Source organism: Hermetia illucens, chromosome 2 (genome assembly GCF_905115235.1).
Source record: "Hermetia illucens chromosome 2, iHerIll2.2.curated.20191125, whole genome shotgun sequence".
NCBI classification, from domain to species: Eukaryota; Metazoa; Arthropoda; class Insecta; order Diptera; family Stratiomyidae; genus Hermetia; species Hermetia illucens.
Genome location: NC_051850.1, coordinates 18,091,538 through 18,217,228, shown reverse-complemented (window position 1 = coordinate 18,217,228; position 125,691 = coordinate 18,091,538). Strand labels below are relative to the sequence as shown.

General features: G+C 41.2%; 1 protein-coding gene across 1 annotated transcript; it reads right to left on the bottom strand.

The window, feature by feature from the left end:
- Positions 1-5,634: 5,634 nt before the first annotated feature.
- On the bottom strand, positions 5,635-75,426 carry LOC119647691. Its single transcript, XM_038048775.1, has 7 exons — positions 75,272-75,426; positions 74,613-74,714; positions 72,175-72,672; positions 24,084-24,179; positions 22,120-22,216; positions 21,865-22,056; positions 5,635-5,794 (listed from the first exon to the last, which is right to left on the bottom strand). The coding sequence occupies exons 1-7, from the start codon at positions 75,284-75,286 to the stop codon at positions 5,673-5,675; spliced, it is 1,122 nt and encodes a 373-aa protein (XP_037904703.1). The 5' UTR covers positions 75,287-75,426; the 3' UTR covers positions 5,635-5,672.
- Between the last annotated feature and the right edge of the window lie 50,265 nt (positions 75,427-125,691).

Here is a 125,691-nt window from a genome sequence, read left to right as displayed (position 1 = left end):
TGAGTAGTACCGAGTAAGTCAATCGTCGTATGTCCGTCTGCAAGATTCTTCATCAAAACCTTAGGTTAAAGCATAACTTAGTCGCAAGCTGCCAGCCTTACTATAAGTATACTCCACAGAAAATCTTGGAAAATGATCGGGTCAAACTACTGTGGGATCACACAATAGACCCAATCTAGTTCCGCTTCTGAAGGAAGAACGAGCGTGCTTCATAATCGATGTAGCCGTGGGACCAAAGCACCGTTGAAAAACAACAAGAAAAAATTCGGAACTAGGGCCTTTGGCGGACGATATGAAGCAGACTTGTAGACTAAAAAATATCGAAGTAGTCCCAGTGGTAATTTCAGCGACGGAATTAGTCCCGCAGAACTTACATAAAGCGCTGAAAATGCTCGATCTTAGGGCTGGACTTTACATGGAGATGTAAAAAGGGGTTATCGCTGCAACCTGTGCTATAGTCCGAAGAGTCCTGTCCGGGAACAATCTGACCTAATGGACTTCAGTCTTAATTCTTACAGTCTTCCACTCAAGATCCACGTCTCTGCAGTATAGAACCACCGCGTCATTGCTTAAAGTGTTTGCGGCAATCGGGATGTAGCAATACATTTTTACATGGTCCCACGCACTTTGCGTTAAAACGCATCATCGCTGTGACGCGGGCCTTTGGATGTTGCCTTCAGCCCGTCCTTAGGTTGGTCGCCATCGGTCTGGTTGGGTGGGAATAGGGTCCGTGGGCTTTTTTTATTATATTATTATAACGGCGGATTCTTAACTACCGATCCCCATGAAACAGGTACAATCAATGCCAGCGGCAGTGATCCGCCCAGAACTCAATGCTACCAGCCAATGGAGAATTGCATTATGAAATTGCCTCTCGCATACGCGTAACCTGGATGAAGTGACGTTCCGCCACTGGTGTTCTTTGAGATCAACGTATCAACGAACGTGTCAAATTTAGAAGTTATCGCAATGTCGTCCGTCTTGTCGCTCTCTATGGCTCTGAGTGGTGGCCGAATATAAAAGACAATGAATGGCGTCTTGCGGTAATGGAGACGAAGATGTTGCGTTGAACTAGTGGCATGACACATTTTGATCTCATCAGAATGAGGTTATCTGCGATCGATATGGGGTTACACCGATCGTAGAAAAACTACGAGAGAGGTGTCTTCGATGTTATGGTCACGTAATTCGCGCTAACGACAATTCACGACCAGCCAAAACAACGGTGGCTTAATAAGCTGGATGCAATCCTCGGGATTGTCATTTTAAATTTCATATTTTAACGATGAAAATGTCTAGTATATAATAATATTTAGGTTATTTATTTAGGTTAACATGGAGGTGGGATGTATGTTGAGGCCTCGATTCATTTAATGTCCATTGCATTTTACGTCCTAACTCTTCCTGGTTTCAACCAATATTAAAAGTTGAATCAGTTCTGAAAAGTACTAATTGAAAAGGTGCAATCTGATACCTTATATAACCATACTCAGAAAAAAAATGTCTATTCGTTTTATACAAATGCCGTGGCAATAGCTTCAGCCATTCTCTGCTAATTGGATATGATAGGCAGATAGACAGACACAGGGACAGAGAAATAGACCTGCGGACAAATGAGCAAACAGATATTGAACTGATTTCAATAAGGCTTGTTTCTTGCACAAAATTTAAAAAAAAAATATGAATAAAAAGCTAAAAGTAAAGTCCGTCTAACTAAAGGAATGCATCCATGTTCATTTGTATTATATGGTAATGAAATTAGCATTCCATTTTTCATGGTAGATGAGAAGACTTCTTTTGCTATCACATTTGCAAGAGTGGATACAAAGGAAAAAGAAAATCAAAAGGCATATAAGTATGTATAAGTACCGGGTTATAAGGGGGTTTCGAATTTAGCCGCCTCAGATTTTAATGGCCAACCTACAGCAGAAGGGTAGTCGTCAAAGGATTGCCTGCAGCCTTGCTATAGCTAGATCTAGGTAATCGCAATGGAAGTGCGAATTGTAGGGTCGACCAGTGACAATTGTAAACCGCCGTATGTGCGAGTTCGCTGGTCTCAGATCCAAAAGCTTATGTGATTGTGATTTGTTGTAGGGGAGAAATCCCCTTTGACTTACCAGAGGTGGTGAGCCTTCGCCATCTGAATTTAAGGGCAATCAAAAAGTACCAGTATATTTCACCCTTCGTAGCCCGCCAGTATCTATCATGGAACTGGCAAGGGTGGAGACTTACCTGATTTGAGCGTGAACACTGTTCAACGCATGCTTGCACTAAATATTGAAACCTTGCATTCCGAAGCTCGGTTCAGGTGAGAAGGACTGTATTATGTTATGTTTGGGTCACACACGGGTCATGCCTCAACAGTCGACCGGTCTCCAGTATCGCCTGCGCCTCCGTTTGTAATATAAAGGCATATTTCAAAATTACTCACACTCCAACTACACAGACTATCTTTAATCCGTCGGAACATTACGGGCATCCGCTGGCAGGATTGCTGAGCCTCAGTGATAATTCCACACGGGATTCTTTGGATCCTATTAAAATTGCTTCTATCGTATTTCCTGATCAGTGTTGACAACCACCCGATAGAATCGAACGTCGGCGTAGGGCAGATCACGGCAATGTACATTCTAAGAGTCATCATATACCGCGGGCCCCATTTCCTAACAAAGTTTTTCTTGTAGACGTAAAAGGCTATATAGACTTGTTAGCACTGATGAAAGGAAGTGGTTCCCGAAATATCGGTGTTTGACAAAATATTATAAAAATATCAACACTAAGAAAAAAAAAATAATTTTTTTATTATTTCAAATAATTAATCGCTGGAAACACCGCATAATTACACTCAGATATATAGACCTGTTTTGTGCTGGAAAATTATTTTCATGTTAAGTAACACCATTGAGGCTGCGTTGGATAATTTTGTGTGAAAATAGTGTATGGCTATTGGTTTTATTTTACTGTGTAGTAAAAGCTGGCAATACTTAATCTTGTCTACATTATAGCTACCATTTTTAAAAGAAGAGCATTTATTTGATTGCCATTGCATTGGTCAGTGATTTGCCTAATGAGGAAAGCTGTTTCTCAGGACTATGGTAGCTGGGGATACTATGTAGTATGACTAACCAATTTGGCTATGGTTAGACATTAGGACTGATTAAACTAAACCTGAAAAGTGACGAACTTCGACTATTCAAATCTAGTTCGTCAACAAACGAGGCAGACCCTACCTGAGATGGAGCGATAGCGTAGGTCAGGACAGCAGATAGCTTTTAGGGGTATTAAGCTGGCGGACCTCGGCGCAAAACCGGGGTGTCTGGAGTTCCTTATTAAGGCAGGCCTAGACCAGCTAGAGATATCTTGACAACAGTGCAAATGGATGACAGAGGGATGCAAAAAATTACAATTTGACAACACGCACTATCGAACTATGTACTTTTTTGGTTTATTAGTTATGCGTTAGTCATAGTATGACTCAACGATTTCCTTCAGTTCCATGGATCTTAAGATCCATTCATTTGTAATAGGCGAAAACCACGTTTTTGTTTAGAGTTACACATTCCATTCAATGGAGATTTATTTATATTGAAATATCAGAGATCTAGCTCCGCAGGTCACATGCTTCAAAATTGTTGAAAATAAGTTATGTATGGTATTGGATACTCTATTTCAAGCCGACTCTCCTTCAGGGTACAATCGGCCTTCAAAATCGGCTGTACAATCAACAATTAAATATTTTCTTAGACATTTGAGAACAGCACGCTGTACTATCACAGTTTAGTCAGCGTTGACTATAGTTGCAAAGACTGTCCAAAAAAGATGGGAAAATGCTGTTAATCAAACATTTCAGCGGAATTTGGTACGAAAATGCACATTTTTGCTTTTCCGTGAATCTGGTATTACCAGATTTTACTAAGACTAATGTGGATGATCCAGACAATCCTGAAAGATTCATTGATTCAGGAGGACGAGTTTTACAGGTATGGTCAAATATATGAACCCGAAGAACTAATTGTTTAATTTAAGATGTTTAGTTACTTTATGATTATTAAAATACAAATTCAATATATTTCCATATAACTGAAGAGTACAAATCGAGAATGTATTTTTTTAAATACTATAAAATGCATTTTTTACGTGTTTGCGCTATTAAGCTTCCAAACGCAGATGTAATGTGAATGATATTTGGACAAAAACAGCAAGATGGTCTCAAACCTCTCATCATGCAGCTTACAGTGGGGTGCTAAACCCCCTGGGGGATCGAAAACAAAACAAATTCACAAACAACATTTTTGGAGCATCCAAACTATAGTCTAAAATAGTTTCGGGTTAATTTGGTACACAAGATTCTTTGTAACCAATTTTTCGGGTTCCCTGAAAAAAGATGTTTTTGGAGCATGTTACTTTTGGAATTAGACCCCACATATTCTCCCAGATTGTTTATATAATATCAAAAACAGTTTCGAAAAATTTCTTGCAATCCAATCTCTTAGAATAACAAAACTGCAAAAGTGTCCAAAATCTTTACTATTTTGTTCCTAGGTATTTTTGTTTTAATTGAAAGTTACTTTCCTGTACTTGGTAACGTTATAGAGATACATTGTTCAAATAAATGCCATTCATTAAATGGATTCGGTGTGAAACGCAATGTTTTGGCTGGCACCGTGTTAGCATTTTACGTAACTTTTAAAACCATAGTCCAATGTGAAAGAAAAAATTATAATTAAATTTGAATTTGATTGCTTACACTTGCAAATTCAGTACACAACGCAAACGCTATGAATAAGTGTCATTTCTTCCAAGGCTTAAATTTACACAAAACAAATTTCCCAAGCTCATAAAGTTCATCAAGTAAAAATTGACTAATGAATTTAAAGAACGAATCTCTGAATGAAAATAATATCAGCACAACTGTCGTTCAGATAATGCAATACAGCAACTAAAAAAAATTATCTAAATTCGCACGGGTTCATTGTTTATTGAATATTCGCTTGGGAAACGTTTACACTTTTTCATAAAAACATTGCAGAAATATTGCGCAACTGCCGGCAAGTACCATTTCAAGAATTTGTGTCATGTTAACTTCTTATGTATGATTTTACGCCGATTCGTGGTAACCCATTGTTCGGATAATTTCTTGTGATCACATCTGACCCAATGCTGGTTCTAATGGAATAAAGATACAAAAAGCAGCGTAGATGTTTAGTAAAAACTTCTTTATTTCCAGGCGCTTTTTCGTACAATTGCTTTTGCGATAATTCTTAAATTACATCTTCTGTTCATAATTAGTTATTATAATAGAATATTATAAAAAGTAAGTCTAGATTGCATTAAAATTATTCACAGAATATTGGTCATGGAGAGAGCTTTTGAAAGATAGAAGAAGCGTTCAGTTTTGTACATTCAACATTGAGTTACAAATTGATGAATTTATGGTTTGAATTATGAAAACTACTTTCATTCTGCTGAAAATGATAAAGGATGAGCCATTGTATCTATATGAAGGGATAGATTTATGATTTCAGTTACACGTGCTACGCTTCTTGAGCAGTCGGCAAGATTAGTTATTGGTATATGCTGTTACATTTAAATTGTACAATTTGTTATAAACTATAAATAGAAGTGGAGTTTTTCATGTTTTCGCGGTGGTTTGAGTTCTAAAATTCGAGAAATTAATAATGTGAATAATGATCGTATCCATGGTCATATTGATCGTAGTATTGTCCTTCATAAGCGTCATAATCGTAATGGATTGGGGCCGCTGTAGCGGTGTAGTGAACTGGCTTCGACACAACTGCAATAGAAAAATAGAATAAAAATAATATAATTTAATAATATATTTTTGAATTCTAGAATAATTGAAAGAGATATGTACTTTCCCGTGTGGCAATAATTTTTTTTTTTATTTCTTTATATTATATTATAATTATGCGTGTTGGTTTGACGTCTACATTTCGGTACAAATAACAGTAAGAATAATAGATTACTCTAACGAAGGCCTGTTTCGTATTTTCGTAATTGTGGTGATTTCAACCCAGTCTCCTCCTCAAGCATATTTCACACAATATTATCTGGATTGCCTTCAGCGACTTAACCCATTTTCTTCAGTCTTAAATCCGAAGCAATTGAGCTCTAGGTCACGTGGTGCGCTATCCCCTTAGGATAATTAAAGAAATGATCGAATGCTAAATGGTACCAATACTGTCTAAAGCTTCCCTGCTTTGTGAAAAACTGCTTTCACGGACCTCCGCTTTAGTTAATTTCCAGAATTCTGCATATGTTTGCGCATCCAAAGATTCTTTGGAAATTGGATACCTCTACATGGCTAATGTTTCCACTCCTAGAAAGGCTGCAAGCCTCTTAATCATGAAACGGTAAACTACATTTACATTTTTTCGGTTACATGGGTTCATTTCATTTTCATTTCATTTGTTGTTCAGCAGTGCAGATCATTCAGCTACGTTTTAACATGCTGATTTTTGGTACTATTATTTTAAGTAGGGTAGTGACATTTCTAGTTTTTTGAGCCACCATATACTGGATATACTTTCGAAATTTGATTGTTGGTTTCGGTATGATCACATGGCGTATTAGGAAAATATTGCTCTTGTTCCAATTAAGGATTATGGCACTTCCATCTTCTCATTTCCCATTGTCAGACCAACCTCTCCCAGGACTTTCTCGACCCATCGGTCTCTGTCTTGTAAACCTCTGCATCTTTTATGAGTTTTCTTTTCAAAACCCACTAGTGTTAAACCATTTGTGACACCTATAGTTTTGGCTTCTTCTGGGTTGGAATTCAACAGAATAGCATCTAGAACCTTTATTTTAAAGATCCATCCTGTGAGTCCAAAATTAGGCACGTTTCCAGTATCTAGTCCAGAAGTTCAAAAAAATGGAGTTGTCTTATCGGGTCGCATCTCCTGTAAGTTTAAGAACCGGTTTGATGACATCTACTAGGATGGGATGACGCCGGAGCTCATGCTATCGTCGGAAGAAATTAATATCGTACTACAAAGAAACCACTTAAATGTGACAATGTTGATATAAGTCTTCTTCTGGCTAACTGTAGTTTAACAGTAAGGGTAACAGAAGGGAATGAACGATACTAAATGACAGCTTCTGCCTACTTTCCGTATAATGCGCAGGCTGTGCTGCCTTCAACGTAAGTTATAAATGGAAATGGCGAGAGTAAGGTGTTATAGTCTGGGAAAGATACTCAGCTGCTTGTAAACCGGTTTCATAAGGCAATTATCTCTTATAAAAATAACTGTATAGTTAGTGAAAGAAGTTCTTTGCTGTCAGAAAAAATGCACCTGCTGAAAGTCAAACCTATTGGGACACTGGAGAAACCCGAAGAGTCAAACGCAAGAACTGGAAAAGGAACTCTAAAAACCAATCCTAAAAGTCCACTTTTCAGGTTCAGGAATAAAAGCGAGTGGTAAAAGCAGCTTAAATTGAATTGGTGCTGCATCAAAAAGCAAAGAAAAAGGATAGAATATTAGCAAACTAAATCGAAGTAATGGCCGAAAACCCACTTGAACCCTAACAAGTTGGAAACCGGAAGCTCAGCTCAGGAAGGTATGAAAGGTTTTGTGGATTTTTTACGTATTTGGAGCAATGTAATTCACCTCATGTGGAGACAGGGGAGAAGATGGTTCGCAGCTCCAACATTTCTACTAAATTTCACGTCAAGAGATGTAACCGTTTCGGAGAAAAGTGCACCTGGCAGACAGATAGACAACTGCAAGTCGATAAGTTCTCTTCCAATATGCGGCGCCTACTAAGCAACGAGGTAGAATGGGTAACTGCGGAGATGAACTCAGTGAATACTTTAAGTGATGAAGCATGGCTCTTGTACCAGAAGCAGGAAGTGAGCCTAAGTAAAAAGAAAATAAGCGAATGAATCCGTTAGCTGCGTAGAAAGTAGCAACAGACTAGACGAAGAATCGCCATCTACGTACAAACTTACCCCAAACATAATCATGTGGATTACGCGAAAACCACGGTGAAACGAGTTACTATTTGAGTCAGTTTTTAGCCAGACACGGTGGGTACAGGAAATGTCTCGGTAGGTTAAGTTCCCATAAGTAGCTTGATTGTCCTACGAGTGAAGGTGCAGTCAAAGATGCAGAACGATTTTCTTCACCTGCCCAAGATATGGAAGCTCAAACCGTAAAAAAATCTGGTAAGATACATAGTTCAATAGAATACCGCATGGGACGCCGTAGTTGTAAAGGTGAATTGGATGCACCAGCGACTAAAAGAAGCAGAAGCAGAGCGGAGGCTTAGAAGGGGAGATAATGCAATTGACACCACGCAAAGCAGTAATAGCTCCTGTAGAGTAAAAAGACAACAACTGGACAGCACCAGGAATGGATTTCCCCCAAACAAAAAAAGGCAAATAGTGAACCGATTTTAATAAAGTTTTGCTTTCCTTAAAACCTTAAAAACTACTCGAGAAGAAGGACCACCACCAATTCAATGCCGCCACTGAGAGAGTGTAAGAATGCTGAGGAAAAACGTAATTCTAAGTACTCAGACCATCCATTATATCTCCAAATGTGGAAATCAACAAGACATCAGATTTCCTCTCCGTAGCAAACGATGGAAAAACTGTTGGAATATGGCCATCAGTTACACCATCTTTTCATCGACTGTAAGGCCGCCTTTGACAGCATAGCCAGCATGCATCTTTCTCAACTTAATAATAATAATCGTTGGCGCAACATTCGATATTGGATTAGGGTCTTGAAGTGTGTTAGAGCACCTCATTCAAGACCGTACCGGTACACTGTAGGAGGCAATGCGGTCATGATATCGCTCGCCCGAGATTATTACACTGACCTGACTCAGGTACTCATTCACAGCTGAGTCGACTGGTATCCGATGTCAAATCCGGATACAAGCCCCACTGCCACCAGTGAGATCTTTTTCAACTTGGCCCTGGAAAAAGTGATCCGCGATGCTGATGGAAATACGGAAGCCTTCAGGTTCACCCAACTATTGGCCTATGCTGACGATATTGACATTAGAAGAGGAACAATCTAAGATATACATTCTACCTTCATCCAGATCCAGGAGGCAGCGCGAGATCTTGGGTTCCACATTACATAAACGCCAGTTCCAAAAACTGAAAAATCCACAACTTTATTCGCAGTGGTAAAACGAGAAAGATAAAAATAGGAGACTAGAACTTTAAGACCGTTGAAAATTTCTTCTATCTAAGGTCCAAAATCACAACCAATAACAGTTATGACGATGAAATCCGCGTACAGTTGTTGGCTGCCAACAGCTATTCGAGTTTAACAAATTATTTCGCTGGAAACGCTCTTAATGTTCAAGAAAATGATCTTCCCAGTTGTTATGTATTTCTCGGAGGCTTGGGTTCTTAGCAGGAAAAACTACGAACTCTTGGCCACGTTCGCCAGAAAAATCTTGCGAAGAATTTTGGCCCCCTACATAAGGACGTAAAATTCCGTAGCCTACATAACGACGTAGCCTATGAGTAATACCACGTCTGTTTTGTTGTGAATAAAATCCGGTTTAATAGGTTGCTGTAATCCAACCCGGAAAGTCTGCTGCTGCTGTAAGGATAAGAAAAGCATACGTGGCAGACCATGACTTTGATGGAGCGATGGCACAGGACAGGACGCCCGGCTGCTTTTAAGGATATTGAATTAGCTATTGGTGTGATGGGGGGCCACTTTTTTAGAAGCACATTCTAGGTGTCCCTTTGAACCAAGCATAGCATTGTACATCAACTGATATCGAGATAATCATATATCCACGGTGTTCCATATTTATTGTGTTTCTATTCATAAGGTTTGTCACTAAGATCGATTACATTTTCTTAATCCCCATCATTGTTTAAATCTCATCACCACTATCTTAAAAGCAACGTGGCCTTTTCTGAGAGGTAAAGCACCCGAACTCTGTGCTGCACATTCTACGGTACAGTACTGGGGCCTGCAATAGCGAGCGTCTTCCTCCTGCGAAATAGGTCCTAATGAAAAGTAACTCTATATTAAGTTGGTTAAGCGGTTAAGTTCCTATCGATATCTTTTTCAGAAAATGCCAGTCGACGGAGATAAATGCAATGCCCTTTCTATAAATAACTGTTACTTTCCGTCCATGATAAAATCAGTATAATTTAAAACCCCTACTGTCCCTTTCATTAATAGCTATTGGTTTCAACGATGGATACGTGCCAGGACATTGCGTTCCCTCTTGGGTCGAAATATGAGCGATATTATTATTGCCGTCAAAAGTTCATTAATTTCTAGGGCGCAATACGCAGTTTTTGATAATCTACAATTTAATTTCTTGATGTTTCGGGCGGTTCGTTTAAGTGTTAGATTTTGTACCATTGCACCTTCGGTTTGTGTTCGAACAACTAACACTTAGGCAATTAGGTTTCAAACTATCTTATACCTTTCTAGCAATGATTGGGGGTAAAAGATTTCGGTAAATTAAAACAAAATACGAGTGACATTGCAAGCATGCATCGTAAGAGGAAGTAGTTATTGAAAAAAGTTATCGCAGATTATGAGATGATAGTAGATGTGTTAATAAGCGCCTCCCTCTCTCTTAAATACCATTTGATAACACATCTACCCTGGACGAAATCAAGCCAAATTTTCTGAAATGGCGTATTTGCTCGAAATATAGGGTCTCACGAAATAGAGAGTCTCAACTAAAAGAAAATCGCTTAAGCCACCTCCATACTGTTTCTCTATCTGACAGGGAGAGGTCTGAACCCTTCACTGTGTTTCAGATTATGATTAGCATCCTGACGGCTATGGACGAGCATACCACGAGTTTCACTGTAGGGTGGTGTCATTCTGCCGATTGGCTAAGGAAGTGGTCAGTATGAATAAGGTAACAATGTGGATGCCCGACACAAGCAAGATGGTTGGCCAGCAAGAGATATGACGGGATCGACTCATCAAAATAATCGATGGTGAGAATTTAAATGTGTTTATAACCAGGAACGACAAAGGGCCTTGATTTCTCACAGATGATCTTACGAAGTAAAAGCAAGCAGACGAAACAGTATCGAAGATCTGAAAAGAATATTAACTCAAGAACCTTGAATTCAGAAAATAATTTATCAAAGAGTGCACCTCTAAAATATTACGTTGGACATATACTTCAATAGTAAAGCTATGGGGCGGCAATCTAAGCGGACCGAGACAAACTCGGCACAACAGTCAGAGAAGTTACACAGTTACAGAAACTTAAAATATGTTTTTTTTTGTTTAGGAATTGAGGAGTCCTAAGTCCGCATCACTCGATATTGCCTGCCTCACCTCTGCCCCAGGAGCAACTTCGATCACGCTGCTCCTAAAGCTGATGGCAATGAAGTATCAAAACTTAAACAATTGATTGTCCAAAGGTAATTGGTTCATAGATAACTTACTTCCAAGCAGTGAGTATGGGGAAAATACGGCGATAAGTGTACGCTAGGCTCGTACAAAATGATCTGTATATCTGTGACAGTGTCTGCAGATTCTGTGTGGAGGACGATGAAGTAGGATAATACCCACCGAAGAATACTTTATATCAGATACAAGGCTAAAACACCTAGGAGTTGGAAAGATACTAATATGTTTGTCAGTTGCAGAAGAGATTGTGTAGTATACACACACTTTAATCATCAAAGTGACAAAATTTATAGCGCAGGGCAATTTTCTTTGTTATTAAAAGATGGCCTTTGGCTAGGCCAGGGTATATATAGGTTTTCCAAGTCTGATTCAGAATTTGCCGAACCAATTCAGAATTTTCCAAACTAACTTCAAAACTTTCCAAACTAACCTTCAGATTTTACCAAATCCATTTCAGAATTTTTCATATCAAATTCAAACTTTCCAATTTCCAATTTAGGATTTCTGTAGTATATATAACATTTTTTACCAACTTTTTACAACTCGGTAAGTATGGAAATGAGGCTGGTTGAACAGATTTTTCTCAAAGAATCCCAGCCCCAGTTCTGGATTTGTTTGGAAAATTCTGAATTTGACTTGCAAAACCTATCCATGTATTACTTTAATAGTAACGACGAATTGCTTTATCTTTAGAGATTCCAACAGCGATATTAAAGGGGGGGGAGAATTTTTTAGCAACATCCATCTGCTTTCCGTAGGCTGCATTACTCAGAGCGGAGGTGGGAATCCTGAACATTCAAATAATCGTGGATGCAAATGAAACTGCCTTATAAACTTCTCATTAGATAAAATTTCGTAATGTACAACAAAGAAGAGTATTGAACCGACCTTTGCCACTAGCCCGCGGAGACAGATAATCCCCTGAATAGCATACAACCTGTTTCGATGACAGTACGATGGTTGAGGGGGTAGTGCATCAGCCTACCAATCTCGGTCGACTGGGTTTGAATCCCAGTTGCCTTGTGTTTGCCTCGTTGCTGTGAGCTTATCACCTGCACAGCTTTAAGTGCTATGACAGTGAAACTGAAGCATAATCTGACTGTGTGGAGTAGACAGAAAGAGTGAGAGGTAATCGATATTCCTTCTTTATAGTTCAAACCACTTCCAATATATTTCAACGCGATAAATCTAAACAGTTGTTGCGCTTAGATCGCAGAGATATTCGCATGGAAGCTGGTAAAACCTTTAAGGCAGAGAATGAATATCGCACCATATATATAAGTGAAACGTGACAATAAAGATGTCGCGCTGAAAAAGTGTAGTTCTGCACAAATGGCGATAGACGTAGTCGGCTCACTGAGGTTGGAACTATTATCTAGCAGGCAAACACCCAATACACAAAAACTGGAAAGGGAACCGTAGAAATCATACTAAGACCCTATCTTCCAGGTTCTAAAATAAGAATGCATTGCGAGATTCAGTTGGATCAAACAGCTCTCAACAATAAGGTGAGCAGGGATGACTGAAAACTTTCGAGTTTGACGAAAAAGGGGTCTCCCCGATTCACTTGCAGCATGAGATAGGACCATATATCAAAGGCCTGGAACAAATTCGGTTGGACTTGTTAGCAAAACCAAAACAAAAAGCTAAGGCCAACAGCTCACTAAGTCTCATCTTCATGACTATCACGACACTAGAAAAGCTGATTGAGGCACAACAATTGAAGGATGATATCCTCCCACTACCTCAAAACGAATATGCTTATCGATCATAAGAATCTTCAGATTGCACTCCATCAGCAGAAACAAAAGATTAAGACTACAATAAACAACAAACAGATAGATATCATAGTCCTGATGGAGGTAACATTTTCCTACGATAATAGTTCCTTTAGATCGATCATATCAGTCTCTAAGGAGTACGGTATAAAAGTAACTACGTGGACACTTCTATAATTGTTGCCGGAGGGCCACCTGACTCAAGCATATCTATGTGATCTGACTCTTTAAATCGTTAATCGTATTACCCATGCATACTGCGGGACTGTGTACATAGTTAACAAGCTGGTAGTCTTACTGAACAAAGCAAATGTGAAGTATCATATCAGGGAAATTAATTGAAACCATTTTATAGTTAGTACAATAAAGTCAGAACCTAATAGGAAGGCTTTGTAAAGAGAGAAACTCCCAACAAATCTCAATAAGAGTCATTCCCTAAAATAGGCTGGATCAATCAAACTAAAATCCCTTTTCAGTGAATAAAAAATATCTAGAAATGGTCCTGGATATGAAGGTGAGTTGGAACAAAACTCTCCAATTTTCAATTATAAAATCCAAGCGGGTATTTTCCCCGTAAAACCGGCAGTAGGCAAGTCATTAGTAGTGAAACTACACATTCGGCTACACCAAGTCGCAGTGAAGCCTTAGTTTCCGAAAGGAGCACTAGTTTAGTGGTCAAAGATGCAATGAACTTGTGTGTCAGGACAAATCTACAAAAGTAGTTAGAATGTAGTAAAATCCATATTCTTTCGGATAGCAAGTAGCCTTTTGCCGCACCCAAAGCCCAATATAAGCAGGTCCTCCTTGGCTACCAAGAATGGGACAAGGGGAAGCTATTCCGAAGTCTATTATGGTACGTGCGTTAACGATTGAAATCAGCAAAGCTGCATTAGGGAAAGCTATGCGGCTGAGAGCTCATTAGCAGAAGATATCAATTGGCAATAAACATAGCAACTTAATGCTGCAGTGTTCCTCCATTATTCCCAGAGTTCTACCTCCTCATTTTGATTGAATATGGAATATGTGGCATGTATAGGTCAACCTGCGAAACGTCCAAAGAATAAATTCCATTAACGTACAATAACTAATTATTTCATAGGTACACTAGATCTAGCCTCAATATCTCATGAAAATTTGTCAGTATTTTCCACAGTGATGGCAAAACAATGCTCAGTTATCCTACCTAAATAGAGCCATTAATTAACTGATGAAAAACAAGCTCGACATTTATTTAACAATGATATATTGTGCTAAGACCTGTCAGTAATGTAATTCCGTGATCAAGAGTTTTGGTTGAACCTCGATATCGATCCCTTGTCTCAAATAATATCAGCGAAAAAGTGATCTAGAGCAAACACGATGCACTTTGAAAGGAAATCCAATCGCATGATCAAATCGATTAAAAAAATTAATTTACATGTGAAGGTCTTAAGATTGTTTATCGACGAGTACGTTCTATTGGTGCTGAGCAACCGTTTTGTATTGTCTGCTTTACATAAAACATGGAATTCAATTCCTCGAGATGCACTCAATCTTGTGGATATAATTTTACAAATGATTTAAACTAGGTCACTTAACCATGAGGTTGATGATCACACAAGCTCATTGATCCAACACGTTCTTCGAGGGACAATTACCATAGCTTGAAGCGATACATCATGAACTATTTCTTTTATTACTGATTATTAGTTGGAGACCTGCAAACCAGTGCAATGCAGCGATGATCCGAAGTCACTCACAGGAAAAACCTATACCAGATCTTGTAAGTCGTTCAGTAAGACATGACTTTATTAAGTAATAAACAACAGCGTCACGGCTCATAATTACATCAGCAATTGACTACTATCTTCTTTGCAGCTCATTTGTATCTGTCTAACTGCTAACAATGTCCATTGTGTGGAAAAATCTTCAATCTTCGACTTGTGCTCCTCTGTTTACATCGACTGACTTACAAGAGTGTTATGTTACAACTTTGCATGCATTCTCGTACTACATCTGAATGATATGGAGATTTTCCACCTTTCCTTAGATAATGGGGTTTTTATTGCACTTATGTGAAAAACTACTGCCACGAATATGGGCAATAATTTTCGCATAATGGTCATCATGATTCATTTGTGGAATGTGCGAGGTTTTGCTGTTGACACAAAGATGTGTGTAGAAATCAGTGTAGCGAGTCTCTTTTATCTTTTATTCTATGCAAATTAGCTTCAATGGATGCTGAAAGTCCACAATTCATTGTGTTTATGGAGTGAAAATGAGAAATATTAGGAGTAATTTATTTAATTATCAGTAGTTTGCAGAGGATAAGTTATAGGTGTGTTGATATGTGCAATTGGTAAGTTGAGGTAAAAGGAAGAAAAAACTTTTGATAGTGTTTAAATATCATTCAAAACAATCGAACGAAATCAATGTCACGTTTCCAAAGCTAAAGTCTATGTACGATGAACGGTTGTCATTTTTAAGGTTTAGTGTAAAATAAAACCTTATTAAAATTGGTTTACTGTCTGTCTGTCTGTCTGTCACACGCATTTCTCTCGGAAACGATTGTAGCGATTGAAACTAAATTTGGTGGAAAAGTGGAAACTGTGAATGTCCGCGCATGCAGTAAATTATACTATCCTAGGTCAAACTTAAGAGGAGGGGGTCCCCATATATCCAAAGGCGGGTGCACATTTTTTCACAAAATATAGTAATAAGGGGTATCAAATGAAACTAGCCAACCGAAATATCTGCAAAAAATCAGGAGGATGCAACTGAATGGTGAGTTTCCGAAATTTCCTTCATACCGATATCGGTTTAAATGAAGTTAATAACACTTATTAAACTATTATATTTGAGTAGTACTATATAATATACTATTTTAGTAATTGGCTGCAAGACCCTCCTTAAACTCATCCTAGAATCATCAAACTTTGCAGCAATATACGCTATAAGATAAGAGGATAAGAGAGCACAATTCTATCAAGTTCGGTGTAAATCATACTATTACTAACAAAGTTAGGCCCAATTTGTCCCTTCTGTACAAATCCAAGACTTTGAATGTCAGTATCACTCATCTCATATAATATTATATATGCATATATTACGTGCTAGGTTCTAATCAGAAAAATGTCTACTCAAATATTTTTATATAAGAAATACACAAAACCTTTTATACCTGAAGCGTCCAGCTTCCGGCTTCCCGACTTGTTTATTGGTGGCCTGCCTAGTACACGACATAATTGATAAAATTACATTTATTTTTTTCTTTTTTCTCTTGTGCAAGTTATTTCTTATTTACATCAACTTGTGAAAGACTTCAATCGAGAAACGAAGGGTCCCTATAATATCATAGTTTTTGGGGGCGTAGGTGACAGGCCTCCCACCAAGGAATAACAACACCACCAAGAACCCCTCTGACAACTAGCTGACAATTAACATTGAAGCCATTCACAACACAGCCCTCCGCGACACCTATAAGAGGGAAATGGATGCCGCAATAACCGCAGTCAACAGAGGACCTGGAGATAAAGCATCAATAAATGATCTTCACAATCACCTCAAGAACGTTATCAAAAACAGGACCACAAACATACTTGGGCCCAACCACAAAACGAGTCGGAACGACTGGTTTTCCGATGAATGTAAACTAGCTACGGAACGGAAGAATGCTGCATACCGAATAATGTTGCATTCTTAAAGAACGCTGGCATGCACAGAGACTTATCACGAACTCCGTCGAGCGGAGAAACAATTTCACATACGGAAAAAGGAAGCCTGGGAGAATCAGCAAGTCTGCTAACTAGAAAAGTACAGGGAGCAATCGCACCAGGCGCGCAAGTTTTACCAACAAGTCAGCAGGATGAAGCCTTATACACCTCGATGCTCATCCTGCCGAGACAAAGAGGGAAATCTGATTTCCGACAGAATGAGCATATTAGAGCGATGGGTTGAGTACTTTGGTGAGCTACTGAACAACCAGAACATCTGCGAGTTGGAGGTCCCGCCAACTGAAGACGACGGACAAATACTGCCACCACCAAGTTTAGGAGAAACAGTCCGTGCAATTTATCGGCCAAAAAATCATAAGTCGCCAGGAGCCGATGGAATTACAGCCGAATTGGTTAAATATGGAGGTTCATCAACTGATGCTCAAGGTATGGGACAGCGTATCAATGTCTGACGATTGGCAACGAGGAATCATCTGTCTCATACATAAAAAGGGAGATATCACACAGTGCAGCAATTATAGAGGTATCACGTTTCGGAGTACTATCTATAAGATATTGTTAGGCCGGATAGATCCATATGCTCAGAACATTGGCCCACACTAAAGAGCCTTCACTCCAGGCAAATCAGCAACAGATCAGATTTTCTTTCTGCGGCAAGCAATGGAAAAACTGTTGGAATATGGACACCAGTTGCACCATCTATTCATCGACTTTAAAGCCGCCTACGGTAGCGTAGCCAGGGTAAAACTGTACCCGGCCATGAGAAAATTCGGTATCTCGACGAAATTAATAAGACTGACTAGGCTGACCTTGACCAAAGTGCGAGGCCAGTTCAAGCAGCAGGATCACTCTCAAGACCAGTCGACATCAACAACGGTCTACGACGAGGGGATGTCCTATAATGCGTCTCCGTTACCCTGGCCTTCGAGAAAGTGATCCTCGATGCTGAGGTAAATGCAATAAGTACGATCCTCTCTAAGTCCACCCAACTACTGGCCTATGCTGACGATATCAACATCATGGGAAGAACGACTCGAGACGTACAAACTGCCTTCATCCAGATCGAACAGGCGGCAATCGGGACGAGATCTTGGGCTGCACATCAAAGAAGGCAAGACAAAGTTTATGGTGGCAACGTCAGCACCGAAAACCAACCAACCAACAACATCAAACCGTACTGGTCAAAAGGAAAGAATAAAGATAGGAGAATACAATTTTCAGACCGTTGACAATTTCTCCTACCTAGGGTCGAAAATCACAACCGATAAAAGCTACGGTGATGAAATCCGCGCACGGTTGTTGCCAGCCAACAGAGTCTATTTCAACTTACAAAAACTGTTCCGCTCGAAATGTCTCACCATAGGGTCAAACCTCTTACTGTACAAGACTATGATCTTGCCAGTCCTCGTGTATTCCTCGGAGACTTGGGTTCTTAGCTAGAAGAATTGCGAAATCTTGGCCGCATTCCAGAGGATTGAGGATGGACAATTTCGTAGCCTACATTACGACGCAATCTATGAGCGATACCGTGACCGTCCGGTTGTGGATAAAATCCGACCCAATAGGTGACGGTGGGCGGGTCACTTAATCCGTATGGATCAGGATGATCCCACTCGGAAAGTCTATAAAGGCAATGTCTATGGTAGAAAAAGAAGACGACGCAGACCTAGGCAGGCTAGGATGGAGCGATGGTGTATGTCAGGACGCCAGACAGCTTTTAAGGATATCGGATTGGTGGACCTCGGTGCAAAACCGGGATGTCTGGAGTTCCTTATTAAGGCAGGCCTAGACGGAATACCGGTTGTTGCACCGTTGATGATGATGAGAAGTTTCAAAAATTCCACCCAGATCTTCCAAAAAATACCGTGAAATGCAAAGGATAATACCCAATACGAAATAAACCGGCGTCCATTTTATATTGTCATTGATTAATTGTTCTGCTTCCCCACACTAAAGTAAATATATCTTGGCAGGCTTCTTTCAATAAAGAGTTTGTAAGATCTACTTTAAGGGGATATCTTTAGATTCGCAAAAGCTTGCAAATGACGTTTTGGAAAGTAGCTGCTTTTGGTAGGTGTGGGATTACTTGGAACCACGGTTTCCTTAATCGCTTCTATCTGCCTTCCGAAACATGAATGAGAAGCGTTAAACTTTCGTGGTTTCGGCACGTGCTGGTGGTGAGTTAATGTTACGCGACATCTTTTCTCTGGACCGGCACTTTTAAAGTTGGAAATCATTTTTTTACCAAAGTGGAAATTAGGAATTGATGCTCGCTTTTTAACCTTTCCCTGAGTTCAAATGTTTTTTTTTTTTTGTTTAAATAACCTCTGCCTCTGCCAGGGAACATAAAACAGGATAGTTAGTTAAAAATATCTCAGATAGTTTAAGTATTTCAATAGAAGTCTCCATCAAATATATTTTTACTGATCACAATAAGTTGGATTGGTATGGCCGTTAGGGACTGAAAAAAAGTTACAGAACATTGGATAGGAGACTTACTTACTGTATTTTAGGAGCTTTTCCAGGAAATACTCACCTTGGGAATGCTCAATTTGCTGATATGAAAGATACATAAATATGTATCCTCAGAAAAAGAGAGCAAGCAAGGCCGCTATATGGTAGGTGGGGATGGTAGGTAGGACCATAAAATAGTCCGAAATTTAAGTCTCAATTATATATGGTTCATGTGTGCATTACACGATAATGAGAACCATTGATAGAAAATGCAATCCATAGTAAATCAAGATTCAGGCCAAGATTCCCGCCTTCCAAAAGGAGGGCTACAACGACTGCAAACTAAAGCATATTGGGATTGATATCTGAATGGACGCAGTGCCGAAGTGTCGTCATGGTCACCATGCTAAGGAATCTTGTAAAGACAACATGCAGTTTTGTTTCAGAGTGGAAAAAACCGCCAATGAAACAAACCTTCGACATGACTAAACAAGTTTGAGTCACCCAAGTGTTTTTTAGGAGCGCAAATTTTTCCTTAAGGGGATACGTCAAATATGTGCTGAAAATATGGGGGAAGTGAAACAACTTCTGAACTCTGATCGCCCGTTATTGATTTATCTGATTAGCGAGAAGTTAAGCCTATAGCACCGTTCAAACAATCAGCGCACAAAATTTGGCAAAAACCAAAGTTTATGTGAAGTTTCCCCTAAGAAATTTCACTGATGAACATGAATACGTTAGAGGAAACCCAAAATGTGCTCTCTAACTTGATTAACGGAGACAAAACCCTGTGTTTCTAGTACAATTCGCAAACGAAACACCTAAATTCAGAATGACACAAAGTCAACTCCAGTCGTCCGAGAAAGTCGGAATGAGCAACTTCTAGGTGAAAACAACGCTTCTCGTTTTTTGAAGGTTTTGTTAAAAACAATCCTGTCAAGTTTGGTGGAAATTGCAAAATTACTAACAAAGCTATAATCTCATATAAACTCAAGATTTTGAATGTCAATATTTTCCGAAAGTAAGGATATTCGCAAATAATATATGCGTGTACTAATGGGACAAGTTCACACTTAAATGTCTCTATAAAGGAAATACATAATACCTTTCATACCTAAAGCGCCAAGCTTCCGGTTTCCCGACTTGTTTCTTATCAACGTGGTGTCATTCACAAGGATTTTTTACCCCCTGGGCAGACGGGGAAAGCTTAGTTTTATGCGGAAGTGCTTGTTCGGAGCCATAAAGCGATATCGGTTCTATTCCACAGAAGACGTTCATGTCACTATTTCTGGTTACACCGAAAAGATGGGACCAATAATTAATGACTAAAGTTAAATGATATCATTTTCGGATGGGGTTGAGAAAGAGAAGTTCAATTTCTTATCTTTGAGGGGCGGGGCGCCCGAATGTGCCAGATTTTAATCATGATGAGAAACTAGATATAATATTAACCAAAGTTCCTACCGCGATTAAAATTCAGAATCTCTAAAAGAACAGCAGATTCAAAAGTACTCATGTAGCAGATATAAATAACAACCAAGGGAATCAAGTAATATAGAGCCTGTCATATATGCAAATACTGTGTTATTTACTTTAGTGCAGAATTTGAATTCGAATAAGAATCGGGGGAATAACTTAGAAAGGAAAAATATTTCAGGATGAACAACAAGCAGGAATTTAACCCACTTCCGAAGTCGTTGCTTATGAAGGTAATTGATGGTGCCCCTTTAAATCTATTGGTTTGTCTTGAAAACTACTGAACCGATTTAAATTAAACTTTCCATTGATGTTCCTGTTGAAAATGCAAAGAAATTGTTCGCTCGTTTTTTTTTTTGAAAGTTATAAAACAAGTTTTCAAGTGAAATTCTAAATTAGACATTCGGTAAGGGTCCTTTTCAGATCTTTACAGTTTGCAACTTAGGCGGTTTCTCAAGTGAATATTCAGTTTATAGCCAGTCTCCAATCACTTGAAGGCAAGTTTTTTTTAAAAAAAGCACTTAAGGATTTCTTCTAATTCAATTCATCTAAATTTCATAAAAATGGGAATTTTGACTTTTGAATCCAAATAAGGGCAGGCGAATAACAGTCATATCGAGCGAATTTACAATCGAAAGGAAGCAAGTCATAGATAATTGGAATTTTTTGGGATAACTAAATACAAATTAAGCATTGCTTCAAAAGATGTTACAAAAAGTTTAACTTTTACTTGCAAACGTCTTCTCCAATTTCCACAATTATGAATAGGGAGCATAATTCACCTACATAGTAAAAGAAGCTCTTTGTGTGACCTGCATTTTTTCCCACTGTATGCGGTTAACATATTTCCCACATCATATTAATGTCTTTTTTTCAAACATAATTATGCATAATGGTTGTAACTTCATACATGATCGAATTCCATCATTAGCCACGAATGTAGATAATTACACTTACAGACCAGATGAAAGCGAATATTCATATGAATCTTCTCAGTTTCCCGGTGTTATACAAATCATATTACCAATGAAGTAAAGACATTAGGATTCAACTTACCGTACGGTGCAGGTGATGCAACTACAGCGGGAATGACATGATGAGCTTTGTGGATCACTGGTTTTGCGACGACAGCATGGGCATGAACGGTTGGAGCGCTTTTTGATACAACAGCATTGAATCCATGAATTGGATCGGCCGTGTAATCAACAGTACGTACTGAACCATCAGGTTCAACCAGGGAATATTGACCTGAGGAAGTGACATTTTGGGAAAGTTAGAGAAATGATTTCGTAGAACATCAATGCGGATTACCTTTGACAACATCTCCATCGCGAGTTTCGTGCTGAGATTTTACGTCTCCTGTAGTATGATCAGCTACTCCATAATTGAAAGCGTATTTTGGATGATCCTGGAAAAGGACAATTGTAGAACATGCATCAATTGTTTCATTATATTATCTCTACTTTGGTATTAAAGATAAATTTTACTATTTCTGTTAAGGGGTCACCCCCCTTATAACTTTGAAAAAAATCGAATTTTGCATTTTTATAAAGTATAACTATCTGAGAATACAATTTTAGAATGTGTTTCTTCAAATGACATGTTTGGAACCGGTAATGAAAATTACTCAAAAACGACTGAACGATTTTTTTGAAACTTAGCAAACTTATTCAATGTTTGATGTTTGATTTCTTTTTCGTTAAAAAAATGGCCGTTTTATGGCCAAAAAATCATCGTATTTAGTGAAAAATCGAACTGGTAACTTTGTCTGTCGACATATTGTAAAAAATGCATAATTTTTCTTAAATTCTTCGATTAAACATTAGTTTTTACTGTTATTTAACTAACGCAATTATCATTTTTCGGTTTGGATGAGCCAGTTTGCCACAATTTTGGTCATCGCAAATCATAAAAGTCAAAACACTAATATTTTTCATTTAAAAAAATTGAAGATGATAGTTTGGTAGTTTAAAAGGTTTCGTTCTTTTGACTTCTAAAAAATCCTAATAACCTATTTTTGCGTAACAAGTGCAGCTAAAAGAATAAATAAAGTGTTAATAAAACTATTTACGGATTCTTATCATCCCTGATACTCATAGTTATATAGGTACTTGTTAAGTAGTTGCGCTACTAAATCATTAGTAAAGATAATATGCGTTTGTACTGATACCAATGCTCTATTGAAATCTATAATACTTTAGCAATAATTTAGTAGTCAAAGTACAGAAAGTAAAGAGTTCTGGAAATTCGTATATACATGGAATAACAATTTTTGCAAGAAGGAAAGGTAGGGGTTTTTGTTATTTAAGGATATTTTTAAATATTTTGAAAAAGATAATAATAGGAGATAGATTACATAGATTGCGTTGAGATATATCCAAGTAAATTCTAAGTAATGAGATAATTTTATTTAAGTGCAATATCGTATATTTCGTAAGAGATCAAGTACTATTAATGGCAGAAATTCTAAATTTCACCAACTAAAATGGAAACAAACTATTCCAAAATTATTTTTAAATATTGCAATCAAATACTACTTCACTAGCGAAAATTATATCATCAAATACTCTAATTTTTTTTTCATATCACTAACTGGGCACACTATTTTTTCCGTAGTATCAAATGCAACGGACAGAGTTCAATGCATTGTTGAAAGCTTCAAGGAATGTCAATCGCTTCTTAGCCCGTTATGGTCAGTACAATATCAAATGAACAAACTTAATTCAAAACTGACATTTAGAATTTTTCCAAAATTAGTGTTTGCCCGGTCTTGGAAATAAAAGATTGATTTTTTAAATTAAATGGTAAACACAATTATTTTTTGTTTTTCTTAACATATATCCTTTTTTTCAGAACCAGGGTCTCTTGCGCTCAACGAAAAGCACACTATAAACCTCTTTTGGTTTTCAAATTATCAATATTTGCAGAATAGAAAATAATAATTATTGCCTTTTAATTAAGGAAGACAATGTCTTAATTCCAATAGCATTTGTAAAAACAAAACCCCGTTTAAAGGTTAAGAATAATCAGACCCAGAATATTTCAAACAAATAAGGATTCCTTATCTGCTTCAAAACCAAGTGCCTTTAATTTATCTATCTGAACCCTGGCCTCACTATATTAAGGTAATTCCAAATATCCAATTCTTTAGTTAAGGAAATTTCACTTTCGTATAAAACTTAATTTGTCCAATTTCAGCGGTAATCGCTATATAAATCCACATCCATAAGCCTTAAAACAAGGATAATCCATAATAAGTGACAGCACAAACTCACATAATAATCCACAGATGCGTATCCTGGATAACACCGAACACTTGAACCGAAAATAGCGAGTGTAACTAAAACAATTGCAAAAACTCTTGAAGCCATCTTTTAAAAACAAAATTAGATGCAATTCTAACAATTCCTTAATTTCAAAACAACAATGCGTCGTGCGTGATATCCACAAAGATTCCCGAGTTACTGTACAATTTTGCACTGTGAACCTTCCATTAAATACTCAAAGTCGTTATGGTCTGCATTGGTGGTATCTTAGATGAATTTAGTTTACACGGCGGGGCAATGTTGGTGGGCCGTGGAAAATCTTAAGACAATCGGACGGGTGGCACTGATCAAAAAAGATCACGGGAAAAACAAGCAATGGAACTGCTTGAAATGTTGCTTCCACCCCCAATGAATTTACTGTCGCACCTTGCTTCGATGAGCTCTAATAGCTCTCAGGTGGTGTCTTTTACGGTCTATCTTTAATCTTCTTGTTGAATATGCCATTAAGCTACTATCCTACACGATTTCTAAGTCAGATTCAGAATTTGGTCAGATTTATTACCGGAACTACGAATGGATATGCTGTCGGCTATTGAGCCCGGGTGCAGAGATCTTGGACGCAACTTGGAGCATAAAGACCATAATGAACCATTTGGAATAATTTGCAGAGGTTTGGAAACAGGTGGCTGCGTTTGTTGAATTGATCCAATTTTAGATCTATCGAAATTCAAATCTTTTGTTGAAAAAGTGGATTTTGGTTTGGTATTATTTGTTAATATACGACATCTAAACAATTCCAATTGGTATTAAAATTATGTTTTGAAAATGAAGATTTTGAATTGGTCACCCATCATTCGGATACATTCTTCAAACTAAGCTCTGAAATCATTAAGGATATTCGTAAAAATAGAGCTTGATCCTAGAATGCAATGTCCAGTAAAGGCAAATCATACACTGAAGTTGAAAACGTTCGTAAGTAAGGAAGGTGAGAGAAGCCCGAAAGCAATCGTAGAATCCAAGTATCTGGATAAAACCACATTTCGGCGTGATATCCCCGAGAACCAACAACGCAATATGAGAATATGTTGAAAAGTTGGTGCTGATTTCAAAGCGTGCCGCCGAACCACGATGCAAATCCTTTTAAGATCCGTTGTGGACCTTACATGGTAATGACCATCGTTAGAACCGTGGTCCCCTTTCAGAAGAGGGGGTATGACTTCATCATCACCCTATGGTACGAAAGCACACCTTCAACGAGGAAGGTGGTTTGGCAAGTGAGTAAATATTGCACTCGAATTCACCACGAAGACAGTTTTTCGAAAGAAAACAGAGGTTGCTCCCGCAATAAGATAGGTAGTGCGCTTGGTTGGTCAATCAAGACTTCTCAGGAAGATTGATATTTTGTGACCTCAGGAAGAGTTGATGACCAGAAAGGAATGGCGGCATGGAATACTAGTATGTCTAGTTGGCGTTTGATCTCGAAGAGAAAAGTCAGCAACTAGTGCAACTAGGAAATTCAGACGTTCATGTCCACCTATCCTCGATCAAAAGTTTCTCTAGTCTAATTATATAGAGGAGCAGGCGGCCAATAGCCGTAGCCAATACTAATCCGTGGAGTGTTCGCTACAAAGTTATTATGAACAACGTAAGTGGAAAAAGTCATCCCAAGTAATATATACGTAGCTCTAATTTAAAGGAGTTGAGATCACTATGCCGCAGCAAAGGATGTCCGGATGATGCACTGGTTAGACGACTAGGCTGCCGTATGTAAGGTCGAGGTTCAAATCTCACTGGTGGCAGAGGAATTTGAATCATAGCTAGATGTTGGATACCAATAGACTCAGCTGTAAATGAGTACCTAAGTCAAACCAAAGTAATAAGCAGAGGTGAGCACAGTCGCGAATGAAGCGCTTTAACAGGCTCCAAGGCATTAATCTAATTGGAATTTCGGGCCAACGATTATTATTATAATATGGCTATCTTCAGGTTATAGGCAAATATGACGTTTTCTGGATACCTCGAGTTGCTGATACTGGATATCTAGGCATGTACTTGGCTCTCCGGAATTCGATGAAATTTCAAATAGAATCCTTAACTTAGCTAGTGAGGCCAAGCCCAATCAAGCTTACAGCGCTTTGGATTTAGCGTGGTGGGAATAGTATTTTCCTCCTAGACATGTTTTCCATCACCGAAATCACGACTACCACGCGACGCATCGTTTTTCATGATACTCTATTTACCCGTTAAACACCATAGGGCTAATATTTGGTAACCGCACACCCAGCCAGCTGTTTCAGACCCTTTCGTGGTGCTTCATTTTTTCTGTCTCACTATGGGCTTCAGTATAGGTTCCTAATTGACCCCACAACCTCTCTTCAGCCGTCAGGAAAAATTTTAACCTGCTCCTCAGCAGTTTTTATATCATTTTTGAGTACGTTACCGCTCCACGCATTCACGTACTTCTCCAAAAATATCGCAGCATTATATTAACGAATGTAGTATCTCGCAGTCAGTTAAGCATAATGTCAAGCACTCATCAACACTATTGGTTCTCAGATATTCTAGAAGTTGCATCCTCTGTCACCCCAGCTGCTTGCTTTTGCGGGGAAAGAGTTTGAAAAATTACTTAGCGAGTACATGCAAACCTTTCAGGAGCAGCGCTCTATTTGGTCCCCAAGCCCAATGACCAATCCCTACCTTATAGGAGCTCGAATGCTCAGACAATTCGAAATTGTTCCCCATTCCGCTCATCCAAGACTTTGCCCATTATTTGGCAAACTGTCGTGTTTTCTCGACCTTGGACCTCGTCAAGGTCTATCATCATATCCTTGTAGTTCCCGAAGATATTCCAAAGACAGCCTTTTCCATAGCTTTCGCACTTTTCAAGTTAACACGGATGACTGTTAGTCTATAAAATTCAGCACAAACCTTCCAGGCATTCATCCACTCTGTACTACGAAACTTGGGCTTCTATTTCGTTCACTTTGATGACGTTCTGGTCGCATCTTCCACCGAGTCCGAGCATTTATCACCTCTTGAGTTAATTTTACAACGCCTCCGTTATAACCGCCTAATTCTCAACGTTGAAAAATGCAAATTTCTCCAGCAACAAGTAAAATTTCTAGGACAAGGTGCGAGCTAATGTAAACTTTCCGCTGTCAAAGACGGTCAAAGATCTTAATAGGTTCTCAAACTCCTTCCGTCACTCGCCGTTTGCTACCACACATTACTTAACGCCTTCGTGTCTGGTCTTAAGACCAAGGAGTCGTGAGTGTTTGTGTGGTCTCCAGAAACTATTCAGGCGTTTAAAGTCACCAGACAATAACACCTACTTTTAGTATTCCCTGAACAAGATGCACCTCTGGCCGTGTTCGTCGAGGATTCAGAGACCTCAGTAAGCCTTCACCAAAGGGTGAATCCAAGCCGGCAACATGTTTTTAACTCAGCCAACTAGAACTAGAGTGGGTGTCGCTGGCTATTTAGCTATGGTGTGAGGTGGAGCGGAGCTAAAAATATCAAATGTAATTTACGACGGGTTGTTAGATCTTCATGGTCCAGAACTTGCCTGCCTTCCATTAAATGATTTATTTATGCTTTCCATTAAATGATTTATTTAAATGACTTTTAAAAAATAGAGGCCAATAGAATTTTTAACTATGTGAAACGGATCTGTCAGACCCTCATCGCTCCTCATATCTTCTTCTTTTTCTTCAGCCTTGGCCCGTTCACAAGCGGGGTTGACTCATGCGATCGGTTTCGCCATTTAGCCCTATTAAATACCTGATCAGGATGTAATCGCGAGGCTTTTAAATGCCCATCCAACGTGTCAAGCCACCGTTGTTTCGGCCAGCCTTTTGGTCGCTTACCATTGACTTCGATGTTCAGACCAATATTGGTAAGTGAATTCTCTTTAACACGAATTGCGTGACCATATCATCGAATCTCTCGCAATTTTTCCACGATCGATGCAACCCCATATCGATCGCGGATATCCTCATTTCGAATATGATCAAATCTTGTTACGCCACTACTCCAATGCCATATCTTCGTTCCCATTACCGCAAGACGCCGTTCATTGTCTTTTATAGTAGGCCAACATTCAGAACTATAGAGAGCGGCAGATGGATGGCACGGCAGTTTTAGATTTGAGACGTTCGTTGATACGTCGGTCACATGGAACACCATTTGTGGAATGCTATTTTATCCAGAGTGTATTGGCTGATAGCATTGACCCGTGATATTTAAATCCCTCAGTTCTGGCCAGGTTACTGCCATTGGGAAAACTGAGATATTTAAGTATCTCCAGTCAATGCTATCAGCTAATGGAGAACTGCGTTATGCTTCTCACATAGGGAAGCACAAAACCTTTTGTAACTGAAGCCCCAAACTTCCGGTTTCTTGACTTGTTACTTTTTGAAGCTTAGGTGCTAAGCCCAAACGAGGGATCCGTGGACCAAAAAAAGAAGGGAGTATGTTGTTTCCTATTTGGTCCGGTGCGACATCAAGTAGAAGCGGAGTTAGGATCCCTCAATCCTCAAACAAAATAGGTTGACATTAGTATACTTATTGCTTTTAAGTTAAGGTGTCTTTTCGCAACGCATATTTGGATGTACGAGTATGTAACACAAATAAATATTGTTTGGGTGTCATTTGCAGTGAACAGAAAGTTATCATGTACAAAAATTGTCAAACACAATAAAAATCTCAAAAGACATGCATCAATTTAATTGAAATTCATCTCCCATTTCGAAGTCTAAATTGAGAAAATTTCAAATTATTATTTTCGCCTAACCAACTTTAAGCTCATTCACACAAACGTTCCATACCACTGATCCACCACCCAATCGCCAAACTTGACGCTGAAGCCTTAATAAGACGCTTGCAGCCGGCGAAGGTAAGAAATTGCCAAATCTGGAAAGAATTCAACCTTATTGTTTCTTGAGTTTGTCAAGGTTTTGCAGAGTTTTATGAGGCGCGTTGTCAATGATGGGAGAATTCGACGTGCGACCTTCTGGCGCTTAGTGCTCCAAATACATCATGTCGCTAATGATATGAAAATTTGTAACTGGATTCACATATCGTGTACAACATGCGTAACATGACTTGGGTAATTCTCCCTTGTTAACACAATTAATTTGATGTACGGTATGAGCATGTGAAGTGAAATACTCGTACATATGTATGTATTAGCAATATCCGGCTGAATGGGAAACTGACATATTCATTGAGTATTGTCTCAGGATATTGTACGTTTTATTGGAAGCCACGGGTAAGGAGGTTTATCGCTTTTATCGTAATATGCACAAAACAATGAAAAAGTCAAAATAAATTTATAAGATAATTATGGTATATATGGATTTCCCTTTAGAGTAGACCAGTTAGAGAAAACGAGTATCTGTAAACTGTATAATTTAAGACATTTAAATTAATAATATATTCAACTGGTTTTAGCTCAAAACTCTGCCATGCTATTAACATAGTATGCTGGTCCCAAGCCCAGGCAAAGGAGGAGGGTTGGAGGCAACGTACTTTGTACTATTCTCAGTGAAACAAAAATAAAGAGCTGAGATAAATAAAGTATAGTTGGGGTTATTTCATTATAATAAATCCTACCTGATCTCTCTTGATGACAGAGCGACCAAGAAAATGCATCCAATGTCGTTAGAAGCAAGATGGTCAGATCAAGGATCAAACCTCAGAAAGATGCTAGGGCGTCCACCTCAGTCGACGCGACAGGACGGGCTCCGACCCTACTGAGAAATGGATAAAGGTTATTGGACGCATGGACGGCGTCAGGACGCAAGTAAGTTCCTTCCAGCAAAACAAGTAAGTGTCTGCCCACTAAATATTGGCACCCTAACTGGGAAGACCGAGGAACTCGCAAGAGTCTTTCGGAAAAGGCGCATTGATATCTGCGCTCTACAAGGAAACCGATGGTCTGGTGTCAAAAGCTGCGACACATACGCACCGCAGACAGGTCAACCTCATGCTGAGAAAGACACCTTGTGGCAACAACGTGCATGCTGATGACTATATCATCATTGGCGGCGGTCTTAATAGTCATGTGGGTGAAAAGGCAGACGGTAACAGGTGCCATGGGGGATAGGGATTTGCAGCACGCAATGACCATAGGCAGCACATACTCTATTTTGTGGACACCCATGACCTTGTACTTATGAATACATGATTCATCAATCGATCGTCTGATCTTCCTACATTTGGTAGTAGGAACAGTAAAACGCAAATCGACTATATTCTCATAAGACGCCGACATTTTGCCCTGCCACTGATTGCAAAGTTGTTCCTTATGAGATCATCGCAAAGCATAATTGGCGGTTGATTGCCATCTTGCACATACACTGCTTCACACGGATGACCTTTCCATAGGGCTCCATTCCACAGTTCTAACGTGGGTTAACTGCCTCACCGTGCCTTCGTCACCTTACGATCTACCAACCAAGTTTTCGTAGTTCATTTTCGTTTCATATTGCGTTTTCCAAAGCTCCAGGAATAGTTTTTCCAGGCCGCTTAGTGTTGGATCTCTTTTGACCTTCTGCAAAATCTCAAGAGGGCATCTATACTTTCGATGACAGTTGCATCAGGACGGGGCTTCCTGCTTTTTACCTGCTTCTTTGCTTCACAGTTGTACAAACATTTGCTCCCATTTTCAGGGATTCCATTTATAAAACTGATTTGAGGTCCAAATGTTGCACTCCCTCCGTTACTATTTCTCTGGAGCCTCGGCTTCTTTTGGTGTTGGAAGCTTTACACCAGTATCCTCCATTCTTTCTCTGCTGCTCTTTACGCTCTATATAACTTTCCACTTTGGAGTTGCTGGAGTGGCTCGTTCCATCCTTTTGGTAGCAATAAGTACTAGCCGTATTGAGGTCACTGTATACATTTGTAACTGTTCTGTATTTGCTGTGTATTAGTTCGTCGAACTTAACTTACCACGGCCTTTTCGCAGGTGTGTTTAAGGTTTCGAACAACGACCTTAATATAGCTATGAACATTATGCTTGGGCCCGACGAATTCGTAGAGTGTGTTCAGGAAATTACCCAGCTCCTTCAGGCAATTTCACACCCTGAGTACTTTTTCTAGCACTGCATCAATTCCCTCGACGTTGGCATGCACCGCTGCTTCCTTGTTGGGCCCGGTACATCCTTTGCCACAATGAATACCTGATCGTCCATCTGCCTTCACGAACCTGGATGGGTAGCGTAGCATTTTACCACTTTGCTGAAAAGGATCCAGGTTCGTTACCTCCACCTTATCATTTGTTGCAGTATTTACTCCGATGGTCATATAACCAACAAGAACGGCGTCACTATACTCTTTCTCCCTCAATATTAATGGTATTTTGTTTCCTTCACCCATCATTTTTGTTCTGGTATTTGCTCCAATTCAGGTAGAAGCTCGCGTCCACGGACCACAGCCATAGCAGCCGTCAGCTTTTTGCCTCCTGCTGCACTTGTCGTCCTTTCCCTTCTATAATCTGCTAATCTATCAAATAGTAGACAGCCGCCGAAAGCTCCATAGGCTTTCACAACTAGTTCCTCCTGCACATCTCCAGAATTAGTTGGACTAACTAAGCTGTTTCCCTAGTTTAGGGCGTGCCATCTCGACTAAACCGCGGTTCACCCCTCCCGGGATTGTGACAAAGTGGCGAGTTGAATTTCGAAACCCGCAGGAAATGTCCACCTCAAGCGACCAGTCACAACCCTACCTGGGTCGTCGTATCGCCAATGCGGGAAGGAACATAGGTGTCCCATTGGCACGTGCCGTAGGGAAGTCAACTCACAAGGCGATACAGATAGTTACTGTACCAACTTTCGTCAGTAACTGATGCGTGGGTATGTGCCTGGGACGCAGTTATGGCTAACCAATCTTCACATATCAAAAACTTTTGGTTTTCTGATCTGGGTATCCTTTCCCTAGCTATTTTTGCCCATGAGTAAGCGTTTTCCCCCTCCCCCCTGCTCGACCTGCGCATAAATATGCCCATGCACCCAAGTGCATGTTCGTACCCGAATGAAGGGATGCGCTTGATGGGAGATCTGGCAAATTCTCACAGGAAATCTTCAAAATACTCTGGCCTGAGTACGCCAGAATTTCGGATTATTACCCACTAAAACCACCTTTAAGTATTACATCACCGCGCGGGGTTAGCTTACTTTAACTAGGTCCCCGTCCGCCCTCCCAGGGAAGGATACGTGCGCTGCGTGGTCTGGTACCCCGTCGCAGTTTATACAATTAGGTGAGGTGTCCAATCTAAACCTGTACAATTATTGACAGTTTCCTCCATGACCGGTGAGAAACTGGGTGAGATTATAATTCACCCCCCCCCCCCTTTACAGGTGACTGTCCGTCCGTTTGTCTGTCGCACGCGTTTTTCTCGGAAACAGCGACAGCGATCTAATTTGGTGGAAAGATTAGTTACATCATTCAAAGTCGAATTTAAGGGAGAGTCCCCATACATGCAAAAGGAGGATGTGAATTGTTTTTTCACCAAATATGGTTCCGGGGGATATCAAATGAAAGGTCTCGGTTAGCACTTTCTGAAGCCGGTCTTAGTTTTGTCATTTGTCGGAAACGTGCAGAGTGCGGGGGTCGAAATGGGTCATTTGCTTCATGGACCAATCCTCAGAAACTACCCACCGAAAAATCTGAAAAAACTTAAGGGGATGCCACTACCTGTGTACCGGGTTGAGGGGTTGAGAATTAGACTATTAGTATCCATAGTTGATTTTGATGAGGTGTTATATGTCGCAACTACTCACTTTGATATGCGGCACTTTACATTTGATTTCATCTGAGTGATAATGGAATTCAAATTTTCTTATCAAATGTATTCAAACCTACTCCGCTGTAAGAAGTTCACCGCAGCCTATTGAGCTGGATTTTATCCATAACCTGACATGTTATAGTATCGCTCATAGATTTTGTCGTTATGTAGGCTTCGGAATCTTACATCTTCATACATGAGGGCAAAAATTCCTCTAAGAATTCTTTTCTCGAAAGCAGCCAAGAGTTTCCAATTTTTCTTGCTAAGAACCCAAGTCTCCGAGGAATACATGAGGACTGGCACGATCATTGTCTAATACAGTAAGAGCTTTGACTCTATGGTGAGATGTTTCGAGCGGAACAGTTCTTGTCAATTGAAATTGGCTCTGTTGGCAGCCAATAACCTTGCGCGGATTTCATCATCGTAGCTGTTATCGGTTGTGATTTTCGGCCCTATATAGGAGCAACGATTAACGGTCTCAAAATTGTAGCCTGGTATCTTTATTCTTCCCGTTTAACCAGTGCGGTTTGATGATCTTGGTTGATTGGTTTTTGGCGCTAAAGTTACCACCATATATTTTGTCTTGCCTTCATTGATGTGCAGCCCAAGATCTCGCACCAATTGCTGTCTGCTCGGTCTGGTTGAAGGCAGCGTGTAGTCTCGGGTCGTTTTTCCCATGATGTTGACATCCTCAGCATAGGTCAGTAGTTAGGTGAATTTAAAGAGGATCGCACCTCTTGCATTTACCTCAGCATCACGGATCACATTTTCCAGGGCCAGGTTAAAGAGGGCGCATGACAGGGCATCCCCTTGACATAGACCATGATGTCAAATGGTCTCGAGAGTAATCCAGCTGCTTTTATCTGACCTCTCACATTGGTCAGGATCAGCCTAGTCAGTCTTATCAATTTTTTAGGGATACCGAATTTTTCATGGCCCCCCACAGGTTTACCCTTGCTATGCTACCATAGGCGGCTTTAAAATCAACTAAGAGATGGTGTAACTGGTGCCCATATTCCAACAGTGTTTCCATCGCTTACCGCAAAGAAAAAATCTGATCTGCTGCTCATTTGCCTAGGGTGAAGCCTCATTGGTATCGTCCAATTATATCCTGGACGTATGGGCTATCCGACCTAGCAGGATAGCGGAGAATATCTTATAGATAGTACTCATCTCCATGATGCTTCTATCATTGCTGCACTAGGTGATATCCTCCTTTTTATGCATGGGACAAATAATGCCTCTTTGCAAGTCGTCAGGCATTGATTCGCCGTCCAACACCTTCAGTATAAGATGATGAACCGCTTTGTGTAATTGGTCGCCTCCATATTTAACCAATCCGGCTGAAATTTCATCGGCTCCTGGCGACTTATGGTTTTCAATCTGATGAATTGCACGGACTGTTTCTACTATACTTGGTGGTGGCAGTATTTGTCCGTCGTCTTCAGTTGGCGAGACCACCAACTCGCTGATGTTCTGGTTGTTCAGTAGTTCATCAAAGTACTCAACCTATCGCTCCAATATGCCCATTCTGTCGCAAAGCAGATTTCCCTCTTTGTCTCAGCAGGATGTTGGTTGGTTCTCTCAGGCTTCCTTTTTCCGTTGGTGAAGTCGCTTCTCTGCTCGCCGGAGTTCGTGATAAGTCTCTGCGTGTGCCCGCAATGTTACTTAGTATGCAGCATTCTTCCATTCCGTTGCTAGCTTATATTCATTGTCGAACCAGCCGTTCCCACTCTTTTTGCGGCTGGGGCCAAGTGTGCTTGTGGCCGTATTTATGATAATGTTCTTCAGGTGATTGTGAAGATCATTTGTTGATGCTTCATCTCCAGGATCTCTGTTGAATACGGTTATTGCAGCATCCAGTTCCCTCTTATAGGTGTTGCGTGGGCTGTGTTGTGGATGTCTTCAGTGTTAACTATCACCTGATTGTCAGAACGGATTCTGGGTGGTGTTGTTATTCGAGCTCGGAGGACCAAGCCAACGAGATAGTGATCCGAGTCTATATCGGCCCTCCTATATGTTCTGACATTCATCAAGGCTGAGAGATGGCAGCATTCGATCAACACGTGGTCAATTTTGTTGTCCCATCTGGAGAGGCCCACGTATGTTGGTGGGCCGCTTTTCGCGCGATCCATGTACTTTCAACATATTATTATGTATTATTATAGCAATATAAATTGCTATAACTTCGAAATGAAAAGCTCAAACTTTATTTCGTCTGATTTTGTTGGATACTATGGAAACAAAATGTTAAGGAACGGCTTGTGGTTTCCTTTTAACCGATACCCTGGACAAATCCTCTCTTTTCTTAAAAGGTGGGTGCATAGTCAGAAAGGAGAGGACTGCAGGCCAAAAGAGTGGAAAGTACGACCTGTCATCCAGTTGATGGCGAACTCAGGACTTGCTGAAATCTAAAATAAACTAAGAATACATTATTTAGGTCACTGAAAGCTGGATTGAATTATCACATGAGGATTGTTATCGAGTATTATGGTAGTTGCTTCTATCGGTGCGGAACTTTGTTTCGGGCAGAATACACTTCATGTCACACTTCATGTTTGCTAGAGGTCAAACTATGTATTGAATTTGTAGCTTTATACCTCATTTATGTCCTATCATTTTATTTCTTCAACTGCCAACATGACTTTTGGGTTCCTAAGTGCTTTCTTTCGTCACGTGCCTTATCCGCTTATTACAGTATGAACATTTCATAAAAACCTTGAGTTTTTTGGGCCCAAGTATTGAAAATTATCATTCTTACTTCAAACTACCGAAATAATGTCCATTCCTTTTTGGCGCGCTCCGTCTATATTCACACTCATATGAAGAAAGATCTGTCAAAGAGATCACTATGCCATGACTTTGTTTCCAAGATATGAAAAACTTTATTGTGCCGATTTGATCAGAATATCTTACCAAATGTTTTTCATTTCACTTTTTCTAAGATTTAAAGCATTTGATTATCATCAGAGCAATTTAAAATTCTGCTTAATTGAATATCCTTGACCTTTCAAATGTTTAATTTTTAGTCCGAATTATAGTTCCACATCTGACTGGGAAACCGTGGAGTTCTAAAAAAATTTTCTTTAATTGAAAGTTAGATACAACCGAATCCTCGTAAAATATCCAGACAGTCTAATCTAATCTTTCCTATATAATTTATCATTCTGAGCTATAAGTCGCAGTCAATCTCAGATACTTCCGTATTCGTAAAATTACGTAATATCTTACGTGGTAACCTCTGTGTGCCAGATCCACATTTTAACTTTATAATCACCTTGTATTTTATAACAATTTCCCCTGGAGCCTGCTACTGTTTCTCCTCCATTGTTGCAATTAATTACATGTGAACAGTGTGAAGTGCTAAAAATTTATGGAACCATTCAATTGTCTGAGAATGGTCTCTTAAAGTCCCATAAACAACCAAATTCATTATGAGCCCAAAATGGTCTCAAGTTTAGCCAGGAAATAAAATCGGGGATATTCGAGTGTGCAATGCTATCTACTTCCTAATTGGGTTTAATACATGCATTTAATTCAATGCACGGCGGTCTTAATTGCCCTCTGCAAGATTAATTGTGTTCAGTTGTTTGAAAGTTTTGAATGCATTTACCAAATCAGATAATTGTCTAAAAGTAACCAAACATGACAAAGCGATGGCTGCAAATAATAAAGACGTATCTGTTTGTTAACTCTTTTAACTCTTTTGGTGGCCTGGAGTGCAGCTAATCAGTCAAATATTTGCTTACAAGCTAGACCTTGATGCGGTCGGCCATGCGGTTTCATGAACCCATTACAAGAAAGTGGGTAATTGAACCATTTATCTTCTCGGGCGCAATAAACGCGGCCCGACTCAGCTGAAACGCCCTTGAAATGTTCTTAAATTTTCCATTTTCACCACATTTGGAACACTCACAATCAGATTTTATGGAGTCGTTGGCAAGAATTCGTATTGTGCATATTTATAGAATTCAAATTGTAACTTAATATCGCGGTGCTGATCTAAAAGTTACAAACCCAAGCCGTAAATGAACTCTTTCGTTTCAATGCTGTTTGGGTTACTTAAAATTCAACCAGAATCCAATAGAACAAATTATAGTTACTGCACTTTACGATTAGAGGAAATCTGATCAGTGCTAGTGATATTAATTAAGACAGTTTGGTATGTAGGCTATAACAACAAAGTCCTTGGATCGAGAATTTACCTCAACTTAACTACATTAACTAAAAGAGTGCTTATTATGCAAATTACACAAAATATTTTATGATTCCACAGTATCTGATTTTAAGGATATTTGTTTGTGCAGATATAAATGTTAATTGTTTCATTTTCAACCCTTTTATGATGCCAGAAAATATGCATTATCCACTATCTCAAAAGAGTATTGAAATTCCTCTTATGCAACTCCAGATTCCGGGAAGATTTTCGACAGCCTCAAAAGGGGGTGTATCTGGAATGCTCTATGTGGGAGAGACATTCCAGAGAAACTGATTGCTATTACGACAACGCTAAATGTGAAGCACTTCATCAAGATAAAATCCTCGAAGTTCAGTTCGTAGTCTGGCAAAGTTACTTTCTGTCGCTGATACTACACATATCTTCTTTTTCTTCAGCTTTTGTCCCGTTCACAAGCGGGGTCAGCTCGTCGTGATCGATTTCGCCATTTGGCTCTATCAAATGCCTGATCTGGATATACTATTTCTTATCGGTGAAGTCCTTCACGTTGTCTTGCCCGGAGGATATGCGTGACTTCACTGCATCGTGACTTCTAATATTTTCTCAAAAACTTCGACTAGGCTGATATCTGCTTGTTCTCCCACCGTAGTTTTTGATCTTGACCAAATGGCTCTCGATTTGGCAAGAGATGCAAGCAGAGTCGAACTAAAGATAAACATCAACAAAGTAAGGCCAATCTGACGGAGTAACGCACCGTTCCTATTTATAATAAGGAACAGAATATCGAGGATGCCTCCAACGCAAGTAGTAGTTTTTATTTGACAAATACCGATATTTCGGGAAAATTTGTTTCCCTTCAGGGCCGGGTGTCTACTGGCCAATGTTAGAATCGCCTGGCTAGTTTCGCTAAAATCTTTAAATGCATACCTACACCAACATTAACTTGAGATTTTTCTGCGCTAACATAACTCTTTCCAAATGGGGCTATCTCTCTAGGTGGAAATAGATTAGACCAGAATAATTTCTACCCATAAGTTCGAGAAAGTTCAGTTCAAATTGTTTCCAAAATTTCCACTATGTAATATCTTCGTCATATAACACGAAGCGATCATCTAAACCTGATGTCATTTAAGAACTTGTGAATTGTACATTTGCAGGAGCTTCCTCATATACAATATAATACTTTACAGAAGAACGTTCAATATTTTAGCAATACTTTTCTGGATTTGGTCAATCAAAAGTTCCAGACACTCTGCCCATATCGCTATACGCTGTCATTCCAACAAAAGTTGCCGTTTTGTCTTTATTAATTTTCCGGACAGGGTCTTCCTTACATACTTAGATCAACTGCAATCTATTGAACCTGATATTATCCATGATTGCACAGTCGTGACACTAGGCAAACCATTCTTGAGAGCCTGAAAGATATCTCTAGTTGCACGATGGGAGAGCTGCTGTCCTCCGTGAATATTGCAGGCTGGCTCTGAAGATCTGAACCGGCATAAATCTGCCCCTGGTTGCTCTCGCCACAGCAGTTATGATCTTAGGAGTTTGTGGCTTCAAAACGGTATATCATAATTGAGGCGACCACTAAAAAGCAACCTGCCTACCTACAGTCATGATACTCTCCATCATCATCCTCAACGGCGCAATAACCAGCATCCGCCTAGGCCTGCCTTAGTAAGGAACTCCAGACACCCCGGTTTTTCACCGAGGTCCACCAGTTGAATATCCCTAAAAGCTGTCAAACGTCCTGACCTACGCCATCGTTCCATCTCAGGCAGGGTCTGCCTCGTCTTCTTTTTTTACCATAGATATTGCCCTTATAGACTTTCCGGGCTGGATTCTGGGTCATCCACACAGATTAAGTGATCCGCCCACCGCAACCTGTTGAGCCGGATTTTGTCCACAACCAGATGATCATGGTGTCGCTCATAGATTTCGTCGTGATGTAGGCTACGGAATCGTCCATCCTCCAGCAATGGGCCAAAAACTCTTCGGAAGATTTTCCTCTCGAATGCGGTTAAGAGTTCGCGGTTTTATTTTGCTAAAACCCCAGGCCTGCGAAAAATACATAAGGACTGGCAAAATCATCGGTTTGTGCAGATGAAGCTTTGACCCTAAGCTGAGACACATTGAGCGAAATAGTTTTCGTAACCTGAAATAGACCCTGCCAGCTGCTAAAAACCCTGCGCGGATTTTATCGTCGTAGCTGATATTGGTTGTGATTTTCCACCCTAGATAGGACAAATTATCAACGGTCTCAAAGTTGTAGTCTCCTATTTTATTGTTTTCGTTTGACCGGTGCTAACATTGCCACCATATACTTCGTCTAGCCTTCATTAATGTGTCGCCCAAGATCGAGTGCGCCTGCTCGATCTGAATGAATGTAAGCTGTACATCTCGGGTTGTTCTTCCCTTGATGCCAATATCGTCAGCATAGGCCAGTAGTTGGGTGAATGTGAAGAGGATGGAACCTCTTAAATTAACATCTGTGTTGCGAATCACTTTTTCCAGTGCCAGGTTAGAAAAGACGGATGATAGGGCATCCCCTTGTCTTAGATCATTGTTGATGTTAAATGGTCTCGTGAGTAATACTGTTGCTTCTATTTGGTCCCGCACATTGGTAGCTCAATTTTGTCAGAATACCGACTTCTCTCACAGCGTCGATGAAGAAATGGTGCAATTGATGTCTACATTCTAGCAGTTTTTCCATCGTTTGCCACAAAGAGAAAATCTAATCTGTTGCTGGTTTGCCTGGAGCGAAGCGTTTTTGGTATGAGTCAATGATGCTGGGAGTGTATGGGGCAGAAAGATTGCCGAGAATATCTTATAGATGGTACTCAGCACCGTGATATCTTTATAATTGCAGGCTGCATTCTGTGATATCCCTCTTTTTATATATGGGACAGAGACTGCCTCGTTGCCAGTCGCCAGGTATTGATTCACTTTCCAACATCTTCAGCATCAGTGGAAACAGACGAAGCCGCTTTCAACCAAATTAAACACGTACTGAATGAACGCTGCAACCTCTCTTGTCAAAACATATAGGGGGGGGGGGGGGGGGGGGGCAATATAGACTCGGATCACTATTTCGTTAGCGTAGTGTTTCAAGCTCAATTATAATGCCACCGAAAATCCTTTCTGACAATCAGGTGAGAGTGAACACCGAAGCCATTCACAACACATTCCTCCGCACCACCTATGAGGGGGCAAATGGATGCCAAAATAACCGTACCTAACATATGCCCTGGAAATTAAACATCAACAAATGATCTTCACGACCACCTGAAGAACGTTTTCATAAATACGGCCACAAACATACTTGGCTCCAGCTGCAAATGGTGCCGGAACGGCTGGTTCGACGATAAATGTAACCTAGCAACGAAACGGAAGAATTCTGCATATGGAGTAATATTTCATTCTCAAAGGATGCGGGCACGCCCTAAGACTTATCGCAAACTCCGTCGAGCGGAGAAGCGACTTGACAGATGGGAATAGGAAGCCTGGGAGAACCAACAAGTCTGTGAACTCGAAAAGTACAGGGAGCAACCGCACCAGGCGCGCAAGTTTTACCAACCAGTCAGCAGAATGAAGCCTTATTTCACCTCGATACTTATCCTGCCGAGACAAAGAGGGAAATCTCATTTCCGACATGGCATATTGGAGCGATGGGTTGAGTATTCTGATGAATTGCCCAACAACCAGAACATCGGCGAGTTGAAGGTCCCGCCAACTGAAGACGACGGACAAATACCGCCACCACCAAGTTTAGGAGAAACAGTCCGTGCAATACACCGGCTTAAAAACCATAAGTCACCAGGAGCCGATGGAATTACAGCCGAATTGGGTAAATATGGAAAGGCTGCTGGAAAATGGCTTTCAGTTGCACCATCTTTTTATCGACTGTAAGGCAGTCTATGACAGCATAGCCAGGGTAAAACTATAAAAGGCTATGAGAAAATTCGGTATCCCGACGGAATCAATAAGAATGCAACAACATCTTTCTCGAGGCCATTCGACATCAACAACGCTCTAGGAACAGGGGATGCCCTATCATGCGTCGTCTTGAACCGGCCCTGGAGAAAGTGATTCGCGATGCAGATGTAAATCCGAGAGGCACCACTCTTCAAGTCCACAACCTACTGATCTACGCTGATAATATTGACATCAAGGGTAGAACAACCCAAGATGCACAGTCTACCTTCATCTAGATCGAGAAGGCGCGCGAGATCTTCGGCTGCGCATTAATGAAGGCAAGGCGAAGTACATGGTGGCAACGTCAGTGCCCAAAACCAAGGAACTAACAACATCAAATAGCACTGGTCAAAGAAAAACAATGAAAATAGGAGACCAAAACTTTGACACCGTTGTAAATTTCTCCTATCTACAGTCGAAATTCACAACCGATAACAGCTATGGCGATGAAATCTGTGCACGGTTGTTGACAGCCAACAGAGCCTATTTCAGCTTAGAAAATTGTTTCACTCGAAATGTCTCGCCATAGCGTCAAAGCTCTTACTGAACAAAACTATGATCTTGCTAGGCCTTATGTATTCCTCGGAGACCTGGGTTCTTAGCGAAAAAAAAGGCAAACTTTTGGCTGCGTTCCGAAGAATTTTTCGCCCCTACATGAGGATGGACGATTCCGTAGCCTACATAACGACGAAATCTATACGTGATACCACGACCGTCTGGTGGTGGATAAAATCCGACTGAACAGTTTTGCGGTGGGCATGCCACCTAATCTGTATGGGTGAGGATGATCAAGCCCGGAAAGTCTATAAGGGCAATATATACGGTAGAAAAGCAGGCGAGGCAGACCCTGCCTGAGATGGAACGATGACGTAGGTCAGGACACCAGACAGCTTTTAGGGATATCGAATTGGTGGACCTCGGTGCAAAACCGGAATGTCTGGAGTTCCTTATTAAGATTGGCCTAGACCAGATACCGGTTCTTGCGCCATTGATGATGATGAAGATGCTGGCATTGTCCATATTCAGAAAGATGTCATTGGGTAAAAACTTAAATGAATATCATTCCATATACCGTTAAGAATATTTCAATCATATTTGATATAATTACACTATACACTAGCTAACACTGATCTTCAAATGTGTAGGCATTACTATAGCTCTTTTTACTACACCTAATTTTCTTGTATTCTTTGGAAATGGTGTGGCTCGCCAAATCGATTTGCTCCCCTAGCCCCCAGCTAAATATCATCGTTTCCTTTTTTCCACAGACAGCCACTGCTTCAAGTACTCTCCGAGACGTTTTGCGACCCTCTCGTCTATGTGATATACACTTTGTTGCAATGGGCATGGGTATTTCAGATTTGGCCATATCGGTAATTGAGTTCTTGGTTAATCGCAGAAGAGTTTCGGGCTGGCTACTTGTATAACAGAAGAAAACGTCAAGGTCAAAGTCATCCTTCCGAAGCTTTCCTTTCAGGGAACGGAAGATTTCCAATGATATTCTCCTTTTTTGGTATATGCTTGTCATTAAAGATTCCTGTTACATTTGTTAATCAAACTGCTGAAAGTCCAATCTGTTTGTCCATTAAATCTGAAGACAAGCAGCATATGTTTAGTCTCTTTCACCGACTAACACCAAAGCAGCCATTAAGGCTTCCCATTCATTAGAAACGGAAAAACGCGCTAAATAGTCTCGGCTGCTCGTGCAAAGTCACATTTAAGAGGAATGAGTAGACCAACAGACGGACCAGGTGAGGCTATGTTCTTGTAATCTCTCAGTGGAGGCAAACGGGTCCCACTGGCGACTGGGCAGGATGGAATCTACTCTCACTATTCCATAGCCGCCGATTTCAGATTGTTAAAGCTCACCTCCTGCGCCAAGTCAAGGAGGATGTGGTCTTCGTACAAGCCCCAATCGTGAGAACTTCTAAGTCAAACGAGCTCAAACGTTTATAGAATTACGGGACTTTAAACGTGGCACTTACTTAAAGGAAATCATGTCGGCAAGGCCAGCATACCCTATAATTGCCATTGCTGAAATTCCAGAAAAGAGAGAGAAACTCTCGGGCACTTGACTGCGCAGGTGTAACTAGAGCCTGGTTGCGGACACTAGATAAACAATTCTCCGGGGACCTCAAAGGAATTTTCGATTGTAGGGTGGTTTCACAATCTCTATGGACTGCTTCTGAATATCTGAGCCACTTATTCTTCCCATAGCAATCGTGTCTTAGGACTTTGTGGCATCAAAACGTATTTCAGCGCACCCTCCGAGGAAATAGCGAAAATGGGCATGGATTATGCGATTGAAAGAGGTGACCTAATCGGGGTGGTCTTATATGAAGGAATGACCCAATAGCTTTGTGGGGTCAAAACGCATTTCACCACACCCTCCGAAGGTAAAGGGGATTATGCGGTTGAAAGAGGTGACCTTGTATTAAGGGGGGTGGTCCTATATGCAAGGGATGGCCCAATAACGTCCTACCATCAAATTTCCGAATTGAATTGAGAACATGCAAGTATTGTTCTGCCTGAACTGTTCCTACGATTAAACAACATTTAATATAGGCGCTACTTGTTCTGAAATAATACCAATAATGGTGGTATTGTTCTATCATTTACAAGTCTGGTTTCCTTGGTATTTTTTTTTGTTTGCACAGGTTGTGTGAGGGTTTATCTCACATTTACTGATTGCATCTGTGCTAAACAATTTACTCTGGTATAACTTTCCTCGTAATCAAAAAGGAGACAGAGAGTGTTTTCATAGAAATCTGGTCGTTCACCTCCTTCAAGATATTGGCGTTGTCCAACGACATATGGTGTCCCTACTCTATTATATGTTTGGCAACCGCGGACTTTGTGTGTGGGTTATTCTTATTTTTAGCGGATTTGGCCTTCTTTAAGTGTTCTAACACTCTGGTGTGGACTAGCCAAAGTGACCTGGAATCCATGTTTATGTAGCCGCCTTTTGATGTACTACGTCCGACTCGAGTAGGTTAGTGTTATCCATTGCCTAAGTTCTGTATTTACCTCCTGGAAGAGTGTTGAAAGTTTCTGTCTTGAGGACTGGTGTAGTTTCTTTCCATGGTTAAGTTGATGTTCCTATGTGGCCGGTTGAGATTGTTCCTGCTTCTTCCCTTTTAATAATTGCTAATACATCATCCACGTATCTGACCCAGAATCTCGGGAGTGCCCCAGCTTCCTCGAGTTCATCCTCCAGGTTCTCCACAAATACCTTCGCATAGCAGCGGTGAGAGGGGGTTGCCCATTCCTGCCCCGGAGGTTGTTTTATAAAATTTATTCCTGAATGTGAAATAGGATTCACTCATGCAGGTGAAGGCCAGCTTCTTATACAGTTTAGATTTCTTCCTCCTTTGGGATGAGTTTCCGTGTGTCGAGATCCATTCCTCGAACAAGTGTAGAGCTTCCTTCATCGGTACGCTTGGAAACAGCGCGTTTACATCGAAGGATACTAATATTTCATCGCTTTGTATCCCCCGGCCTCATTGAGTCTACGCTGTTTAAATTAGATACTTTTAGCCAATAAAACCTAAAAGTATCTTCCAAAGGCAATCTTTCATTTCTTGGTTCGCTAGTTAATTCTATACCAACGTTTGACTATGATCAACTTGCTAGAGCTCATTAAACTCGTCCTGATATATCCGAACACATGTAAAGAGATCTACATTAACTTCTCCAAAGATATAGATTACCACCAAAATTCAATTGTATGGTTTTCCATCATCTGGTTTTTCTTGGTTGAATCATGAATCATCACAAGAAATGCCTCCACTGCCAGTGATGGTTTTGATGATTATTGCCTACCTATCGAAGTACATACAAATCTAAAACTGATAAAAGGATAATATTTCATAAATTTAGATATTATTCATCTAAATATTGGCTATTGTTATTTTAGATATTTTATTTGTAATTTTATAATTTCATTATATCTACCTATCTATCAATCTTCGTTCTTTTATTTACGCTTCTAAATTTCATTTACCATTAACCTTAACCTATACTCTTGCGTACGTATTTCGTAAATATTTGGCGCTGCAAAGCAACAGTCTGACAGTAAGATCTATAAATGACTTTATTATCTTACACAAAGTTCATATTTTAGCATTGCAAATTTACATTTAGTAGTTTGCTGCTTTCGGCCTTCATTATTTCCATTAGAACTGAATTGAAACCGCATGTCAATAAAGCGTAGAAGTTTTCAGTAACAATCTGTGGTTTTACTACAATGCGTTGTGGGATGTCCATTGTTTTATGGAATTTTTGGAAACCTCATTAAAAACAAGCGAATTCAGTTTCTGTCTGGAGAAACAGTTTTTGTAATTTGTGAAGTGATGGATTGTGTGCTATAACATCATGAGAATAGTTTCTATAAATTATTTAGCGACTGAAAAGCTTAATTAGTAAATTAAATCAGTTAACACCTTTCAGAGTTAGTTAGTTATTATATAATTTGTTTGACATGAATATTTGTATTTGTATCATTACTAAATATAAATAAGCCAAAAATAACCCAGACTTATATGTAAATTATTCTCTTTGAAATACTAATTTAGAAAGAAACTGACTTTATATCATTTTAATTTCACACCATATTTCTACCCTCTAATAAAAAAGACGGCATGTCAAATTCAAATCAAGGGAACTCAGAGAAAAGTTGTTTATCTCTCACGGACCGAAAGTATGTTTATGCTCTGACCCGCACCACATAAGAAGCAAAGAAAAAGATACTAATTATTTCTGGGTTCTTCATTACCTATTTTTAAGTCCTTCATGTAACCTTCAGTTCGGCGCTTCAGATATGAAAGGTGATTATTGATCGATGAGAAAGACAGCCAAGTTGAAAAAGGAGTAAAACAATCTTCTGAAGTAGAAGAAAGCGATGCGAAGTATCAGTGAGGACGTTAGATTTTTAAAAAGATGAATTAGGTTTGAAGGAACTCAAAAGTGTCACGTACTGAAAAAGGCAAGATAGTACAGGTCGTAATAAACATTGACCATCAAGAAACTGAGCATCAGAGAGAAAGACAGGACGATGAAAAAATGGTCTCATTCGACGTAAATGCTCTTCTTCCTGGCCTTCTACTAAGGGTAGCTGAACTTGTTCGAAGAATAGCCCAATGCTCACAAGGACATGGAAGAGTGGCGAAGGAAAGTAAAACTGTATAATAAACGGGCAACCGCATGCATTGAACAAGTCAAATTTTAGGTTTAAGAAAAAAATCCATAAATCAATTTTGGAGGTACTAGTGGAGAACCCTTCCTCAGCCTTCCCGTGCAAAGGCCTCATATACAAATTGGAAAAAGAACTCAAAACGGAGGACGCACTACCCGAACTTTGGCGAGACTCAGGTTACGAAAGTCACCTGGCTGGAATGGGGTGACTGCTGAAATTTTCATGCACAGTGTCTGTACGATTTTTGTCTGTGGAAGGGATATTTGCCTGTTTTCTGGAAGACTGCTAGGGTTGTTGTGCTCTTGAAGTCGCCTGAGAAGAATAAGAGTAATCCTCGGTCGTACAGGTCCATATCACCTCTCTCGGCCTTTCGCAAGTTCCAGGAAAGGATTATTGACCAGCTACTGCAGGTGAAAACATCCCATCTGGCATAGAACATGCTTTCGAACTGGTAGGTCCCCAGACGACGCCATAATGCATGTGGAAAACTTTGTTGTTTATTGTGTTAGCAAACATATCCTTGGAATTTTCAAGGGCGGGTTTAATTACCTGAGTTGGTCAGCTGCGTTGTCGAAACTTCATAAGTTTGGCTGTCAGGAATTAGCTCTGTGGAAGAGCTACTTTCATGGTAGGAAAGCATTCGTCCAAGGTACCACTGGATTAATGTGGAGCGCAGCTGATGGATGAATTGTAGGTTGAAATTTATTTGGTGGTTGAGTGCTGCTTACGCGGCTGATAACCGCATTACTTTTACGGGGAACAGCCGACTTGTGCTTCACCAGCGGGGATAGTGGGTGCACCCCCATTGCAAACAGGTGGTCTTTTAAAGTTGGTGTCACGGCCTAAACAAATCTGTCGCGATTTTTTTGAGAGGAGTAAATTTAAGTTACTGACAGAAAGTGGCATACTTGCGAGTCACAATCGCGGAACGCATGGGCTTGTACCCGCACTTGCTCGGGCTGAGGACGTTTTAGCCAAATTAGTATGTCTGTTGAGGCGTGTGATGAGGTGTTAACGGGGTCTCAGCAGAAGAGCTGCTAGATCCATATTTTTGGGACTCTTCCTTGCATGTTTTACATACGGATCCCTTTTGTTTTATGAGTTTGCAATGGCGGTAAAGGGCAGAAAACTGCTCAACGCTTGCAGGCGATTAGCACTGCTAGCGTGTCTTCTTGTGTGTCGCACGGTTTCAGCCGACACCATGCATCTAGAGGTAGTCCGGCGTGAATGAGGACAGATCTGGTTGAGGGGTTAAAAAAGCTTGCAATGGAACGAATGTGGGAAAGGTGGGATAATATACGAGTAGGTTAAAAGTGTGTCTGCTAGAGGAATTTGCATCGTGGACTTTGCGCTTAAGATGGCTTTCCTCCTGACGAGGCATAGTAGCTTGAATGAGTTTCTTTTCTCGCGGAACCATGGCTCCAGTCCAGGTGTTCACGTAGTAAACGGTATCTTTGATTTTAGCAAATGCCTCGATGATGATGCTTGATGCGTTAATGCATACGTGCTGCCTTCCGACGAAGGAAGAGGTTCCTCGACGCTGCTTATCTGTAGTATGATGGGCGAATGGCCATAGTGGTCGTAGTGAATAGCCACTAACCTCGAGTATTTTCTGTTAGTGGTAATCAACTGGTAGAAAGTTTAGTTTTGGTTTTCCGTACCGAGCTAATTCCAGTCAACCCGTTGATAAGTGTCATCCCCACGCACTCGAAAATGGCGATCATACCTGAGTCTGCAAGGGCTCATGCCCTGAAGCCTCACCGGATGTTATCTGGTGCCATGTGAACCGAGACGGCTCTCTGAGGGCATATTTTCCAGGAGAGTTCTTGGGGATGCGCTTTCGGCCCGATTAATTAATTAGACCCAATGTAGGAGTTTCACGATGTTTGTGACCATATCGCGAGCGGAACTCCTTATCGGCTCAAGCTTGGAGGTACACTGTACAACTTGGGCACCGTACCTCTTAGTTGCAGCGGAGATGTTAGATAGGCATCGCACTCACTGGTATTTATGCCGTGCCTGCATTCAGAATAACCCAGTACCGTTGTGCCATTCATGGCAAGAATCTGTCTCCAAAGTCTCCAAATCCATCCGTGATCTAAGAGGAACGTGGCATTATGCTTACATGGTGGGTATTGACGTTAAACCTACCCGACCTTCATGCATCCAGGTTACGTAACATTCAAGAGAACCATCATATGAGGTTAGCACACACTTAATTGCAACCAGAAGTCATGCTTCTTTTTCTATGGCCTATGGTTCTTCCTATTCTAACGTATGATTCTATTGTTCAATATTCCTTCATATTCTTTGCGATTGGCCTTCTTTTGGGATCCCAAAGGAATCTATGATTGGTCGGAGAAATTTTTTTGAAAATGGATGTTTATGCCATAGCGAGACAAACTCAGTGATATTTAGGAGATTGTCTCAACAATTTTGCATAGTGGAGACCAAAGATGGCGTAATGAAACTGACATTCATTTTCGTTTTCCGACTATATTCCATTGACCCTAACACTGATGTACAAATTCAGAAAAAATAACTTCTCTTTTTCGCAAAAATAAGCACAAGTCTCGTCCTCCTTTTTATAGTTACTGAAAAATTTCTTTGATCAAGCTCTTTTTGGTATTTCGGGAATAAATAATAATTGCTTAGAGCTAAATCTGATACAATATTGCAAACTGCAAGTTGAATGGTAATCATCGGAGCCCACGGCGTATATATAAATGTGTTTCCGTATAAAAGCCGGTCTCCAATGGTCCACTTTCCCCGCCTTTCCTTTTTCATAACATCTTTTAACTTTTTGAGTGGTCTAGCGTTATAGGGACACTTTTTGCAATCGATCAATATGTTTCCTTAGGAATACCAGAAATTGTAAGTGTGAGTTTTCCAGTTGGCTGGGGTACAATGAGTAGTGACACTAGACGGGGCCTTGTTTAGATTCGAGTTGATAATGGTGGTAAATCCAATGTTTTGACAACAATTTGACTTCTCTTTCTTATGCGATGTGAGAATTTTTCGTACCTATTTGGCGGCCACCTTAAAAATGTCAAGATGGCCATGCAGGCTTGTCTTCATCCAACGGGCATCCTACAATATCGAATTTCAGTTTTTTCTATATTTGCTACAATAGCAGTATGCACGGAATTAAATCGGGAAACACAACCGAGTTGATCACTCGAAACCGAAAAGCTGGGACCCAACCCTGCGGCTAAGTGATTTCTCCATTCTACCTTTCAGCACCATATTACTGACAAAAAAAACACGACTATTACAATATGGAAAAACAAAGACCTTTTCTCCTCCGCTTTGATACAGAGTAGCCCATAGGAAATGATGACAACCAGGTACTCCAGGATACGCTTTACCACTGCTTAATGCATTGATGGATCGGTTTGTACAAAATGCGGTCCGGATGACGGTGACGTGGACGATGTCCGGTTAGATACTCGCGGCCAATTGAATCTATCAGTTCAAGAAAAACTGACTTTCATTAAATCTTTCTGCCGTCTAGAGTACGTTAAGCGATCTTTGCTATTATAGCATGTGTGTTGTTTAATATTTGCAATGGCACTAGATCTCTCCACAATGTTGTGAATACATGTAGTTCCCACGCCCAAAACCCGAAAATAATTGCTTGCCCTCGTAAAATTTGCAAAAATATATGAACCCCGATATGTCCATTAATAGGTTGAACTCGAAAAAGACAAATAAAATCCAGGAAAAAGACTTACGAAAAATGGCAAATTATGATAACTAGAAAAATCGAAGAAAACCTTTAAAGCAGATATTTCAGTCAGCATAAAATTTTGGATAAATTGGACCATGGTCGTGATCGGTGACATCAAAGTGGAGGAAAGTTTTTACTATGCCCTGTGTCTTAAGCTGGCAGTCAAAAGCTAATACAGGTTCCAGGACGAAACGAGAATTGGTATCCACGATGGAGCATACAACCCGGGAAACGCCTGCTGAACTAGCACCAACGGCTCTACTACCAAACCGTATCTCCACCTCCACGTGGTGATCGTGAGGTGTTCTTCCTTAATGAAGAACTGGAGGCAGAGAGGCAACGACAACGGAATAACGATTTGTGCATTTTCTCATGCGACTTGCGGTCCCTGTACACGGAGTCTGTGTCTACGCACGTTGTCTTAGGAGTACCTGAGCCCCCCCCTGACGGAATAGCATAGTTTAACGTAGGATTAATCCTACGGTCCTCTTCAGACGCGGATTGATTTTGTGACCACAGTCAGAACCCCGCTGTGTGTAATGTTATTAGAGTGGAGATAAGAGATCCAGTCGATCCCTTGAGTGGCCGATAACGACCTAGAGGGCAGAGCTATCCCAAAAAAAAACTAAACAATTTGGCAAAATTTGACCGTGAAGGTCCGCCCACGAAGATTGCAGCTCTATCAAAGCTCTCGGTCGACACGTTCTTGCACGCCTCTGTGCTAGCCAGGCTCGGGAATGTGGGGGGTAGTCCTTTGAGCGCTTTGATCCCTCACGCTTCATTACTAAAAATAACGTGTCTTTACCGGTGCGTGGGTCCGCACCGGATTTTAAAATCGAATTTTACGTAAGAATTCGCGACGGCCTATCGAATAAAACCAGAACGCGAGCTAAATTGGAAAATAAAAAAAAACGGCTCGACCGCGCGCGTGGAGCCGTTTGTCTCCGGACCCGAGTGCCGCGATCAAGTATTGGAAAATCTACGACGGATCACCTTCCCGATTGCCGTCCCTTTCGCCTCAGATCTTGAACGAGGCGCGGCCGGTGAGGTTCCCACCCTTCCTCGACATCCTCCGGCCAGTTATTCTTTTAGAGGATGTCCCTTATGTAAGAATCCCGCGGGAGCAAGGAGGAACTAAGGGGAGGAAGTCCTCAAACTACCTTTGATTATTCACCCATTAATGTATTTTTTTCACGCTTATGATCATAATGCAAAGAAAGAAATTATTACAACCAAGACGAAATTAAAATAAAGTTAACTAAAAATGTAAATTTATGAAAAAGAAAATGAAAATAAAATAAGAGAAAAAAAACAATAAATAACCAAAGTGTAATAATTACCAACGAGAAGGGAAATAAACTAAAAATCATACAAAAAAAAAAAAAAAAAAAAAGAAAAGAAAAGAAAATAAACAACCACTTACCCAAATGTCACTCCGAGCTCGGACCGATCCTTCGGGTACCTATTTCTTTGTTTGTCTTTGAATTCAAATTATTTAAAAACTAAAAAAAAATATATATAGTCCTACGACACAAAACTAACGTTAGTTCACTTCTTCTTTAAGATTTCGTTCCTCATGCTTTTATGAGGGATTGTTTATACACAACGCGCAAATTTCGACACTAGACTTCTGCAAATTAGATATTAACTTCTTTCCGTTACGATTTCGTCTATTCCAATTGTTTTTCTTCTCTTTGTTTTAAACTCTGTACTTTATTCATGTATTAACGCTTAAACGATTTGAATCTAATCTCGGAATCTTCGTTTAAACTACACTTCCGTTAGCACGATGTGGTGTTAGTTTTCTCGGTCGGATTCTTTTATTTTGCTCGCGAAAATCTTCACTTTAGGATGAATCATCCTCTTCTTTATCCTCCGTCCTCACTCTTATCTTTCCTCTTCCTCGGTTTCTTTTTCCCCTCAGTACTTGCTGCACCTTCCTTCGCTCAATCCACCAGCCTTCTCCTCAAGATCAAAAAACTTGCTCCTCCACCCAAAAGCTCCTCGAACCGCCGTCTTTCAGTTCTCAAACCAAACTCCCCGTTTTTTCCTTCCCGCCAAAAACCTCCTCCCAGCAACATTCTCGCTGCCTTTGTTCGTGCACCGCTTCTATTCCCGCTACATAGCCTTTCTCACTCGCTAGGCAATGTTGCGGCAACATGCGCATGCGCCTGCGGATGCGGCAAATCATTCCCCTCCTGTCAAGATCAATTCGCTTGAATACATTGAATAATGTGCAATCTGCGGCGAACTTTAAGGCAATTGCACACTATTAAATGCATTGTTTAAGCAATTTGATTAAGAAAGAGCCGAATGAAATTCCGCTCCTGTCGCGCAGCCGCGGTCACTACAGGGCAGCTGGGTTTTCGAGACCCGGTCGAGGAAAGAAAGCTGAAGACCAGTGAGGGCCTCACTGCTGATAGCGGCTGGGTGTTGGCGGTTATAAGGAAAGGTAGACCGAGATCCAAACCCACATTAGGCCTTGAGGTCCTTCGCGTGAGCGATGCCCAGGTTACGACCCTCCATGTCCTCCAGCTCGTATTGAACCGTTCCGACTCGACCGATGACCTTCGCCTTCACGAACTTCCGATCCAATTTGGCATTATATCGCTTTGCTGCACTGCTTAAGTTGAAGAGCCGCTTATACACGATATCTCCGACCTGAAATTCACGAGCTCGGGATCGTAAGTTGTAACCCCTTTCCTGTGTCTCTCTTGCCCGAAGGATTCGCCCTTGAACCTCTGCTCTCAGAATAGCAAGTTTATCCTGAGAACAGATCTCCAAGGTCGCATCAGGTAAGGCGTTCAGGCGTCGTAAGAGGGCGTAGGTACTCTCATGGGTGACCATGCTTTGCCCAAAAACGACGTGATAGGGTGATGTCCCTATCGAGACGTGTTTCGCTGAACGCAAGGCACAGTTGATGGATGACAACTTGTTATCCCAATCTCTTTGATCAGGACCGATATTAGCGCGTATAGCAGCCAACAGTGAGCGATTTACTCGCTCCGAGGCGTTTGCCTGCGGGGAGTATAAAGCGGTGTAAATGTGTTGAATGCCATACTGGTTCAGAAGATCGTTGAAAGCCACGGATTTGAACTGTACCCCATTATCAGAGGTGATCGACTCAGGGATTCCAAACACATGAAAGATTCTCTTCTCCAAGTATTCTGTCAGCACGTTTGCGGTAAACCGTTTAATCGGCTCCACAAATGAAAACTTTGAGAGAGAATCGAGAACGACTATTGCTCCGATATTTCCGGCGCGAGATCTGGGGTATGGGCCGATCAAATCGATATACAAACGTTGAAATACCCGATCGGAGATGAGCGCTTTTCCCATTAGAGGTTGGAGCGTTTGGTTGGGAGCTTTTGACGTCTTGCACGTTTCACAATTGCGGATATAGTCCTTGACCTGTGAAACCATTTTAGGCCAATAAAACCACAACCGCAGTCTACCCAAGGTTTTACCAACCCCCCCATGTGCACTCAAAGGATGATCATGGGCACGGGTGATCACCTCCATCGTCAGCTCCTCCGGAATCCAAAGCTTCCAAGCCTGTTGTTCTTGCATCTCATCTCCTGAAGCATGATTGGTTCGTTTGTATACCAATCCATCGCACACCTGCAGATCAGGGAGTTTGTTGGAATTCTCCCTAATACGCTCTATTAATTGCAAATAGTTCGCAGACCGAAAATGTGGTGAATTAAAATCCACGTCTGCGTTGTTCCCACTTCTCTCCAAAGCATCCACCTCCGCTGGTGAATACATTCGAGATAGAGAATCCGGGACCAGATGTTGTGATCCCTTCCTGTGCTTAATGATGAACGAGAATCCTTGAAGCTTCAGTGCCCATCTGGCCAGTCTGCCGTGAAGGTCGGACTGGTTCATCAGCCATTTGAGCGAAGCGTGGTCCGTTACCACTTCGAATGTTGTGCCTTCGACATACGCTCGGAATTTGCGCACTGCCTCCACCGCTGCCAGACATTCCTGCTCAGTAACAGTGTAGTTTCGCTGAGGCTGTGTAAGCTTCTTCGACATATACGCTATAGGAACTTCATGTCCCTCCTCTGTCTTCTGCATCAGCACCGCTCCTATACCATGTTGACTTGCGTCACAATGTATGGCGAAAGGCTTGGAGAAGTCGGGGCTGTGCAGAACTGGAGCCGAGGAGAGACTCGTTTTCAGAGCGTCGAAGGCCGAGATAGCTTCCTCAGACCAGCAAAACTGCCGCTTCTTCTGAAGCATGTCTGTCAACGGTGCAGTCAGCGAAGCGTAATTTGGCACAAATCGCTGATACCACCCACACATCCCAAGAAACCGCCGCAGTTGCCTGACGGTTTTCGGCCGCGGAAAATCTTTGATGGCATGTACCTTGTCGGGATCGGTACAAATCGTCCCGTTACCGATGATGTGCCCCAAGTATCGAACTTCCTTCATGACAAACTTGCTCTTCCGGATGTTCAACGTCAAGCCAGCGCGTCTCATACAGAGAGCCACTTCGCTTAAGAGCAGCAGGTGCTGGTCGAAGGTCTCTGTAATAAGCAGCAAGTCATCTAAATATACAAAGACTTGATGACGTAAGTGAGCAGGGATGACCTTATCCATCAGTCGCTGCATGGTTTGAGGTGCATTGCAGAGCCCAAACGGCATGGTCACAAACTGATAGAGTGGCCGACCTGGGACGGTGAAGGCAGTCTTATCCTTGGACGCCTCATCCAGAGGAATTTGCCAGAACGCATCCTTCAGGTCTAGACTCGTAATGAATCTAGCCTTCGGGAGACGACTGAAAATCCCCTCGATGAGAGGTAAAGGATAAGCGTCCTTCACTGTTACACTATTCACTTTACGTGCATCAAGGCAAAGTCGCACTTTACCAGGTTTTACCACAAGGGTAACTGGCGAAGACCAGGCGCTTTGCGATTCTTCGATGACTCCCAAAGCCAGCATCCTATCAATCTCTTCGTAGAGGAGCTTTTCGATGGCGGGAGAGACTGAGAAGTGTCTCTGTTTAATCGGTTTGTTACCGCCGACATCGATGACGTGTGTCGTGAGACTTGTACGTCCTAAGCCCTCCGACTCGAAAGATGGAAAACTGCCAATGACAGCCTCGAGCCTTGCTCGCTGGTGTGTCGTCAACTGGTGTTGATTGACGTTCTCAACATTTTCGATGGAACAAATGGAAGGTACAAATAAGTCCTGTGCGAGATCGAACTTGCGTACAAAATCAGCTCCAAGGTAAAGATTTTGCGTTAACGACGGGATAAGGAGGAACGACATCGATTCCGTCCGATCACGAAACGTGATGTCAGCTGACACTCTGCCTACTGTCGAGTGGCTAGTCCCGTCAGCTGTCCTGAGATCGATGCGTAATCTCTCCCACTTGTACCGACCGTCGTTAATAATTTTCCGGGCGAAATCCGAAGCTAAGCAACTTACAGTGGCTCCGGTATCAATCAGTCCTGAAACACGCTCACCCAAGACTGTGACATCCGCATACGGGCGAATGTCGTTATTGGGCCGACTCGTGAGAATGGCAGAGTAGTAAAGACGACGGTTGCGCATTATTCGCATCCAATATTGGCGTAAGCGAAGAGTTGAGCGCTTCGGTTTTTTCGTCGCCATCTCTGCTACTCCGAAAATTCGTTCTCTGGCCGCTTGATATTGTTGCAGTCTTACGTGCAACGGCCTCAGAACCGAAAGCATCGGTTTCCTTGAAATAATTGGTGGTGGGGTCAAATCCGTGTAGGTCATATCTATTTTGTCGGACCGCTTCAACACGGTAGGTGAACCGAGAGTCGAGGAGACTAGTGTTGTCGTGGCATTTGAGGTTTGCGACTCCCTTCCCCGAGGGAGCGATTTGTCCAGTTTTTTTGCACTGAACAACGAGGACATTGTGGCTTCATGATATTAGGAGTTCCGCAACCGTAGCAAAATCGACGCAACTCCCCCATACAATCCTGCCATTGGTGTCCTAACTCCCCACAATTCCAACAACCCCTGGGCTGTAACGCTTCGACCTCTGCTTCGGGCATGTCATGACGATTCAAGCTGCTGCGTACGCCAAAAGGTTTGGTAGCGTCCACTTCCGACAAATGTCGCTTCGGACCCGAAAATTTAGCTAATTGGCGTACGGCCAAGCGGTCTTGCTCATTCTCGAACTTTTCAACCCATTCACGCAATTCACGAATTGTCGCTAGGTGAATGGGGAAAATAGCCCGCATGATTTCCGGCCGGAGATTGCGCCGTAGAGTCTCCACTAACTCAGCTTCTTTAGGTGGTTGTTGAAGTCGGGACACCCAACGTCGGACATCCTTATAGAATTCATGGAAAGGTTCCCGATCTTTTTGAGTCCGGCTCCGAATTCGCTCCCAAAGGTCAATGTCCGGCAAACGATCTCGGAATTGATCTCGGAGAGCGTCCCGCAGATCCGTCCATTGCGCGTCAGGGTTGCCTTGTCGATACTCCCAATACCAGTCAGCCGCTTCCCCAGAGAACAAGGTGTAGGCGAACTCCAAGAGAAGAGAAAAGTTCCCCTGCAGAGTCGAATGAGTCAAAGATTCGACTCTGAAAAGGAACTTCTCTATTGGCAGCGATCCCTCAGAGCCGTCATATTTTAGACCCCACGAGTTTATGATGTGAGTAATTTTGTCTGGGGACATCATGCTACGTAGTCGTCCTGATGAATTAGAAGGGAGAGTTAACGGGGGTAATGGCGATGAAAGAGAAACAGGTGCCGGGGGGCGGTCCACTCTCGGAGGATGTTTAAGCGTGGAAGAACGCTGTTCCTCGTCCAGCACCTCCTTCACAAACATGCTTAAACGCGACATTAATCTAGCTTCTAGATATGACACCGACGGTGATTCCGGTGTCACATCATACGGTCCTCTAACTTGAGTCGCTGTGCTAGAAGTTCCCTGTTGGGTGTTATCTGTCGCCGGATAAGCAGAATCCTCGCAGGTGGCCGAAATCCAACGCTGCTTTGATCGCGCCCCTCGATTATGGGTCGACGCCCAGGCCCCTGCCCCTCGTTCATCGCCACTCGGCACCGGGTCACCCTCGTTCTCGGACATTTTGGAGGCGAAGAGAAAATAAAAAAAAATGAATAATGACAAAAAAAAAACCGAATTTAACTGACAGACAACCTGAAAAAAATCCCAGCAAAAATAGAAGAAAGGAAAACAACAGCCAAGTAGTACCAAAAATGCAGTAAAATGTACTTTGAGGACTCCTCCCTCTCTCAAATTTTCAACTCCATATTCAACTCCCGCAGAACTCTCGGATGACTAAAATGCCATCCCAACCTCATAAATTTTCTCATCTGTGTGCAGAACTTCCACACACAGTGTTTTCCAAGAAGAGACAACAATCGAGTTGCTCCCCGTCGCAGAATATTAAATAAAAGAACAAGCAAAAAGGGAACGCGAGAATTCAATCTTCCTCGTCTGGAGTCAGAGAACAAAGTGAAGATGAATCATTGAGGACGGAATGGCACAGCATATAGCCGACTACCTCCGTATTCCATCAAGGATCCATCTCACCCGTCACTTCATCCCTACAAAGAAGAAAGAATATTTAATTTTCTTCAAATCTGAATCGAAGAGATAGCCGTTTCACATAAAGGTAGGGAAGGACACTCCTCAGAAGCTCGGACGGCAATACCTTTCAGCTTATAGCCGCAAGGGCCCGTAGATCCAGAGGCTTCTGGGAGGCAATCACCTACGAGACGTTAAGTCTCAAGACAAACACAACAAACGACTAGCTCTTATGGTATTCTACCAAGGATAGGGCAGGAAACTCTACGTTACAAGGTGGGAAAGGAAATTGAGGCTTAGGAACACTTGCTTCCGGGGAAAAAGGCGTGAAACCTAAAACTAGAAATCTGAAGACAAGTGTACGTGGAGCCTAGCCGGGAACAATATTGAGAATCTATTGATTCTCTATCCGACACCACCAAACGAAGTTGTGAGCCGGAATAGGCTATCTTCCACATGATTCAGGAAACCTGTAAATAATAAATTAAATAGGCTTGAATCCAGGAAATGTTGGGCCCCACGTTGGGCGCCATTTGTAATGTTATTAGAGTGGAGATAAGAGATCCAGTCGATCCCTTGAGTGGCCGATAACGACCTAGAGGGCAGAGCTATCCCAAAAAAAAACTAAACAATTTGGCAAAATTTGACCGTGAAGGTCCGCCCACGAAGATTGCAGCTCTATCAAAGCTCTCGGTCGACACGTTCTTGCACGCCTCTGTGCTAGCCAGGCTCGGGAATGTGGGGGGGGGTCCTTTGAGCGCTTTGATCCCTCACGCTTCATTACTAAAAATAACGTGTCTTTACCGGTGCGTGGGTCCGCACCGGATTTTAAAATCGAATTTTACGTAAGAATTCGCGACGGCCTATCGAATAAAACCAGAACGCGAGCTAAATTGGAAAATAAAAAAAAACGGCTCGACCGCGCGCGTGGAGCCGTTTGTCTCCGGACCCGAGTGCCGCGATCAAGTATTGGAAAATCTACGACGGATCACCTTCCCGATTGCCGTCCCTTTCGCCTCAGATCTTGAACGAGGCGCGGCCGGTGAGGTTCCCACCCTTCCTCGACATCCTCCGGCCAGTTATTCTTTTAGAGGATGTCCCTTATGTAAGAATCCCGCGGGAGCAAGGAGGAACTAAGGGGAGGAAGTCCTCAAACTACCTTTGATTATTCACCCATTAATGTATTTTTTTCACGCTTATGATCATAATACAAAGAAAGAAATTATTACAACCAAGAAGAAATTAAAATAAAGTTAACTAAAAATGTAAATTTATGAAAAAGAAAATGAAAATAAAATAAGAGAAAAAAAACAATAAATAACCAAAGTGTAATAATTACCAACGAGAAGGGAAATAAACTAAAAATCATACAAAAAAAAAAAAAAAAAAAAAAGAAAAGAAAAGAAAATAAACAACCACTTACCCAAATGTCACTCCGAGCTCGGACCGATCCTTCGGGTACCTATTTCTTTGTTTGTCTTTGAATTCAAATTATTTAAAAACTAAAAAAAAATATATATAGTCCTACGACACAAAACTAACGTTAGTTCACTTCTTCTTTAAGATTTCGTTCCTCATGCTTTTATGAGGGATTGTTTATACACAACGCGCAAATTTCGACACTAGACTTCTGCAAATTAGATATTAACTTCTTTCCGTTACGATTTCGTCTATTCCAATTGTTTTTCTTCTCTTTGTTTTAAACTCTGTACTTTATTCATGTATTAACGCTTAAACGATTTGAATCTAATCTCGGAATCTTCGTTTAAACTACACTTCCGTTAGCACGATGTGGTGTTAGTTTTCTCGGTCGGATTCTTTTATTTTGCTCGCGAAAATCTTCACTTTAGGATGAATCATCCTCTTCTTTATCCTCCGTCCTCACTCTTATCTTTCCTCTTCCTCGGTTTCTTTTTCCCCTCAGTACTTGCTGCACCTTCCTTCGCTCAATCCACCAGCCTTCTCCTCAAGATCAAAAAACTTGCTCCTCCACCCAAAAGCTCCTCGAACCGCCGTCTTTCAGTTCTCAAACCAAACTCCCCGTTTTTTCCTTCCCGCCAAAAACCTCCTCCCAGCAACATTCTCGCTGCCTTTGTTCGTGCACCGCTTCTATTCCCGCTACATAGCCTTTCTCACTCGCTAGGCAATGTTGCGGCAACATGCGCATGCGCCTGCGGATGCGGCAAATCATTCCCCTCCTGTCAAGATCAATTCGCTTGAATACATTGAATAATGTGCAATCTGCGGCGAACTTTAAGGCAATTGCACACTATTAAATGCATTGTTTAAGCAATTTGATTAAGAAAGAGCCGAATGAAATTCCGCTCCTGTCGCGCAGCCGCGGTCACTACATGTGACAATCAACAACGGTACCAGTCTATACCAAGTGCATGGCTTAGCATTCATACTGGTAGATGCAAGAATCACCTAAATCTCTACCGAACTATGGAGTACGCCACCCGTGTCGATACGCAACACCATGTCGAGCCCCGAAGGTCTCTTCTCGCTTCAGCATAACACAGCCCCCATGAAACTCCCACTATGGGGTCAACCGCAACCAACCAAGCTGTACTCAGATACGACAGGAATTCTCCTGAAGTATGTGAGTCCAGGGGCTACCTCGATTCCCATGGTACCAGTATACCCCTGGTAAGGTTTCGTGACCGAAGCCACTTCAGATGAGTCCCCGTGCAGACTTGGATCTGATCGCCCTTGTTAGGCCTTCGAGCATTCGCCTACTGCATCACGGCCGGCAAGCCAATGCGATACAGCGTTTTCCGGAGCTACCACGTGGAGGTTCTCCTCGGCCACTTGGTTTTGGTTCAGCCGACAGGGTTGCCGCCCCGTCTGTACAGATCGAATGCTTCTCAGCAACTAGCCGATAACCTATTCCAATGAAAGGCTGATGTAACAGCCCCCACTATACCATATTATCGCGGCCATCCAGTAAACCATATGCTCGGGGTAGGTTTCCTAGTAAGCCTGAAAATGAAACATGCTGTTATCAGCTTTCAGAATATAAGCGAAAGGCTATGCACCTGCAGAGGAGACTGCAGAGTCGGAGAAGAATACTTTCCACTTTCCAGTATGACAACAAAATCATACTTACAGATTTCAACAGTAAAGTAGGGACGGAGCCCGTATTCAGGCGATACGTATACACAGCCATGTGAGAATTCGGTATCCCGACGAAATTCATCAGACTGACTAAAAGTCTATAAGGGCAATGTCTACGGTAGAAAAAGAAGACGAGGAAGACCCTGCCTCCAGAATATCATACAGCTTTTAGGGATATGAATTGGTAGACTTCGGTGCAAAACCGCGGTGTCTGGAGTTCCTTACTTAAACAGGGCTAAACCGAATACGTCGTTGATGACGATAATGTGTCCTAAGCTACGCTTGGTATATTTTTACATTGTATTATTTTAGTCAAGCGCGCGCCTACCTCAATAATATTTATGAATATATCGTTCAAATCAGATACCATGCAAATACTTGAATTAATTCCTCTTTTCCAATGAAAGAAAAGTGAAGTAGCAGATAGCTATTCAAATACGAAATATATTCATCGAATTGTCTGTGAGTTACCTTGTATTGAATTAGCAACTTGGAAACATAAGAAAAATCATGCAACTAATAACTCAAAGCATTCTGTCCCTCCAAGTTGCTCTAAACGCTCGTAAGCATTTTTTGCCTACTTATACACCAAGTCTCCTCTCTAGACTGATTTTAATTTCATTTCATCACTAAATACACATCATGAGTACCTCCAACTCAGTTCACATGGAATCTGCATATTCTCATTCATGCACATTTTTAATTGCAAATATGTTGGTCTCACAAAACCGCTTTACTGCCCGACGTTAAGTCACTGAGGCGCCCTCGACTCGTGAGAAAAATCCATAAAACTCTCATAATATGATATCCTTCAATTTTTTTCGGTAAATAATGTATGAATCTAATTTTTCCCATTAGATTGCAAAACAGTATAAATAATCACTTCATAAGAGCTAATGCAGTAATCGAAGCGTGAAAAACGCGTTACTGTTATTATGGACCTGATACCGTAATGTCGGTTATTATCATTAATCAATTGAAAAATAATTCACTTAGAGTTGATAAAGGCGGAAAATGCTCAGAAATCAAGTGGATTAATGTTCGTTTGGGCCTAGTAGTTCGGATGTCATATTGAAGTGTACTTGGGTGGCTGCGGGTCATTAACTTAAGCAAACAAAAGAATTAGCTTTTGAAGGTAGCAGTTTTTTACCTTGGTATGGCTACCAAGGATTTTTTCACCGGTTTTTAGTAAGTGAAGCAACTGGTGAATTGCGTACCAAAGAAACTAACATCGTCACGTGAATTTAGAATAGTACATTTTTACGAAAAAATTGGATGCAAAAGCTCAATCTAAATGTTATCGTATTTTTTCATTTTGGTTTTCCAACCACAAACTGTGTCCTCGTTGAAGTTAGTAGGCATTATTTATATTAAGGCACCTTCCCCTTCTCTGATGTTAATTCTTGTGCATCCATTTAAACGCGGTGGTTTAAATATTATTACATATATTGATCTATCTCTATAATTAATTTACTTCTTATCGTTGCTTTCATCCTTGTTTGGTTGCTCATGTTTATATTTTTAGAGGCTTGATACTTTCTGAAATTATTAACTGGTAATTATTTTGGTCTTAATCTATTTGTTCCTTACTCTAGTCAAAAAAAAATATTAAATTAACAAGAAAATAAGAATATTTCCTTTTATAATGTGGAAAATAATTTAATGATTCTTTTCTGTTGAGTTCAATGCGCTCTGAAAACTAAATAGGTTTATTCAACACATTTGAATATAACCAGCTGCCGATTTAACTACCATAAGTTTCCTTTTATCTCAAGTTGTCTTTATCATAAGTATCCTTTTAATACAAGACCAATTCAAATAATCATTATCCATTACACATAACAAAACTATAAATTTCCAAGTTGTTCTCACTAGTAAACATGGATGATGGCTTTTTCTACCATTCAAGAGATAAAACCACTATTAAAATCATGTCTAGATAACCAAATTTGGCGGAGCCATTAACAGATGCTAATTGAGTGTCAACTATAGATATTCATGTTTCAATTTGTCCATAAAATTTTTCAGGTTTATTTATAGAAAGATAAAAAGAAGATAGAACCAGTAATGAATGACATCGTATTTCATGATATCTAGAAAATGTTTGTCAAAAACCTCGCATTCAAATCACCTTCGATATTAAATTTATATATTTCCATATATCAGTTGGAAAGATGTCTACAAATAAAAATAATATTAATTTTATAGAAACCACGAAAAAAAACCAATACACCAACCAACAATAGAGTAGAATATCATATTTTCACAAGAGTACTCTCAGTAAAACGCCAGGTTGCTGGCTTAAGTCTTTTGTTTTGTGTTGTGCTCGCATGTGTTTAACATCACTAATCCAGGAAAATATCTTTTGATAATGCAGGCTGATTGAGCATATCTTTAGGCAAACCTCGCTTGCAAAGTTTTCTGAATTGAAAAATTGGAAAATGCCTCATAGAAAATTATTTGCCAGCTTTTAAATTAATTAATAAAAATTACTCTGAATAAGGGTGAGATCGAACAGTTTTTTTTGGTTATATCCGTATTGAGGGGTGAGATTTTAATGCAAAAATCGTAGATGCAATAAATATAAAGAGATTCATTTTTGACGTATCTTATGATCGATGCAACAAATCTGGCACGAAACAGTCCTGCATCGATATGTCACAGTGTTCTTAAATTGAGCTGACAGGATAACGTTTGCCTCATGTTACTGTCACGTATCCGCTATCAAATAACACTCAACTTTAATACAAATTGGGGATATATGAACGCAAAAATGCAGCCAATATGTAAAGAGGGGTTTTTTAGTTATTTACTTTGCAGGACATTAAATAGAGATAATCAAACTAAAGAAGGAGGAAGATTCTGATACATCAAGCTATAAAACTTTATAGCACAGATATAACCTCGCCATCGGAAAGGAGAAATAAAATTCGAGTTCCGCAATGAGTAACTCTAATACTTCTGGGTTACGCATGTTATACCAAGTCGTGTAGTAAGTGGTGCCAAAACTGATGGAGCAGTCCATCAGGTAAGTAGAAAGTTTTAGAGAAGTTCACATATCGAGGAAGACTCTGCGAAATTTTGGTGAAAATTAAAAGAGTCGACATAGGTGGGCAACAAAATCACCGTTGCAAGAAGGCGTCAATATCAGGGAACAATATTCAACGATGCTTCTAATCGGGGAATTGAAAAGTTTTGAGGAGGTTTCGACGAAGCCAATATGAAGCTAGACATTCTGGAAGCAGGATGAATAGCCCCAAGGTAGTAGCTGTCGGAGCGGTACTTATCATCGAAAGTTACATCGAGTTTAGGTATTATAAAAGGTGGTTGCCATGAGAGGAATACAGGGTGGAAGAGGATTCAAGAGAGTAGTGCTCCGAGTGGCATTCGCGAAAACGCAAAGGCAAATTTTAAAGTGATTCACAGCAAAATTCTAAGTTCGAGTTCTTTGTATGTTTGAAAATAGATTTTAGTATATATATCCGTTTGAGATTTATAGACTTCCAGACCGTTGAAACGTTCGCATGAAAAATGATGACTTGAAGCAACGAACATTCAAAGTGCAAGGACAAATATATCATCCGATTCGTCCACTTGTTCCAGACCAGGAACAAAATCCGCATCGGGTTCAGCTAGTATTTTGTATATTAACTGATTTACAGATCCTACTAAAAGAGCATATTAACCCCAGTCTGGTTGGTGATTAACGTTCCTAAAAGCGATTCCCCATATCATGGAGGCACTTTTTCGAAGTGTTTACTGCTTCGAAGTGTCAGCCATTTTTCGAAACCTTTGAATTCTTAGAATTATTGGAAATAATAATGCTTTTTCTATTGATTTTCCAAATACCGATATTTCGGAAACCACTTGTTCTTTTCATCGGTGCTACTAAGTCTCCTCATCAGTGGGTTTATTAACTATTTTGATACTAACCTACATGTATAATACTATTATAATTAGAATTAGTAACAATCCCCAGCATGGTGCTCCGGATTCGAATAACTACAACATCTAGAATCCCTCTCTGACAATCAGGTGAGAGCTAACACAAGCCATTCACAGCGCAGTCCTGCGTAGCACCCATAAGAGCGAAATGGATGCCGCAATTGCCGCAGTCAACGGATAGCTTAGAGATCAAGCATCAAGAAATAATCTTCACAATTACTAGAAGAACGTTATCATAAATACCGCCACAAACAAACTTTACACCAGCCGTCAAAAGAGTCAGAACGACTGGTTCGACGATGAGTGTAAGCTAACAACGAAACGGAAGAATGCTGCCTACTGATTAATGTTGCATTCTCAAAGGACGCGAGTATGCGCGGAGAGTTATCACGAACTCCGTCGAGCAAAAAAGCAACTTCTTCTTCTTCTTTTTCTTCAGCCTTTGTCCCATTTACAAGCGGGGTCGGCTCGTCGTGATCGGTTTCGCCATTTGGCTCTATCGAACGCTTGATCTGGATGCAATCTTGAGGCTTTTAAATCCCCATCCAGCGTATCAAGCCACCGTTGATTCGGCCTACCTTTTGGTCGTTTACCATCGATTTCGATGTTCAGACCAATCTTGCAAGTGAATTCTCATTAGCACGAATTACGTGAGCATACCATCGTAGACGCCTCTCTGGCAATTTTTCCACGATCGGTGCAACCACATAACGATCGCAGATATCTTCATTTCGGATGTAATCAAAACGTGCCACACCACTAGTCCAACGCAACATCTTCGTCTCCATTACGGCAAGACGCCGGTCATTGTGCCGAGAAGCAACTTCACAGGCGGAAAAGAGAAGCCTGGGAAAACAAGGAGGTCTGTGAGTTCGAAAAGTATAGGGACTAATCTCAAAAGGCGCACAAGTTTTACCAACATGTCAATAGGATGAAGTCTTATACACCTCGATGGTCATCCTGTCGAGACAACGACAGAAATCTGACTTCCGACGGAATGGGCATATTGGAGCGATGGGTTGAGTATTTTAATGAACTGCTTAATCATTGCCAGGAGCGATGAAATGAAAAGCCAGGGTAAAACTCTATAGTACCATGAGAGAATTCGGTATCCCGAAGAAATTGATAAGACTTTCTAGGCTGATCCTTATGAATATGCGAGGCCAGATAAAAACAACAGGATCCTCTCGAGACCATTCGACATCAACAGCAGCTTAAAGAAACCTGACCCTGGAAGAAGTGATCCGTGGTTCTGAAGTAAATTCGGATGGACGATCCTGGCAACGTCAGCACCAAAAACCAACCGACTCGCAGCATCAAATCACAAATCGAGAAGAATGAAGTTGGGAGAGTAAAACTTTGAGGCCGTTGATAGTTTCTCCTGTCTAGGGTCGAAAATCACAACCGATAACGGCTTCGACGATGCAATCAACGCACGCATGCAAAAACTGTTTCGCTCGAAACGTCTCACCATAGGGTCAAAGCTCTAACTGTGCAAGACAATAATCTTGCCAGTCCTCATGTATTCCTCGGAGACTTGGGTTCTTAGCATGAAAAATTGCGAACTCTTGGCCACTTTCGAGAGAAGAATCCCCCGAAGAATTTGTGGCCACCCACATGAGGATGGAGGATTCCGTAGTCTACATAACCGCGAAATCTATGAGCCATTATATACCCATCAGGTTGTGGATAAAATACGGCGCAACAAGTGCGGTGCGCGAGTTACCTAATCCCAATGGATGGGGATGATCTATATCTATATCTACGGTAGGGAAAGAAGACGAGGCAGATCCCGCCTGAGATTTCCATCTTACGTAGACCAAGACACCAGACAGTTTTTAGGGATATCGAATTGGTGGGCCTCAGCGCAAAACCGGGATTTCTGGAGTTTCTTATTAAGGTATGGTGATGATGATCTGTTATTGACACTAGATTACAGAAAGTTTGGAGTATAAAAGTTATAGAGCTGCGGTCATTTATGTCGTTTTTTAAAAATCCTTTTTGGTTGGTCCGTGGTACGCTGAATAGAATTATCAAACTGGATTCGAGTATCCTTTACTGCATGTCTTTAAATTGTTGTTTCTATTGTAATATTCTTAAAGTTTTAAAATCCAATACATGGTTTTCGGTATCATAAAGTAGAAAGTGGAAATGACAAGGAGCAAGCTCATCAACATCAAACCCAGTTCTGTTGAGCTGCAATTAGAGGTTGATGTAGTGGGCACTTTTCACCACTTTTATGGGTTCGAGAAGTTACTTTGGTGTCTAAATCGAGTTATGGAAGCTTTTTCTGCATCTAATTTATTCGATATAATCTGGAATGATTTTGTTAAGTGCAGTGTAAAGCCAATTAATAATAATAATAATCATTGACGCAACAATCCATATTGGATCAGGGCCTTGAAGTGTGTTAGAGCACTTCATTCAAGACCGTAACGGTACACTAGGAGGCAATGTGGTCAGCATTGCGCTCGCCCGAGATTATTACCCTGATTTGACTCAGGTACTCATTCACAGCTGAGTCGACTGGTATCCGACGTCAAATCACGATGCCAATTCCACTGCCACCAGTGAGATTTGAACCGTGACCTTCCGTATGACAGCCTAGTGCTCTAACCACTGAGCTATCCGGACACATTGCCAATTGCTTGCTAATAAAGAAAAGAATTCTTCCCCCTCACTCTTTCTCTGTTTATTAGATTTTTTTTTTAAATTGCTTTCTTATTTTTGAGATATACATGGCGAGCAATAGCCTAGAATAATGGCGAATTCCTAGTACAATCGATTCAATCAATTAAGCTAGATACTTAATATTTCTATTACATGTTTCCAGCAGATGCAATCAATCCACCCAGAGGAATTTTTCCAGGACGAAAAAAGATTCAATCTTTCAATGCACTGTATTGAGTACATTTAGAGAAAGATATCCAATAGAGCCATTTCCAGTTTTATCGTTACATAGGAAAATGGAAAGAATCTTTCCCCATTCACCTACAAATTCAACATATTACACGAAGATTTTTATCTACATTTTTATCGTTATAATAGCGATCACGAACTAATTCAAAATGTATGTATATACGTATGTTCTTACATATAATATACATATATAAACAAGAGTTAACATATAGTCAATATTATTGGATAGGAATTAATGTTTGATATTTTTTAATTTGCATAATCGACGCGGAAAAGCATGGATTATACTTCATCCCATCCATACCAATATATTGCTTTGCTAAATTGCTGGAATCGTGGGAATATGCATTTTTTTACCACAGATATCATGTGAAATAGTAATTAATTGAAGAAATATATATTTTGAAACGAAAGCAATACAATAAAATGAGCAGATAATCAATTGAAATTTTTTTCTCAATTGACAACTGATTCGAACGACTTTCTTCAACTTCAGAAGTCTTTAGCAGCACAAAGTTGATTCCATACAGCTTGGGGGGAATAGATCGCAGCAAATATTTGGAAGAAAGGCCACCGATATACTGCAGAACTAAGACAGGATATTCTCTACCGATAGATCAATGATGGTCTATGGAGCCAGAGGAATAGTAATCGAATCGTACGGTCTTCCAAGGTACGCTAGCACTTCCCAGGCAGTGCAACAATACTGAATTCCTGTCGATGGCTAGGGCGCAAATCATGACAAAGAAACTGTGAGCAAGATCCACGACATGAAAAACCGACAGGCTAGCTATGGGTATGGGTATGGGTGGCAATCCCTTGGTGGGCGTATACCCTCTAAGGACTGTGGTGGGTGAAATTTAGTCGCCTTACTTGACAATCCCTAGCTCCAGATGATAAGGTTCACCACATGTGTTGAATAAAAAGAGATCTGGTTGTCCAACAAGGTAACTTGATCAAGAAAGTTTCTGGACCAGATGCGCGATAACGGTAAAAGATTACGTCGGATTGCATAAGGTGCTGACTTAAAGGGGACTATGCCTGAAGACTCGGTACACCCTAGAATTCGCACTTTGAATACTTCGAATCGTTGCTAGCAGTATTAATAAACAGCACCAGATGAGGAAGCGCTTCTCAACAATGGTCTTCTAGGACTTTAATTCAAACTAAAAATCTGCCGGAACAACTGCTAAAGACAATGAAAGCCAGTACGTGGTTATGGATAATATAGACATGCAGAATTCGCAACGCATTCGAGATCGATATGGCGTCACATTCATCGTTGAAAAATTTTGAATTAGTACAATAAACTCGCCACCCTCTATGATGAGAGTTCGTAGCTAATTGGTAAACGTAGGATACATTTTAACAGCGCAGCCATGTCGATGGTGTTTTTGACTATCTAAGATCTAATGGGTAACCTCAGATTTGAGGTTGGGTTTGATAAAAACCCATTTCACTGAATGGCCTGAATGGGAAGGTATGGCCCTTACAGGCTTTTCGGGCTCGATGATCCTCATCCATACGGATTAGGTGAGCCTCCCATCGCAACCTGTTGAGCCGGATTTTATCCATAAGATTTCGTCGTTATGTAGGCAACAGAATCGTCCATCCCGATGTAAAGGCCTAAAAATTCCTCAGAGGATTCTTCTCTCGAACGCGGCCCAGAGTTCGCAATTTTTCTTGCTAAAAACCCAAGTCTTCGAGGAATACATAAGTACTGGCAAGATCATTGTCTTCTACAGCAAGAGTGTGGTGTTACCCAATGTCACGGTCGTTCGCTTACAGGAGCCTTACAGGAGCCTTGACGTGAAAACAGCTTCAGGGACGGCTTTCGTCACTCTCCCTGAGGAGCTCTAGGGCTGTACCTGTGGCCTGCGCAGAATATTGAGGATGGGCAGCTCGTAAGCCTATTACGATTAAGACTGTGGTCGATGGCAATTTTGTAGTTTGACTCCATCATTTTCCAAGATGGTTTTGGGGGGTACTATTTCGAAGCAAGGAATGTCTCGTAAAATAGTACCCAGGAAGTCCACCATTTGTTGGAGGCTCCGATTTCATGGCTGACAACAACGGCCTCTGCTGCACTTTTGTTGTGACCATCAAGATATTTTGAGATGTTCAGATAGAAAACTGAAGTAAATGGAAAAAAAGAAGAAAAAGAAGAAAAGAAGAGAAAGAAAAGAAGCCGGTCGACATTTTGATAGGGAAGAGGCATCCTCATCCTTGGTGATGGGATAGATAATTCCTTTCGTAAAGAATTGTGGAACTAACTTCGAATAAGTAATCATCTGATTAGAATGGTTTGCTAATATGCTGTGAAGTTGTGAACCTTATCCTCTCCTAATGGCTTATAATTATATTAAAACTTATCAAAGGCAGTTTTAATATTTCAATTTCAATATCAGGAATACTCATTTCGGGGAGGGTCTCGCATGAATATATGAGGTGGAGTTACGCTGCTTCTAAATTGCAAGAGTTTTGATCACTCCACACACTCCAGATCGAGGTTGCTTTCCCGAATGGTGTGAAGAAATTTTTATGAAATCCTCTTTGGTTTTGAAAGAACAGGGTGTTGTATGTCTTCGGTGAATGTGTTTTGATACCTATGTGTAATTGGAGCATCGTAGATCGGCTATGAACCCGGTGTCCCAGCAAACTCAATAACAAGGCAGCAATAATGTTGTTGGTGGTCCGGTTCGGTTCAGTTCCGGTTCAGTCCCGCGAATGCGGGGTGAACTATCGTCAGAACCTCATTATGAATTGGGCCAGCATCCATAGTTAATAACCTTCTTCTGACAACTATGTTCGTAGATGGAATATTCCAGTTTGTCCTTTGATCAATTCGGTTAGTTAATGACTTCAGACGGAACTGAAGTAGAAACAAATAAAAAGTTTCGTATCTACTTGGGAGGGCAACTTGGTTGTTTTTCACTGTCACTCTATATTGATTAACAACGTTCTATTTCGGAACGGAATTGCGGGATTCCGCTCCAGACCTGTGACATGGCAATTATTAATATCGGTTTACTGTTTGTCTGTCTGTCTTTAATTTTTTTTTTTGAGGAAGTGAAAATCTTCAAAAGATACTGGCCTACACAGGCCAACGTGTGGGATTTCTACCCACTAAAATTAACCCCCACTTTCCTTTTCCTCTGCGGAACCACCATTGGTAATACATCACGGGAGGAATCAGCGCACTCTAGCTTAGTCAGCTTCTATAACGGCCGTCTATCAATATAAGAGTTGGTCAAAAGTCAGTGACCACGAACTCCTTATTCCATCCGTCACGCATCTCCATGACGATGAGGTCCTCAAATATTTCCTGATCCTCACCAGTAAGTATTTGCTAGACAGGATGGCTAGTGGAATGCTGTTTACCGCATTAGCATAGCTAACGGTGGGTCTCCTGACTCCTGCCTTCATCCCAGATTACCCCTAAATTCCCCCTTTCATGAGCTCGAGTTTAGGTTTGAGAGGAGCATTTCCCTCTTGCCGGCTAATTTCTGCTGAGCAGTGAGGCTCCTTTCGACTGCAAATTATCCAATGGGTACGGTTTGGAGGATTGGGGAGAGGCGCTTTTCGACTCCTCAGTGAAAATTTGTAGTGTTTTGTTGATAGTATTGTCACCTTGTACGAGACCCGGCTATCATCACTCACTAACGGTCATGGTGGACGAGAGACTTCCTAGGGAGCCACATATCAATCCCAGAGAGAGAGAGATAGGTTTTCTCCTCGAAGGCTACATGCGACATCAGTCTGTCCTATAGTCCACTCCCTGACCCACTTACCTATTTACGCGTCACCTTTGACGGTTTCTAGCAACGTACTTCACATCCCTACAAGGCTTTGGCGAGAAGCTTGCACTCTTCTCCCACTGTGTAGCTTTAGGATGACAAACTCGCCGAATATTCTAGAGTGGCACAAACAGCAGTGGAGTTGCCGCCATTCCCAACGTTTGACCTGTCCACTGCCACTTTCACCGTTTGGTCAACCAGGCTATAGGTAACTGGCTAATACGCTTGTTGATAACACAAAGCAAATGTGAGTTGATTAACATTGGTTAACAGTGGTGGTTATCTTCCTGATGCAGCTATAACTATATAGAATAACCTCAACTTGATGTTGGTGTTGAGATGTCTACATTTCTAGCTTCTGAATAAAAGAGGAAAGACACGTCATTTGAAAATAAATTTCCGGTTTTCATAAGTATATTCCCCTTTTCTGGGATACCCAGTTTTAAATAAAACTATTATAAATTGACACAACAAGATATAGTTTTGTTTTGATTTATTTATGGTATAAATACTTTGCAATATAAAAGTATAAAATATAAAATAAACAAGCTGTTGGCATTCAAAAGACACATACAGTGAGAGTTTAGGATGACAAGGAAATTATAGATGATCATCTGAAATCTGTCACTTGTGTTTTGAGCGTTGGCAGTGGTTGCACCAATTACATATGTATGAGTATTCACAGGTGATAATTAGTAAATGAAGATGGTACTTGCGAAATGGTCATAAAAAGTTAGTCACAGGAAATGGTCATACATAGAGTCAATAAACAATAGCATGATACACGAGTAGGAACAAAAGTAATGTTTGTGTTCAGGCGCAAATGGCAGTTTTCAGATGGAGATTTTCATCAACTTAAATTTAATCGGGTTGGATCAGGTCATATCAGGTCAGGTCACAGTCAGTTACTATAAATACATCATTTAATAGTGGGCAAGATGACCATGAGCACCGTGGGCAGCATAACCCAAGCTGTATGGGGCAGCAATGACAGCTGGAGCGGCATGGTGAGCATAGGATACTGGAGCAGCATGGGCTACGGAGGCGTGGTGGGCAACAACAGCTGGAGCGGCATGAGCTACGTAGGCTGGGGCAGCATGAGCAACAACGGCTGGAGCAGCAGCATGAGCATAGGCAGGGGCGGCATGAGCAACAACGGCTGGAGCAGCATGAGCAACAAGAGCTGGAGCAGCATGGGCAACGACGGCTGGAGCATGATGAACTGATGGTCCTGATTTTGAGACGACTGCGTTGAATCCATTGTGGTCATCAGCAGTGTAGTCAACTGTGCGGACTGAACCGTCTGGTTCAACCAAGGAGTATTGTCCCTTTACTACATCGCCATCACGAACTTCGTGTTGTGATTTTACATCTCCGGTATGTCCATCAGCAACACCGTAGTTGTATGAGTATTGTGGATAAGCCTGGAAGGAGGATAGATATTTTGCTTGAATAAAATCGGAAATATTTAATTATGGAATTAAAATGAAGTTTTTGTAAGCCCCTGAGCTAGATGTGAACGATGTGTTGAAAATGAAAGCCATCGTAAAGCTAAAATCAAAATTGAAACGGACAAGCACAATAAGGTTTACTACTTATAATTCATTCGACCTTGCCGTAACATGTCCATTCCATGCATTCAACCTATCATATATTTGTAACACTGTTTACTACCCAGCAAATATGGCTGCAACTGACAGGCGTGTGAATTTTTCTCAACCAGAAATCGACTGTAAACCACTTTTGCCCTCGGGGTCTACAAACATCATAATCTAATCTTTAAGCTTCACGCTTAGATTGTAGAAACTACGTACATTGCAGGTGGCCCGGAGGTGGAACACGTAAATATCATTGCATACCGGGGCGGCGTTCTCCAGGTATGATTCATTATTATAATCCACAGACCAGAAGGCTGGCGGCAATTGCACCAGTTTTTTGTGTGCAATCCAAGTAGGAAAAAAAGCCCGTTAAATACGTAACGTGGATTTCTTTGATTAGCTACTGTCATTACATGGATTTTGTTATATTAAGTCAAGGCCGGTGAACTATTTTCCGTGTGACGATTGCTGGTATTGTTGCTGAGTAATTCTTGTAAATTTACTGCGAAGGTAAGTTTGTAATTCGAATTTGATTTCCGCATTTTTTAAAGGAATTAGAATGATGGTGCGTTATTTGGAGGAAGACATGCGTTGAAATGTTTTAAAGATGTAGTTTTTTAGCAGTGATTAATGGTCATCTCACTTTGAGTTTGAGGACGTAAAAAGATTTTTAACAAGAAGAGGCCATGAGCCTACAATAGAAAAAGAGGAAAAAAGGAGCTAAACCGTGTTTTTGTGTGAATCGGTTTCGATAACTAAACGACTTTTGGGTGAAGGATAGAGTGAATGAAATTCACGAATTGCAGGAAATATATAATATAAGTAACATTACGTCCAATAGATACACAGAAAAACTTCTAGCTTTAATTTGAATCAGTTTCTAAAATCGGGTTACTCGCTTAAATCTTTTGTTTTCGTTTGAACATGTTCAGACAAAAAGACGTGTTTTTTATGCTAGAAACGCTAAATTTCTTCGCGAAATTGTATTCCAATTGATAACGTTGAAGCACTGAATGCTTTCACTGAAATATCACTGCATTTTCCTATTGCACTATGTTTAAAATTGAATTTTCCTCAGAAAGTCATGTCTTGAATTAGAAGAATTTAAAAGAAAAGGAGAAACAGATTTCTGCGTTTTATATTTTATGGAGATTACTTTGGGAAAATTGCCTCACGTCTTTAAGAAAAATTGGAAAACTTCGCAACTCTATTTACTAAACTAATTTTTCTCGTTTCCTCGTTTTCGGATTTGAAAGTCTACTGCCTTAGAAAATCGATCCAAACAATCACTGACCTCAAACACTGGGTGCCCTACATTATGCACCGACATAACAATGCAACAGACTTGCATAATTGTGCAGATATGTCACGATTCAAAATATTACAAAATTCAAGGAATTCCCTTCTATATGTATGCACTGACCACGCGTCCGGCACTCGAGAGCCAGCCGGGACGAAAACTATAATTTGCTTATGCCCACGAGATAATTATGCACTAGAATTGTATCTTAAAGTCGTTACAGCCGTGTGTCTGCTTACACTCATTACAATACATTACATGTAATATTAACTGCAACTGTAGCAACTGAACCGTAACAACATTGCAACTATGAGTGCTTGAATATAACCGAAATGCAGTTTCGTAACTCTAATGTCGTGGTTTCGTTTAACTATGAACTACCATAAACTATAACAACCATTAAACTCAATACTTTGTAACATATAGAAAAATAACATATCTTGGGTAATATATGTAAATTACTTACATGGTAGTCAACATGATCGTGTCCAGCGGCATAGATGGCGGAGTGTCCCAATGGGAGGATTCCAGCGGCAGCAACTCCCAAGACGGCGAGGCAGACAAAGGACTGTAATTATTGCAAATAAGGAAAAGATTAAGAGTTTGATATGAATATAGTATTTAGCTCGTTGCTTAAGCTAAACAATCTTATGTGGTTTGACTAAGTGCTTTAAATCGAATATCCTTAGCCTGGTTGGAAAGCTGCTGAAATTTACCAGGAAAGAGGCAAGGAATTATTTCTTCGCATGTAATACAAAGAAAGATCGTGCTTCGATCTTGAGTTTCCTGAGACAATCTTTTATCCAAATTAATCCAAAATTATGTGTTTTTGGAGACTCAACGCTACTCTTTACTCATCTTAGAAAATTTAGCACTATCAATTATATCGGAGACACTGAGAATGTTGAAAGATTTCAAATTCTTTTAGAAGTTTAGATTCTTTAACATTAAATAATTATTCAAGCACTTTTTATCAAAATATAGATATTTTTAGCAGCAAGATGTCCGATATAGCATGATCTCTATCAGATTCAAAGCGGGAAACTCTGTCCAACTTGGACAAAATATAATCTAAAATCACTTATGGATTCAATATCAAAATAATCAAAAAGATTTAACACTCACTTTGATGAAAACCATTTTTCTAATAGTTTAAATTTAACGACTGATTGAATTGATTGGAATAATGTAACAACCACTTCGAGTGACTTGTCTTGACTGATAACTAGAACAAGCAAGGAAGGCTTCTTATATACTAGACTCCACCCGATTCGGACCATTGAAAGACCCCATATCTCTTCATATACATTAACATTGTCTGCACTTAGTTATAGTTACTCACAATCAGTTGTTAGAGTCATATAGTTGGCCAATTCATGACACACATACATACCAGACCATAGATTTTTTTCAAAAGGTTACCGCGAGCATAGCACAGACTTGGCAGTGGATGAAGTGCTCGACTTATTTTTACCACCGGATATCAACTTAATTCCACCACACACTCAACCAATCCGTGCATTTCATACGATGTATCTACGTCTTTGATATTTGCTTGAATGAAACCCTAATATTATAATTTAATACTACGCTACTACTCGTAGTTTTTTTAACCACTCATACAAGGAAAAAAGCGCGACTGTTTTTCCTAGCGATAAATCTCGTATGGTGCATTACGGATCGGATCAGATCAATCCAAGGTTGTTCAGATAATTTTCATTTGTGTATATTGCGTTAGCACTTTGTTGACCGGGGTAAAGTGGACAATGGAGTACTTCTTTGCTTCTACTAAAGAAACGTGGTTCAGGCTATTGTTACCGTTTTCACTTTTGGCAGTTTGTTGTTCTTTACGGGTGAAGACAAAAAGCGGGTGTATTTAAAATGATTAATATCGAGAAGCAAGAGTTTAGTGTGAGAATAATAAAAAAAATAGTGTATCACACGGCCAGACGATCTGAGGCAGTTTTAAAGTAATTATCGCCAAGCCCCTTTTTTATGAAATATAGTTCAGAAACTTTCAAAAGATTGCAATACATAAAATGGGACATGGGCTTTATGTATGATATATTATGAAGATACAACTAGTTAAAACCATTTTCTATGTAAAGTCATCTTGGATCTACCAAAATCTTGTTTCTCAAAATAGCTCATATCTTACAATTCTATGATCTCAAGGTCTCTCCTGTATTGTTTCGACAACTAAACAAAACAAAGTTGAAGACTCTTAGCCACATTCTGTTGGAATCTTTTCCGGAGAATCTGCGACCACCTACATAATTGAAGAGGATTCCGACTGTGTACTGGAGAACTCTTTGCTGAAATAGAGCAGTCTATTTGCGCTGTTCTGACTTATAAAAAGCCCATAATGCATATAGAAAGCTGATAATGGAAGATTTTGTGAAGAACGACCAGGGCAGAATGTGCATGTCATCACCATCATCAACGACACAACAACCGGTATCCGGTCTAGGCCTGCCTTAATAAGGAACTCCAGACATCCCGGTTTTGGGTCGTGGTTCACCAATTTGATATCCCTAAAAGCCGTCTGGCGTCCTGACTTACGCCATCGCTCCATCTTAGGCAGAGTCTGCCTTGTCTTCTTTTACTACCATAGATATTGCCTTTGTGTGTATGTCGACGTTAGAAAATTTAGACTATCTGATTTGTGACTCCACTATTATGGCGCCGGTGCAATACACAGACTGGCATAATGCTACTTGAAAGGTGTAAAATTGTCAGCTATAGGTATTATGCCTAAGCCGTTCATGGTTCCTCTAGATGTCTCGAGATGGTCACATAGTGGTTCAAACCATGCGGAAGTACACCATTTCTTAAATGTATTCGATGATGCGTTGGTAGCTTAGCTGATCCACGCGATAACCGACCACCACTACTAAAGCCACTCTACGTTTTTTTAGCAGATTGTCGAGCCTACCCACTTGGCCCTTAGTGCTAGTGTTAGGCCAAGTCCAGTAATTATTGAGGAGCTACAAAAATTAGCTACAAAAAGGAAATTGTTAGGGCCCTAGACAGCCAGATTTTCGAAGTCCTCCAGTTCCATCCGCACCTCTGCAAACTAATTCTTACCTTTCTTGATGGGCGGAAATCCCAAGTCCAACTCCGTGAACATCTCTCTTCCCCATATTCTAGTCCGGCTGGCAACCCTCAGTCCTCTCCGCTATCCTCTTCTCCCTGTTCACCGGAGACCTACTCAAACCAACTCCACACACAAATTCAATTCGAATTCTCCAATACGCGGATGACCTTATCCTCTACACCTCCACCAGAAATATCCCAGCCGGTGAAGCCCGGAGCAACATATCAACCCGATCCGGAAATTGGGAGCGATATATCAACTCTATCCCTGAAGATCCATAGCGACACCATCCCAACCATTAAGCAAGTCACCTACCTTGGGGTGACAATGAATTCCCGTCTATTTAACCTCGCACATATTACAAAGGCATTAAGTAGTGCAACTGGTGCCTTCAAATCAATCTACCCAATCCTAAAATACAACAGCCCAACATCCCAGAAAGTCAAGCTGTTTTGTTACAAGCAGCTTATCCGTCCGTTCTGGTCCGACATTTCCCCTCACCAGATCGAACGACTCCGTCTCAAAAAGCGCACAATCCTACGCCACTGTTCCAACATTTACAAGAACGAAGACCGCTCCAAATACATGTCCAACCCGATCCTCTACGACTCCTGTCAAACGCCCCGGATTAACGCCATATTAGCCCGCCACGCCTTCAAATTCCTCGAGAAATGCCTATCCCATCCAAATCCACTTATCTCCCAGGCCATGCAGATCGAGATCGTCGAAGAGAATCTTCTACGAACTCATTGTTCCCTCAAATCCTCCTATCTCTCCAGTCCTGAAACCTCCTTTTCGACCCCGGCGGTAGAGTAATCTTCTACAACGGCATCTACTCTCCTCATCCCAGTTTTCAAAACCCACCCATCCTCAGCGCCATTCCTAGCTTCTTTTCCCAAACCCCTCCCGCATGCCCTCCATCCCAGCCCTCCTTCTCCCGCCCGCCTGTTTTTATAAAAAAATCAACGAGTGGAGGTTTTTTTTCCACTTTTCCTCCAGAACACTACCAATTTATTCAATTTCTTCTTAGTTAGATAAGTTAGTTTAAGCCATAGTTTTTACCTTAGATTAAGCTAAGCTGTTAAGGTAGTGCATAAGTTAGGTTAATTTAGCTTTGTAGTTATATAGGGATAATAAAATGTTTTCCAAAAAATGTTTTTCTCTAGACAGCCAGATGAAACTACACCAATTCAACAATTGCTTTAAAACCAGTCAATTGACACCTTTTGCTGAGGTCAAAACTTCCGGGTAAATCATCAGCGGACAAACCACCTTCACGTTAGCTGCCTCCGGGCAAACAACAACATCAGGTTGTGGCGCGGCAGGATTCGCGGCATTCGAAATTTATTTCGAATGTTGCGAGTGCCAACGAATAGATGGCGCGGATCTATCCACTTTGCGGAGCACGACACGGGAGTGGAGGACCGGCGTGTGTGCCATGAGTTAGGGGCAGAAAAGAAACAAATGAAGTGAGACGTCTTTTCTGCCTCTAACGTTTGAGAAGCAACAATACAAGTCCAGTTTTTCTTGTGAATATTTAAACTATACGGCAAATGAATAAAAGCGCCTTATAAATGTTTATTATAATATATGTATTTATTATTGGATAAATACTTAATTGGTGACCCCGGAACTCGCACCAACAGCATCAACAACTAAGATCCCGAATTCCCAGAACCTGCAAAATTGAAAAACTCAACAAAAAGGACAATGAACAGCAGTAGCGGTGCTCCGCAGCAAGCTGCATTGCAGCTCGAATTTGTTTAAGCCAATGCCAACGACCGTTAAAATTCCACCCAACTGTACAAGCACATCATCGTCCCCGTCAACAAATCGCAGTCTGCGCAAGCACAATCGCCCAGCAGGCAGCCGCAACAACCGCTTGGAGATAAGTAAGAGTTCCGCAGCCGCAGCCGCCATCGCTGCCGCAGCCACTTTCGCCGCCGCACTCAACTCCACCATCGCCGCAGAGGTCGAAGCCGCCGCCGTCACCGCCGTAGCCGCTACCGTCGCAGCCGACACCAATATCACCGCCACAACCATCGCTATCGCAGCAGGAGCCGAAGGCTCCGCCACCATCGCCGCCTCCTCAGCAGGTGCCGCCGTTTTAGTTGTTATAAGTTAATTGTATTTCACTCTAAGTCAATAAAAAAGGTGATAAATTGTCCACCATCGCCGACATTGGTGAAGTTCTATTAACGACAAAAATTCGTCCGAGCAACACGGCAGAAATAGAACTTCCAAAGACTGAGAAATCCATCCAAAACATCAGTAGACCGTACTGCAAGCGATTTTCACGCGTTCGCATCTACAGTTGAGTGTGGAGTGCCGTAGTAAACATCACGAAAACGTGTCGCATCTCCACATCCCGAGTCGGAGCAGAGGCAAGAAAGAAAAACGCGAGAAAACCTTCTCTACACAGTGTACTGCGCGACACACGTCGGACCCTCACCAGAAGTAGATTTTCACGCGACTTCCCGTACGCACGCCCTCCTGCACAACACCTTTCACGCACCGGACTAGTCATCATTGCCACAACGATCAACAACAGCAACAAACGGACGTCCCCAGCACCGCCAACGCCGCAGCTACAGCCGACAAACTCGACCAGCGCCACCGTCGAGGAGTTATACTTAAGTGAAATTATTATTCATTTATATATAATATTTATTTATTTATTCAGTTAAAAAAATAGTAATAAAAAAATTGAAATCGCTGCAAGAGACGGCGTGGAGGTGTTTAGCATCGCGAGTTCTCCATCTTCATTGGTGGTGTTTTTGGTCTGCGCTGGATAGCGTCCGCTTCGTTTTTTCTCGTTTCGTGCGTGCATTTGTGGGTGCGGCCTGCCGTGTCGGTGTAAAGTTCACCGTGTTTCAGTATAAACTCACCGCGTTTACATCTCAATCTCGTACTTCTCTGTAAGAAAAATGTCTTTTGACAATAAAGACGCGGCAGGCCCATCGGACCCGCAAGTGACCGCCCTCGCCGTACGCGTTCCTCCGTTTTGGCGGCGGAACCCCGAGCTGTGGTTCGTGCATTTGGAAGCACAATTCCAAATGTCCGGCATCACATCGGACGCGACCCGTTTCAACTACGCGGTGGTCGGCCTGGACGAAGAGTCCATACTTCTGGTGTCCGACGTGGTGAAGTCGACATCGTACGTGCAGCTCAAGAGCGAGTTGATCAGGCGCCTGTCGGCAAGCGAGTCGGCAAAATTAGACCACTTGCTGGCGGGTTTAACGTTGGGTGATCGAACTCCCAGCCAATTGCTTCGTGAAATGAGGCAATTGGGTGGGAGCAAGATCGGCGAAGACCTGATCAAGTCGCTCTGGCTGCGTCGGCTCCCGGAGGGCACCCAGGCGATCCTCGCTTGCGTCTCCGGTTCCTTGGAGGAACTGGCAGCGACGGCCGACCAGGTCCAGGAGGTGTACGTACGCCCAACCTTGGCGGCCGTTCAACCACCGTCGGATGAGGTGGGTGAATTGAGGCGCGAGATTGCTGCTTTAACAGCCAGTATGGCCGAGATGCGGGCGACGTTGGACGCTCAGCGTTCGGGCGCCAGATCGCGAGCACGCTCACGGTCTGCCACCCGAAAAGGGCGATCAGGTAGCAGGTCGTCAAGACAGTCCACGGACCAAGGGATTTGCTGGTACCACCGCAGATTCGGGGATAAAGCGACAAGATGTACGCTACCGTGTAGATTCTCTCCTACCGCAAAAAACTAGGTCCGCGGGGGGTCTTGGCGGCGGCCACCCAGAACGCAGCGCCACGTCGCCTAACTATTTTCGACCCCCTCAGCAGGCGCAACTACCTCGTCGACACGGGTGCGGAGGTTTCGGTTCTTCCCGTACCCCTAGGTTTCATCTGGGGGCGGAGTGATGTGGCGCGGCAGGATTCGTGGCATTCGAAATTTATTTCGAATGTTGCGAGTGCCAACAAATAGATGGCGCGGATCTATCCACTTTGCGGAGCACGACACGGGAGTGGAGGACCGGCGAGTGTGCCATGAGTTAGGGGCAGAAAAGAAACAAATGAAGTGAGACGTCTTTTCTGCCTCTAACGTTTGAGAAGCAACAATACAAGTTCAGTTTTTCTTGTGAATATTTAAACTATACGGCAAATTAATAAAAGCACCTTATAAATGTTTATTATAATATATGTATTTATTATTGGATAAATACTTAAAGGTTGTGCTAAAGTAGATGGTAAACGATCTCTGGGGCATCTGCAGCTTAGGACAAATCGAAGCACCAGCGCTCCTGACGAACCCAATTCATGAAGTCAAAGATTATGGATTTTGCATGACAACAGCAATCCTTTCGGTTACGATAGTAAGCAATGCGTAGAGTTTAGAAGGAGGTTCAACTAGATGGAGCATTGCAATGTTGTAGTCCCTAAGAGTTTAGAAGGAGGCTTTTCTAGGTGGAGCATTGCAATGCATCAAGCTTTGAATTAAGTCGTAAGTGGATGTACACTGTAAAATATTAGGGTTAAACTTTGCCAGCAGTAGTAGGAGCGATTGGCTCAGGCTACTCCTCGAATGATGTGTGATAAGGTGCGCGGCTAAATCTAGACAGGGTCTCTCTGTTGCCATCGTTCAACAATTGCTTTCTCTGGATTGCAGATGAAATGCGCTTGCGCTCCTGCGTGGTGACTTCCAGGCTATCTTGGTTTACAACCAATGTGACTATCATTATTCCCTTACAATGAATGGAGTTCCCAGAGGGACATTCATTAGAGCCACCCAATATTTCAAGAGTAAAGTTATGGGGCAATAGCAAGATGCGAAATTAACTGTCACCATGTTTGTTGGGGAAGTTCTAATATCGCGACCATTAGAATGTCTAGTAAGGTCCTAACTGGAGGTCCTCGACTTGGGTAATGAGCCCACTTTCTTCAATGTCGTCATGCGTGAGGTGTGTGCCACAAACAGCGGACAGCAGCAAGGAAACTATTCAATCGTGCTCTGAAGTCTGATTTAACTGTTGAGTGGAATCAGTACGAAGAGGCTCAGCGAGCTCTAAAAAATGTCATAAGGCTGGCCAAACGATTATCATGAAAATGCTTTTGCCAGAGACTTGCAGTAGCTGGACAACCTACGTTTAAAGAACGAGAGGTACGCAGAAGACGATGATGAAACGGGTCGAAGTACACTTCTTGGGCAGCATCCAAAATCAATGCTTAGGACTGTCAGTCGGTGCGTAGAAATTAAGCAAAAAACAGAGGCAGCTCTACACTAGCACATAATTTGTTACCAAGTTGGATGTCAGCGATTCACGAAGAAGTCCATGAATTTATTATCAACCGCACCTAATATGTTGTAAAATTTATGAAAAATAATTATTTGACATTTTCGGACGACAACTTTTGGCTTGGAAAAAAAGACTCCTTTCGATGGTGTTCTAATAAAATTCACCATGTGTATGGTGTGATGGTTGAGTTGTCTGAGTGTCAGCCTCTAAATCGTGAAGGCAAATATATTTTCCCAGGTGATATTTGAAGTTCATCACATTTCGAGTCGCTGCCAATGGGATTTAAATTATCTGATTTCGTCCGGCTAGTGCTTCAACTCCAGCCTTTACTTTATCAAGGATACGTCTTGCAATAATCAGTCTTTGAATTATGCTGGAAATTTGGAGAATTTTATCGTCACGCATTAACTTCTCAATAGGATATTTGGAGTTGTATCCATTTCCACCGAAAATTTGAACAGCATCCAATGCACCTTTCATAGCCATGTCAGCACCAAAACATTTCACAATTGATGAATAATAACTGCTGTTAACATCTAGAAGTATGGCGGAAATGTATACTTTATTTTCGGATAACGAATCTGCATTATCATGGATAAAATCAAGCGAAACAGCTGAAGCGTCACTTGATATAATTGCACAGGGAAGACCCTGCCCAGAAAATCTATAGCAGCAATATCTAGGTAAGGAGCAACTACGTAAACCTTGACTTCGAGGGAAATAATGGTGTATGGCAGGATGTCAACAAATTTTTAGAAGCGATAGTAATATTCTCCAAGAAAAGGTGCACCACGTCCTAGAAGAAATTTTTGTGCCCCTTTACTGGCAGGTTTTTTTTGGGAGTAGGGTAGATGAATGCGTTTACGTACAGAGTGTTGAACTCCCGCGACACCAACTAAACACCTCTCTGTCATCAGAGAACGAACCTGGAACCGTTTCACACATTACTTCGTGCTAGCCCTCCCGCTCTCCGGCTTTTGGAGCCTTCAATTCAGGGAACCCCATTCAGCAACGGGAGAAGAGGAGAGGAAGGAAATTGTTAGTTCAAGGAATCCCTTGCCAACGGGTCCCTCCCCCGGTCGAGTTCAATCCTCTTCGCAATAAGAAGAGATAACGCGCAATACAACTCCAGCTGCTTGCGCCATTCAGCATCTCTCTGACAATATTGTCTCGAGAAAGCTCCCCTGTGTTTGCATAAAGCAACTGGCAAAAGCCGTCTCACCTTTCGCAAGAAAAAAGGTTTATTCAGCGTCGTCCGCCACTCCATTGCAGAATACACAATCAAGAGATCGCGCCTTCCGAATCGTGTGCAAGGAAATTAAGGCCTTGGGTGTTTAATGTAAGTACCTATCGTGGAGACTTAATCCTACGGTCTTCTTAAGACACGGATTGATTTTGTGACCACAATCAGAGCCCCGCTGTGACAAGCAACAACGGTACCAGTCTATACGAAGTGCATGACTTAGCATTCATACTGGTGGATGCAAAACCTGCCTAAATCTCTACCGAACTAAAGAGTACGGCACCCGTGTTGAAACGCAACACCAGGCCGAGGCCCGAAGGTCTCTTCTCGCTTGAGCATCACCACAGCCCCCACGAAGCTCCCACTAGGGGGCCAACCGCAAAAAACCGAGCTGTATTCATATACGACAGGAATTCTCCCGAAGTATATGAGTCCAAAGGCTATCCCGATTCCCATGGTACCAGTATACCCCTGGTAGGGTTTCAGATGAGTCCCCGTTCAGACTCGGGTCTGATCGCCCTAATTAAGCTTTGGAGCGTCCACCTACTGCATCACGGCCGGCAAGCCAATGCGATACAGCGTTTCTCGGTGCCCCCACGTGGAGGTTCTCCTCGGCCACTTGGTTTTGGTTCAGCCGACAGGGTTGTCTCCCTCCCCGCCACCTCTGAGCACCTGTACAAGGAAGTAATCAATCTCACCATGCGTTCGGTTCAGCCACGGGTCTAAATTGTTGACGAGCCGCGCACTCCATCTGCCCGTTGGCCCATTTTGCCAAGAAAGTTGCCACTCGGTAAGGGTGCGGTTAGGTTCTTCTCGGGCAATCACCTCTCTTAAATTTTCGCCCTTACGGCGGTAGATAGCTTTACGCTCCTTGACAAGGAGGACAACAGGGGTCAGCATCCAAACAATGATTATGAGGTTTGAAGTACTGGATCTGCCTCTTCGAAACCCGTGTTATCGTCCGTTAAGGGAGGGGATTTTGGCCAAAATAGCGATCCCCCGATAATTGTCCACTGATTGCTTATCGCCGCTTTTATGCATAGGTGTGAGATGCGAGCATTTCCAAACAGACGAGAAGATACCTTGTGAAAGTGATTTGTTATTTGCATATGATAAGCAAAGGAATCAATAGTTGATAAACACACTGCTTCAGAAAATGCGGAGGTATTAAGTCAGGGCCGGGTCCTTTATTAGTACTTAGCCGTCGTATAGCCTGAGCGTTGTCCTCCTGAGTGAGTACTAATTCTTTAATAAGCGGGGTTGTATAATACTATCAGTCATAGGTGTAGAGGAGCTCGGAGTTTTAGGTTGGGAGTATGCGTTTTGGAAATGGTCTTCAAATAAGTAGTAAATTTCCTGTGGACTAGAGGAGACAATGGTCTCTCTGGACATGGAAGCAGGGAAGTCTGCAGTTTTCCGTGTCAAATTAACGAAGTTAAAGAATTTTTCAGGATCGTTGATAATTTTGAGCTCACATATAAGTCATATGCATCGTGGGATTTAATAAAAAATTCTTTGGCTTGCTCATCATATTTCTTCTTTGAGTCCTCGGCGATGTTGGGATTATTTTGAATAGCCTTATAGAGTTTATTTCTTTGGTTTCTTAAATGCCTTAGTTGTATGTCTAGCTAAGGCTCTGCAAGTGTGTTACGTTTCTTTATTCTGGGCACATGGCGTGGAAAATGAGCTTGTAGAAGGAAGATATGAATACATCTAGGTCTAGCGATGACAGAGAGGCTGCCCAATCTACATTATCTAGATAATTTTGAATGCTTCCATCTACTTTAATCTGGGGAAAAACTTTAAACGCTTATATCTCCGTTAATATTGAGAATTTCGCAAAAAGGAGCTTAATTTGTGATCACTACTATTGGTAGAGGGTCTGAACTTCAAAATGGTATATAGGTTGTGGGGTCTAGGTGCCAGGAAAATTTCAGATTTTTCGAGGAATCTGGGGAAAAACTTTAAACGCTTATATCTCCGTTAATATTGATGCTTAGTCAGCATTTAAAAAATCATATACCATCTGATTATTGTATGATTGAGTAAAACAAAGATTTCTAGATGAAAGTTCAACTGTAAGGTCGAAATAATGAGCTGTTTTAGAGAAAAGATTCTCGGCATCAATAGTTAGACTAACAACTACTTCGTCATAAAAGTTGGTGAAGATCATGTCTAACCATTTGCCATTCTGGTTATTAGTCGAAATAACCTGCTGTATATCATTGTCATAAAATGTACTGATGAGGTTGAAATCCGTTGTTTCTAGGAGGTTCATTGGTAGAAAACGATTATCATTTTCATCGGCAATAGATCTTATGTTCGGACGATTGAAGTCACCAAGAACAGTAATTTTGTCTTGTTCGTTTAAGGATGCGATGAGGGAAGAAATAGTGCTACCTGGTTGTGAGTCATTCCAAGTTCTTCATGAAAACGGTTAAAAAAGTTTCGCAAAAAATTGACGTTGTTCGGCAGACCCTCTTGTTGGATTAATACTATCAGGTTGGTCTTCGTTTTACCCTCAATGCAGGTGCTTTCATGCGCATCATACGTGTACGCAAGAAACAAGCGGAAACTGCCTGTAAATCTTTGGTTCCCTAAATCTTGATAGTAAGTATCTACATCCAAGATCATCTATAGGGTTTTTAGTAATTTTTACAACAGGTGGTACTAGCGGGTCCAAAAATTTGGTAGTGGTTAGTTGCCCTGTAGAAGCGCTTGGTAAGTGCTTCCAACTAAATTGAGAAGGAAATTGAACTTCACCACGAACATCTGGTGTATCTTGGAGCTCTCGTACGAGTGTTATTGGAAGAGGTAGTAGCCAGTTATTTATTGTTTTTCTCATTGGTAGTTGGAATATCTGCGGATGAAGCCATCATGTCAGTGGAAGTATCTGGTGACATTCAAGATGCAGTTTTCGAAGTAGGGGTTATTTGTTTGTGTAGAGTTTCATGAGGTTGTGCATTGGGAATTGAATTTGTAGCAGATGAAGAGTTAGGAAGATGAGGAAGTTGATTTTGTGATTTAAGGATTCCGGAGTTGGCTGAATACATATCTGCTTATTAAAATTGGTTCAATGTCTGTCTGTGTCTGTCACACGCACTTTTCTCGCCTCTAGGGGGGCGAGTGTCCCCATACATGTAAAAGGGGGGAGTAAAATTTTTGTTCAACCGAATATAGTCACGTGGAATATCAAACGAAAGGTCTCAATTAATACTTTTCGAAGCCGGTCTTAGCTTTGAAATTTTTAGAAAGGCGGGTAGTGGAAGGGGTGAAAATTAATGATTTCTTTAACGGACCTATTCTAAGAAACTAGCCACTGACAGCTCTCAATTCGCAATTTATCCTTCAAAATCACAACCATCTGTGTAGCTAGGCGCTCCTTTTACGAGGAAAGTTCCCCCAGGTCGCAAAAACTGGCAAAAATGCTAAACCGGCGGATTGCGGTGGGCGATGCCTTGATTGAACGGGGAAGCGACTTAGATTCACGAAATTCAAGAATTTTTACGCTACAATGTCGGGAACACGAGATATCGCGGGAAATCGGCGGCCCGAAGAGGTAGTCAAAATCGAAGGAAAATTGAAAATTTACACGGGTCGTAAAAATTGGCAAAAATGCAAAATCGCGGATTGCGGTGGGCGATACCTTGATCGAACAGGGAGGCCGCCTGGATTCACGAAATTCAAAAATGTTCACGCTACGATGTCGGAAACGCGAGATAGCGCGGAAAATCGGCACCCCGTAGAGGTAGCCGAAATCGAGGAAAATTGGAAATTTCCACCAACCCCGGGTGGTAATTCCTCTCATTCTGGAAACTTTATTTGTTGCTGCAATTCTTTTAAGCCGGTTATCCCCTTCTTCGCGAAACCAATAGGTACCAAACCGTAATATTTGCTATACCGGAGATGAACTTCGAGGTTGGCCAATGAAAGATGTTTTACTAGTGGAACTAATTGGTTTCCTTGCTCCTTTGCTCATTAGTTTGTCCTATTGGCAGCCTTAATAATCCTTTAGAAATAATGCCTCTCTTATAAGAAATACTTGTGATATATACTACCATACCATGTTGTTTAAAAGGAGTCTTTTCATTAGAAGGTACTACATGACATACGATTTAACGAGTATTGCAGGGTCCCTTGAGAACCTCCTTCTAGGTTTAGTATTTCAAATTTGTATTTTTGAGTTTGTCAATTAATAATTCGATCAAAGCTCTTCATAGTTTAAATATTTTTGCTCTTATAGATGAATATAAAAGTTTTCTATTATCTAAAAATACTGAACTTTAATTATTTTGAGTCGACCAGTCGTTGCAAAAATGGAAGCTAAATATCGTTTTGCCAATCTACTTAGGAATTTCTCTTTAGCCATATTTATAACTTTAGGGGCTAGTGTCGCCTGCTATCGCGTTGATAAGGAAATAAGCTTATATTATATCAATAAATGTTTATATTAATTGCCAGCCCGTATCTAAATTTCTTTACAACCACTATCAATGAGAACGAAAAGAAACGAAAAAACGTAGCCATATACCAAAGGGGTGTCATATCGTTTCTGCGTTGAGACAATGGTCCCCAACAGGATACTGCATAAATTAAAACGAAATACACCACCTTCCATTAAACGACAATTGAATAAGCACGATGACCATTGTTGCACGAGTTGCGACAATAAATTGGATTTACAAATATGTCCACATATGATAGCGGCAGTTCAACAGATGCATACACACCTGAAGTCGATACAATCCGTCACGTTGTCGTTCCAACTGGCTTTTCTTAAGATCTCATGAGTTGACAAAAATAATAACAATTTGCATTTTAACATTATGCAACGTGCCTGCATGGATACTCAATGAACCATTAAAGAAAATTAAACCAGATCATTTTGTTTTTTCCTCCTGAGCGTATTTTTTTCCTGTTTGCTTCTCTTGCTGAATTTTTATGTATTTTTTATTAAAATGCAATCAAAATCTTGCTCATTATATTTTTCTTATACAATTTTTCAAAAGCGTTTGCTGATCAAACAACTCGCGAAGGTAATTTGTTGTTTGGTCTCTTTGGTTAGTCCAAGAAAAGAATGTACGTCGATCTTACTTTCAATGTAGCCGTGAATTTTTTGTGGATTCATGATGTATTTTGGTACTCAAGAAAAGTTGCCGTGTCATTTGGTAAGTGGAGGTTACGGCTTCAGTTGAAATCTATAGCGGTAACTGTTTCCGAACCCACGATATGGTGGACCACAAAAAAGGTTCAAGGTCAAGAACTGTAACGTGGTGATATATAGATTTTCTTACTACAAAGTGTATCTATATATTCAAGTAAAATGGCAGCAATTTTTATCTGATTTTGGCATTGAGCTTGTTTATACGAAATCTGAGATTCTAAAATTGATTGTTAACATGATAAGTGCAAGAGGAAATATTTGAATTTGAATCTAAACGTTCACATAGCTGAATTAAGCGTCATGTATTTACACTTCCCACACGACTGATATCTAATTAATGTGAGAAAAATCTCTGATTCTTACGGCAGTTTTCAATTGTAGTATCTATACGAGTATAATGTATATTTCACCCGGAAGTTTCAGGATTTGATAGAGTAATTTGTCTAATAATTATGAAAGCATTCTGTACCCCTGGATTTCCTTGTATGTATTTATGTAATTTTCTTAGTAACAAATATTGAGAAAATTTAAATTTAAGAGATTGGGCACCAGAATAACTTGGATATCGTCTTACCTCAAAGGTGCCCACAAATAAAAAACTAAGTACGCCTAAAGTGACATAGCGCGATACGTACGGCTAGGCACCACTAGTCACGATTTCCCCGAATGTGCTGCAGCTCCCTACAGGATTTACCAAGCCGCTTGTACTCTTCCTCCACTGTTCTGCGCCAGACCTTTCTTATGCGACCGTCTTGGGGTAGTTAATTCTATTTCGTGACGCAGCCAGCGATGGTTTTGTCACCCCTCCTTAATGTGCGACCTACCCACTACAACTTCCTTTTTCTCATCAAAATGTCAATCAAGTCGATTAAGTACCTCGTCTCAAACTTTGTCAAGCTAGCATACCCCAATGACACTCCGCCGACAAATGTTGTCGAAGAATCTTGCCTAACAGTGGTGGTCCTTCTCAATGTGCTCTTCCTATAATAACACAGGAACATTAGCACAGAATAGTCTCAACTTGATCCTTGAGTTGAGATAACAACTTTTATAGATTTTAAACAAAGTAGCAAATGCGGATCTGATGCTGTTAATGTGCCCAATGACATCAAGCTGAACAGATAACAATAACCTCTTCCCACACAACGTCAACTATGCCCTATTATCGATGCCACATGAAAGGTTCACCCCTCCGTGGTAGAATTTGGATGATCCTAACGTTTTCCAGATCGGTTTTCATTTCGCGCAATATTACGAATGCCTGTACCAGTAAAAAGATGGAGAACACAATCAGTTCACTCACTTGTCCTTTCCAGAGAGATGCGATTTCAACGTCACTTCGCCAGAATTCGGGCAGCATAGGGTCTTTTAAATCACCAACTCGACGCTTATTGAATTCCGCGGATGATTTGGTTTTCTATTTGCATATCACGACTAAACATATCATGTGCACCAGACTTGGACTAGTCATTAGGATCAGGATACCCTAAAAGGAGATTCAATGCCATTCAACACCAAAAGGGACTGCATGGATCCCACCACAAGATGACTTTCGAATGGAAATGAGTTCTGAGCTGAACGCACTGACCCTTTCATGACTACCCCCAAAAACCCCGAAACTCGCAGTTTCGGATGAATGCGGGCATCGAACACCCAAACATGACGCTGTCAAAAGTCTTAACGTAATCGATGTAAGAGCTAATAAGGTTTCTTTGGTCTCTAGTTGTCTGTCCTACAACTACCGAACCGATAGTGAATTGTCACTTACAACCCATTGATCCAGATCCCTTCTGCTCCTCGGACAGATTACCGTAAGTCTCGTGGTGTACACTGATTCTTCCATTCATAACGGATGTTATGAATTTCTAGATGGTCAACAAACGTGTGTACTTTTTGGGACAAAGTAGGTAATCCCCGCAATGAGGAGGGATGAAAATTTCTCCAGCCAACTATTATAATAACCTGATTAATACTAGGTTCCAATTGGCCCAATATTATGGCCACTTTTTGTGACATAAACTTTGCAAGCCCCCCTCCCCTTCCAGAGCCCCTCCAATTCTTCGAGGTGTCTATTTCAAACTGAACCTCTTCTTCGGTAGCATCCACACGCCAGGGAAAATGGTATCCCAAAAGCAGTAATAATTTATTCAGAATGCTCACAAAGTGTGAGTTTTGTTTGGGCAGTGGGTCCAAAAATCAAGGATAACAACAATCCAATCATAAAAATTTAGCATAAATTCTTCCTTTGCTAGATGCAAGTTATAAAGATTTGGACGTGGTATAGTTACTTTTGACGATAGGACTAATAAAAGTGGTCACAAATATCGTCGTCCACCAAAGCTTTCCAAAATGTAAGCAACCAAATGAATAGTAAGTTGATACTACGGAAATGACCGCATAAACCAAAAACTAACTAGGCTCTTGAATCTTGGAATGGAAGATCGCTCAGCAAAACAGTTGCTTCTAAAAATCTCTCTTGGACACCAGCAGCTACAGACTGAAAGTCCTGGAGACGTAATGAATTAAGCGCGATATTACTGACAAGCAGAAGCGTAGTAGAAGCAGAAGCGTAGAAGAAGTAAAATGGAGATTTTCAGTCGGCTTTATAATGGAGAAGGGATTCAGCCCAAACATTTACGATTTTTAGTCCATCAAAGAACGAATCTCCGCGTTTCCCATCAGCCAATCAAGCTAATGTGTGGCTATCAAATGTCGTTGTCCCAACTGGAGAAAAATATGACAAAGTTAAGGGTCATCTCAACATCTAGGCAAGTTTGGAAAGAATTTTTGATTCACTTCTACCCAATGATACTAAAATAGAACAGACTACACCGCAAATTCCAAAAATAAAGCCTACAAAACACGACTGTCACCAAGGAATTTTTCGCAAGTCGGACGAGATTAAAGGATAAACTCAACTGAGAAATAAGGCGTTCTATTTCGTTCTGGCAATTATGCAGATCAGCCGTATACACAGGAGTTCGGGGCTTCATGTTTACAAATCAATTATTAGGGGGGGGGGGGGGTCTTAGGTCTTATACGCAAAACATACACCATCTGAGAAAATGCTGAATGCGTTTGAAAGGAGAGTCCTGAGATAAATTATCAGAAAATCAAGTACAACTATGAACTGCAGTAAATATTCCGGGATCGAGGAGTTTACATGATTATCGAAATATAAAATTTACAGCACATCGTTATATCCTTTTTAGGTAAAATTGAAGGAAGAAAGTCAGTGAGAAAACCAAGGAAATGCTGACGGGATTTAATGCAGATTCCTCCTTTCTTCTACAAATTTCTGACAGTGAAAGGATACGTGCTCTGGGTCCTCTGCGACTCCATCTCAATTTGGACAGTCGGGTGAGGTCTCCAGTTTAAACCTATGCAGGTATTGGTGATATCCTCTATGCCCCGTGAGAAACTGGGTTAGATTATAATTAATCTCACTATGCTGTCTCTCCAACCACTCCTTGATGGCAGGAATGAGCCCGTGAGTCTACCGACTCTGTCCCGAATGTTCCCTCCGCTCTTGCCATCTATTTATGAATCTCTCCCTCCCAGCGTTCTTCGGCTGGGATAAGGAAGAGATTGGCTTCGCATTGTGTATGTCCGCCATCTCATCTTCCAAGATGTCAATCGACATCATTCCAGAGATGACGAATGCTGCATCATCTGAGACAGTCTTGAAGGTAAAGCATACCCTCAGGGCACTCGGTTGTTAGCGCCAACTGTTAATTGACATCCTCCCCCCAAACTGGAGTCGCATAGCGTATGATTGTGGTTACCACCCTGGCTATAAGCAACTTAGAGGTATGCTGTGGCCCTCCCATGTTTGGCATCATCCTTGCCAGGGCCATAGTTGCATTGGATGATTTGTCACAAACATACTGCACGTGTGCTTATAACTGAGCTATCTATCACCACCCGGAAGTATTTGATAGTCGGCTTGGAAGTGATGATATGATTTCTGATTCTAATACAGGCGTAATTTCTTTTCTTGCGCTTAGTGATGAGGATCGCTTCCGTTTTTTCATTCGCAAGCGTCAGACCAGAGCTCTCTAGTCAACCTTTAACAGCACTGATTGCCTCGCCTGAGTATAACTCAGCATCTTCAAGGTGCTTTGCGTCAACAACCAGTGCCATGTCATCGACATACCCCACCACCTCGGCTTCCTCGGAAGGGGAAGATTAAGTACATCATTGTACAAGATGTTCCACAGTAGTGGGCTTAATAAGGAACCCTGTGGGCAACTCGCGGAAACAACGTACTCCTGAGGTCCGTCATCAGTGTCAAACCAGAGCCTCCATTCAGCTAAATAACTATCAACGATAGCAGCGAGATTAGCGGGAATAGCAACCTTCGCTAGAAATTTCCGTATTAGGTTCCACTTCGCTGAATTGAATACATTTTTAATTTTGCTGGTACTCCCTTTTCCGTGTATTGCATCTTCAGCCAAGCCAGTAACCAATTTTATGGCATTAATGGTTGATTTGGCGTCACGGAACCCATACTGCCGATCTGAAAGGCCGCCTTGGCTCTGAACAACCGGAAGTAATCTATTATTGAATACTCACTGTAACATTTTGCCCACAGCGTCCAAAAGACGTATGCGTCTGTACGAATATGGTTCACCTGGAAGTTTACCAGGCTTAGGCAGAAATACCAACTTCTACCGCTTCTGTGTTGTTGGAAATATCCCCTCGGACATGCACGTTTGAACAACTCAGCGAACATGTCCGGTCTGGATTTTACAGCAAGCTTAAGGGCCTTATTCGCTATTCCGTCCAAGCCCGATGATTTACTTGCTCTTATTCTACCGCAGATCTCCAGTAGCCCGTCTCTGCTCACTGACGGAATTGCCATCACATTCTAAGATGGTTGCAATGTGTCGGTGTTCTCCTCTTGCTGAGGGAATAACCCCTGGATGATTTTCAGCAAGAGGGTAGGGCATGTTATCTGCGGAGATGAACGGCCTCTGAATCATCCTTTCTCGATTCTATAAGCACTCCCCCATGGGTTTTCGTCCGCTTCTGAGCAGAGCTCCTTATAGCATTTCCTTTTGTTTCGCTGGATGGCGAGCTTGAGGGTTTTGCTGGCTGCCTTATAGGCGCACTCTTTTTGCCCCTGATCGAATCTATCGACTGCTCTTTGAGCCGCTCTTTTGGCTCTGTTGCAGGCTTATCAAAGGCTGGCCAGTTTACCATTCCACCAGTAATTTAGTCTTCTACTGGGGAATGAGCACCTCCTAGGCATGGACGCGTCACAGGCTATGGCGATGTATTGAGCAACATTGACGACTCTTATCGTAGAGCCAAAGTTTTTGCAGACCAGCCTGAAATCTTTTTCTGTTTCGGGCGTGATAGGTCTTTGCCCCGTGGTTCGACACATGTTTCAAAGAAGATTGCCTGCTGATCGCTGTGGGTGTAACGTTTGCTGACGTACCAGGACATACCACGCGCCAACGCAGGACTGACAAAGGACTTGTTTTTAAATTCGGTGGTTTGTTACTTTCCATCAATTACGCGAATCCTCAGCCCTACAAATTTTTTTATTTTGTTTTTCCATTTTTCTCAACCTTTTTAATTTATTCAACTTCGCAGCATCTGTGACATTTCCTTTCCAATCCGATTATTCCGAATTAACCTTTCTCTCCCCAAATTCTTTTCCATAACATTTTCCAACCTAACGAGTTTAAATTTTTGGTCAGTTACCAAAAGTAATCTGCACGTAATATATGCCACAGCATCAAATAACAAATACAAGAAAGAACTTGGAAGGGAGAGGTTTATTACCATTTCATAGTTGATTTTTCAAAACATAACAAGGTTTTCATCGCCAGCAGTCAGGACCCTTTAATTTCCAAAATCATTAATATTTTATGATTAGCCATAAAAACGAAGTAGTTAACTATTTTTCTCCCCAGGAGTACTATTGATTGTTTCTCTCTTTTATAGATACAATTGCTAATTTCAAGTTAGCCAGACTTTTAACACCTAAAAAAACTACTACTTTATCCTACCGTTAAAATATAGAGATTTGTTGGTATTTTATGTCCATACACAAATCTATCTTAGCAGGCCCTATATTTCTTGCCTTCATAACTTTTTCGTATTAATTAAGAGTATTGATATCAAACACGGAATATTAACGGATAGATAGATAATTACTGCTACACTGTCATGAAGATTTTTGCGTCTAACGAGTTTACTTAATATCTAAAGGCTTCTGGATATTTATCCTAAAGAAATAAAAAATATAATGCAAGAAAAGTTAAATTGGCATTTTACTGCACTTCTACCAATCTCTCAAACTCAAATATAATAATTACCCCGGTATCTAGTCCTTACAGTGATTGTTAGTAGCAATTTACCTGTCTCTTACTCTGATCGTTTTCGCGCAATTAACTACAATCATAGCGAATAGAAATAAAATTGAATTTGGCAATAATTCTTATTCAATGCAATCGATTAGTATCAAATTGACCCGATCATGTTCCAAGCAAAGGACCCGCTGCCATAAGCTACCTTATCTTAATTACTCAATATCTTATTCTCTTATTCTTAAATTCAATCTGACTTTCCTAATAAAATGTATCATTAAATCAAAGATATCCCAATTAAATCCAAGAATAATTTCCAAACATTGCCTGCAGTTGATGGACTTGATTATTTCTGCATCAAAACACATTTTGAAATAAATGTGTCAAGTGCTGCTGTTCAAGTTGTTATCTTAAAAATGGATTAATTGCGGTTTACACTAATGGAGTGACAATAACATATGTGAATGCAACTATACAAGAGTATCTACGTTTGCGCATACGTGCATGAGGTTGGGCATGTCAAATATGTGATTGGTACAGTAAACACTTACATATATTCAGGCTTTGTAATCCCAGGCATGCAATTGCTTAATTTTTATGACTTCGCGGTATTACTTCTTTCTGCTACCTGTCGGCTTGACCATTTCTTACTGTTTTTTTCTTATGTTTGTAATCATTTTATTGTTAGTACGGCACCAACTTATTAAGACGATTTTCCACGGTCATGAATGTTTTTTTACGTGCTTGTACTTTTAGGGTCCGCTCAAAATGTTGATTGGATGGTCTTCAATATTATTTGAGAGTATGAGATGTGAAGACTTTGCTCCTAAGGTAAATAGGCAGAATCCTAACTTTCTCAGCTTAGTTATAAGACAAAGAAATGATCTCATTTGCTTAATAGGCTATAACAAGCTGCTCATGACCTTAAAGAAAACTTTACGATTTCCATCATCTTTGCAAAAAATAGCTTAATTTGGTTTAAATTTTATTCATTAGAAACAATTTAGAGGAGTCAACATATATACTGTCCATCTACAATGCCTCCCTAGCGGAACACTCCACGTAAGAGAATTAGAAGAAAAAAAGAGAGAAAGAACCACACGCTCATTGGTTGGTGGTTATGTCTGAAAAACTCGTCAAAATAAATTTTGACCCATTTTATTAACCTTACTTCCTCTTACCTAACTGACCGTTCCTGTAAGATTTCTTTTCAAGGTTTCTCTTCTCTCCTTCCTCCGTTTTTCTCCAATGTTCTATAGTTAGCCTTCTACTATTCCTGTTTTTTATTAATGGCTTTCCCTCCATTCTTACCTGCGCGTATTTGATTTACGCAGACGACCCTCTTGCAACCATGGTACTCTGGTTTCTCGTTGCTTGGTTAACAGGCTAGCTAGCTTTTAGTTCCACTAATTGTCAGCAAAATGACACTGGATATTCTATTCGCTTAAACCCTCCCCCACGCCTTTTTTCTATTCTCTTTGCGGAGAACGCCTTTCACTGCTGATATCCTTTCCGACCTGGGTGTAATCTTCGATGACAAACTTCGTTTCAACTCACACTTCGTTGACATCATCAATCGTGCTTCCAAAATGTTCGATTCTATCTTACGTTCCTGCTCCACCTTTACCTGAATCTAGCCCTCCTTAACACCTTTTGGTTCTCTTTACAACGGAGGCTTTTAATCTGGGAGTTGTCAGCGAGGAGTTATTTTTCCAAATCGCTTCTTAGCTTTCTCGTCATGCCATTCAATCTTCATCAATTTATCGAGAGTTCTAATACTCTCAATCGCATCAATCATTGGTTGATAAGTTTAACGTCTTTTTTCGTCCTCCAACATCTTCCAATTTCCTAATTCCTAAATTGCTTTCTTCTATGACTAAGTCTACTTGCTTATAACCGCTCAGTGGGGTTTGGAAAGGGCCTTCTGCGGAATTCTCGTCCAAGTTTAGTATGCATCTCATTGCTTACTTGGAAATCTGTCTGCGACATATCAGGAAAAGTTTCGACATTGTTTAAAAGAACACTTAACTTAAGAAAACTTAGCAAATTTAAACCAATAATATTTAACTCTGTTGCTTGCAGTTAATGTGTTGAGCCTGGAGGAAACTTTACAAATACCCGCAATGATTCTATTTGGATAGGACTTGGGGATGGGAAGGAAAATGAGAGCCGAGGCTCTTACAAGAGAGACGATCATTCCGCAAATGCTCAAATCCCAAGAAATTGGGAATGATGTTAGTGGCACCATGGTGATGCTTAGATAGATAACTCGTTTAAAGGTATCTGAACTGATATGTTCTTGGTTGCCCATTTCCGGAATCAGCATGCGAAAGACAACGTTTAACATTTGAGGGATAATTTCCACTTAGTAAAATATCGGTAAAGCTAGTCAAAATATTAGTTGTCCTTTGTATAGGTGTAAATTATGAGATCAAGGATTTACTGTCGGATCTTGGTTTGGGAATGTGAAGAGCGAGGAGAGGTCTGAGGAAAGAATGGATCCTTGTGGGATGTCAGGAATTCTTGCGTAGGGCGAGGAGAGTTGCTGTTGAACCTTCGGATAGTCGACTCTATATTGTCGGCTAAAAATTAGCTTACAAAAGTACGGGTATGCCGCAGTGCCAAACGGATAATAAAGCGCTCATTTTTCCGGGAAGACAGGCGGTTGGCTCTGAGGAATATATCAGTTTTGAGAATTGAAAGAGCGTGTTCAACCGCAAATAGCCTCTTATGTTGGCGTCCTTGAAATTTGGGATAGTATTTTGACTGTCACATTACTTATCGGTAAATAGTTCGACTGTCCGCTTGAAAATTTTAGCGGAATCTGAGAGTATTGAGGTAGACCTGTAGCTATCAGAAAGAGAGTATTTTAATTTTTTTTTAAGACAGGATTTGAGTTCACTTCCAACTGACGGAACACTGGGCATTCAGCAAGCAATGATTGATTAGAGAGAGCAGATAGATACTGATGTTTGGAGGGTAGGGTTTTCACAATCATGGCCAATTTTTTTCTCTGCTTAATAGAACTGGTGACATAGGACCAGTGAATCTGATTGGGAAAAGTAGGTGCTCTAACACCCCGGATTTGTTGGGTATCTCGTAATATGATAGTGCAGATTTAAGTGAAACGATTGATGTATTAATATCGGCTTCGAAGCTTTGGTCAGGCATGGAGAGCGTGTAATGGTGGACTTTGGGGAAGTTCCTTTGCAAGAGGCAGCATTTTTTGAGGCTGGATGTTATTGCCGCTGACAGTTTTCCAAGCCGCAGGGAAACTTTTCGGAGTTCCCTGTAAGCATATCGATAAGGTCCTATATTGTTCAGACACTTATGATGGTAACTGGTTAACAGGATGAGGATTCTGTCACGAATAGAAGTAACATAGTCATGGATTTCGTTCTTCACAGAAGAATACTGCTGAGAATATTTATTTCCAAATAAACTCCACTGTAGCGCATATCCTGAAGGATGTCGTCCAGGAGGAAGATTCAGTTTCAGTAGTTGAGGATGCTGACTGACACAGAGCACTCACTTGTTTCGTGAGTTGCTTCGGTGTCGCAAATACCATTTGAATCCCGGTTGTTTTAAGGAAGTTGAATTTGGGATAATTTCAATATAAGAGATTGGTTAATGAGCCGATGGTGAGCGTTCGCGAAGTATGGTGGATGTATGATTCTGTCGAAACCGTTTCCAGGAATAGGAACGGTTCGGATTCAAACCAAGAAGTATGTCTGGCGTTTTAATTACTTTTTGTAATTTATGACTACGATTTACCAACTAGGCGTAGTTTGTCCTCGCAGAAGGATATGATGGTCGAGAAGTCGTTTGAGACAAAGGGCTGGTTGAGAAACAATGTATACAAAGGTGGATATGGTTTCTGTTGAGGCGATGGTTTGGCTTGGTTATGGGGTTCGTTTTTGCAACGTTTCTTCTCGTCATAATTGTAGCGATAATACGGTACCTTGAAGCTCGACTTTCATCTTGTGTTCTGTCATATTTGTTGCAGCAATATCAAAAGATAGCAGTTCAGTACCGCATGGCCAACTCGCTGGCTGTTTTTGTTCTGCAGAATCTATTTCTTCATCAACGGCTGGAAGTAAATCCAAATGCTGTATATTGTCTTAATTATGATAGTAATCATTAATCTCGATAGTTGCTTCAAAGGGGACTGTAATAAGCTCATCCTACCGCATTCTCTTTTTGCCTTCGTTTTAATGAGGGTTTTCACGGATAGTTCGCCAGACATACCTTGGACTTTCAGGCCTGTGGGGAGTAAGTGTAGCCTAGGGTACATTGATAAGAAATGAAATTCTCTTTAAAGGAAGAGTATAAGATAGAACTTAGTCTGTTTCTTCATGAAAAAGTTCTTTGCAGCCGCATAGTCCCTTCATTTGCTTGAAGAGAATAATAAGATAATCACTAAATTTGTTTGTGAGCGGATGGAATTTGAAATAGAGCTTCGGGTAGACCTAAAATTCAACGAGCCATTGGTAACAATTGGAAGAATTTTAGCACTTTTTCCTCCGAGGTACCTATGATGGTTGTTGCTTAAGCTTAGATGGTGTCTACTATTTGTCTCCTGGTTTGGTTTTGAACAATGGCACTGGGTATCGGCTTCTAGGGCGTTGATGTCGCACAGTTAAACGGCTTGTATCTGAGTTCGCCGTACGTCGATTTTATTGCTACTTCTTGAGAAGAAATCGTCCACTGCAAGCTGTAGATTGATTCCTCGAAATACTTGGTTTTAATAAGAGCTTCTTCTGGCTTGCTAAGTAGGGTCTCATTTCGTTTCTTTAAAAAAACATTCCTTCATTTATTAGCTTATCCTTCATGGTTCCATCTGCCCCATTAGCCTGTGGTGGACTCACTGTCGTTAGACGCATCCCATTCTGTCGCTGAAACATCAAGGTATTCCGACTTCATTTCTTTAGGTACTAGATTACTATGATTCTTACGATGTTTCTTCTTCTTCACAACTTGAAGATGTTCCTCCATTAAGGGTTGAGTCACACAATTTGTCGCTTTTGGGATCGCATATACTCAGCCTAAAAGACACTTGTATATTTCCCCAAGCGAAAGACCTAATTATCGTTCTTATCTGAATGATCCTTTAAAGCGATATGTTTTGCTTGCAGGATATTTAGTGTCTAAAATTTCGATTTTGTTGCCCCGAATTCCAGATTCCAGTTTAGTCATAGATGTTTGTGTTCGCATTTATGTTGTCCTGTTGCTTTAGGCTTATCAATTGCGCAGCTGTGCTAAGTGCTAAGTGTGATGATAGTGAAACTGAATTACAGTCGCATTCAAAACTAAGACGTTATGAATACCCTCTGCTCCACAAAAGAGTAAACGGGACATATACAAGTACATGCGATACCATAAGCCATGTCTGAAAAAGGAGAGATGTTTGGAAAACGTATCAACAAAAAATTGGGCGGTCAAAGGGTAGTATAGGTCCCAGGGCGAAGCGTGGATTGGTACCCATGATGCAGCATAAAATCTGGGAAACGCCTGCCGAACCAACACCAACAGCTCTACTTTCAAACCCTATCTCCACCTCCACGTGGTGATCGCTGGGAGTTCATTTCCATGAAACACTACAGACGGAGAAGAATGAAGGCAAGGCTCCCGCGCCTAAAAACGAGGCAAAATGTACCAACTGATCCTCTAGGTTGGGGGTTGGGTAGGGCCGTCAACTCTACACGGAAAACCGACGTTACAAAGCCACGGAAGGAGCTTGGGACAGAATGCATTTTACAAAGACGAACCCGGCAACGACAACGGATTAACGATTTGCACATTTTCTAATGGAACGTGGGGTCCCTGTACAAACCGGATGCTGCTCAGCAGCCAGCCTATATCCTGTCCCAATATAGGGCTGATGTAACACCGCTGCAAGAGATGCGATGGGCAGGGACCGGTTTCCTGGAGAAGAGTCGCTACAGCATATATTATAGCGGCCATCCAGTAAACCATATGCCCGGAGATGTTTCTTAGTCAGCTAAAAAACGAAACCTTCTGTTATCGGCTTTAAAAATATAAGCGAACGACTATGCACTCTGCGTTTGCGGGGCAAGTTTAGAAACATAGGCCTCATTAACGTCCACGCCCCTACAGAGGAGACTGCAGAGTCGAAGAAGGATACCTTCTACGAGACAGTTGAGCAGACCCTCGAAGCCTGTCCCAAGTATGATATCAAAATCATACTTGGAAATTTCAACAGCCAAATAGAGATGGAGCCCATATTCAGGCGACAAGTTGGCTCCCAAGCGATAAGTTGGCTCCCAGGCGATAAGTTGGCTCCCATAGCTTACATAGGGATACCAATGATAACGGACTGCGGACCATTCAGTTAGCAGTATCGCACGTCATGGTTGTTGGGAGTACCTGATTTTCACGGAAAGCGGTCCACAAACATACATGGGCCTCTCCAGTCGGGACCACTTTCAATTAAATTGACCACTTGCTGATTGAACGCCGCCACCCCTCAGCCTTGATGAATGCCAGAACATATAGGAGGGCCAATATAGGCTCGGACTACTATCTCGTTGGCATGATGCTCCTAGCTTCAATTACGACACCACCCAGATTCACCTCTGACAATCAGGTGAGAGTTAACACTGAAGCCATTCACAATACAGCCTTCCGCACCACCTATAAGGGCGAAATGGATGCTGCAATAACCGCAGTCAACGGAGTTCCTGGAGATGAAGCATCCACAAATGATCTTCATAATTACCTGCAGAACGTTATCATTGATATGGCCACAAAGATACTTGGCCCCAGCCGCAAGAAAAGTCGGAACGGCTGGTTTAATTATGAATGTAAGCTAGCAATAGAACGGAAGAATGCTTCAAACCGAGTAATGTTGCATTCTGAAAGAACGTGGGCACGCGCAGAGACTTATCATAAACTACGCCGAGCGGAGAAGCAACTTCACAGACGGAAAAAGGAAACCTGGAAGAACCAACAGGTCTGCAAACTAGAAAAGTACAGGGAGCAACGGCACCAGGCGCGCAAGTTTTACCAACAAGTCAGGAGGATGAAGCCTTATACACCTCGATGCTCATTCTGCCGAGACAAAGAAGGAAATCTGATTTGCGTCAGAATGGGCATATTGGAGCGATGGGTTGAGTATTTTGATGAACTGCTCAACAGCCAAAATATCGGCGAGTTGGAGGTCCCGAGGTCCCCGAGTTGGAGATCAGATTTTCTCTGTGCGGTAAACGATGAAAAATCTGTTGGAATATGGACATCAGTTGCACCATCTCTTGATCGACTTTAAAGCCGCCTATGACGGCATAGCCAGGGTAAAACTGTACACAGCCATGAGACAATTCGGTATCCCGACGAAATTGAGGCTAGCCCTGACCAAGGTGCGAGGCTAGATAAAAGCAGCAGGATCACTCTCAAGACCATTCAACATCAACAACGGTCTACGACAAGGGGATGCCCTATCATGCGTCCTTTTCAACCTGGCACTCGAGAAAGTGATTCGCGATACCGATGCAAATGCGAGAGGCACCTAACTACTGGCCTACTCTGACGATATCGACATCATAGGGAGAACTCCTATCTAGGGTCGAAAATCACAACCGATAACAGCTATGACGATGAATTCCGCGCACGGTTGTTGGCGGCCAACAGAGCCTATTTCAGCTTACAAAAACTGTTTCGCTCGAAATGTCTCACCGTAGGGTCAAAACTCTTACTGTACAAGACTATGATCTTGTATTCCTTGCAGACATGGGTTCTAAGCAAAAGAAACTGCAAACTCTTGATGGCGTTCGAGAGAAGAATCCTCCGGAGAATTTTTGGCCGCCTACATGAGAATGGACAATTCCGTAGTCTACATAACGACGAAATCTACCATGACCGACAGGTTGTGGATAAAATCCGGTTCAATAGGTTACGATGGGCGGGTCATTTAATCCGTATGGATGAGGATGATCCAGGCCGTAAAATCTATAAGGGCAATATCTATAGTAGAAAAAGAAGACGAGACAGACCCTGCCTAAGATGGAGCGATGGGGTAGGTCAGGACACCAGACAGCTTTTAGGGATATCGAATTGGTGGACCTCGGCGCAAAACCGGGGTGTCTGGAGTTCCTTTTTAAGACAGGCCTAGACCGGATGCCGGTTGGTGCGCCATGATGATGATCTAATTGCAAACGTCTCGCTTCGGTTTGGTTTAGGGTCTTATCCATCTCGGTGCAAAATCAGAATATGCTACATTTAAGATACGTGCATTTTGTTTGCCTCCCTTAGCTACTAGATGTTCACAGCCCACCTTCCCGAATTAACTAGCTAACAACCCAGCTTTAACATGTCGCTTCAACCGATCGACCAAAACTATGCCAAGGTCACAGTGAACTAGATAACCATCCAACCTCATCTAACCTTCGGTTTGTATCTGAATTCATAATAAATTTCCACTCAAAAGAAGATGTAACGAAGTTAAGCCGCTTATACAGGATGTACAGTACGCTTCGGGTAATTTATAGATAATTATTTGGTGTAGGATGGATTGTGCTTGTCGTTGCTGTATTTTCCATTTAAGGTGATATTACAGACCGGAAGTTTTCCTGGAACCGTCAGAAGGTAAAAGAGGATGCAAGGAGGATTGGATTTCTTTAATTTGTTCATTGTTGGACTATCTGCAACCTCAATCCATGAAAGCAAGCAACTCTTCGGAATTCAACAATTTGCAGATCACTCATTCAAATAAAAACCGACGAAGAATTCCTGTGAAATGAAGCAAAAACTTGTTGGTTTCGCTCCTTTAGATACCACTCATGGTTAAATAAACACTTTCCAGGTTTGGATTGTATTCCAATAAGCCTAGAATTTAGCTTAAATATTTTTATGCCTGATAGATTTTAGACTTGCAACACAGATATGATCGTGACCACATTTTTACATGCATAATCGTACCCTAATCTGCTTCATACATTAACGTGCCTCTTGAGTAGCAACCGATGACCTTAAGATATCATAGAAGCAGAGCATAGGAAAGTAATAATCATGTGTGTGGAAGCAAAGAAGCGTGATCAGTGTAACTTCTGACGGGTTTGATTGAAACATTGTTTTTTTGTAATTCCAATTTTTTGTGCAACCAATGAATGCGTGTAAATAGTTTTCAATCAGCTCCAGACTGACTACGAGAAATTTTAGAATAGTCTTCAACAAATTTTGTCCCGTCAGCCATTCAAGGAAGTCCTCAAAACGGATTTCGTAATATCAACTATGGAATAGCAACCACGATCATGACAACGCTTGGTTAACCCAACTATCGCAGCATGCAAACGACATTGACAAGGCTGTTTGTTACTCATAGAAACGGTTTTCCGTGTAGCGACTGAACGGTAGACGGTCCGCAGAAATACGAGCGAAAATGGCTCTAATTTTAATTAATCATACATTATTCTGTTTACAAGATAAAATGCAGAGTAAGTAACCTTCTCGAACTTTCTAACTTACCGATAGATGTGAACCACTGCAGATTGGCAATTGTTGGCCAGGTGGGCTAGCCAATGCATCAGGGTGGAATTGACCATAGCTTTTCCGTGGACCAGTTGCTGCTTTAATCGGATATTTATCATAATATTTCTATCGAATTGCAAAATGAGGAAAGGGTCTCGCAGATCCATTGTATGCTTTCAGCGTCATGTACTGAAGTTTGCAATCTGAAGAAAACTGGGCTGCATTGAAGCCGGGAATTCTTCGCAAACTGATTTGTGTTTTATCATAATTTCATCGCGGTTGGTCGTCATTCAAATACTTTTAGATACATTTCTTTGTTGCAATTCGATTGTCCGTTTACCTTGAGATTGGGAACCAGGCAAAAAGTAAACCATTTATTTTGCAATGATTGGCTTAAACATACATAGTTGCATTGCTCCCAGGTAAAGCCAATGTTTACGGTTGGCAAACTGATCAATTTGGAAAAATCATGTATCATATTAATCATATGTGTACATTTGCTCCCCACAATCAACTCGTTAAAGCCACTCACTCATAAGCATTTCGATTTTGATTTATCACTTTTACAACTTTCAATAAAACAGTAAAAATATCCTAATCAAATGAGAATAGTCCGATCGAAATGTAAACTGAAAATGCAGACCAACTTGCATTTTCGCGGAACCATTCTCTGGTCTGGGCTCAAAAATTATTGCAGGCTATGATCGGTTATCACTCGTAATTGCAGCGCAAATGGCTTGAATTCTTAATTTTGTAGCTTACAGCGGTAGCCTTTAAAATGACTTATAAATTATTCAATCATTGTTGCCGCCAAAGTATCCAAATCTGTTCAAAAAACCATTAACGGATCATTTTTTCGCGGAACAGATAAAAAATTAAAGTTGTTAGGACTTTTGTAATCGCAACTTGAGTATGGAAGTTCATTTGGTAAGTGTTAGAGTTTTATGGTGGAGTGCAATTGCTATGGTCAATTCTAGAGAGAATTGACTTGAAAGCGATTAAATTTAATTGAAAGCAGACAATTGTAATCCAAGTGTTTATTAGTTTACTATTAATAAAAGTTGACCACTTTAATTGAGCAATGAAAAAATACTGGTACAAGGCTACGTGCCTTTTACATTACAGTTTTCGGCTCTTAATACATACACGATGTATGAGAGCTGTGGATTAGTAAATTATTATATTATTTACCTTCCCAGAGTTTCCTCCTCCACAAATCAATTCAAGTGTCAATTAAATGCTGAAAACCACGCATGTTTTAATCCCTAGAACTTCTGGGGTTACCCGCCCAACATGCTGAACCAGTGGACTGAGGCAACTCTAGTAGCATATAATTAACTTGCGTCAGTCTGCATCCTCAAATACTCAAACTTCCTCCCCGCCCAGATTACATCCTTCAAGATGTCGGTTACAGCAAAGTCCTGCGGCAGAGATTAAATATTCTCTGCAGTATTCTTTCCTGAAGAACGAGATTCATGACTTTGATGCTTCTGCTCGTGACAGAATCCTCATCATGTATTCCAATTACCATTATAAGGGTCTATGCAATATAGAACTCTACGCAAATGCAAACTCCGAGAAGTCCCCCCGCGATTTGCAAGACTGTCCACCCTCGACGATTACTTACCATGTCATGGTGAAGAAGTTCAGCAAGGAAAATCCCCAAGGGAAAAAGAGGTGACACCTGAAGCCAATGGTAATCGAAACCCCAAACCAAGGTGTGGCTATGAGTTAAGATTTGGCCGTGAACTGTGAACTCTGGGTATCAGGCGATCCCCAGTTTTCAGTGGCCTTGGCTCGGCAATAAGGGGCTCTGTCGACATGAACCTACTTTTCTTGATAAAACTGAGGCCATGGCAGCCAATTATCAAAACTGAAAAACAAAAATCCCTTAAAAACTGAAATTAAAGCTAGATTGTGACGAAGAGGCAACCGAAGGCGAATCAGAGTTTAGACTCAGATCCCGGGCTCCAATCGGCGTTACTTACTGAGGCTAAAGTTTTGCTCATGGGTAACCATCTGTCCTCGAGCAGCAAACAGTCTTCCTGCAAATCGACTTCGGGCGAACCATGTCCTGTATACCGCCTTCAGGTAAGCCGCCTTCGGACAAACCGCCTCCAAGCAAATCGCTTCCTGGTAAATCGACTTCAAGCAAACCGCCTTCGGTCAACGGCTTCCAAGAAAACACAACAATGTTGAGGCGAAAGGAGCATCCTTGGCACCTGCAGCAAAAGGAAACCAAAGCGGCAGCGGTTCTTCTATGATTTCAACTCTTTGACACAAAAGGCAGCAAATAGGGCTCGGCCAGCAACGCCTAAGCCTTTATTTGCAGTCGAGTCCACCGCTGACCCTGAATAGGATTTCCGAGCTACCATCGTTTAAAAAGGGTTTTCTCTGCCTCTGACCCGTCACTGGGGTATCAGAAGAGGAGCGGGGTGTTTTGGAATACCGTGCTGCCCAGAATAACCTTATCACCTCCGTCTGGATGCTGCTATGCAGCAAATCAGGAGAGAAAACCGATAGGCCGGAAACTTTCCTTACTGTCGTGTTTCCGAACCGGATGTTATGAGGGAACAAGCGAGCTGCCGGCTCCTCTACCAGCTTGAGACCGGCTTCTAAACCATTGATTGAGACGTGCATCCGACGCATCTTCATCTGGTGCATTGACGAGGCGCCATATTTCTCAAATAATTTTGCAGCATTCTAAAATGGAAACTGCAAGACTGATGTATACCTTATACAAGAACCATGGGTTGTTGGTGGGGAAATTGAAGGCTTAAACTTCCGACATACCGACGTGCTGTATGCTCCTGTATGGTTTTCAAAAGACCTCCAATCTATCTTGGTTTACAACCTATATGATGGGGACACCACAACGATCAAATTGTTCATAAACACCCAACAGGGAGATAAGGAGATTCTAGGATGCTTTGCTTATTTCCCTAATGATGTAGACGAAGATTAGGCAAAGACGGCTTTACGGTTTCTTACCAGGACAGAGGCAAATCGTCAGACGCTGCCTCACCTCTGCCCTGGGAGCAGCGCGACCGAAGAAAAAAGCCGTAAAGCCGCCTTCGCCCAATATTTTTCAAGTTTGGGTGCTACGCCCTAAACGAGTGGTCCGTGGATCAAAAAAAGAGGGAGTAAGTTGCTTTGGACCAGTCCGACATCAAGTGAATGCGGACTTAGGACCCCGCAATCCTTAAAAAATAGACGTAGATGAAGTTTCCAGTGGAGCATTCATCAGAACCAACCAATTTTCCAAAAAGTAAAGGTATGAAAATAATAGCAAGATGTGATGTTAACGTCCACCATATGTGTTGGGAAAGTTCCAATGTCACTGGGTTATCTGCGGATCCTCAATTTTGGTAATGAGCCCGCTAGCAAGGGGTCATAGATATCACGGTGGCCTCCCCGACATTGTGGCTCTTGTCGGAAATTGGAGAGCATCAAACGATATCACGCTCTCAGATCACCACTGCAATGCTTTCGTAATGGGCATGGATCCGCCTTCGACCACTCCATTTCGCAATCCGTGGAAGACACATTCGGCGACGTATAAAATAAAATTAAACGTCCAGATAACGATCCCTGGAAGGCGCACCGATCCATTGCTAGAATTAAGAAGTCAACCCAAATAATCGGAAATAACCTGAGTCTGATCAGTATAAAGAAACACAGAAAGCTCTAAAGGAGAGCATAAGGTCGGCTAAACGATCATCATGGAGACGCTTTTGCGAAGACCGTAGTCATCCATTGTACTCAGTGCCTTTGGACGTGCTCCGTTAATTCTGAACCTTCATTACAGGATGGACACGTCCTGTCTTTTAACTCTGAACGTGAAACTGGTGAATCATGATTAGTCAGAATACAAATGATATTTCTACAAATTTTCCTCCTTTTTTGGCGGAATAATCCCTACAATATGTTTGTTTGGTTCTGATAGGGAAAGTTTGGCATCTCTAACGGAATTTAGTGTTTTTCATCTGTTCTTATAGGAAGCCTGTTTTCAGTTTTTAATCGCAGCATGGCCCGATCGTATTGACCCTCCACTTTCCGGTTTGACTTTCTACATGGACGAGATTAAATTCTCTTCTGCTAAGGCAACCAAGATTTCAATTCCCCCTGCGCCACAATAACCAGGTAACCAGAGTACTTTTACCGTATTGAATCTAGCTATAGAATTAGAAGTCATTGCGAAAACTAGATTCATTTCCCCAATGTTTTGTGCGTCTCCTGGCCGTTCTTTCCTTACTGGGCAACGCCTTGAAAGCTATTCGGCTGTTGTTTGAAATAATTAAAACTTGCTTTTTCGCTAGTGTTATTGACTGTATGCGTGAGTATTTCATACCACCTTTCCCCCAAATTTTGTGTCAATCGCTATAACCGATTCCGACAAAAGTGCGTGTGACAGACAGTCGGACGGACGGACAGACAGAGAGGCGGACGGAGAGACAGACGGACAGACGTATGGACCAACAGACAGTAAGCTCTGTGAGGATTTGTCAGATATCCCATCAGGCGCGACCCCAGGTGACGGATAGGAGCATACCTACTGATGTGTAAATATGTAGTCATGCACTTTTCCTTTCTCACTATGCATGAAGTAGTATTTGCTCATCTCTGTTGCGTGGGCCAAAACGACTATGGGAAGGATACTCAGAAAATAAAACCAACATCTAGGAATTGAGAAGGAGTAAAGTTACGGTGCAGGGGTTCGGAATCCCAGTACCGGCGGTTTTTGGGAGTGAGCAAGCGTTTTAGATTTGGGTAAGGAGGTGTTCAAACAGAAGTACAACTCTGCCAAGAACACCGATTGCAAAGGCAAAGTTTGATAGACTAAAAGGAGACCGCTGGCCAAAAAACGCGATTTTCACATCCATCGGATCTGATCAAGATGTATTCGAACAACAGAAGAAAGATCCATTCAAGAAAAGCTCATCAATTTTACGATCTCCTCCAATGCCAGAGGCGACAAAAGAGAAAACTCCTGAGAGCTTAGCAATTGAAAAAGTTTAAAGAGTCAGCAAGAGGAGTAATCTGGTCAAAACTCACACAGAACAGAGCCCTGAGCCAGAAGAACTAGCTTTCATGCAGTTTGGGTTTAAAACAGTTGAGCTGTCCGAATTCATCAAGGATAAGCACAATGTTCATCAAACCATTAAGAACATGGTGAGAGTCATCACGGCGCTTTACAATAGGTCGCAGGAAGAAGAAAGAAAACCTAAGGAAAAGTCGAACATCGCTGCCCTAACAGTGTCACAGGTGACTCAAGTGACACCTAAGTACAACGCCATCGACCTTCGATCAAGTAAGAAAGTGCGAGATAAAGGCGTCTTGAGCAACCCACAAACGGAACTAAAACTTCAGAAAGGAGAAAACCTGTGCCCAAAGTGGGAATGTCGGTTAGCGAAGCGAAACCGAAGGAAAATAAAAACGGTGGTTGGATTAAGATGGTAAGCAAAGAAAGAAACAAGAAACCAAAGGTGCGAATTCGCGCTCTACCAAAGGAAATCTATCTTATGCGAAGGTGAAATTTGACCTCGACCTAAAAGACCCAGGCGAAAATATCAGCTAAATCCTGAGGACTCAAAAAGGAGATCTTATGTTTAACCTGAAAAAATACAACATGGGCAAAACTAACGATTTTTGTAACCAAGTTATAAGTTCACTTGGGGAGAATGTTGCGGTACGTTTCCAATAAAATGAGATCTATATAAAGTGCAAGGATCTCGATGAGGTCCAGATAAGAGATCTGCACTGCCTTGAAACAACAATCTAAGCTGAAGAAATTCAACGAAGAATCTATCGTGAGCCTAAGAAAAGTTTATAGCGACACTCAAACGGCCACAATGCGACTGCCAGTGAAACAACGCAGTAGTTGTTGGCCTTAAGGAAGGTTCGGATTAGATGGGTTGTTTGCCGTCAAAGGGAACAAACCTCTCTAAAGAGGTGCTTCAAATGACTAATGTTTGGACACTTCGCGAGGGTATGCACTAGCGGCATCAATCGGTCTGATCGATGACGAAGGTGTGAGCAGGAAGGACATATTTCGAAAGAGAGCAATAGGAACGCCAAATATATTTTGTGCGAAAAAAAGGAGGGACGGGATAACTGCCATATTTTCGGAAGTGGTAAATGCCCGGAATTTGAGAAGACGTTAACTGCGGTCAAATAGATGAGGGTAATACAAATAAAACTCAATCATTGCAGAGTCGGACAGAATTTGCTTGCGCAGGCCAATTACGGATCAGCGATGGAAATTGTTACCACCGCTCACCTAATCCTTCGGCGCTCAGTACCTGCAAGGGCCTTGTTTCGTTAAGTTCCATGAGCTCACGAATCTCCTCACGCAACGGTTGAACCAGTCACACCATTGCCCCGTATGAATGAAAACCTCTTTTCTTGCTACATCTTGCGACGTCAAGCTAACCCCATCCGCCCGCAAAACGCACCGGTCTTCAAGCACCAACACTCCCATTCCGCTGAGGGTGCTATCATCTCCTTGCCCATCTGAGCAGAGGAGCGTAACTGCCACTATCTTCCTCAGGATAAAGAGCCAGGGGTTAGGTGTGCTCATTTTAATTATTTCATCCCAAGGGCTAGCCCAACTGCCACAGCAGCCCTTATTACCAATTTTGGCAAAAATGCTAGTCACACACATCCTTTCAGCCGACATAATGATAAGGACGTTCTTTTCACATGCAAAGGGTGTCTCATCAGCTGCCGACAACATCGAAGTACATTCGCTAATTCCCTTTTCACTCATCAGGGCGAAATGTGGGGCGGCATTACTAACCGCCAAATAGTCGGCTTCCAAATGGTAGTAATCAACCCCTCCATCCAGGGCCGCCGGAATAGCATACGTTTGGAAGAGTTGAAACAATCGCTTCTTTAGCAATGGGACATCACGTCGAAATAGCAAATCGCGACCAATTTGCACCATTCGGACCTTCATCAATTGATCCAGCAATTGATGATCCTCAAGTCTCAAGACTCAAAGTCTCCACATTCAGAGGATCCCGATTTGGTAGCTGTTTTAACAGTACCAGGAGGTCCTGATTATGAAATAGACCTGGGTGTAGCCTTCCATATTTCGCGCTCTCAATGATCCCTCTTATATTCATCACCTACCCATTTGAGGTCGCTTCTGCTGGGAAATCTAGTTTAGATCTATCACACGTGCTTTTCTCAGCAATGATCACTCCCCTTGAAACGAAATTTAGTGAGAACTGAGAACCCTCAGGCATGCAGGAAATAATATAGTTTTACGTTGAATTTAATTGGGGATCCCCATACATTCAAAAGGGGCTGGACATTTTTTTCAACGAATATAGCGATGTTGGGCATCTAACGAAAGGTCTCGATTATCAATTTACAAAGACGGCTTTGGTGCTGACTTTTAATGAAAAAAGGGGAGGTGCGGGGTTTGGAAATTGATTATTTTTTGAAGGACCCATTTTCAGAAGCGAACCAACCGAAAAATCTGAAGAAATAAATATGCTTCAAGTACGTGGTAACTCAAAAGTTTGGGTTGTTATTATCTTTTCGCATCAAATTACATTCATTGAGTGAACTTGACATAAATGGATTACAGTCATCTGCATTTATTGAAATAGAATAAATCAAACAGCTGGTGACCATTAACAAATCACTTTGAATTTACTGCCTATAACAGTGTATTGCAAACTTTTGCTCCATTTGATGACAGTCATTTCATGGTCGTTATTATTTCAGATCGGCTTAGTGACAATTGATTCCGATGTCGGATAGCCAATATTAATTCGATGCAACAGTGTACGTTAGTCTTGAGCATCTTACATAAGATGATTCCAGTCCACATCCCCTGAACTGTACTTCTTCTTTTTCGCGTTATAATTTACATCCTTTTGCCCAAAGTGGGGCAATATTTAAATTGTTATATTAAGCATTACGGTGTTACTTGATAGATACGATTTGGTGGCTTATTCCATTCGCTGGAAAAAACTGCACCAGAAAATTAAAAATATAAGGATCATGCTTCGGTTGCTATATCCTGGTTAGTTGGTTTATTTTACTGGGGGGAGCCGCAGCTTCGAGCACTCAGGCCATTGTTAGGCCCATTGTACTATCACCGTAAAGCGCTTATTCAATGCTTCCCGCCTACAGCGGTAGCAGGCTTTAGCGAATCTGAGAACATTCTCCAGAGGCAGACAGTCCAAATTTCTCCACTCGGCTGCCTGAATCCTTACAATTTCATCCTTCAGAGTAGTAGTTCGGATTCCAAGAGCTGGCTCTGGCCCCACTATTGTGGATCCAGACCCTCGCCAAGCCAGTCGGTCAGCCTCCTAATTACCAGCGATGTTAGAGTGCTCCGACACCCACATGAGGAATGTTTCGTTCAGTCGGCCAAGTTTCAGCAGCACCTGATGACAACTTCACACCAACTGACTCGATATGTCGTTGCTTTTTAGTGCTGATAATGCCACCCGACTCTCGGAACAGATACAAATGGTGTGACCCCTTCATTTTTGTCGCAGACATTCTTCTGCTGCCAATAAAATGGCATTTATCTCCGCCTGGGATATGGTCGTCATTTTCCCGATGGGTCGGGCCAGTTCTATGATCGGATTCCCCAAGAACACCCCTGCGACTGATCCGCCCTCCATGACTGACCCGTCGGTGAAAATAATTAAGTCTATAATATGAAAAGACTCATGACCATTTGTCGACCATTCTTCTTTTTTGGTGATTACGACAGTGTATGTCTTTTCAAAGACGAATCTGGAAACCATATGATCGTTCGGCATCAGGACTACCGGATGTTTGTCAAGGAATTTCCAGATAGACGCATGGCCGTGTGATTGGCTGCTTTTCCACGCCCCAATGGTATCGAGTCATATGTGTCATTGCTGCCTTCCGTTTCACCTCCAAGTGACTTGGATACTGTGTCCGCAAACTTGCCGGTAATTATTACGGCTAGGTCGTCCGCAAATGCTTGTGCGAAGACTTTTTTTGTCCTCCAGGAGCCACAGCAGGGTATCCATTACCAAGAGCCATAACAGCGGAGAGAGAACCCCTCCCTGTGGACAGCCCCTAAGACATCCTGCTTCAATAGACTTCTGGCCGACCGATAGGTGGATTTTTCTCCACTCTAACATGTGAAGGATCCAACTGATTGCACAAATTGCCGCGAATGAGGCATAATTGAAAGGACCTTCGATGTCCATGCCTAAGGCGTATTCTTTTTCGGACATCGCCTCTTCAATTTTTTCCGTGAGTTCATGGAATGCTGTCTAGCAGATTTGCCTTTCTGGTAGGCGAGTTGCCAATGGTGAAGTGGCCACTTAGGAATGTGCGTATCCCTTATGAACCGATCTACTAGTCTTTCTAGTACTTTTAGTAGAAAAGACGTTAGACTGATCGGTCGGAAGCTTTTTGAGTTTGTGTAGGTGGGTTTCCCTGTTTTAGGTATGAATAACACCTTCACATCACGCCAGTTAATTGAAATATAAGCATGTGCTAGGCATGCAGGATATATATTCCGAATATGTATACCCAGGATATCCATTCCTTCTATTACTAGTGCAGGAATGATGCCATTCGGACCTGCAGACTTGTATCTATAGAACGAGTTAAATGTCCATTTTACTCGATCCAGTGATACTACTTTGCATGGCAGATTTCAGTCTCTCGGTTGAGGGCTGTATGCACTTGTTGGCCCCGAGGTTATATTTTGCATGCTGCCTAAGAAGTGCATTTGCAGCATATGGTACACAAAAAGCGATATGTACTTCCCAGTCTAAAAACGTAAATAACCCAGTTCCTGGCTACGTTCTTTAACCAGAATCCACTTCAGGTTTGGGGTTCTCTTCGCAAAAGCATCTCCATGATGATCGTTTAGCCGATCTTATGCTCTTCTTTAGAGTCTTTTGTGACCCTTCATGGTGATTCCAGCTAGCGTCTGAATCACGCTTCAGAGCACGATTGAGGAGCATCCTTGTCGTTCTCCTCTGTTTTGCCAAATCCAAGATCCACCATGGGGTTTTACCCTTCTTTCGCATCTTGAGCGAACACCTTTCTTTGAAGGCTTCTCTCATGCTAGTCGTAATCATCTGGGTTGTCTTCTCAATTCCAGTAATGGATTTCATGCGCTTCCAGGCTTCGGGCACTCAATTCTATTTTATATATCACCCAAACTATTTTCCGCGAATTCCGAAATGGACTGGGTGGAGGTGGATCCATGCCCATTACGAAATCAATGCATCTGTGATCCGAGAGTGTGATATCGTTTGATACTCTCTACTCTCCGACCAGAGCCGTGATGTCAGGAGATGCCACCGCGATGTCGATGACCTCTTGCCTGATCACGTTGAAGAAATTGGGTTCATTACCCAAATTAAGGTTCTGCAAATCGGTTCCTACTAGATACTCCAGCAGTCTCGATCCTCTGGCATTGATGTTAGAACTTCCCCAGCATATGGGATTCGGGAACGCCGATAGTGAGAAGAGTACCCGGCCTATCGGTTCTCTCTCCTGTTTTGCTGCCTAGCAGCATCCACATGGAAGTGTTGAGGTTATTCTGCACACGAAGTTGTTCCAGAACCCTAGCACCATTCCGCTCTTTTTCTGGAAGCCAGGGGAAACACTTTTTTATCGATGGTAGCTCAGAGACTCTTTTCAAAGTTAGTCGCGCACCCTCCCACACATCGTTGAGGGAGGAGCAGTACTACCTGAGCCACTCGTTCGTGTCTTGGTCGGCTGCTATATCCCAAAATAAAATTAACTGGGATTGATGAAAGAGGGCTTTATCACAAATCGAAAAAAGCCCGCAATGTTCCTTTATTCTATTTCGATTTCGACATTCTACGTATCTGATAGACACTCATCCATTTATCTGTAATCCTCTTGAACCAATCTCCATTTTCAAATAACTAACTTGTTCTGAGTAACAACCTTCTTGAAATCCGGATCTGCGTCTGTTACAACTTAGAATGACTGTTGAGTAACTTACCACACCATATCTGCACCGAATGACCTTGTTAAGGTCCAATTTGCAGCTAAACCTGAAATCAGATATGATCCAAGACCAAGTTCGAGACACCACGTAAAAAAGGAGTATTGAAAATCTATTTGCCGCACCAAACCTCTAATTCGTAGAGTTGCTAATTACAGAATATTATCGATAATGTCGCCTTCTCGACGTGGAAAACCGCCTCGAGAATAGGCTGGCTGAGCACGTATAGCGCAATCTTGTAGCTATTGTTTTTTCGACCCTCGGTAACTAGAACATGTCTTTATTGTAATCACGGAACAATTACTAATAAGAAGGCGTGATTGGTGCTGAATGAGTCATTAACGGATATTTGTTCATTAACCCATTATTGTTAGCGAAAGGTTACTATTGCACCATAAGCTCGCGGAGGTTTTTACTGGCGTTCAGACAAGATACTTGCAATGTTTTCAAAGCAGATAAATGAAAATATAGTATCAAATATGGTAGTTGAAATTTTATGAATTACGTAGATATAGGATTTTATATGAATGAATTTTTTATAGGTGTCCACTAACATATCAATAAATACAACTAGATATGATAAAAATTATCTAGTTATGTCCATAGATACTCTACAAACCAAATGACCGTGAAAGATACTATTAGGCAGCATTTGACAAGAAGGCAAGTACTTTCTGACTGCATTCAACAATTTAGCTCACAGATTTTTTTGAAAAATCTTGATTTAGTTTTTTTTTTTCCAAATCGAGTTAGGCATTGTCTTAGAAATGTAACATGAATCTATGTTCAAAGTGGTATATCTGATAAATCTTGAATGGCTTTTATTACGAGTTCATCATGTTGGACACGGTAGAAAAATAAATAACAACCGGTTGCATAAGTTGGGACATTTAGGAATTATTTGTCGCACGTCATTAGAAATTCATTTGTAATTTATAACGGCCTTGCATCGATTTTTCAGCGGCCTTGCAATTTTTTATAGTAATTATGTATATAAAAAAACAAATAGTTGATTGATATAGATATACATGTGTACATTGTGTTATATATGAGATTTAAGATAGCAAGTGCAATGTGAGACGTGGTAAAGTAATATTTAAAGAAAAGTATTGCTTTCTAAATGCAGATTAGTAACGAACAAAAGTTATATACGAATATAATGTATACCGTATAACATTTTCATTAAACATATTTCGCAATACCATCGTATGTACGTTATTGAACATTGCACTATAAAATTATTAGCAAATAAGTGCACAAACAATCTCATTCCACGCTAATTTATCGCTCATTTAACACTATTTATTTAAAGTATGTAAAAACAAGTCGGGAAACCGGAAGCTGGATGCTTCAAGTACGAAAGGTTTTGTGTATTTCTTAGTACGTAGCACGTAATATATGCATATATTATGTGAGAATATCCACTTTCGGGGGATATTGACACTCATAGTCTTGAATTTGCAAAGAAGCAACCACTTTGACGTATTATAACTTTGTTAATAATAGTGAGATTTCCACCAAACACGGTAAGGTCATGCTATAGCCTATGTCACTGCAAAATTTTGTGGTGCTACGATGAACCTAAGGGGGGTTTCGCAGCCAATTACTAAAAATTATAGTGATATACTACTATTAACTTAATTTGAACAGATATCGATATGGAAGGTATTTCGGAGCCTAGGCACCATATAGTGGCAGCCTCCTGATTTTTTTCAGATTTTTCGGTTTAGTGGTTTCTGAGAATGGCCCCCTTAAAGAAATGATCACTTTAAACCCCCGCACGGTAATTGCATTAAAGGTTCCACTTGTACTAAGGTAGAAAAGAAGAAAAAGTTACAGTTGGCCCGATGTGCTAAACGAAAAAAGTTAATTATTTATATATAGATATTTTGCGTTTCACTCCAGGCAAATTAGCAACAGATCAGATTTTCTCTCTGTGGCAAGCGATGGAAAAACTGTTGGACTGACTAGGCCGACCCTGACCAATGTGCGAGGCCAGATAAAAGCACCAGGATCGCTCCCAAGACCATTCGACATCAACAACGGTCTACGACGAGGTGATGCCCAATCATTAGTCCTCTTTAACCTGGCCCTCTAGAAAGTGATCCCTGATGCTGAGGTAATTGCAAGAGGTATGATCCTCTTTAAGTCCACCCACCTACTGGCCTATGCTGGCGACATCGACATCCAGATGGGGAAAGCGGCGCGAGACCTTGGGCTGCACATCAATGAAGGCAAAACAACCTATATGGTGGCAACGTCCGCACCAAAATCCAATCAACCAACAACATCAAACCACACTGATCAAACGGGAAGAATAAAAATAGGACACTACAACTTTGAGACCGTTGATAATTTCTCCTATCTAGAGTCGAAAATCACAACCGATAACAGTTACGACGATGAAATCCTCGCATGGTTGTTGACAGTCAACACAGCCTATTTCAGCTTACAAAAACTGTTCCGCTCGAAACGTCTCTCCATAGGGTCAAAGCTTTTACTGTAGAAGACAATGATCGTGCCAGTCCTCATGTATTCCTGGGAGATCTGGGTTCTTAGCAAAATAAAATTGCGAACTCTTGGTCGCGTTCGAGAGAAAAATCCTCCGAAGACTTTTTGGCCCCCTACATGAGGATGGACGATTCCGTAGTCTACATAACGACGAAATCTATGAGCGACACAATGACCGTGAAGTTGTGAATAAAATCCGGCTCACTAGGTTAGGGTGGGCGGGTCACCTAATCCATATGAATGAGGATGATCCCACCCGGAAAGTCTATAAGGGCAATATCTATGGTAGAAAAAGAAGACGATGAAGACCCTGTCTGAGATGGAGCGATGGCATAGGTCAGGACGCCAGACAGCTTTTAGGGGTATCGAATTGGTGGACCTCGGCGCAAAACCGGGATATCTGGAGTTCTTTATTAAGGCAGGCCTAGACCGGATACCGGTTGTTGCGCCGTTGATGATGATGCTATTTTGCGCAAGATCAAAATAGACGCCTTATTGATACAGCTAGGTGAAAGTGTGAATCGCATGAAGCAAACCCAGATGGGCGACCTATTGTTGGAATTTAAACCAGACGAAAACAAGTCAGAAGACCTGCAGAAAAAAATCGAATCGTTACTGGGCAGCTGAAGTGAAACTAAGTAAAAATCGGCGGATTATCGAGTATAAATGCTTGGACGAGATTACAACGAAAGAAGAAATTTTCCAAGCCCTACAATCCCAGCTGGGAATACAGTCGGTGCAGGAATGAGATATTCTACGGTTAAGGAAGGTATATGGCCGCACACAAATGGCGTTCATAAGTCTAACAACCGAAGCGCCGAAAATAGCTATCACTGCCAGTAAAGTTCAGATTGGTTAGGTCGTCTGCCAACTACGAGAGCAGATAAGTTTGAAAAGATTCTTCAGGTGTTTGGAAGTTGGGCACGCGGCGAAAAAATGTACTAACGTACAAGATAGACCCGACCTGTGTCGTAAATGCGGAAAAAGAGCTACATTGCAAAAGTCTGCGAAGAAAAACACAGTTGTCTGTTTTGCTGGTAAGTCAGTGACATTGACAGCGCCCATTTCATGGGCAGCAACACATGTCCGGTGTTCAGGAAGGCGAACGACACTATGCGTAAATGACGTTCCTACAGCTAAACCTGAACCATTGCGAAGCGGCTCAGGAACTGCTCTCCCAGACGTTATTGGTAAACAAAATAGACGTTGCTATGGTCTGCGAGCAGTACAAAGAGTTAGACAGTGGAGTATGGGTCGTGGATAAGAGCGAAAAAGCAGCGATATAGACATGCAGAAATCCAGCCATTGAAGGAACCACGAAGATTCTCGAGGGTGGCTTCACTAGAGCAAAAATAGACGGAATATCTGCCGGGCAGCCAAGAAACGAACGCAAGAGGACGTATATTACTCGAAGCTCTTTCTCGTCTGAATCTTGTAGTTGCTAACACTGAATACGCGAACACTTTCCGAAAGAGAGAAATGGGGTCTGTGATAGATGTTACTTTTGTTAGTGATGTTTTAGCTAAGGATCTCCAGTGGTATGTCAGTGAAGCATTTACACAGCGACCACCAGGCCATAATTTTTGAAATCATGTATGTTACACGAATGAAGTGGTCCCGGATGAGAGTTGAAAGGTGGCCAGCTAATAAGTTCGACCGGAAGATTTTCAAAAAAGTTCTGCAGCAAAACACAGCGCTTGAAGGAAGCACAGAATACAAAGCTCTACAGATCGACAAAAAGTTACGGCGAGAATGTGACGCCTCCATGCCAAGGTGTGTTGTATCCCAGAAACGAGTTCCGAATTTTTGGTGAATCTCTGAAATCGGAGAATGCTACAAGGCCTGCCTCAAGGTCAGAAGGCGCCGTCAGCGAAATAGAAACCGATCTGGATACGAGCAACAACATGAAGAATACAAAAACGCTCGGAAGAAATTACATTGTGGTCATAATAAAAAGTAAAAGCGAACATTTTCAGCGGCTATGTAAGGAAGCTAACATGGACCCCTGGGGTGGCACCTATAAGACAATGAAACGGAAAGTCAAATGAAAACGCTCCCCACCAATTTCTTACCCTACTCCGCTTAATGGAATAGTAACGGATCTTTTCCTACAGAACGTGAGTACCGCTAACCTTCCCACTGTCGAGATAGACACCGCCGAAGTTCCTACGGCAAGTGAAAAGAAGGTCCTCGAAGCTACGGAAAAAATTGTTGGAAATAAAGTACCTGGCTTAGTTAGCATCCCCATGGGATCCATGTTAGTCTCCTGAGTTTTCTCCCTTCTCGTTGGAAACCATGCATTTTCAGCATAATTTTACCTTCTTATTCTTCTTTAGACTTTGTCCGCGGGGCTCGACTCGTCTCGATTGATTGCGCCACTCTGCTGGGTCATATGTAGTTTTGGCCCGGATGATGTCGAGAGGTTCTCAAATCAGGATGTACATAATGTATCAAACCATCGTTGCTGTGGTCGTTTCCCATCAATTTGAATGCTCACACCAATCTTACCAAGGGAGCTTTCTTCAGCGGGAATTACATCACGTCATCCAAGGCAATAATTTCATGATCGTTTGAACCTCATATCGATCGTTGGCAGCCCTACCCAACCCCCGACTTGGAGGACCAGTTGGTACAATATGTCCCGTTTTCAACCTTCTCCGTCTGCAGCTTTTCTTTAAGACAGAGGTCCCAGCGATCACCACGTGGAGGTGGAGATAGGGTTTGGTAGTAGAGCTGTTGGTGTTGGTTCAGCAGGCGTTTCGCAGGTGTTATGCTCCATCGTGGGTACCAATCCACGTTTCGCCCTGGGACCTATACCACTCTTTGACCACCCAATTTTATGAAATTTATAAGGCAAGGATACTTTTCATGGGGCTTCAATTTTCCCGGAATACACCACGTAAATTATAATGGGATCTCGAAGCAGAAACGATAGGTTGTTTGGGTTAAACAGTTTCAAAACCAAAACAAAAGCTCCATATTTCACCTTTGTTTTTGTGTAAATGACTCCACCTGGTATTTCTGTTCTTCAAAAATTATTATTATCCACAACAGTCGATTGCGGCAATTGAGCAACTAAAAATCTAAAATCACACTTGAATTGGTAGGAAACCAAGTCGTTCATGCCCGGAACTACTATTATGTGGTTCATACGAGTACAATACCACCTTTCTGCACGGTTTCTGCGCTTTTCAATTTATCGTCGATAATTCGAGCCGCACCTTCCAAGGTGTTGGTTGATTAAAAGTTTCGTGGACTGGCTCCATTTTCCAACTGAAGCGAATATGGTACTTATTGAGAAGTTATCGCTGATCATGTTTTACGTTTGTTAAATGTCCGCACGTAGCGTGAAGAGTTTTAGTGATGCTTGAATAAATGTGGTTTCTTTGAAATGTGCATACAACACTTTTCGATTTCTTTTAATTCAGTTTTGTAATTTAGATAGCGTAGGTCGGATATACATAGATGAATTATATAAATCTGATCATGACCTTAGCATTGAGTACTGATAATCAAAAAGTTCATCTTAAATCCGCAGGTGATTAATGATCGCTGTAACCATGCTGAGGTAACAGATGGTTACAACTTCTATGCACATAAGCACAAGGCAATATTTATCTTTGTACCTACTACATCAGGTTTATAATCCCTAAAATTGTTTACATTTGTCACTCGTCTTTTAGCCTGCTTGTTCAGTTTAGTATGCGCCGTTCGAGATTAGAGAGCAATACACTATGCAGTGCAGCAATGAGAATAGTATTTTTGGAAAGAAAGCTTATAATGCGGTGATAACAAGTGAGATTCTTTTCAATAATTTCGAAAGATATCTAGAATATATGATGAAAATTGTATCTTTTTTTCGTCAAAAATTCGATGTTGCTGAAGTTTGTATGTTACAAATAGTGTTAACCAGTCGATGAGATTAACTAACCAAGAAATGTTAAATAAAATATTCGAAAGTGACTTATAATTAGAAGGTATCTTAAAAATTAGTAAAAGTACTTATTCTCTGGCAATTTCAGTAATTATTTCTCCAATCTCTCGTCACACAATAGTGTAATGTGTGTAATGTATGGATACATATATTTTCCCCAACACGATTATCGAAACTCGAGATAGCTTTATTAGACGTACTTCTCTTTCCTTATTTACATGAAATAACATAAATATGCATTAGTGTGTAGCAGTGTATATGATATTTATTATTATTCTTAGAACCAGATAACTTTTTGATCTAGTGATCGTGGGAAAATACTAATTGCAATCTATCTGGAAATTGATTGACTATAACTCTATAATCTAAAGTCGGTCTAGCAATAGCAAAGACCTGTTTTATGAGTTGAGGAAAGAAATGGGTTGTTGTTAACGTCCCGGTACGATAATTTTCATTGAATTCATATCAAATAAGAGAAACATCGGAAAAACAAACAAAATAAAATTAAAGAATAATTACTTACTTTTAAATTGTCAATTTTAAATTAAATAGAAAAGGGGATTGAAAAGTAAATGAACCATTTATTGATTGATAAAATTTTAGCCAAACAAATGGAAGCGCCTAGAACTTTCGTAACCATAATTTGGTAGGTTGATATAATGTTTTGGTAGAACATTACAAATTGCACAGAAAATTTGTGAAAAGTAAGTAAACATAGGAGAGTCTTAGGGTAACTTCACTTCCAACAATAATTGCGAGCCTTCAGAATTATCATCGGCTTAAACAGCAACTACAGACCCTTCGAGCCGATGCTCAACAATCCTAGAGTGACCACCCCACATAGCAGTTTTAGAGCTTGGTATTCACCTCTTTATGGAGGGGTCGGCGTTATCCGCTCTAGAAGAATGTATTTGACATTACCTCACCTATTTGGAACGTAAGGGCGCCACCGCTTATAGTTTTTACATATAATAGAAACCCGTAGTTTCTCCTCCTGCAACTCGGGCATATTATTCAGATACGCTGCTAGCTCCAACCTCCAAATAAAGAAAGAGGATTTTAGGGAACGACCGCAGTGCTCCTTCTTCCTTGTCAGCATTTCTCTCTGTTCACAAGCCGGTCGGCTCATCTTGATCGGTTGCGCAATTACCGAGTCGAGACGATTTCAAATCACTATCCAACGTGTAAAGACAACGTTGTTCCGAATGACCTTTTGGTCGTTTCCCATCGACTTCGAAGTAAGTAAGTTTTTATCAAATAAAGTTACATGTCCACACAATCAAGGACGCCTCTGTTTGAATTTCTTCATATCCTCATTTCTGATGTAATCATAGCGTATTATGCATTTTTGTGTCTGTCATCGCGAGGCGCCATTCATAATCTTTTACAGTCGGTTAACACTGGGAACCATAGAGGGCGACAGGGCGAACGATAATGCCGTAAATTTTGAGAGGTTCGTTTATACGTCGAATACAAAGAACGCTTGTTGTTTGGACCTTTATCCTAGTTGAGCTGATGCGTGAACCAGTTTCGTAGTACAGCTCACCATCGGCTGATAGCATTGATCCGATAAATCTTAATAGCCCATTTCTAAGCAGGCCACTGACAGTGGCAATGTCTGTTTCATAGATGTCGTTCGTCTAAAATTATATTATCGTTTATCGTTTTCTTTCCGAATCGGATAAGCTGCATATATAATATATAAATAATTGCTGTACCTACTCCTCAGGAAGTACTTTTCCCTCAAAGAAGTTAAACTACATTATATAATATTACAAAACTAATATTTTGAGTACTACTTGCGTTTACATGTTTTTAAAGTTTTATCAATGCAAACCATATACAAACCGACAAAATAACAAACAATATTTTCTTGTATTCCAAGCTTCCAGCCTTTTGTATTGTTTGAACTTTGTTGAATTTTATAAATATCTGGTGAGTGAAAAATAAACGATTGCATATATTGCGGCGAGTGTTTATCTAAATAAAGAGTGGGCCGTCGGTGTTGCATCGATTGAGCTGTTATTTCCTGCTTTTCGCATATCTTTTTTGTTTCCGATGATGTGATGGTCAAGTTTGGTTTTGTATACAGAATTCAAATCCCAGTTGCGTCATGGATGTTTAAGTCTGCCTTTGTGTTCATTCGGCTGCTAGAGACTTGTCAGTTGCACAGAATATCATAATGAGGATGTGGTATTAAATCGGAAATAAATAATGGTATAGGAGATAATATGTATGTGTTCCTGGGTTCATAATTTATCAGCTTTAGTATGTTTTGAACTGTACAAGCAAGATATGGACAACTGACATGAAGACCTCGATTTTCCTAGAGTAAGAAAACACAGATAGTTTAATTTTCTCTCTTCGGGAAAAATGAAGAAGCAAGATATGAATATCATACAATCTGATTAAAGTGATTTGACAATATACTGTGAAGTTAATTTTTCACTTCTTCCGATTCTATGATCGTTCAAAATCAAGTTCGTACTCCATTAAATATTATTAATGTATTATTTTGATAGTGTTAGCAAGAAAACATCATAGGGCAGATTTTCTTGAGCTGCTCTTAACTGTGTGAGGAATTGTCTCTAAAAAGTAGCTGACTTTTCCTTAATAATATGAACGATTATTAGAGAAACAGTTAACCTAGTAGATTATTATATATATTTTGGTTAATCAAAGTTGTATAGGTCACATGAGGTTGAAAAGTCAGGCAACATTAAATCTGTTACACATTCTTCTGATACATCTCTTAAAGCAGTCACATTTACATAATATATTTACTTGTATTCAACGCAACATCTGATACGTTGGTCCTCAACTTTATTTTCTCAAGCCAACCATGTATCATCCAAAAATCTGGTTGTTAGTAACAGTACCAGAAAGGTAATCAGGAGAAGTAAAAACTAAGGAACAGCATTAGCCCTCCTCTCTCCAAGAACTCTAACGGTACCTAACAAACAAACAAAAGGCACTTAGCGAAAGCTTTGAGGACTGAAACGAACATCCAGCATGCAATTACAGGACCACTTATTCTGTGGTCGATTTTCCCTAGCAAAATGTACTCTTGACGTTACTTTGCTTGCTTTTCGTAGGTTCGTATCACTGGATTGCGCAGCACTAGACGAAACCCCGTTCTATAACTTTAATATAAGCTTTATTTCACATTAACTTAATTTATTATAGACTAATTCCTTCAATTAGTACAACTGGAGGCGTATTCATAATCGACGTGATCTGTTCTAAGTCCAGAACTAGACTGACTCCGAAGGTGGACTTCCGGCCCTTTTATACCTCGCGGAAAATTCTAGAAAGAATGTGAACATTTTGCAAGAAAACTACTTTGCGCTTTTGACAAAATCTTTTTACTAGCATTTGAGTTATCTGTCGACAATTATTCTAACTAAATATTCGACCTACAGTTATATAATTTTGGTGACCTGGCTACTTATCATTACTACCATTGACATTGCCATAGCACATAATTTTCCAAAGTGATTTTCGTCACACTACGCACCGCCTAAACTTGTTCGTTCCGAACAAGA

Excerpts from the sequence above, each read along its gene's own strand:
- LOC119647691 (XM_038048775.1), bottom strand. Across the intron at positions 72,673-74,612 it reads ACGATCATGTTGACTACCAT|GCTTATCCACAATACTCATA; the intron begins GTAAGTAATTTA and ends TCCTCCTTCCAG. Across the intron at positions 22,057-22,119 it reads CGATGGAGATGTTGTCAAAG|GTCAATATTCCCTGGTTGAA; the intron begins GTAATCCGCATT and ends TCACTTCCTCAG.